Here is a 144179-nt window from a genome sequence, read left to right as displayed (position 1 = left end):
AGGTGAGGGGGTGACCGCCCTAATCTTGAAGAGTGAGGATTTTGCAGATGGTCACCGTTGTGTGGGTAACCAGTGTTTGATCATTTCTATCATAATTAAGTTTGAACCTGACAGAGTCAGTGTCTACGAGGATAAACTCCTAGAATTCTTGATTTTTTGCGGCAGAAGCCGAATGATAGTGCCATCCTTGAAAGAAAACATTTTGAGCTACTTTGACGGGAGAATCCGACATTTTGAAAAGGGGTTCCTCAATAGTAAAGAGGTATTCTTTGTAGGGTTTCTCATGGTATTGGCTTTTGTGTATGGAACCTTGGGAGGTCTGGAGAGGTTTGGCTTGTGTAGTTTATAGGCTGGAACTTGGCATGTTTATGGTTTGGAGGGATCTTGCTATAGAGAACAAAACTACAGCATGGGAGTAAGGTTTATTTGAGGAGGCCAACTGGGACTGGCTCCTTGTGACTATTTGGTTTGATGGTGCTACAGAGGCGCTATAACTAGATTTGGTTTTGATAAGGGAATTTGAGGAGGTAGACTCCTTAGGGGGAGCCATCCTTATAAGGTTGATTTGTGGAATCTGGCCTTGTAGGAATTCACGGGTAAGAAAGTCAGGGACAAAATTTGATTTTCCTTTAATATATTCTATTTGAAATTCAAAAATTGATAATAAAGCTTGCCATCGGGCAAAAATTTGTTTTGATGCAAGATTTGAAACATCATTTTGTAAAACATATTTAGCTGCGCTGCAATCAACACGAACTAAAAGTGGTTTATTTAATAATGTATTTTAGAATTTTTGTATGCAGAGAACAATTGATAAAATTTCTTTTTTGATAGTACTATAATTCTTTTGAGCAGAATTCCAGATACCAGATGTGAATTGGACTAATTATTCTTTATTATCATTGAGAAGCTTTTATTTGAGAATTCCTCCATACCCAATGTTTGAGGCGTCGATTTTGACTATTTTAAAAGCCTCAGGATTAGGGATAAATAAACAGAGGATTTTTTTGACTAATTTTTTGATTGTTTGGACGGCCGTAGTGTGGGCCAAAGACCAGGGGGCTGGTTTCTTCTTAAGCCGAAGGTATAAAGGCTTGGCAACTTTACTAATTTGGGGAAGAAAATCACGAATGTAATTTAAACTTCCTAAAAACCTTTGTAATTGAGTTTTGTCAAGAATTTGGTTAGGGAATTTTTCACCAAAGACAATGGCACGATCGATAGGGGTGAGGGTACCTCTTTCGATAAGGTGTCCAAGAAACCTAACTTCGGTAAGAAAGAATTCCATTTTTCTTTTGGATAAAACAAGGCCATTTGTCTTAATAATTTGATAAAATGTTCTTAAATGTTTGAAATGCTGCTCAATTGAATTTGAAAAGACAAGGACATCGTCAATATAGACAATGGTAAATTGTCCATAAGAATTGAAGATATCATTCATAATCTTTTGAAATTCACTTGGAGCATTTTTAAGGCCGAATGGCATAACATTCCATTCATAGAGGCTGAAGGGAGTTGTGAAGGCAGTTTTGTATCTGTCTTTCTCATGGATTTGGATTTGCCAAAAACCGGATTTCATATCAAATTTTGAGAAAATCTTTGCTTGGTAAATTCTTTGTAAAAGGTCATTTTGGTTTGGGATAGGATATCTTACCCACTGAAGGGCATCATTCAAAGAATTGTAATTGACGACTAACCTAGGTGTTCCTCTTTCAATTTCGGCAGCCTTATTAACATAAAAGGCAGTACAACTCCAGGGAGAAGTACTGGGCCAAATGAGCTTTTTGGTCAAGAGGTCATTGATTTCTTCTTTGCATGTTTCAAGAAGAGTTTGATTCATTTGGGCTGGTCGAGCTTTAGTTGGAATTTGAAGGTCTGAAAATCCTGAAGCATAAGGAAGGGAAACCATATGCTGCTTTTGATGCCAGAAAGCGTCAGGGACGTTAGAACAGAGGTTGGAGTTAAATTTGGACTTGATTTGATTAATTTGATGAATGGTTTCGGGATTTTTAATTTGTTCAGAGATCCGCTGGTGAAGAAGCTCTGTTTTAAGAAAATTTATTTGTTTAATTTTGTTAAGACTTTGGTTGGCAGAAGTTTGAGCTTGCAAAAAGCGAAAAGTAATTTTTTGACCTTGGAATTTTGTTGTGATACCATCTTGGGTAATTTTAAAGGGTTTGATTTTTTCTAGGAAAGGTTGACCAAGAATTATGGTTTGGTCAAGATCTTTTGCAAGGATGAAAGTTTGGGGAAGGCAGAAGCCTTTGTTACAAACATAGGTATTTAAAAGTTTGTATTGGACATTCAACCCAGATCCATTAGCCATGTTAAGGCGTTGGGTCATCCGTTCATGGAATTGAGTTGGAATGGCATCTTCGTTGATACAGTTGGCATTGGATCCTTAATCAACTAGGGCAATGGCCGAAAATTTGAAGGAAGCATTAATAACCAAGGTTATGTGAACATACCAGTTTTGACAGGTAATGGTAGCCACAAAACCAGGGATAACCGGATTAGGTTCGGTTTGTTCTAGGTTTGCAAAAGGGTTTGTTAAAGGTTCATTATTTGAAGTTGAGGCTTGTTGATCTCGTTGGCGATTAAGAAGGTCCAATTGTTGTTTGATATGTTTGATTTCATACTACAAAGATGCAGTGGTAGTTTCAAGGGTTTTAATCTGACTGGAATGGTCGGGAATATGAGGTTTTGATATTTTCTCAAACTTTTGCATAATTTGTTGAAGATTGTAAGGTTGAGGTGTATTTTGTGAAGAAAAATTCTGTTTGAGATATTCAAGACACGCCTTCTTTTGCTCTGGATCTGTCAGATTATCAATGTAATAAAAAATATTTGAATTGGGTAATGCACGAAGCATCCGAACAGATTTGGGAGCACAATCTTCACAGCTTAAACCAATAAAACAAGAATCACAAGCACAGGCTTGAAAATTCTCATCATTAGAAGAACTGGAAGTAGTATGCTCAGAAGCTTGAATTTGGTTAAGTTTAAAATTTTCTTCATCAGAAGATGAAGAGGACGTTTCTTGGAAAGGAGCAAGGATTTGGGTTTTGTCTTGCTCAGAAATTTATAGGGAATCAACTCGTTTGGTAACCCTACAAAACTTAGCAATGTGACCTGGTTTGCCACACTTAAAGCATTCTTGAGGGTTAGGGTTTTGTTTGAAACCCTTTTGATTTTTAGGTGCCTTGAAAGGCCTTTTGTATTTATTATATTTTGGTTTTGAAGATGACTTTTGATAAAATTCTGGGGTTGTAAATGGTTTACGAGAAACATATTTTTTGGATTTGTAAAAATTTTTATAATATTTTCTTGAAGATTTATGTTTATGTTTGGTTGGTGGTTTAAGGGGAGCAAAGCCGAATTGCTCACAAAAACCTCCTAATTCTTTTTTGTAAAATTTTTTTTCCTTATTAATTTGTTTTCTTAACCTAATATCACTGCAAAGGGCTAAACCTTCTTCATGAATTAAGTTAATAATTTGGCCATAAGTCATTTGATCGTATGGGATAATTTCATCATTTTCTTTTCTGAGTCTTTGTTTGATTTTCTCAGAAAAAAGGGTTGGAAGACCTGTAAGAAATTTTTCTTTCCAACAGGGAAGATTAGCATCAGGTCTGGTAAGGACTTTGATCAGGAAAGTGTCTTTGTACCATTTAAAGTCATGAAGTTTTTTGCATCTAAGGTTTGATAACTGCTCAGCAGTTCTATCTTTGAGACGGGAAGGATTACCTAAGAAATAATTTGCTATGCTGAAAATAAGAGTATTAACAACATCTTCAATGGGTTCCCCTAAGTGGTTAAGCAAGGGTGTTCCATCAGGAGAGGTTTGAATTGCCGTCAGAATTTCTGTTTTTTGATCGCTAGTTAGGACATAATCCCACCAACCTTTGAGTTGGCCAATAAAGCCAAAAATAAGTAAAGTAGCAATTGCACTGTCTTCAGTGTTCTAAATACGGTGTGCATTGCTGACCATAGTCATTTCCTGTAATTTGTTCATGAGATTATGGTCAGACAAACCATCTATGTTCCACTCATAGATGATACCACTTTGGTAGGAAGCTTGAGGGGGTTTTCCTCATCCTTCGATTTGAAGGTCTGGGAAAGTTGGATTTTGTGTGGAACTTTGACCAATCTGATTAATTTGAGGATTGAGTTGAGGAAAATCATTGGACTCAGTATCAGCAGATGAATCCAAAGAATATCCTTCAAGGGTGAGGACACCACCATTACGAACGGTAGACTTAGCAGTTGGTTGGCTTTGAAATGGTGTTTGAGGGGCTTCTACAGAAGTAAGCCGATGATTAATTTGGTCAAGGATATAAGATTTGTTAAGTAACTTTTGTTGTTGTCTTGGAATATTATAAGGTTTGAATAAAGGGGTTGAGGAAGGAACCGGAGCCGGAGTCATAGATGACGAGGCAGACGGTGTAGATTGGACAAGGCATTCAACTCGCGAAAGTTGATTGCCTATGGTTTGAAGACTTAAATTTGCAAAATTTAGTTGTTCAATTTGCTTTCTGTTTGTATCTTCTTGATCAGTGATTTTGAGTGGAGAAGCAATAATTTTTGTATCTTTGTAAGCATATTTGATGCTTTCCACCGGAGAGTGAATAGCGGTAGTGGCTGGACCGGCCTAAAGGGTCCAAGATTTGTGAGAAGAGGTTTGAGTACAGATTTGACTATGCCAAGGGTAATATATGTTATTGTCTTGGGCATAAATATCAAATTATATAAAAAAGAAAACATTTGTTTTAAGGTTTTTCATGAAATTATACCAGTTCGTTCTAATTTGAGCTTGTTGTTCAAGATTATAAGTTTTTAAGAACCATTCACGTTTTTGTTTGTTTTTGGGTGATTCAAAATCATTTCTAAGAAGAGGTTTGTCGATTAGGTATTCATGATCAACCTGAATCATGTAAACTCCAGATCTATGTTCTGGTGGAGCTACATCAGAAGGTGTCAGAGATTGGGATTGATTTTGATTGGTTTGTTGCTCAGGATGGGCAGGATCAGATACAGATGATGAAACATCATAAGTACCATGAACAATATTTTGGGTTTGGTAAAGACCAGAGAGATTTAAGTAATGAGGTGGAGTCCTAAGAGGAGGATTCCAATCATTAACAGGTGCTCTAGTTGTTATGTCCCTTTGGGAAAAAGACGAAGTATTAGAACACGATCTTTTGGAGGTTTGATAGACAGGAGGGGGATGCGTTCTGTCGAACCGAATGGAAACTAAACCATCCAGGTCTTGGGTAATAGACTGAATAATGGTATTTGAAACTTGAGGTGGAATGGTAGTAGTTTGCATTTGCCATTCCTCAGGGAAAGAGATGTCTTTCCACTGAACAAGTTTGGGGTAGACAATTTGACCGTGTATACAATCGGTTTCAAGATAAAGGGTTTGGCCTTTAGAAGAAGTTCGAAGGGCACGAGGATGAACGGTTTTCATGGCTTTGTATTTGATGCAATGGATAATGGAGATAGGGATGGATCCATGCATTAGTTTGTAACCATGGGTTTTGAGGTTAATTTTGAGAGAGTAGAGAATATTTGGGTCCTCAAGAGCTACAGACATGTTTGGGTAAACATTGAAGTGTACAGGTCTATAGCAGAGGCTAGTTTCAATGGCTACTAAAAGGGAATCATTGAAGTCAAGAAACCTTTGGTCACGAAGGGCTAACAGCAGAGATGTGTTGAGTCCTTCTCGATGAAGGAGTTTGATGGCCACCTGAACTAGGCCGATATGGACATAGTTAAGTTTGTTTTTAGTGTATAATTATTGTAAAGAATTTGGATCAAAAAGAGTAATTTCTTTTGTTTCAAGAGTAAAATTAATGGTTTGTTCGACAGTTTTGATCGTTTCCCAAGAGGTCCAATCTCTGTCGTAAATGTCTTTGCGGGATACCTTGGGCATATCCCATCTTTGGAGTTGGCGGTTAAGATTTGTGGTTTTTTCATCATTAATTTGTTTATCATAACGGAGCACATTAGAACTTGTGCTTGCCTCACTTGCCGATCTCATCGACATAGAGCGGGATAGACGATTCATTATTTGAGATTGCTTAAGCTTGGGATAACCTCCTAGATCTAAGTTTTAAGATGGTATTTCCAACATAACTTGGGCACAAACATGGTCTTACACTCATCTGCCACTCCTCCCAAGAGTCCAAAGGCATATACCTCGTTGAAAAACCTAGAAATAAAAGGATTACGCAAAAGAAAAGAAATCTGCGTTGTGAATTGGCATAGCCAATACACTCAAGAACTCTGTATCAAAATCTCCAAATATTATATGCAAAGTTTACTTCAATTTTCAAATTATATCATTATTTTTTGCATTTCATCTGCATATAACTCGCTTCTTGTTCTATCCTCAGATCAAAGCCTACAGTCGTGCCTCTTGATTCCGAGAAATAGATTTGGTTAAGCAGCTTTTAATTTTGTGCAATTTCATATCCTTTTATCTTTATTTATATATTTTAAGTTCATGGTCTTGTTCTTCTATTTCTTTATCTGTTTATCTTAACTCAGCACGATTTAGTTCTAATTAAGTTATCGCACCTATCTTAGTGTTAGTCTCCTTGCTAGATCGGAGTAAGGTATTGCACCTATCTCGCCCTTCTTACCATACAGAACCAGGAGATCCCTATTTCCCTGGATTTTGGTTAGATCGATCCTGTTATCTGTATATATATATAAAGCTGAACAAATGGAATAAATTTAAGTATTAAATAATGATTTTATGTGAAAAGCATCTAAAATCTTAAATCCACCACTCGATAACCTATCAATGGTTCAAAATGGTAAATTCAAGTTCATCATAACCTTGAAATGAGAGAGGATTGTTGACCTTCACCCCATTTTTACTTTTAATTTTATTCCTTTCTCAATAGTGTGTTCGCTAGCACTGACTCCTCTTACATTTACATCATTCAACAAAAATAATCTCTCTCTCTCTCTCTCTCTCTCTCTCTCTCTCCACAGTTTTAAAAAAGAGATAGATAGGCCTTATCATTACTAGACATATTGGTCTCCAATTCCCCTCTCAGGAATGTACAAACCAAACTAATGTGGTGTGTGAGTGTGATTGTAATGTGGTGTGGCATGTTAGAATGTATTAGGCTAGGATAACCATCTTGGTGCTACACCCCTTGCCAATAAGGGTTTACGTATTGGCTAATCCTACCATCTGACGATCTGAGGTTGGGGAAGATTTTCGGTGATTAAGGTGGTGGGAATGCCAACGTCATGATAAACCCTCTCGCGATGTTGGATTCAGTGGTGGGTATGCCCTACATGCGATGTTGGATTTGATGTAGTGGTATTATGGGAGATTATTAATAGGGGCTTACCGGGTACAAAAGTATCCATGTGGGGACCGGTATGCTCCTGACTCGCAACTAGCTTGTATCCTTGGGGACTGATAACGTACATTCATGACTGGGGATACCACCTATGTTATAGTAGCATTAATACCCATTATGAACTTAGAATCTGTTGATTAGGTTTGTTTGCTAATAATCTAGATCATGGCATTGCATTCATATTGGTTTGGTTGGGCATTCATATTCTTTTTATTTTATGATTTGTTTTCGATGTTTGTGTGTACCCCTCACTGGGCTTCATGGAAGCTCACCCCCTTGTTGCCCCCTTTTTAGATGTGGAATCAGAGAACCATTCAGAGACTGTGGCTGAGGAGCCAACCCTCTACGGAGGTGAGCTTTGGGATGAGGAGCTGGTTATGCACAAGGACGGCTGTGTATGCGATGATTGTGCTTTCGGAGCATACTGAGGATGAGAGTATCATCTTCCCTTTTGATCCTTTTGTTTACAAATCAAATGCAGCACTAAGGGCATAATTGTAATTAATATTCCGATGCAAAAACATTTTGGTAAATATGGTAAATATTATTGGACTTCACCAGTTATGTATATTTGACTATTATTATTATCTTGTGATCATAGAATCATTTAATACTTTTATGCACTTAAAGTACTGTATCGTGGATCTTGGATGGATTATGGACACGTGTGCATGTCCACGTGACCAGCCTTCAAATGAGTGGAGGCAGGGTATAAAAGTCTGGCCTAGGGGTGTAAATGGTCAGTTCACCTCGATTTCGATTGTGCTTAATCCGTTTCGGTCTAGTAATGAGGGAGACAAAAACGAATCCTTTAAATAACTTCAGTTTTCAGTCAGTTTTGTTTTATTTCAATTTTTCAATATCGCCTTCCTGTCAATTTAGATTTTTTTTTTTTTTTTTTTGAAACTATAACGAAATTTTATATTCATAACCTATAGAGGCGAAAGTTTTGGTGATAACACTTTAAACTTGTAACGAAATCAAGGTTTATCAGTTTAGGGGAAAGATAACTAATATTGAAACCAATAGATGACTAATATTGAAATCACAAAATGAACCCTACTATCAAATCATTCATTGAACTATCTTAACTAATTTTCTATAGTGAACAAGGAAATCTGTCACACCCCACTTCCAGTAGATCCAACTTACTGTTGTAGACACCCAATTTTGTCACCTCCTTTGGCTATATGTTGGAAACACCTAGAGGGGGGTGAATAGGTTTTCTTGAGAGTACTTGACAATATTTTGATTTATGATTATTTAGATGAAATGCATAATTCAAATGAGAAATCAAAATGGCAAGACACAGATTTTATAGTAGTTTGACTTATAACCAAGTCTACGTCTACTCCTCTCAATACCCCTTAAGAGATTTTCACTATATATTTTTTTTACCGGGCAAGAAACAAGCCTTTACAATTGTCTTAGTTATGGGTCAAGTGTAGCCCATTCTTCAGTCCAAGCAAGAGCAACTCACTTCTTGAGTGTCAGCAAGAGAACCAAAAATAGAAATGAAAGTGAAAATACAAATTACAAGAATTTGAATAATATTAACCGTGATATGTAAAACATGTACTCTTGTGTGATTGTGCAAGTGGATGAATGCAATGAATGATTGTGCTTGCACTTGAAGCTACCGAGTGAAGATGGTTTGAATGCTTGAAGCTTCTTCTTTCTCTTCTCAAACCTAGCTTAGAGCTTCACTCTCAATCTCTCTTTCTTTTGCAATATAATGCTCATTTCTTGTATGCACAAATGTGTCAAATGGCTGTCTGGAGAGGTGTCTAAAACATTACCTAAGAGTGGGTATTGATAGCTAAGAAAGTGAGTGAGAGAGTGTTTAAAAAATCATCCAACATATCTATTTTGCCTTGATCAGGATTTTCGGATCTTGATCCGGATCCATGGATGGGGTAAAAGTAGCCATTTTATGACCGTTGAGGATTTGAAGTTTTTCCCTTATCCGGATACCATTCGGATCCAACCAGCTTGAATTCGAATGCCTCTGTCAGTCAAATTTTGACAGACCGTGTAATCCAAATTGAGAATCCTGATCCGGATTACATTGAGTGTGAATCAGGATTGGGTTTTGTGGTTATTTTAACCGTGTTCTTTGGTCCACCTTTTTTCAGTCTTTTGGGACTTCTTCTTTGGGGGGCATTTTGGTTATTGCCTAGGATCTTTGAAATGCATGTTTACATTGTGTATGCATGTGTGTGTGCGTAATTACAGTTGTACAATTCGTATGTGAATATGATCTTCAAGTCTTCAACATTCTTGTCTTCACTCTTGAGACTTCTTCAATGCATCAATCGCTTTGATTTTGATTTTGTTGATGTGATTACAACTGTATGTGCATACGATCTTCAAGTTTTGTCTTTAACATTCTTGTCTTCACTCTTGAGACTTTTTCAATGCATCAATCGATTTTATCTTGATTTTGTTGATGTCTTCACTTTGGTGTTCTTTGTCTCCTGATTCAATCAATATGCTGACAAGAAGATTAGTGATTGTACTCATTGTTTGTTATCACCAGAACATGAGTGTCGAGGTGGGATTTTCCCAACAATCTCCCCCTTTTTGGTGATGACAAACAATATAGTATTGATGTATAATATATAATAAGTTATATGTATCTTTAGCCATACAATCAATCATGCAATCATCTTCATTAATACCCATCAATAGCATCAATACCCATCAATATCTTCTCCCCCTTTGGCCATCAACAAAAAGTGGGAAGGTATATCCTTAATCAACTCCCCCTTGAGGTGAGCCCCCCCCTTAATAAAAGAGATAAATCATAATTGGATAGCTCCGCTTTGGTGTGAGCTAGTGTAGAGACAGAAATGTGCCAAAAGTTAAGATTTAACATCAAAAGATAAGGGAAAAAATAAGTGCTGAAATCAAAAGCCATGCTAGCCAAAAATAAGCTAAACCATAAATGTTATCCATCAAACCATAAGCAAAACCATTCAAAGTTAAACAACCATAGGTCTTAGAAGTAACCATGTGCAAGCAATAAAAAAAGAAAAAATAAAAAAAAAGAAATGCAAAGTCACCTGGAGAATGTAGCCCTCCCCCTTGAGGTTCCGATCCCCATATGCTAACAGTTCTAGGGTCTGCAGAAGGTATGCGTAAGCAGCCTTGCCCGAATCCTATGAATCCACCTCCCGAATATTCCAAAAGAGGACCACCATAAAGATGTCAACTCCACCCCGGAGGTCACTGAAAAGACACTATGCCACAACAAATAGAAGGAAGGAGCGAGTTATCTATGCGAGGTAACCTGGGTTCACCCTCATATCCTTTCTCATCCAATGGCCACTGATCACACCTAGGTGGACATATGTCTCGTCCGTATCAATCTCAATACCAATCAAATATGTAAACTCCCGTGCTATCAAAGTCACAGGAAGGGATAGGGGCCTCCCCCCGAAGGGTATACTCGTCATGGCATAAAAACACAAAGGTGTGATGGTGATCTCGCCAGTAGGGAGGTGAAAGAATGGGTGCTCGGCGACCACCACTCCACCAAGGCTCCAGCCAATGCCAACCTAAATTTCTTGGTCTCCAGCGAGGCCAAGTGACGTAGGTAAGTAGAATCTACTTACCCCTTTACCCTATGAGGAAGTATTTCTTACCATTCCCGGACTGCGTTTGGATGGCCATAACTAGCCAAGGTGGGAAAAACTCCCTCATTGTGCTCCTAAAATAAATGCAAAAATGAATAAATGCAAAAAATAAATAAATAATAAAAAATAAACAAAAAAATGATAATGTAGGGAAAAGGAAAAGACTTACCTATTTGCCCCACATTGCATTACATATGTGGTCCCGAGTACTGTGAAGTGTCCGCCCAATATACCAATCTGCGGGACTATCTTCCCCCTGAGAGGATGTACTGCATCTCTCTCTAACACCCAGCCGGATCTCTCCTGGAGTCCTCCTCTTTCTTCTTTCGGCCATCTTTATCAAAAATTATAAAGAACCCTAAGAAGTTTCACAATTTGCAAAGAGGCCTGGAAAGACTTTAAATTCTCCAAATGGCCCCCCTCCTCAAGAACTATGAAGGTCTTTAAGAAGAAGATGAAGAACTTCAATAAAAACTTGAAGATCTTTGAAGAAATTTGAGAAAACCCGAAGAAATGCAAAAAACTTTGAATCTTCGAAAATACTCAAGAACCAGAGCTCACTTGCTCATAAATCAATCCAAAATCAAGAAAATCAGATTAATGAGTGAATAGGAGGGGGGGGGGACCATTTTATGGCTAAAATTCATTTCCCAAAAAAAAAAAATTGAGATTCTAATTCCAAGGTACAATTCAAGAGTTCTTACCACAAAAAAAAATCAAAATAATTTCTTATGGTAGGTAAAAATTATATCACATGAAAATGGGAAAGTAAAGTCTACTTAGTAGATAAAATCACATGGAAATGGGAAAGTGAAATCTAGTTGGTAGATAAAATCACATGAAAGTGGAAGATGAAATTGATAGATAAAAACAAAAGGTGAAGTAAAAATTCAAAATTTGTGAGGTAGATGGAAATTATCTCACAAAGAATCCGGATTCCAAATCAAAAGTCAAGATTCAAGATTCCAAATCAAGATTTCAAATCAAAAGCCAAAAATTAAGAGCCAAAATTCAAGATTCCATATCAAAAGCCAAAAATCAAGAGCCAAAATTCAAGATTCCAAATCAGAAGCCAAATTTCAAGATTCAAAGGGCCTAAATTTAAGGTTCCAATCTCATGACTCAAAATTAAAAACTCCAATCAAGGAAAGAAAGAATCTCATTGACCTGGCCTCAGGTGGCCCAATCTCTTTGAATCGGCTCCGAGTGACCCAATCCCATAGACCTGATTCCCTAAACTAGCACAGGGAAGCCTAGCTAAGGAAAATCCAAGAATCAAATATTTTTGTCTTTTACAATATTGAAAGAGCAACAAATTTCTTTCTTGTAACCAATGGTCCCAAATAGCCCAGATTGGTTCGAAAGACCCAGCTTGGAGACCAAATTTCCTAAGTCGGCATATGAAAGCCTAGCTAAGGAAAATCCAAGAATCAAATATTTTTATCTTTTGCAAGATTGAAAGAGCAGCAACTTTCTTTCTTGTAATCGACGGTCTCAGATGCCTAGATTGGTTCAAAAGACCCATCTTGGAGACAAAATTCCTTAAGCCGGCACATGGAAGCCTGACCAAGGGAAATTCAAGAATCAAATAGTTTTTCTTTTGCAAGATTGAAAGAGTAGCGAATTTTTTTCTTGTAATTGACGAGACCAGATAGCCCATATTGGTTCAAAAGAACCAGCCTGGAGACCAGATAGCCCAAGTTGGTTCGAAAGACCTAGCTTGGAGACCAGATATCCCTACATTGGCAAATGAAAGCCAGGCCTAGGAAAAATCAAAGATCAAAGTACTAACGTTTTTTGTAGGATTGGAAGAGCAACGAATTTCTTTCCTACAATCGGTAACTCAAGTAAGTTCTAAACTTTAAGAGATATTACCTGTTGCATTTTCAACTCTGTCATTGATGAGTAAGGTGACAACAGTACATGCTCCGGGTGATAAAATGTGGTCGTTCTTTTCTTTACCCTTTGGCTATTGGCATATGTCTCGGCATTCTGTAGACACCCAATTTTGTCACCCTTCTCCAAATATGATGACTTACTGATCTTGGATGTGATCTTTTGCTTCCGATCGATAGAGATGACAACTGACTGAGGTAACTATTCCTAGAAGCATTCCATACTCACCTAAAATCCCAAAAAAAACCCGTATGAGAGAAAAGAAGGGTCCAATTATGACATTTCATATATGAAGGAATTCTGTCCTAGGTGACCATACAGATGCATAGTTCTCAGAATCATGATTCCAACGATATATGGCACATTAAAATCGGACCATCGGATCTCCCGCAATCATTTCCAGAAGTTACTTCATGAACACCTAAACCCCGCCCATGCGAGCACCCATGCCTTGCCTTGAGTGCCTTAACCCAGCCCATGCAAGCATCCATGCCTTGCCTTGAGTGCCCAAACCCCGCCCATGTGAGCCCCCATACCTTACCTTGCACCTTACTCGTGCCCCGTGTGCGCTCGACTAAGCCCCGCATGCACCATACCAAGCCCCGTGCATACCCTGTGCATACCCGACCAAGCACTGTGCATTTTCGACTGAGTTTCGGCACCCATGCTAGAGGCCCAACACCCATATTAGAGCTCCAACGCCCCTGCTGAAGCTCTAGCACCCCTGTTGAAACTCCCACACCCCTGTCGAAACCTCCGACACCCCTACTGGTGATCAGAATCCCCCTTCTAGTGACCGATTTGGAGAGGGAATCCCCTCTTCACCTACCTATGTACCCTACATTGCCCCGCTAGCGTACTCTACACCCCGACCTCCCATTGGTCAAAAAAAGAATCTTTTTACCTTATTGGCATAAAAAATTTACCTTTTCCCCATTGGCTAAAGAAAATTACCCTCCACCCCATTGGTCCAAAATTTCTTACTTTCACCCCATTGGTTTAGGAAAATTACTTTTTACCACATTGGTTAAGGAATTTTCTCTCTCCTCCCAATTGGTCCAAAAATTCTATAAATACCCCCTCCCTTTGGTTTGATACACCATAACACCCCACAACAACAAGTCTTCTAGTGAGCATCCCATAGTTGTGAAGCTCTGCCCTCTTTCCTCCCCTTTCCCCCTTGAGGTTTTTCAAGTCTTCGGAGAGATCTTTATAAGTCTTCGGATCTTCGAAGTATTCTTCAGGCCTTCGAAACTCTTCAATCCCTTGCCTTCTTTGAGTGAGATTTTATGTAGGAAAAGTTTCCCCTTAGTCTCCTTCCCCCTTTTGAGATTCTTTAAGTCTTCGGGGAGATCTTTATAAGATTCCTTCGAATCTTCCAGGGTTAATGCATAAATGCAACATACATATAGCAATCACAGTACCGGTACCACCTCGGCCACATTGGATCTTGCCATACATATCCACAACATTTCCTATCATTTCCATAAAAATGTAACATATGATAGAATACCATCATCATTTGAGCAATATAAGTAATCATGTAAAAATCTATAAATGTGACCAACTCTACATAATTAAACATTCTCAAAATGAAAGTAGTCCATCCCTCACCTTGATTAGACTCGTGTGTATTAGGGTTCAAGTATGGCCACCGATCGTCCGATTTAATTCAGACCTTGGGGTACGTGTACGTCACTGTCCTAGGCACAAAGGTAATCAAACATCAATAAGTGTTAGGAACATCGGGAGGGGCCCTCACGGTCACACCCAAAGGGTACAGGCAAAGTCCCATAGTGACAATATTGTTACCGGAAACACCCACCGAAAATAGGGACTGTCCACCAGAAATATCAGTCCTATTTCCGGTGGACCTAATAGAGAGCTCCTAAGGCTCAGGTGGTCATCAGAAGTAGCCCACCGGAAACAGCCCCAGTTCTTCTGGTGGCATATTTCTGGTGGTAGTACAAAACTGCCTGTGAGATTTGGGGGCTTTTCAGCTTGGGCCCGATCGCCAGGGTTTGTTCCATGGAGTTTGTGGGGGATGCACCTAGCATCATTATGAGCTATTAAAATCCCAATTCCATCTAGCCGTTTGGGAGATACATCGATCGAATGATCAAAACCCTAGGTGGTCATTTGGTCAATCTTGTTGTCAGAGTTCACCGGACTCCGTTTGAGCTCGACAATGGCACCAAGGATGTGGAACACACAATTCCTGAGCTCAAGAAGGTTTGTGGCCCAACATTCCTCCTATACCTAGCCTGCCCTAGCTTAAAACAAAGAAAGAGAGTGGCAGAAGAGGTTGCACTTACCTCCGGCAAGGATTCCAGCAACAGAGCCACAGCCGGAAGCCAAGGTGAGTCCTTCCTCTCCTTCTTCCTCTTCTTCTTCTTCCTTTATCTCCTCCTTCTCCCCTCTCACATTTGTGCACAAGTGAGAAATGAGGAAATCCACTTATATGGCACATTAGGCCTTAGGGCCTATTTGGCTTGGTCCTAACCGGTTCGAATGGGTTAATCCAACTTTTGAGGAATGTGGACCCTACCACTTTGGTCCATAAGGTGTAGCTGTCATGAGGAATGTGTCGGGGAGGATTTGGAATCATCTAGGTTGGTCCACAATGCAGGTGGCGGGACCCATAGGCATCAAAACCTAACCAGCAGCCTAAATGGCCAACGAAAACAGGCCCAGGCTATTTCCGGTGGTTAAAACAGTAACCTATCTTGACTACTTTTTGTCCTCCAATTAGTCTTGAATTGGTAGTTGCCTTAGGCTGTGTTCATGGTCTTCTGGAAATTTTGGTGTGTGCCAGGATTCAAGTGTGGGGTGTCGAGTCACTTACCATCTGGAATCAGAAGGTACGAATCCCCTCCAGTTGGATAGGCAAGCAATACACGAATATGTGGGGTCATCTCTTCCCCTTCGGCAATGGGTGGCCGCGAGCCAAAATTCGACTGTACTTCCCACTTCCGGTTTGAGACCTATCACAACAGTTCAAATTAGGCTGGGTCAAGGCATGAGTGTACCAAAATTAATGAAGCATTGTTACAATTTACAAATAAATTTCCCTATTCATAACCACATATTCATTGATTGTAACAATTCTCCTTACAACAAAATGTATTCTCACTAATATAGTAAAAGTTGGATGATTAATTCACCTATTTATGATCTAAAAATCACTTATTTTTGTATTGGTTTCATTCGATTCGATCTCGGTTTGATAATCGATTGGTTTGGTTCGGTCTAGTTTTTAGCCGGTCCCATAGTGTCTTTGATGAGCACATTTATGTGTGAAATCTAGGGTAATAAAACATGCATTTTATATATTTAGAATGGAGATACCTTGGGTTTTACTCTCTTTTTGCAGGTTTTGTATTTTAAAGACTTTAAGCATTATCGGGCGTCATATCTCTCCAACAACAACTACCTAGTGTACTTGGTGAGCTATAGTGTGTAAAATTCCCTTGCTCACTAGGAGGTCTCAAGTTCGAATCTCATGGTTGTTTTTTTTATGGAGAATTTTGTTGAAGATTTCTTACTTTTCACTCATTTAAAGCACTAAGGGTATGGAGGGGATTTCCACATCAAATTAAAAGCAAGGAAAATTGTGGGAGGGGTTTCCTACGCAAGAAAGAAAAAAAAAAAAGAAGAAATAAATCTTATCCAAATCTTCTCTCTCCTCCACATCATCACCAAAAGATTGTCCAAATCACACAAAGCAAGAAGGAAAATCGTCCCTTGGAGGGAGAAAAATAAGAGACAAATAAATTAAAAAAAAGGAAAGAAAATAAGCAAAATAGGAAATTTATCCAAGTTTATTTATCTCTTCTCTCTCCTCCACCTTAGCACTTTTGGTCTCAAAAGATCTCACTATCAATTGTGGGTTTCTCCCTTTTAGGAAAGAGAAATTTGTTACCCTGCTTCTCCATTCCCTATAAATACAACTCATGTCAGAGTAGGGGGGACAATTCATTCTTCTTCTAGGGTTTTTTTTCAGTTGTTCTATCTCTTTCTCTAGCTCTAGTTCTAGGTTTATGCTTTAAACACTTTTGTAAGTTCTTTTTATTCAATTAATGCAAGCACTTTTGTTTTTGATTCAGTCTTTTATTTTTATTGTTTAAGCAATTCAAGTTGTAATTTTCATGTTCTAGTTCTAGGCTTAGTTCTAGGTGACAAGAACAAGCTATGAAGCATGTCTTTCAAGTTCAATTTATTTTTTCTTCAGATTTGTTTTCTCTAGTACTAGAAATTTCAGATTTGGTTTATTCCAGATCTGGTTTTTAGTACTGGTAGTATCTCAAATCGATCAAGTTTTCAGTTCAAGAGTTGAAGTTCAAGTAAATAGGCTCATTCAGTAGTCTTCTCTCCCCCCTCTCATTCTCTCTTCTGACTTCCCTTTCTTTCTTAATTTAGGATTTTAATTTTAGTCGTCACATTATTGCTATCCCTTTCCCCCAAGGTTCATGGCTAGTGTATGTGTTGGCTTTGCCCCTCCTAGCCATAGAACCATCAATTTATTGTTTTTATTTTAATTATCTCCCTTTTCCTAAAGCCAAGTAGAGTAACCCTTGTAAGAGTGACTCTTTGGTCAAGTAGGGAAGCTCATATTATGATGCATCCCTTGGGCTAAATAGAGAAACCTACTTGTGCGTCTCTTTCTAGCTTTATCCCCTTTCTTTTACTTTATTTTTATCTCAGCATTTTTTTCCTTTATTATTTTTTTTTTAATTGTGTGGGTTGTTTATTTTCAGTTATTTATTTATTTAATTTTAATTACGTGGCTTACTCTTTAAATTCTTAGATGAAGAATGGTTAGGACGTTATTTTAGATACATATGTTTAGGGCGGTAATTAGAATTAGATCACAACCATTAATCAGTTCACTTTCGCATTATTAAAAGAAAAAAAATAAAGTGGTTGCTCTCCTTGTGTTTGACCCGTAGCTGCACTGATCCGTACGCTTGCGGTTATATTTTAAAATTTCAAACAAGTTTTTGGCTCCGTTGTTAGGAGACAGTTCCATGTTATTTTTTGCTTTCTTTTGGTAAATCGAAGTGCTTTGTTTTTTTTTTTTTTTTCTTTTCTTTTATTGAATTCCTGAGAAGAACAACTTGCAATAATAGTTGTATCAATGGAGGTCGCCATGCTTCATAGTATGATAAAGGTAGGTTTCACCTTGTAGTAGTACCTCAAGAATTGACCTGAGCAACCCTAGATCCCTGCCGGTAAGCTCCCAAAAAGCCAAAAAAAAAAAAAAACTAAAAAATCATAAAAAATTTTTTTAAAAAAATCAAAAAATAATTAAAAAAAAGTTTTGCTATCCATTCTTTTGTGCTTGTCTTACTTTAGTTGTGGGTAGTTTTCTGTTGCATGAGTGTTAGGTGGGTACGTAATACTAAGAATCGGTTAGAAAGAAGAGATCCAACAAGTAGTGACCCTATACGTTTGCTCTCTTTAAAACCCTTCAATATGGAAGACCAACAGCAAAACCCTTCACCTAAATCTCTGAAAGATAGGTTCTACCTTGCTAGAACAGCCCAACCTTCCTGCATAGTTCTACCACAAGCCCAGGGCAATAATTTTGAACTCAAATCTCAATACATCACTATGTTGCCCCACTTCCATGGGTTGACCTCTGAGGATGTATACCTATTTCTAAGGGAATTTGAAGAGGTATGTGTTCTAATTAAGATCCAACAGCTTTCTGATGATGCTGTTAAGCTTAGGTTTATCACTTTTGCATTGAAAGACCAAGCTAAGAAGTGGTTGTATGGGTTACCCACAAATTTCATAACCTCATGGGAACAGTTCACAGTTGTCTTCCTTAAGAAGTTTTTCCCAACTCACAAGACCAATAAGCTTAGAGTGATATCCTTCAGTTTAGGCAAAAGCCTAGTGAGTCATTTTCCAAACTTATGGAGAGATTCAAGGATCTACTCCAAGAATGCCCTCACCATGGCCTAGACCTATGGCATTTATGTCAAATAATTTATTGAGGGTATTGATTACCCAACTAAACAAATGATAGAGTCTATGTGCCTTGAGGGATTCACATCCTTTACAGATGAAGGAAAGGCATGGGAATTCTTACTTGACTTAGCTGACAAAACCCGTGAGTGGGAATCAACCTAAGAGAGTGAAAGAACCATAGGAGGAAAAGGATATTTTGTGGATGGAATAGTAGCTAAGGAAGCCCATTTGGATAGCCTAATCAAGAGGATTGAGGCTATTGTTCCTAGAGAGCCATCATAAGTCAATTTGGTTAAGATTTGTGCTTGGTGCCAGTCCCCTGGACATGTCATAGAAGAATGCCCCAACACCTCTGGGGGCACTTCTATTGATATTGTTAATTCCTTATACCAGAATAATCCATATAGTAACACCTACAATCCAGGATGGAGAAATCACCCAAATTTCTCTTGGAATCAGGGCAACCAAGCAGGGCCTTCTAATTTCTATAATCAAGGTCAACCTGGACTCCAAAGGCCTCCCTTTTCACAATAATATTTTTCCCAAAATACTTTTCCTAAGTCAAATGTAGGACCTCAAGCTAGTTTTCCTAGGGCCCCTCTCCTATCATCTTATCAGCAACCCCTAGGTTTACCAACACTGGAGAGGCAAGTAGAATAAGTGACTTGAAAAAAATATGGCCCTCCTCATGACAAGTCATCAAAATCTTACGAGAGAACTCACTCAAGTTGTCTCAATTATACGTGAGAGGGAGAAGGGAACTTTACCCAGTCAACCAGAGCCTAACCCTAGGCATCATCAGCCTGTTAGTTCACAAACATCAACTAATACACCACTGAATATAGTACAAGGTCAGACCCAACAAGGGCCCTCTAACCAATGTAATATTGTTTATGGCCTTAGGAGTGATAGAGAGTACCAATAGAGCGTTCCTAAATCTTCCTCATATATTACTAATGTTAACTCTCCTTCAGTTGAGGACACAATTGTGCCTCTTGTTTCAGGTTCATCTGATGAACCTAAAGATTTTTTTGAAACTAAAGATGATTTGGTTGAGGAAACCAAAAATGATTCTTTTGAACAAGGGCAAATCCCTAACAGTCCTTATGTTCATCATGTCCCATTTCCTAATCGCTTGGTAAACAAAAGGAAGACTGCGTCCATGGATAAAATTTTAGAAGTCTTCAAAAAGGTAGAAGTGAACATCCCCCTTTTGGTTGCCATATCCCAGATCCCCGCCTATGCAAAGGTACTGAAAGATTTGTGTACTCACAAACGTATCACTAGTGTGCCCAAAAAGATGTTCTTGGCAGGTAACATTAGTTCCATAATTACTCAGCCTATAGTAGCCAAGTATAAGGATCCAGGGAGCCCTACCATATCTTGTGTCATAGACCAACACCTACATTGAGCATGCCTTACTTGACCTTGGCGCAAGTGTGAATCTTTTACCTTACCATGTGTACAAGCAACTTGGATTGGGAGAATTGAAAGCCACTGGAACTACTCTTCAGTTGGCAGATAGGTCTGTTAAGATTCCTAAAGGGATGGTTGATGATGTCTTACTAAAGGTGAGAGAATTTATTTTCCCTATTGATTTCATTATGTTAGATACCAAGCCCTTCTCAACCAAGGATGAGATCCCAATAATTCTAGGAAGACCATTCTTGGCTACCAGTAATGCATTAATCAACTGCCGGAATGGTTTCCTAAGATTATCTTTTAGTAACCAAACTGTTAAGTTTAACATGTTTAGGATAGGTAAGCAACCACATATGAAAGAAGAGATTAATATGATTAAGGATTTTCTGGATTTTTCTAATGATTTAATTACCAACTTTGATATTAATTTTGATTCAGAATTCCAAGAGTGTATGGATGAGTTGGATGATGATAGTGAAAATTTCTTTTCTGAAGTCTTGAGTCTTCACACACCTGTGGAGCCCTTAGGACCCCTTTCCAATTTCATTCCCAAACCTTCCATAGTTGAACCCCCTAAGCTAGATCTTAAGGAGTTGCCATCTAACTTGAGGTATGCTTTCCTAGGGCCTGACCAGACTCTTCCTATAATAATTTCTTCAAATTTGACTTCTAGCCAGGAAGAAGAGTTACTTAAAGCGTTAAAAGATAATAAGGAAGCCCTAGGTTGGACTATGGCTAATATCAAGGGTATAAGCCCTTCTATTGTGCAACATCATATACATCTTATGGAGAATTCTAAACCATCCATAGAACCCCAAAGAAGAGCTAACCCAGTGATGATGGAAGCTATTAAGAAAGAGATCCTAAAGTGCTTGGATCATGAAATAATTTATCCTATTTCTGACAGCCAATGGGTAAGCCCAGTTCACGTAGTGCCTAAGAAGTCTGGTATGACTATAGTTCCCAATGCCAATAATGAACTAATTCCAACCCGTGCCCAATCTGGGTGGAGAGTGTGCATAGATTACAGATTAATGTGGCAACCTGGAAGGACCACTTCCCATTGCCATTCATTGACCAGATGTTAGAGAGGTTAGCTGGACATGAATACTATTATTTTCTTGATGGATATTTTGGCTATAACCAAATCCCAATTGCTTTAGAGGACCAACATAAGACCACTTTTACATTTCTATATGGAACATTTGCTTATAGGCGTATGCCTTTTGGGCTTTGTAATGCCCCTGCTACGTTCCAATGATGCATGATGAGCATATTTTTTGACATGGTCAAAAAAATCTTAAAGTATTTATGGATGACTATTCAATTCATGGGAATTCCTATTCTGAATATCTTCATCATCTTTCTCTAGTTTTGAAAAGGTGCATATCTAAGAATTTGATTTTGAATTGGGAGAAATGCCATTTCATGGTTAAATCTGGTATTGTTTTAGGCCATGTAATATCCAAGGAGGGAATTAAGGTAGATAGAGCCAAAGTAGATTTAATTGATAATTTACCACCTCCTCAATCTATTAAGGACGTCCGATCTTTTCTAGGGTATGCGGGCTTCTACAGAAGGTTTATTAAGAACTTTAGTTAGTTAGCCCGACCTCTCACTTCATTACTTGTCAAAGATCAAACTTTTGAGTTTTCTAAAGAGTGCATAGAATCCTTCAAATAACTTAAGAAGGAGTTGACCAATGCACCCATTGTTCAACCACCTGTTTGGACTGAACCTTTTGAACTGATGTATGATGCTTCAGATTTTTCCATAAGAGCGGTTTTGAGTCAAAGGATTAATAAGTTGTCCACTGTCATTTATTATGCTAGTAGGACCTTAAATGATGCACAACTCAATTATACAACCACTGAAAAAGAATTTTTAGCGGTTGTGTTTGCATTAGAAAAGTTTCGATCTTACTTAGTTGGTTCACATGTGGTGGTGTATACTGATCATTCTGCTCTTAGATACTTAGTTCAGAAGAAGGATGCCAAAGCCCGTCTCATTAGGTGGATTTTACTTTTATAAGAGTTTGATATAGAAATTAGGGATAAAAAAGGAATTGAAAACCTAGTTGCAAACCATTTATCCCAGCTTCCCAATTCCTTGACTGTCGATTCTCCATTCAACGAGAACTTTTCAGATGAACAATTATTTGCAGTGGCCAGTGAACCATGGTTTGCTGACATTGTCAACTTCTTAGTTTCAGGTGTGACTCTGGATCACTGGTCCATCCAATATAAGTATAGATTTCATTCCCAAGTTAAGCAATTTTTCTGGGATGATCCTTATTTGTTTAAGATATGTCCGGATCAGATTATCTGACAATGTGTTCTTGATCATGAGCAACATTCTATTATCTCTTTTTGTCATGATCATGCATGTGGTGGACACTTTGGACCTAAGAAAACTGTTGCAAAGATTCTCCAATACGGATTTTATTAGCCCACTCTTTTTAGAGATGCTTTTGATTTTTACAAGGCTTGTCCTGCCTGCCAGTCTTTTGGCCGTATCAATAAGAGGAGCATGATGCCCCTCAACCCTATTTTGGTAGTTGAGATCTTTGATGTCTGGGGCATCGTATCATGGGACGATTCCCTAATTCCTTTGAGAATTTGTACATACTTTTGGCCGTTGATTATGTTTCTAAATGGATAGAGGCTATACCTTGTAAAACTAATGATCACAAAGTGGTGGTCCAGTTTCTTAAAGAGAACATTTTTTTCTCACTTTGGTGCACCACGTGCAATAATTAGTGATAGGGGTACTCATTTTTGTAATCGACCTTTTGAAGCCCTAATGAAAAAGTATGGGATCACCCATAAGTTATCTACCCCTTATCACCCCCAAACTAGTGGCCAAGTGGAGGTGTGTAATAGGCAGATCAAACAAATCTTAGAGAAAAACTATTAATCTCAACCATAAGGATTGGTCCCTTAGGCTCATTGATGCCTTGGGGGCCCATCGGACTGCATTCAAGACTGACCTTGGGCACTCTCCCTACCGTTTGGTGTATGGAAAAGCTTGTCACTTATCAGTTGAGTTGGAGCATAAGGCCTTTTGGGCCATCAAGAAGTTCAACTTTGATTTGTCTGATGCGGTAATTCATCGTAGGCTCTAACTATATGAGTTGGAGGAACTTATAAATGAAGCCTATGAAAGTTCTAGGATTTACAAGGAAAAGACCAAAGCTTTCTATGATAAACACATTTTGCATAAATCTTTTGTAATTAGTGATAAGGTCTTATTGTACAACTCTCGATTGCATCTTTTTCCTGGTAAGCTTAGATCCTGATGGGATGGCCCATTTATTGTCCATAATGTATATCCCCATAGGGCTATGGAGATTTTGAATCCATGAATAGGGGTAATTTCAAAGGTTAATGGTCAACGTTTGAAGCCATTCCTCCAGTCTCCTAATACTGGTAGTGAAGAGATCATGGATCTCCATGAACCTCTTTACACTAATGACTAACTTTTAATCAAGTATGACCCCCTTGCATTGTCTTTGTTTTTAATTCTTTTCATGCATTGAGGACATTGCATGACTTAAGTATGGGGGAGGGAAACTAGTTTCTGCTTTTTCCACTTTGTTTTATTTTTATTTTTTATTTTTTTTTGAGCTTGCTAAGGATGAAGTCCTACTTTGGCTTTTGGCTAATGATCATACCATTCGGTTGCTTGATGTATGAAAATAAAAGTTTTGACTAAGGTACCCATTTTGAACATATAAAAACCCTGTTGAGAAGAAAGAAACAAGCCTGTGTCTTGAGATGGGACTTTCTTTTGAAAAATAAGAGACCCCTGTTTTATGGTGTTGGACCATATGTAAGTCTGTGGGTTCCTTGTACTTTTGATTTGGAGTTGAGACCTTCTTTTTAATTTGGCATGGATTGACAAATGCACAATTTTAAATGAAATGTGAAATGTGGTATAAAGAAGAATAAGAGTTGATTCCCTTGGAACTAGACAGGGCATTGCACCTCAGGAAGCGTGGTGTCTTGATCGAAATTCCTTGGGAGAAAACTTCTGAAGGAACTCTAACATCACTGTCTTTGTGGGCATATGCAAAAAGCGAAGCTACATAGTAACTTGGGTGTCTGGTGTTTGCTCCACCATGTCATTCAGGCCAAAAGTAGTGGAGTAGAATAGAGTTTAAGCGGAAAAAAAATGAGAAAAAAATGTGCAAATGTCATTAATGCTTAGGAATATGTTTTGGTCAAAAACACTCCAACGCCTTAGTCATTGGTTCCCTATTTCTTCACAAGTGATTTTGCCTTAAGATAAGGATGTTTTGGAAGAGACGAGGTGAGTTCCAAATTAAGAAATATGCTAGTGCCTGGAATTGATCAAGGGTAATAAAAGTTCAAGTGTGGGGGTCCCTTGTAAGAAAAATTATCTTTGCTCTGGATCAGTATGAGCCTTACCTTTAGCCAAGGTTGAGATTTATTTATTCTGACTTTTGGGTGTATATTCACTGCAAACGCCCATGAGACATAACTCATCCACTAGGGTAACTTAGGAGTTTAAAGGCTTGTTGCACATGCTAAGTGCAACTGTGATTCCTACGAAAGTGAGTTAGGCTTTTTCTTTCATTTCTTTATTTATTTATCTTGCTCGAGGACGAGCAAAATTCAAGTATGGGGGAATTTGATGATCACAATAATGTGTGAAATCTTAGGGATATAAGTGTACATTTTACCCCACTTTGGATAATACTACTTTTATTTTAGGGATATAAGTGTACATTTTACCCCACTTTGGATAATACTACTTTTATTTTATTTTATTTTATTTTTTTAGTTTCCAAGTTTACAAGAGAAAGTGTTTAAAGTGAATTACAAGAGAAAGTGTTTAAAGTGAATCAAGAACCAGTCCAAAGGTGGGACCCACTCATTGGTACCACATCCTCCCTCCTACAAAATCCTGAAGATTATTCTCTCTCCTTGCCACCTCACAAGATCTTGAAGATGCTATGCAGAGATTCCTTTATGATTTAATCAAGATTGCAAGATATTAGTTAATATTGCAAGGAAGGAATAGAATTTGTTAATTTTGGAAACGGATTCTCTCTTTCCTCACACAATATCTCAGAGAATGAGGATTTTTACCAAGATTTTATTTTATTTTATTTTATTTCTTTTCTTAAAGAAGACTTGTAGAAGGAAGGAGGCAAGACAAAAGCCCTATAAAAGCCCCTTCCTCCCCCTTCCTAATTGTCTAGTTTATGCTTAGTTTACTTTCTAGTTTATGCTTAGTTTTCTCCTTTCTCTCCCTCTCTCACTCTCTTTAGTTTTAGTTCTTCTTTATTTTTTTCTTTAATCACTTTTGTAATAGTTTTTTATGTCAATTAATGCAATTACTCTTTTATTCTTATTTAGCCTTTTATGTTTATGATCTATACAATTGAGTTGTAATTTTTAAAGTTATAGTTCTAGGCTTAGATCTAGGTGACAAGATCACAAACCGTGGAGCATTTTTTTTTCAAGTTCAATTTTTTTTGTTTCAAGATTTGTTTTCTCTAGTACTAAAAATTTCAGATTTGGTTTATTCCAGATCTAGTTTTTAGTACTGGTAGTATCTCAAATCACCCAAGCTTTCAAGTTCAAGGGTTGAAGTTCAAGTAAGTAGGCTTCTTCAATAGTCTTCTCTCCCCCCTCTCATTCCCCCTTCTGACTACCTTTTCTTTCTTAATTTAGGATTTTAATTTCAGTTGTTACATTATTACTATCCCTTTCTCCCAAGGTTCATGGCCAGTGTATGTGTTGGCTTTGCCCCTCCTAGCCATAGAACCATCAATTTATTACTTTTATTTTAATTGTCTCCATTTCCCTAAAGCCAAGTAGAGTAACTATTGTAAGAGTGACTCTCTGGTCAAGTAGGGAAGCTCATATTATGATGCATCCCTCGGACTAAGTAGAGAAACCTACTTGTGAGTCTCTCTCTAGCTTTCTCCCCTTTCTTTTACTTTATTTTTATTTCAGCATTTTTTTCCTTTATTTTTTTTTTAATTGCGTGGGTTTTTTATTTTCACTTATTTATTTATTTAATTTTAATTGCGTGGCTTGCATCTTTAAATTCTTAGATGATGAATGGTTAGGACGTTATTTTAGATACATATATTTAGGACAGTAATTAGAATTAGATCACAACCATTAATCAGTTCACTTTCGCATTATTACAAGAAAAAATAAATAAAGTGGTTGCTCTCCCTGTGTTCGACCTGTAGCTACACTGATCCGTACACTTGCGGTTACATTTTAAAATACATAAAAAATCATGTAATTGGTTGCATTACACTACTGCCCGACTTGGGACAACAATGAATTGTGCTTGGTAGAAGTATGACAGCAGAGAGCTCAGAATTCAAAATGTAAAACCATAAAAAGGAAAGGGAAGAAAACTTACCCCCTATAACTTTCATGAAGGGCGTTTTATGGTTAGAAGGGTGTGTGCTTAGGTGTCGTTAGTGCAAGCTAGAACTGATTGAAGTACAACAAACAAATCCTTAGGATTCCAGTGCTTGAATCTCGACGGCTTGAACTATGGCGAGATTGTTGGACTGTGTGTAGGATACGTGTATGGGATCTGCCTAAAGTGGGAAGGGTCATGTATTTATAGCTTGGAGACCTCTTGGCCAACCAAGAAAGGTGTAGAATACTTCCAAATAGGGTGTGATCTCTTTCCTTCTTGGAAGGAGATATTCGGTTCATATTGGGAAGTATATATTCCCAAAAAGGTGGGGACAAATAGCACATTTGTCAAATAGATTTTCTAGAGTCTTCTCAGTGTCTTAGAAGTCTTAGTGTGTGTCTAGTTGCATACCTTGGGAGGCAAGTACGAGGTTAGAATGAGATATGGTTAAAGATTCACCAAATCATTATAATTTCACAGAACCTGGCACAAATTGCTCTCTGGCCGACATAATTGGTAATCAATCAATGTTAGCATGGATGCAAATGGCATCAGCTAGAGTGGATTGGCCACCGACTGAGCCAATATAACTCTGGATTGAGTTGACTCAATGAGTGTTATCCAATTAAGTTTTTGACTCAATTTAGGACCGTCTATGGTTTGTTGGGTAGTCTTGATCAATTATAAGCATGTCAAAGCCAATTTCCATTATTCAAAAAAAAAATTATTCAATTAATTAATCATCTCATGCACGCATAGAAGTAAGAATATACTGCCTAGGTTTAAGAAAAAATTGATCATAAATACATGATCACTCCACATCTCAATGGATTCTCAACTCATTATTGCTTAGTGATACGGCCAAATTGACTGCCCGGTAGGGTAAGGACACGTGTCGCACACCTGGACAGGTGTCACCCACCTGACAGATGCTGCAAGGACTCTACCATGTTAACCGCGTGAAGAGAATATCCCCACGAAGGGGATAGGACGTATCCGAGTAGAACTCTATAAGGAAAGGACGTGGACCCGAGGAGGAGGACTCCAAGGAAAAGGGAAACCCTAAACCCTAAAAGCTATATAAGAGGGCTCGAGAAGAAGGAAAAAGGTAAGCATTACCACTCACACCATTACTTCTATAACAAAAACTGTGCGGCCGATCCCTAACTTGAGCGTTGGAGGACTAACCCTGGACAAAGCTCTAGGCCTCTGCCTTCTGTGCTTGTGCAGGACCAGCTTATATGGAATTTCGACAACAACAGATTGGCGTCGTCCGTGGGAACGACAGTAATGGTGGGGAGACCCTACAACCATAAGAAGATGAGAGTAGCATCGAACATGAACATGGGAGAGGAGGAACCTTCAGGAGGGCTCCCTCCCTCGATGGAAATTGGACGAGAAAGGGGCAACGATGATCGGGTAGGTTCCGTGAGGTACCAGCGTTCGGCCGGATATTCGGTGCGCGGAGATAGTAATCCTCCGCCCCCTCCTGGGGCGCAGGAATATGTGACAAGGGAGCAGTTCGAAGTCCTCCAGGACAAATATGATCGAATGGCTGAGACAATGAAGGAGGTCTCCAAAGCTGTCTCCAGAAGACCAGCGGAGCACCATGAGGCCCCCATATCCAGAGAGCTCGAGACAAGGACCAGAGCAGTACAGGATCAATAAGGTCCGGTCATAATCTTTGAAATCGAGCAATAAGGGAAAGTCCCACACCCAGGGTAAGGATGCGGCGTGCTGCCGAAGACCGATATGGGGAACCACGCCAAGGAGATGAGCAAAGACACGAGGAATCGGGATTAAAGCAGATGATCTTGAACCTGAAAGATGAGATCAAGAATGTGGCAAAAAATCAGAAGGGAGCCCACGAGCCAGACCTCACTAATGACACGGCTCTAGCTGATGAGGTCATGAGGGACCCACTCTTGATCGGCTTTCGCCTGCCAAAGTATGACACTTACGACGGGTATGGGGACCCCGTCGATCATCTGGAAGGCTTCAAGGTCACTATGCAGTTCCATCGAGTCTCAAAAAATATTATGTGTCGCGCCCTGCCATTGACGTTCAGAGGAGCGGCAAGGCTATGGTACAACCGTCTGCCAACGAAGTCGATCCACAGCTTCGGCGATCTAAGCTACTTCTTCGTGAAGGGATTCTCCAGTAGCCAACCCCTTCAGAAGACTACGTTGAACTTAACCAACGTCAAGCAACACGAAGGAGAATCACTGCGGAACTACATGAAGCGCTTCCAACAAGAGAAGACCACGATCAGAGGTCTGGACCCGAAAGAAGAGTTCACAGCCCTGCTGGGAGGCATCAAGGATAAGGAGCTGAAAAGGTCTTTGGCGAAGCATACACCGAGGAACCTGGCCGAGCTGAGATCTCGGTGCGATAAGTACATCCAGATGGAAGAAACCCTCCAAGCCGATGAAGAAGCTGAAAGGAAGACGGGAACGAAAAGGAACTCAAGGGCCGACGACAAACCTTCCGAAGAAGGCAAAAGATGAAAATCTGAGTGCGGTCAGGCACCCAGTCCGCCAAGGAAGTTCAAAAAATACGCACCCCTGAACCAGAGACGAACGGAGGTACTGATATAGATAAAGGACTCCCCGGATGCCAGAGCCATGAAGTGGCCAGGGAAGATGGGACGGCACCCTGAGAGACGCAATATGGACAGATATTACCACTTCCACAGAGACCACGGCCACGACACCGAAGATTGTTGGCACCTCAAGGGGGAGATAGAAGGAATGATCCGAAGCGGATATCTAGGCCGATTCGTGGACCGCGAAAAGGAGGATGCCTAAAACGATAATGACTATAGGGATAACTGTCGAAGAGATGGCAGAGGCCGCTATAAAAGAAGGAGGCCTGCCCGCAGAGGCAATCAGGAACGGCGAAGGGACCAGACACCCGAGGAAGCTGACCATCACCTCCGAGATGAGAATAAGAGCCCAACTAGAGTTATAGCGACCATTTGTGGAGGCCTAGCCACTGGAGAAAGTTCAGTCTCGGCCAGGAAAGCAAAATCCTATGCGAGAAGCATGCATGTGGCTGAATGGTCGAACAAGAAGGCGAGGACGGGGACGGTTATTTCCTTCTCAGACGACGATCTGGAAGGGGTGCACACCCCGCACGATGATGCCCTGGTAGTCACCATGACCATAGAAGATTGCAGAGTGAAGAGGATCATAGTGGATAACGGCAGTTCAGCTAATACCCTGTTCCTAGAAGCTTTCCGAAAGATGGGCCTGGACGAAGGAAAGTTGAAGAAAGTCGAACACCCGTTGCAGGGATTCTCCGACGTCCTAGTAAAAGTGGAAGGATCGATTGAGTTGCCAGTAAGAGCCGGCACCGGAGATCGCCAAGTAACAGTCATGATAAACTTCCTAGTAGTAGGCATTACCTCGGCATACAACGTTATACTAGGGAGAGTTGGTTTGAACCTGCTAAAGGTCGTCGTCTCCACCCCCCATCTCAAGATGAAATTCCCAACCAAGAACGGTGTCGGGGAATGTTGAGGTGATCAAGAGGCATCCCGGAGGTGCTACGCCACTGCCTTGTGAGGAAGAGAAAAGGCGGGCAAGGCGCTCCCAATAGAAGATCTGCGCGATGACGCCAGTTATCAACGGGGGGAGCCGACTGAGGATCTGGTACAAGTCGATGCCGAAGAGGGGGATAGCGCTCGGCAATTCCAGATCGGGACTACAATGCCAAGGCAACAACAAGAAAAACTCATCTCATTCCTTCGAGACAACTCTGACGTCTTTGCCTGTTCGGATTCAGACATGCCTGGAATAGACCGAGGGGTAATAGAGCATCATCTGAATGTTAACCCGACAAAGAAGCCGGTGCAACAGAAGAAGATGACTTTCTCCCCTGAAAGGCAGCAGAAAATAGACGAAGAAGTAGAGAAGATGTTGAAGGCCCAGTTCATCTGCAAGATCCAATACCCATAGTGGATATCCAACGTGGTGATGGTCCCGAAGGAAAATGGAAAGTGGAGGATCTGCATCGACTTCATCGACCTGAACAAGGCCTACCTGAAGGATGCATACCCCCTGCCGAAGATAGGCCTCCTCATTGATGCCACGGCAGGATACGAGGCGCTGAGCTTCATGGATGCATACTCGAGGTACAATCAGATCAAGATGTCAGAGGTTGATGTCCCAAAAACATCCTTCGTGACCGAGGGAGGACTGTACTGCTATGAAGTCATGCCCTTCGGGCTAAAAAACGCAGGGGCCACCTATCAAAGGTTGGTGAATAAAATCTTCAAGGGGATGATCGGCAAAACCATGGAGGTGTATGTGGACGATATGCTCGTAAAAAGCCTGAAGGCGAAACGACACATTCAAGACTTAGAAGAGGCGTTCCAGGTGCTGAGGTCGTACGGCATGAAGCTGAACCCGACAAAGTGTGCATTCAGAGTAGCCTCGGGAAAGTTCCTCAATTTTATTGTCTCAGAGAGGGGAATTGAAGCCAACCCGGTGAAAATATAAGCCATTCGGGATATGAGGTCACCCCAGAATGTGAAGCAAGTCCAGGAGCTAACAGGTCGGGTCACCGCCCTAGGGCGATTCATGTCTCGATCGGCTGACAGGTGCCTCCCCTTTTTCAAAGCACTGAAGGGGACCAAAAAGTTCGAATGGACGGAGGAGTACGAAAAGTCCTTTGAACAACTGAAGGAGTACCTGGCCGCACCCCCACTGCTGACGAAGCCAAACACCAGGGATACCTTGCAGCTATACCTTGTTGTATCAGCAGTGGCGGTAAGTGCAGTACTGATGAAGGAAGAAGGAAGGCAACAACGGCCAATATACTACGTCAGCCGAACCCTGCTAGATGCGAAACAAGATATAGAAGGACGGAGAAAGTGGCGTATGCCCTGGTAACAGCGGCAAGAAAGCTGAGGCCCTATTTTCAATCACATACGGTATGCGTACTCACAGACCAGCCCCTGACGAAGATACTGCAGCGGCCGGATATATCCGGTCGCCTGGTAAACTGGGCCATAGAGTTGGGAGAATTCGACATCCAGTACAAATCGAGAATCGTAATTAAAGTACAGGCCCTCGCAGATTTCATCGCCAAGACGACTCTCCCTGATGATCCCCAGGAGTTTGCCGAGGACCGAGGAGAAAAGGCTTGGACATTGTACGTGGATGGTGCTTCCAACAGAGCAGGAAGCGGTGCAGGAATCATATTGGTCAGCCCCGAGGGTTTCAAGATATAATACGCCCTACGGTTCGACTTCGATGCCTCCAATAATGAAGCCGAATACGAAGCGTTAATAGTCAGAATTAATCTGGCTTGGGCTTTGATGGTACAGGAACTGGTGGTGCATAGTGACTCACAGCTCGTGGTACAACAGGTGAATGAAGACTACGAAGCCAAGGAACAAAGGATGGCTGGGTACTTGAAGACAGTGCGAGAAAGAATAACAGCCTTCAAGGATTTTGAGATAAGGCAAGTGCCACGGGAAGAGAATGCTAGTGATGATGCGCTATCGTAATTGGCCACCTCCGACTTCACTGACCTTGGACGATCGGTGTATTTCGAAGTGCTACCACAGCCAAGTACCGAAAGACCCCGAGAGGTATTACCTGTAGGCGAACACGGCCATAGCTGGATGGATGCCATAACCGAATACCTCAAGGAAGGAAAGCTCCCATAGAATAGGGACGAGGCAAGGAAAGTACGAATGAGGTCAGCACGCTTCCTTCTAAAGGACGAGACACTGTACAAAATAGGGTTCACCGTGTCGTACCTCAAGTGTCTGGACCCCGCCGATGGCGAGTGCGTGCATGAAGGGATATGCGGCCAACACCTGGGGGCCCGGGCCTTGGCACATAAAGTGCTAAGGCAGGGTTTGTACTGGCCGACAATGAGGAAGGATGCGGAATCATTAGTCAAGAAGTGCGTCAAGTGCCAGATGTTCGCCCCCGTTCCCAGGCTACACTCTACCGAGCTCTCATCTCTATCGAGCCCAATACCATTCGCCATGTGGGGAGTCGACATCCTGGGCCCATTCCCCCTAGCCACGAGACAAAGGAAATTTATTGTGGTGGCGGTAGACTACTTCACGAAATGGGCAGAAGCCGAAGCACTGGCGACGATAACCGAAAAGAACGTAAGAGACTTCTTCCAGAGGGCGGTAGTCTATCGATTTGGAATCCCTCGGGTTGTGGTAACGGACAATGGAACTCAGTTCGCCAACCCAACCTTCGGCTTGTTCTGTGATGCCCTCGGTATTGACCACAAGAAAACCTCTGTCGGTTATCCACCGACCAACGGGTTGACAGAGGTAACCAACCATACACTGCTTCAAGGAATAAAGAAGAGACTGGATGATGCTAAAGGACTATGGGCAGACGAGTTGCACCACATCCTCTGGGCCTACCGAACATTTGAGAGATCGGCCACCGGAGAAACACCATTCATTTTAACTTACGGCACTGAAGCCGTACTTCCAGTGGAGATACGGGCCGTAACCCATCGGATTCAGTACTACAATGAAGAGGAAAACGATGGAGGGCTCCGAGCGAATTTAGACCTTTTGGCCGAAGTCAGGGACACCTCGCAAGAAAGGATGGCCGCTTACCAACAAAGGGTTGCGAGGCACTACAACACCAAAGTTCGAAAGAACGAGTTCAGAATGGGTGACCTCATCCTCAGAAGGGCTGAAGTATCAGACCTGAGACATCAAGGGAAGCTAGCTCCAAATTGGGAAGGACCATACAGAGTCATAAGGGTAATACGACCAGGGTCCTATCACCTGGAGACTACGGGGGGAGAAAGGGTACCCCGATCGTGGAACTCTGAGAACTTAAGAAAATTCTATCAGTAGTGAAGTAGCAAGCACACTTGTTTTTGTAACAATTTTTGCTCCTATGCACTTTTAAGTTGTAATTCCCCATCCTAAACTCCGGAGGATCTTATTCATAAAAAATACGAAAGTGGGTTCACAGCAATTGAGAGGAATTCTACTGTTTTATGACCTTAACTCTCTCGAACGGATACAGCCGAAGGTCTTCACCTCGGTCAGTAGCTCAGGCAAGGGCCGTGCCGAGCTGACCGAAGGTCCCTACCTCGGTCAGGGGCTCAGGCAAAGGCCAAGTCGAGCTGACCGAAGGTCCTCATCTCGATCGGGGGCTCAGGCAAAGGTCGAGCCAAGCTGACCAAAGGTCCTCACCTCGGTCGGGGGCCTTAGGCAAGGGCCAACCCGACCTGACCGAGGGTCCTCGCCTCGGTTCGGGGCTTAGGCCAATGGCCGAGGGGACCTGACCAAAGGTCCTCAATTTGGTAGGGAGTGATGGCGGTCGAAGGATCTGACCTCGGCTAGATCCTCGGATCAATACCACCCTTCGGCCGGAGCTGAGGGGGAACACCACTTGGTGAAAACCACACTTGTTTAAGATCCCTTAAAAGTCCATAGCCCTCGGACTCGGGAAACCTCTCGAATAAGCTGAGGGAGCGGGACCGAGCCGTGCTAAAGTAGACATGCAGGTCCTTAGGCTGCCAACAATGGGTTTCGGCCTTCCTGCACCTACCTACAGGCTAAAGATCACCTTACCCGAAAGAATACGAAAAAGTGGAAGTCGAAGCATACAAAGGGAAATGCATTCATTAAAAAAGACCCGAAGGCCGAGAGTACATAAAAAATACCCGAAGGCCGAGATTACATGAAGAAGCCCGAAGGCTCATATAAAAAATAAAGAGCTCAAAGGCTGAGCCAAGACCCAAGGTGGCTTCAGGGGGCATCCATCGAATCCACGACCTCATCCTTGACGTGGTGGGTCTCCGGATCAGAGCCATCGTGACCGGGAGTTGGAGGGACCTCGCGCTGTGGCTGAACCTCACCTTCCTCACTGCAGCCTCCGCCATCTACATCAGCAACCTCGGTGGCTGATCGGGCCGCCTCAAAACACTCTTCTTCGAAGATGAGCCCGCTATCCTCGAAAGAGACCCCTGGGTAACGCTCGAGGACCCAGCCTCGGACCTCGGTAGCACCCATTGTGAACCTAGGGGCGATGGCACGCTTAATCTCTTCACGAAAGTCCTCAGAGGACTTGTACTTCTCAGCCCCTCAGGCCTCGGCTTCCTGAACCCTCGCCTTCATCTGAGCCTTCAGCTCCTCCAATTCCAACTCATCCATGGCGGATACAATATGGAGAGCCTCCACCTCTAAGGGTTCCTGGATCTGGGCTCGGGAATCGAGCATCCTCTCCCTAAATCCTACACTGTTTGAGCCACCCTCGGACCTAGACGGCGAGGCCACAGATGACGAGTCGCAGGCGGAGGGTAGATCGGTGGAGTCCGAGGACATCCCTCGGACCTCCCCTGGACTCCGACGCCTACAGTTAGACTTTGTCCTCTCGGAGGACAACGGACTGTAGCCCGACGAACAAGACATGGAACTTACTTTCGGAGTATTGCTAAACTAAAGGAAAGCCGAGACCGAGGGTAAGCTCTCCGGAGGAAACACTGAGACCGAAAGAAGGCTCTCCGAGGCAAAAAGAAAAGTGCCCCACAAATGGACCCCCACACTATATAGATGGAAGAAAAACGGTACGACTACCTGAGCATTAATGGTGCCGCCACATCACCGAGTACGAATCCTCGAGGTTTGCACCTCGGTTGGGAGTTCAGGCAAAAGCCGAACGGACCTGACCGAAGGTCCCTACCTCGGTTGAGAGTTCAGGAAAAAGCCGAACGAACCTGACCGAAGGTCCTTAACTCAGTTGGGAGTTCAGGCAAAAGCCGAACGAACCTGACCAAAGGTCCTTACCTCGGTTGGGAGTTCAGGAAAAACCGAACGGACCTGACTCTGATCGAAGGTCCTTACCTCGATTGGGAGTTCCGACAAAATCCGAACGGACCTGACCGAAGGTCCCTTACCTCGGTTGGGAGTTCAGGTAAAAGTCGAACGGACCTGACCGAAGGTCCTCACCTCGGTTAGGAGTTCTGCCAAGGCCGAACGGACCTGACCGAAGGTCCTCACCTTGGTTGGGAGTTCGGCCAAGACCTCGGTTGGGAGTTCAGGTAAAAGTCGAACGGACCTGACCGAAGGTCCTCACCTCGGTTAGGAGTTCTGCCAAGGCCGAACGGACCTGACCGAAGGTCCTTACTTCGGTTGGGAGTTCAGGCAAAGGCCAGACGGACCTGAACGAAGGTCCTTACCACTGTTGGGAGTTCTGACAAAAGCCGAATGGACCTGACTGAAGGTCCCTACCTCGATTGGGAGTTCAGTCAAAACCAAACAGACCTGATCGAAGGTCCTCACCTTGGTTGGGAGTTCGGCCAAGGCCGAACGGACCTGACCGAAGGTCCTTACCTCGGTTAAGAGTTCAGGCAAAAGCCGAATGGACCTGACCGAAGGTCCCTATCTTAGTTGGGAGTTCAAGCAAAAGTCGAACGGACCTGACCAAAGGTCCTCACCTCGGTTGGGAGTTCGGCCAAGGCCGAACGGACCTGACCAAAGGTCCTTACCTCGGTTGGGAGTTCGGCCAAGGCCGAACGGACCTGATCGAAGGTCTTTACCTCAGTTGGGAGTTCAGGAAAAGGCCGAACGGACTTGATCGAAGGTCCCTACCTCGGTTGGGAGTTCAGGCAAAACCAAACGGACCTGATCGAAGGTCCTCACCTCGGTTGGGAGTTCGGCCAAGGCCGAACGGACCTGATCGAAGGTCTTTACCTCAGTTGCGAGTTCAGGCAAAGGCCGAACGGACTTGATCGAAGGTCCTTACCTCGGTTGGGAGTTCCGATAAAAGTTGAACGGACCTGACCAAAGGTCCCTACCTCGGTTGGGAGTTCAGGCAAAAGCCGAACGGACCTGACCGAAGGTCCTCACCTCGGTTGGGAGTTCGGCCAAGGCCGAACGGACCTGACCGAAGGTCCTCACCTTGGACGGGGGGCTCGGCAAAAGCCGAACGGACCTGACCGAAGGTCCTAAAGCCGAACGGACCTGACTGAAGGTCCACACCTCGGTTGGGAGTTCGGCCAAGGCCGAACGGACCTGACCGAAGGTCCACACCTCGGTTGGGAGTTCGGCCAAGGCCGAACGGACCTGACCGAAGGTCCTCACCTTGGACGGGGGGCTCGGACAAGCCCAAGACGAACTGACCGAAGGTCTTCACGACGGCTAACCGAAGGTCTCGGTCGCAAGCAGAACTAAAGCCGAAGCCGAAGGAATAAGGCCGAAGGGATGCAAAAAAAAAAAAAATAAAGATGACGAAAAATTTGATTACTCCCATAGGAAGAGTCTCCTAAGGGAGTAAGGGGGCTCCTGATACGGCCAAATTGACTGCCCAGTAGGGTAAGGACATGTGTCGCACACCTAGACATGTGTCACCCACCTGATAGAGGTGCAAGGACTCTACCATGCTAACTGCGTGAAGAGAATATCCCCACGAAAGGAAAGGAGGTGGACCCGAGGAGGACTCCTCCAAGGAAAAGGGAAACCCTAAACCCTAAAAGCTATATAAGAGGGCCCGAGAAGAAGGAAAAAGGTAAGCATGGCCAATCTCTAACTTGAGCGTCGGAGGACTAACCCCGGACAAAGCTCCGGGCCTCTGCTGTCTGTGCTTGTGCAGGACCAGCTCATACGGAATTTCGGCAGCAACACTTAGTCCTTCCAGGGGTGACAAAATATAATGTCTATGCCCACACTTTGTCCATGCTCGCAAGAATGAACCCCGTTTGATGGCCACAATCGCGAATATGCCGCAACCTGCGTCAGTCGGTAGCAACATGCAAGGCCACAAATTGCATATAGCCGAACCCTCTTGCTTTGTTTCTCTGGACAATGACAACAAAAGGCTGCCATCGGTGGACTTTGGGTTTCATAGGGTCACTGTCAAAGAATCCCTAGTGAAAGTCTCGAAACAACCCAATGTAGTTAAGTTTGAATTTTCCATTTTCATTTCGGTATTCGCTATGAAACTAGTGCATCATCTCAAAGAAATCTCCTAACCCTTTTCATGTTCTCACTAACATTAATAAATGGTTGAAGGATCTAAACCTGCTTTTCCTAAGGCCTCAATATGACTTTCTATCAAACAAAAAACAGCTTCCTTTTTTATACCGAATGGATATAGCAAATAGCTATTTGTTTAAAAAAGCCTTCTTTTTTATTAGAGAATTCTATCTTCTTTTTGTTAGGTCTCTACTTCTTTGCTTCCTTTATACACCTTGCTACTACATTTAAGTAGGTTTGGGCAAGGTCGTTGCACTCTTGCCACTTGGCAAAGTAAGTTGATGGGCAAGCCCCCCTCCTGTCACAATGGTGCGGGGCATTAGAGGTTGTTGCCCTGTGGCCACCCTAGGAAACAAGATGAAAATGGACGTTTCCTACTGAATTGAAAATCGAGGGTTACCTACTGAATCATAAATTATTACATGTGATGGAAGCTACTGTACAAAATTGGGTGAAGCTAGATGGGCATCTGTGTTTGTTATTGACAAAAATTGTGTAAGTGTAACTTTGAATTCTGGTTAAATAGGGAGCGGGCAAGAGTCAGAAGGCAAGACGAATACTCAAAAGGGTTGTAAAATTCCAAGCAATTGGGGTTCACCATCGTTGCCATTTGGACTGATTGTGAAGGATTAGTATATCTTCTAGAGCAAGGGAAGGACCAATGGCCATAGGAATTGTTCTCTTTTTTTCTTAGTTTCAGTGATTAAGCAAAGTAGCTGTTTTATTTCAGTGGCTTATCAGTTAACGGTTAAAACATTCGGAACCTTATAGACAATGATGCTTTTTTTGTTAATAATTTTTCTTTTTTGAGAAAAGAATGCTACTTGGTCAAGTGGACCCTGCTGTGCCTAGACACGAGGTGTGAAATCACTGCCCCACTCTTGTAAAATCACAGAACTCCATTTTTTTTTTATGCTCATGTGTGTTCTCATTGGCCCCTATACTGGTGCAAGGGTCTGCATGACCAGGTGGCGATTCCTTGCCTTTTCTTTTGGGAAATTACTCGGACACCCCCTGTATTACTACTAAATTGCTTGAGACACCAAGAGTTTGAAAATATTACTTAAGGCCCCATGAAACCTGACGGTGTTAGTCTGTTGTTAGTGGTTGAATAAAAAGACCATTTTACCCTTATGAATTATTAAAATAACTTATGAAGTTAAAATGACCAACTTACCCTTTAAAGGTATTGACCTTAAAAGGCTCAAATCGATTTAAGTAGTGGGTGAAAGGGGAATCTTCCATCTTAATTCATTCACTACCGTATAAAAAATTAAGGCATATTTAGCTCAAGGTTTTTTAGGCTAGGGTTAATTTGGTTCGTACAGGAAAAACAGAAGCTCTCCCTTTCTTCCAAAACTATCTACAATCATAAGGGGTTTGAACCGAAAGGATTTTATTTTTGGATCAAGGGTTTCAACCAAATAAGGGTTTCAACTGAAAGGTTTTTATTTTAAGTTTTGGATTGCCGTTATGTTTTCCGACAATTACCTCAGGGGTTTTGGTTGTATTTGACAACCCTTAGTCCACCGAGAGTGGTCAAATTTAATTTCAGGAATCAAGAACTGTTTTCTCTTTAATTATATAGTACATGATACAGTAACTGTATAAATTAAAATCAAGTGTTAGCCAACTGCAAATTGTAAAAGAAATTAAGAGGTAGCATTAGACTTATCCATAATGAGATAAAACTCCAAATGATGTACAGACCTTAACTTGTAGTTCTTGTTTGTTGCAGAAATCAGGTACATTGCTACAAAAAGTGTTGATGTAGAAGCTCTTGTACACAGGGTGAAGTCGTATTAAAATACTCTTCTTAAGGTGTTAAAGAGCCCCTAGTTTGTGCACACTGGGTTGACCTGCTCTTTTACTTTCAGGATAAAATCACCATTTATTCACAAAGATTGCACCACTAAGTGTGATTATGAAGGGAGTCCACAAGCTATACTAAGGACTTAAAAAAGAAAAGAGTAAAAGAACTCGACAAAAACATAAGAACATTGTATACACAACAAAACTCTCTGTTTTGTTACAAGTATTCCCTTTGAGTTTTGGATATTTATAGGCTAGGCCATACCTGTATGTCTACAGGTACTTGTATGTACAGATCCATTGTATCCAACAGACATATTACATATATATTCATTGTCAAGTAAGGCAAAGGAGGATTCACACCCACATCCACACCCACACACCCACCCCGACCCAGACCTCGACGCCGGTCTAAAACCCCACACATGAGAGAATAGAGAGATTTCTCTCCAAGCTATGTCCCTTAAAGACTCCTATATATATATATATATATATCCCAAGGAACTTTTACTAGTTTTGGATGTGGAAACAAAAGCTCACTTTCTTCACTTGTAAAAAGATTCAAAAGATTTTATGTTATTTATTATTATTTTTTTTTTAAGGAGTATAAAGGAAAAGAATACTTGAGGGTCTTTATTTAATGTTTTGAAACTTATACACCAACATGTAATGCCACCAAATCCCCATAATACTCTGAACCAAATTCCTCAACGTGTCTGATGGGTTTGAATTGCCTTTTATTTTGTTGGGTTTGGTTTGATTTGGTTTGATCGCTTTGTCCGTTTACTTGCAAACAAGGAGACACCCACTTTAGTTTTTAAAATTTTAGAACCATAGCTGCTTAACTACACGAGTGGTTATTTACTTCCAATCCACATCTCCTGTATTTGATGTCTCCTCGATTATGTAACTTGATAAACCCTTCACAGGAGGACTGACTTCTTTTGTTTTGCTCTTCCATGTGCACTACTTTAAAACCACTGTGTTATGGCTAAAAAGTACGACCCATTGTCTACTGAGCGGCCTTGATACTAGGATATCCGAACGATCCAGCAAGACTAACCATAATCCACCTAATCGGAGGTAGGCACCCAAGATAGGAGCTGACTGACTAGCGACATTAAGAAAGCTCCAAGAGTTGAATGGCTAAATTAGTACCAAGGGGAGCTCCACATGCAAGAGGTTCATGCAACTACACGACATTCCTGGAAGTTCAATCCATCGGGTAACAGACTATTTGCTGCTCAGAACGAGCTACCAGGCAGCCACATCACCCACCCTCCGTCGATCGGTCCGAGCATTGACAGCACCATCAAGAAGTTGTTAGAACTCCCTATGAGTTTGAGTTTGAAACCCTATTGAGGAAACCACACAGGAAAAACAAGAACACGAATCTAATAAAATTATGGAGGATCGATTTGTACCTTTCACCTAGTATGCTGAAGATGATTGATGTTGGTCACTCCCACTTTCGCTCTCTTGGCTTGGCTATGGATCTTCTACAGCCCCTTAAACCTCCTTGGTTCTCTCACTTTAGTGGTAAAGTGGGGAAGAGTGAATAATAGCTGTAGGGACCCAAAACCTAGTATTTATAATACTGTCCTGCACTCAAAACCCTAAACCACAATGGGTTGAGCCAACATATCCCTAAGCTTGAGAGTGGACCGAACCGGTTCATGCAATTTGACTCTCACCCATTTAATCAACCCGAATAATTAATTTAGCCCATAAATCCAACAATCTCCCACTTGGGCTACATTAATTATAAGGATGTCTTTTAAATTGGTGTAACCATAGAATTTTATTACATTAACCACTCTTACTGTGATTCAGTTGAAAAACCACTCACATCGAATAACAGCAGAAGATACACCTCAATATACGGCATACAACTTTCTGTTATTACAAACATAAGTAAGTTTCTTAACACGAATCTATGTGGGATACCATCATAGAAATATTGACATATCCTCAAATTACACTGTTGTCATTCTATGTAGGTCCTTAACTGAGATATTAACCTTCACTGTGGCAAATCGCCTTTGATCTGTGGTTAATATCTAACTGTGGTCTTCCGCCTATAAACTGTGGCAAATATTGCCTATGAACTGTGACAAATACTGTCTTAAAATGTGGCAAACATTACCTTTTGAATTGTGGCAAAATATTGCCTATAACTAAGACAATTATTGCCTATAAAACATTTTCAAATGAAATCATAAACCAAATATTTCAAGAAATAACTGTGCATAATGTAAATGCTAAAACTTAACCATAATTCATCAAACTGTGCCCCAAAACATACGGGCTAAGGTTCAAAATATAAACAAATACTAAACAAAACCAGAGCTCCCACTAATCAAGCATTTCAAATAACTGTATGTAAAGAAATCCTAACTACTTGATGGGACCAAATTTTACTTGCTCTCAATTGCTGATGATCAGTCTACCTCACCCTTTCTTAGTATCATCCTGCTTATCAACCCCAGAATTCTTCCTCTTCTCTAACCATTTCTTGAAAATAAAACAGTCTTTCTTCACATGTCCTTTCTTATGGCACCAGAAATACTCTACGTTGTTGGTATTCTCTTCATCCTGAGCCTTTTGAGATGTGTCAAGTTCTTGAGAGCTATTAGTCCTATCATATGGCTTGACGCTTCCTCTGTTGAAAAAAATTTTGTTCCTTCTGCTTGGTCCACCAGAAGATCCCTTGTGGAAAAGTTGCATGTGCACTCTCAAACCTAGTTTGTTTCAATTTTTCTTCCTCTTGAGTGCAAATGGAAATGAGCTCATTTAGGCTCCAATCGTCCTTCAGTGCAATGTAGGTAGATTGGATAACCTTATACTGACTAGGGAGGGTATTCAGTGCAATGTGTACAATATATTCTTCATCGATCTGTATTCCAAGATCCTTAAGTTTACCAGCATCAGTAGCTACACCCAAAATGTATTCTCTAACACTCCCACATCCATCATACCTTGTATTCATTAGCCTGGTCATCAATGTGGTTTTCTCAGCTTTCTTGTTGTGTTGAAATCTAGCTTTAATAGCATCCAGGAATTCTTTTGCAGTGTCTTTGATCTTTATGTTCCCACGTATAATTTCAGGAACTGTCTTTTTTAAAACCAGTATGCACTTTCTGTTTGCTTTAGTCCATTTCTTAAACTTGGTCCTTTCAGCACTTCTGCTCGAGTCTGTGAGAGGCTCAGGTTTAGGCTCCCTAAGTGCCAAGTCTAAGTCAAGAAGACCTAAATGCAATTCTAATTCCTCCACCCACTTTTGATAGTTGTTACCAGTGAGCATTGGGATGGAAGATACATAACTTGAGGGAATGACCATCTTACTACAACAGTAACAACAACACAATACATGCCAAATATCAAAATATAAACCATAATATAAAAGCATGTAATACCATCAATATATTTTAAATAAGAGTTACAACTAAAAATGTATCCCTATCCTTTGGGACAGGAATTAGCTGATGCTCTTATATTCTTCTTTTAACTGTGAAAACAACACTAACTTTGGAATTCAATCACCTTTGGGCAAAAGAACTCCAAATTCAATGTCCCTTTCTGAAATGTGGATGATTATCCTCAAACCTTGATGACATAACCTTTGGAAAAGTATCACCTTTACTGTTGGGGAAGATACAATCGAACTGAATGTATCACTTTGGTGGGTTTCACTCAGTTCTATCATATCTTTCCCATTGGAGATGTATATCTTTATGTTCAAAACATACATATAAATATGTCACTAGGACAACAATAACCATACAAGAGTCACAACCGCAACTACATTCCTATCCTTTGGGCTAAGAATGCACTGGTCCTCTTGTAAATTCATATTTACTGTGAAAAGAACAATAACTTTTGAAATCCCCTCACCTTTGGGCTTAGGAACCTCTAGGTTACTGTCATTTTCTTAACTTTGGTGACATCACCTTTGGGCAAATGTCACCTACATTGCTACCCTGTGAAAAATCATGAAATAATAAGATGTACCACTTTGGTGGATTCCACCTCATCATTTCATGGTTTCCTAAAGCAAAATTACTTTGCAACTAAGAATGAGCGGAAGCTTACACCCTTTTCCATATTAACATATCTCAATTTAAAAAAAATTTCTCAATTTCATGGTAACCAATAACATATATATTTTTCAAAGCATTGATTTATGCCATTTTGTTTCAATGATTGAAACTAAATACAACATAAAATTTCAAATAAACATGTCATATTAAAAATTAGATCATTAAATGTGGCCCGAAACAAGGAATCCAACGCAAAAAACAGATTTCAATTTGGCCTTAAAACGAACCTTTAAATGAAATTTAAAGTAGTTTAAATAAAAACCCAAAATGAACAAAAACCAAACAAGCCTTTAATTTTTTTTTTTTTTAATCAATCCAAACCAACCGGTTCGGCCATATGAGTTCCGGGTCAAATTCGGGTCAATTGGTCAACGACCCGGTCAACCTTTGACCGAGTCAAATAGTGCACATGAGTTGACCCACTGTGTCCCGGGTCAAATCGGTAGGGTTTCCGAGTTGAACCGGCGATGACTCGCCGCCGTTTTTTTTTTCTCTCTCCTCCGGTAGTCGGTTTTTGGCGGTGCGTGCCGCCGCGTCTAGAGGTTTCCGGTGACTTACGGCATTCCACCGCGACCGTCTTCTCGTGATCTACAACTTTCGTGAAGAAAGTTTTCCCATACAGGATCTTTAAGTGATGGTAAAATTACGATTTTTATGATTTTCATGATTTTTAATCAAATCAGGTTTTAAGTAATAATCAAAATCCTCATGTACAAGAAAAATTCAATCGATTCTTGTCCCATGTGGTCTGCTCTGATACCACTTGTTAGAACTCCCTATGGGTTTGAGTTTGAAACCCTATTGAGGAAATCACACAGGAAAAACAAGAACACGAATCTAATAAAATTATGGAGGATCGATTTGTACCTTTCACCTAGTATGCTGAAGATGATTGATGTTGGTCACTCCCACTTTCGCTCTCTTGGCTTGGCTATGGATCTTCTACAGCCCCTTAAACCTCCTTGGTTCTCTCACTTTAGTGGTAAAGTGGGGAAGAGTGAATAATGGCTGTAGGGACCCAAAACCTAGTATTTATAATACTGTCCTGCACTCAAAACCCTAAACCACAATGGGTTGAGCCAACATATCCCTAAGCTTGAGAGTGGACCGAACCGGTTCATGCAATTTGACTCTCACCCATTTAATCAACCCGAATAATTAATTTAGCCCATAAATCCAACAAAAGTATCACCAAAAATGGAGTTAATTGAGGCTAGCTTGGGCACCGTAAGACATAGAGTGAATCCAATCGAACGAAGGGAATCTCACTGTATTCTTCGAGATATGGCCGATATAGGAAAACTCCCATAACTGAAATGATCTCCACATTCACTTTTCTACTTTAACTCTTACCCGATCTAGACTCCTACCTACAATGGACGACTACCAAACCAGGACTCTCCATGAGCAACCGCCGTCTTCAAATGTAAAAACCCAGATAAACCCTTCCTAGATGATGAATCTTTTTCCATTCTAGTGGGAATTATTTGTTTGCACAGAAGTCTAGCTTAGCCATCAGAGAGTCCCCCGCCTGATCAGCCCAATGCTCACTCTCTTGTGTTTGTTCCTCTTTTGCATGACTCGAAGGAAGTCTAGGATGATTTCTAACCATAACACAATGAAATTAAATTCATTGTTAACTTAGATTGGTAGGGGAGTGGATTTGCTCAAATTAAACAAACTTGAGGTCCCCTTTTTCATTTTTGCATGAACTACTAAATGGGTTAATTAGTTTAATCCAACAACCAACCAGGCATCTGGTATATTCTGTTCTTCCTGCATAACTTTAATTCAGATTAAGGGGTTACCCAGGAAAAAAAAAAATTCAAATGAAGGGTTAATTCTCATGAAGTAAGGACTGAAGAAGAAGAAACAAACAAAGATGCAGACCTGCATTCATTAGTTAGATTTATGATTTACTTCCTACTGAAACAGGGCGGTTTAATTTATTGAGATTAGCTTAATTGTCAGTCAAAACTAAATTCTCTTTGTCATTAGAAGCACAAGAAGCGTTGAGATGATGTGCATTCTGGTCACCCTCAATCTTAGAAGCCAGCTACATCTTGCGCTTTAGGTTTGGTGTTTAGAGGTTGAAGACAACCTTGGATAAAGGCACTTCTACTGTTTCAATTAATAGGTATAAAGGTCTATTCACTACTCTTAAAGGATAGTTTGAATATTGAGGATTTTTCCTACTCATGCCATCATCACTATATGGTGACTGACTAACGGACAGAGGCTATTGTAATAAATCTTAAATGCAGAGGTGATTCAAAGTAAACTTTTCAAACTTTTGGAGTGTCAAGCAAATTAACCATAGTACAATGGGTGTTCAAATAATTTTACTTTTCTTCTTTACTAAAAAATTGATGTCCGCACATGAATAAGCTCACCAAATCCCACCTCAACTGGGCATACATTTTTTTTTTTTTTTGATAAAATGTTGTAGAAGCTTACAAGCTTGCTTCATTGGGTCAATTCTATTACAAGACCAATCTATTCTAATTAAGCTCTCCAATTGTTCATCCCTCGTAGTCATTGATGCCTTTCCAAACTATTTTCTGGTGGAATCCCAACTGATTTTGGGAAGCTAGTGGTTCTTGAACAACTTCATCTGTGAAATTATTCATTAAATAGTTGGACCAGTCTAACTGCTCTTCAGCTTGATCATGCTTTTGGTTTTTCGAGGAATATAGTTATTGGGTCTACCCAAGAAGAAATTTTTGGTCTAAAGGTGAGCAACTGCTTCTGGGGAAATCGTTGTGAGGTGGGTTGCCTCAGAAGCATCTCAAAATGCCAGTCTCTTACAGAGGACCATCTCTCAGGTCAGATTCCTAAGGAGATAGGTCAGTTGCAGAATTTTAACTTCCTCGTCTTGCACACCAATCATATCCCTGTCGGTCTTCCGATATCTAAAAATATCTTTTATTAGAATGTTGTTAAATTGTTAGATATGTAAGAATCTCGTAAACTATTGATCAGGTGTTACTTAGATGTGAAACTTTGGTTTTGATATTGATCAGTCTTATCTGAAAACTTCACATTCATCCCAAATTTAAGTTTTTCTTTTAGAGATTAATGCACAATGTCCTTCCGACCAGGGATGTGATTGGACATTGGACTACTGTGGACACATCTTGTGCCTTCTGCGAGAATCACCATGAATCTATCTGGCATCTCTTCCTTTCTAGCAAGATCACCAAGCATATCAGGGTTGCAAGCCCTTTCGAACTGCGCACTTCTTCCCTTTTTGCATCTTCTTTTCAATCATTAATTATGTACTTTTTTAAGACCCTACATCGTAGGGGGGATCACCTGAATTGTTTCTTCTTACCTTTATTATTTTTTCCTACTTTATCTGATACCATAGAAGTAAGATAATTTTTGTAGGAAGAAAACTCAATCCCCATCAAATTACTAGTCGTGCTGCCTGATGGGTTTCTCAGTATACTCTACCATTTCACTTCGACGAAGTGGATAATTTAATATCCCCACCAAGCCAACTTCGAATGTGCAACATCCCCTTCCCCAACGAACCGATTATGATTTGTGCTATTATAACCACACCATAGATGATTGGATGGGCTGTTTGCTTTATCTCTCATGGTAGATGTCCATTATTAATGACTGACTACATAATGACAGGAGACATTCATGAGAAATGCACGAAAGGCAGTCTTATCAAGACTCAAGGAGGCCTCAGAAAGGAAGTGGGAAGTAACAGAAGTATGGAGTAACAATGATTTTTTGACAAGGCTAAATTTTGACCTCTCTTCAACATTTTGGTCATTAAGTGTTGCTCCCATTTTTTTGGATGTGTACAAACACTAGCAGCATTTAAATTTCTATTTTAAACCATCTCAGGACTTTGTTCTTTTGTTAGCTCAATGGGCTCACCGATCCCTGCATGGGAAGGAAAAGATCTATATAACTCATGGGGACGGATGCATTTAAGAATTTAGTTTACAATTAAAGTTTCTTTCTTTTCATCAAAAATAAAATAAATCTTGAAAGTTGGTAAGGTAAGGGGCATTGAGATGGGCATATGAGTGTTGTAACCAGGCTGGTAACAAACAAATTTGCTCATTAATTATACTTATAATACTAAAGGAGAAAGAACCCTACTAGTCCGGCATAGGATATACTAGAAGTGTGGGTCAATGGGAGGGCACCCGGGGCATCTTCAATGCATGGCAGGAGGGGGGCAGCGAGGTCATTTCAAGCCCACTGTGTCTGAGTGTTTCCTACGCCAGACCGGTAGGGTTCATTTTTCTCAACAATAAATAGGGCGAGGGAACACTGTCTGCCCACTCCCTCTATTCCCAGGCACAACTGGATGTGAATAGACCCAACGCATGCTAGGGCAGCTAAGTCTTTTCACACCCAGGTTTCTGGGTGTAGGTAACGCTAGACGGGCAGCTTTCTTTCTCCCTACTAATAAATAACAAAAACATGTTAACTGTTAGGTTTACGCAGGTAATCCAGAAGGTGGAGGATGTGTAGGTTAGAGGCTTAGAGCCAAAGAAGAAGGCATTATCCAGGCCATTTTTGGTTATGGAACAAAGAAAAATAAAGAAGAACATTGAGAATGAAGGACGTAAAAGTCCAACATAAACAAGTATTTGTGCAAACAATGAAGCCCAGAAAGTACACTAGAAGTGGAATTTGAAAATTAAAGAGTGCCGCAAACCAATAAGGATAATTCTCCAACTTACTGTACAAAAAATTAAGATGAAATTTTACAAAACTGGAGACCGCCCGCCTTGTTGTAAACAAAATTACTGTTGAACTGCCAACCTTTGGAGATGATCCAAGAAGACCTCAAAGTTGACATCATCCGTGAATATGATATCCCCTCCTTGCTGAGCAGAACTAGAGTCGTATGTGGCCGAGGGATTCAATTTTGCCAACAGAAAACGGGCCTGAATTAATCATAAGATTGTAATAAAATAAACAACACACACCTTAACCTGTAAACTGAATGAAAAGGAAAGAAAATAAGAATCACAAAAATGATAGATTAAGAGCTTTCCAATAATGCAAATTAGTGGCTCATATGCGTGACAAAACATTTGATAGGCACCACCCACTTTGAATGGGAACCCATGAAGAAATCAGAAGCCAAGACATGTCGGGGAGGGTCCACTATGTATATATATACCCATTGATTCTGGTATCTTATCCATCCTATCTGGTTATAGAAGACCGTAAGAGCTTAGTTAAATCACAAAGTAAAGGTGTCCACATTCTCTCTATCCAAATACGAGGCTCCATTCTCTCATCCATCTTTTTTTCTTATTGTACATGACAAAGGAGCATATTTTTGCATAATTGAGGGAAAGAATCCAGCCATGGGGGTTGCATCTTGATCTGTAAGATGCACGATAGTACCACTTTTACTGTGACATCCAAAAAGTAATATTGGAAGCTGCTTTCCAAATTTTAGAATCCCATTTCAGCGAAATAGTTGTGTTTCTAAACCTATAAAATTTCATTCAGAACAACCAAACTTTACTAAGATGCAATATATATATATATATATATATATATAGAGAGAGAGAGAGAGAGAGTATCCTAGACATAGACATCAATAACACCGACCCAAATCATCTAACAGAAGGGCATTCCCTGACCTCAAACTCAGCCTATCAACACTCTTCCAGGCCAATAAATCTGCAATTTTGTAAGCTGTCCTAGCTTCCAGCTGAATGAGCAATTCACCTGAGAAGCAATGGATTTTATGTGCCTAGGGATATGCAAATCTCTAATGCCCTTCATCATTGAATAGCATCAAAACTATGCTTGTACCTGAATCTCCCTATCTAATGACTCCAAATACCCTGTATGGACCAGGCCTGGCCACAGAAGATCCATCCAAGTTTAATTTCACAAAGCCCTGGCCGAAGGTGACCACAGCACCTCTCTTCTCTCCAGCGGAATATTGGACCTAATGACATTCCTCCACACTGAGAACAAAAAATGTGGAAGAGAGGTCTGTAGAAAGAGGACTTAGTCATGGTCAACCATCACATTCACGGCTTCACCTTCACCTTCTCATACTGTACTCACCCATCTTAATAAGATTTGACTGTTGCTTATCAAAACAGTGTCGTCATTTGATTCCTCTAAGATAGAATTAAGTTGGCCATGTTGACATTAACATTACAAATTTTCATCAAATAATAATCATGCTTCACTTCAAAATGATGATCCATCGGCAAAATGATAAGCTCAAATCAGTGTAAAATGGTAAACTTGACTTAGAAACTAGTGCAACAGCAGTCAGACTCAAATGCTTGGATTTGTAAAACTCAAGAGCAGCTTCATCAGTATTACTTTTAAGACTAATCCGACCTCAGAAATTCTCTTGTAGAGGCAACATTTTTGGGAAGTTGCATAACTTTGTTAGTGCAGCTGATGCAGATAAATAGGAAAAGTGGGCTTATTTTAGCGGAAACTAAGCCTTGAATTGGGTTAAATATGTGTTGTGCTCTGGTCCAAGTGGTTTTTGTTGTAATAGGCTACTTTAATGGGCCTAAAATATAGGCAGAAGGTATGAATATGGGATTTTATTAATTACTTAATTTACAGAGTATTCTAGAAGTTATTTTCTTTATTATTTTTTATTGTAAAACCTATCCTGGATGGAATATTTTATTCTAGCTTGAGTTGGCTTCTTTTTTCTTATTGGTTGTTAATACATTTGTTGAATTGGAAAAATTGAGCTTATGTATCACAGAGACTAGCACTCTTTATTTATAATGGAGAAAAAAGAATATTCTAGAATATTACAAGACCATAACCCTAATGGACTTACGGACCTATTTGGTAGGACTTTGGAATACCCATAAAACCCATAATTACAATACTCCCCTTCAAATTGGTGCATACATATTGAACATGCCCAACTTGTTAACAATAGGACTAAACAACTTACTACTGAGACTCTTAGTAAAAATATCAGTTAACTAAGACTCAAAAGGCACAAACGGAATACATATGATGCCCCGCTCCAGCTTCTCTTTGATGAAGTGACGATCAATCTCTACATGCTTCATGCGGTCATGTTGAACTGGATTGTGAGCTATGCTGATTGCAAACTTATCATAATAAAGTTGCATCAGTAAATTGATCGAGACACAAATCCTGAAGAAGACCTTAAAGCCATAATAGTTCACAAATACCTTGAGTCATGGCTCGAAACTCAGCTTCAACAATAGATCTTGCAACCACTACTTGCTTCTTGCTCCGACATGTAACAAGATTACCTCCCTACCATGGTACAATATCCAGAAGTAGATCTCCTATCATCAGGACAGCTAGCCCAATCGGCATCAGTGAATGCCTCCACACGCAAATGGCCATGAGGAGAGAATAGGACACCTTGTCCTGACGCTGACTTCAGATATCTTAAGATGCGATATGTAGCCTCTAAATGAGTGGAGTGTGGATCATGCATATATTGGCTCACCAGGTTAACTGCAAATGTAATATTATGGCGAGTATGTGATAGGTAGATGAGACGACCGACTAGCCTCTGATAGCTGCCTTTGTCCATCTTTCTCCTTGAGGTGAGAATTAGCCTTTAATGGACTATCATCAGCCTACATCCAAGTAAACCTGTTTCAGAGAGAATGTCAAGAGTATACTTTCTCTGATACAAAAGGATACCTTAGTTGAATAGGCTACTTCAATACCCAAAAAATATCTGAGCTTCTCCAAGTCCTTGATCTCGAACTCAGTTCCCAAATAGGCTTCAAGATGAGCAATCTCAAGCGTGTCACTACCAGTAATCACTATGCCATCCACATACATTAGAAGAATAAGAATAGTAATGTGCTCCCCTGACTTCTTGATGAACAGAGTATGATTAGCATTACTTTGTTTGTAGCCTATGGCAATCATCGCCCTGTGGAACCGGCAAAACCAGATTCGTGGGGACTGCTTCAACCCATATAAGGCCCATTTTAACTTGCACACCTTCCCCTGAGTCTGCTGAGTGGAAAAACCATAAGGAACATCCATATATACTTCATCTTCCAACTCACTGTGAGGAAAGACATTCTTCACATCGAGTTGTTATAGATCCCAACCACAATTGACAGCACATGATATGATAACCCTCACAGTGTTCATCTTGGCCACTGGTTCAAAAGTTTTTTGATAATCTATGCCATATGTTTGAGTGAACCCTCTTGTAATAATAGAGCCTTATAACTATCTTCACAATGAAGATCCATTTGCAACCAAATGTTTCTTCCCTAAAGGAAGGTGAACAAGCTCCCATGTTTTGTAAGAAGGGGATTCAATCGATGCATAACAGCCGCCAAATGGAATACCTCTGTATGAAGCAGGATCAAAGGAAGCTGTCAGAGAAGTATCTAAGCCGCAGAGGAAGCAGTGTCAAGCTTGGTCATCAGTTGGCATAAGGTCTGTAGTACTTCATTGGAGATAGAGGAATTTGTGGGAGTGTCATCAGAAGCCTGATTTGCAACAACATTGAACCGTCCCTATCCACGACTACGGGTATTGGCTGGTTTACCATGTAGCTTCCACCACCTATCCCTGGTGTGACATTCCATTTTATGGTAATCACACTTGACAACCTCCTTCTCTATAGGTCTAGGTGGAGCTTCCCCAGTTTGATTCCCTGAACTAGAGTAGAGAGTAGTGCGATCTTGTGTAGCAAGTGAAAGTATAGCAGTACGACGAGTGTCCTCAGTTTGAACAAGGACATAAGCCTGTTCCAGGGTGGGAAAGGGATCCTTAGTCAAATCTGTGCCAAGTTTGATCAAACTAGATATTGAGGGCAACAAGAAACGCATGCACAAATCTTATCCTCTGTCTTTCTTCGCAATACTAGCAATGTCAGTTTCACATGTAAGAGCAGTATCATCATAGAAATCTAACTCTTGCCACATACCTTTGAGTGTAGAATATTATTGGGAAAGAGAAAGTTCCTTCTGTTTTAGTGTCATGGATCTGTTTCCTCAATTCGTAATATTGGGCATCATTGCCAACATGCGAATATGTGTCTTTGGAAGCCTTCCAGATCTTGGCAACAATATCCAGTAACAGATAGTTCCGAATAATAGTGGGATCCATAGAATTAATGAGGTAGGACATCACGAGAAAGTTGTCTATGTCCCATTTGACTTGGGTTTTATCAGCAACAGTAGGATTCTTTGTAGCACCAATAATAAAGCTTGACAAGCCATGAGCACCAATAGCCAAGTAGCAGGAATGAGACCACAACAGGTAGTTAATCCCACCTAGTTTGATAGAGCTAGAGAGGATGGTAGGGACAAATGAAGAAGCACCGTCAGATCCAGAAGATGTTGAAGTAACCTCAGACGTGGCTGCTGATCAAAACACAAAGGGTCTCAGACAACATCCCTAAAATAGCACAAGAGTCTTCAAAAACTACAGAACATATTTCTGGTACATCATCTCACACAGAGATAACAGGATGATCAACCTTGGTGGTAAAGATAACATTTAACCACCGAGGGAAGTGGATATGTTGCCTGAAGAAAGAGGCACTAGAAGCTAGAGACGGGAGAGAAGAGAGGTGATGGCATTGGAGGCATTGGAGGCGTCAGTGGATGGCGTTGTCACCGAGGGTAGCGTAAGAGGCCCAGGCAGTGGCGGTGGGAGATGTTGATCGCTGATTGTGGGAGAGGTCTAGGTTTAGAGGGCTGCGGTTGGGTTAGAATGGATAGAAAAGAAAAGATTTGGGGTTTCACGGCTCTGATACCATGTTGAATTGGGGAAATTGAGCTTATGTCTCACAGAGATTAGCCCTCTTTATTTATAACGCAGAAAAAATAATATTCTAGAATATTACAAGACCATAACCCTAATGGACTTAAGGACCCATTTGGTAGGACTCTAGAATATCGATAAAACCCATTATTACAACAATATTAGATTAGATTTGAGCTTTCCTACTGGTTGGATGATGTAAGCTCTCTTCTAAGCCACTCATAGACTTTTCAACAACAAAAGCCTTAACCCAACTTAACAGGGTCAGCTATATGGATCCAAGCAAACACAATGAAAAAGAAAAGTAAAAGTGGAAGGAAACAGATGATAAAAGCAGTAATGAAGTAAAAGCAGTAATGAAGTAGACCACAACTAGACGGAGTCCGCTTCCTGGATCCTAGCCCTCCAATGCTATTAGAGGCCATACTTGGGACAAGGCCTAATCTGTGCTTGTCTTTCCTCACTACTCCTATGGTCATTTTTTGTTTGCCTTTAGCTCTTTAGATCCTTTTATGTGGATTAGATCACTCCTCCTTACTGGTGCATCCGATGGCCTCTATTGAACATAACCATACCATCTTGAACGAATTTCCCGAAGCTTATCATAGATTGGAAAACTCCCAAATCCTCTATAATACATTCATTCCTTACGTTATCCTTCCTAGTTTTCCTGCACATCCATCTTAACATTGTCATCTCCGCTATATATAGCTTATCAACATTCCGCTATAACATCATAGCCAAGCGTATGACTGTCCTATAAAGTTTTCCTTTAAGTTTTGCAGGGACATGTCGAATGCGTAAAACTCTGGATGCATCTCTCCACTTCGTCCATCCCACTTTGATTCTATGTGATACATCATCCTTTATATCGCCTTTTGCTATAATAATGGATTATTTGTTAATGGGTTTTATTTAAACGGACCCTTAAGCCATTTACGACTTTATTTTCATTATAAATAGAGAGGTTTGTGCCAAGATTGGACGCAAGTAACATTCTTGCTAATTCTTCATGGTATCAGAGCCAAGGATTAAAATATCGGTATCGATCGCCGTATCGGTCAACCAAAATTAAGATACGTATCGGAGGGTATTGTATCGTAACGTATCAGAGATACGCTAAGATATGCTAAAGATACGCATATAAATGGATATGAAACACATTTTTAAACACTTTTGCATAAAAAAAGCTATTGATAATATGTATTATGCATAAACACTAAATTGAGGGTATCGCACTAAGAATTCAAGGTTTGTAGTTGTCCCATAAATGTAAAATCCTTGTTCCCAACCTTGATTTCCACTTTAGTAAGAGAGAAATATGGCTGGCAGCAACTTTGAAAGAAAAACCCTTAAAAATTCGTGTTTTTTGAAAAAATACCCATCTTGGCCATTATATGACTGTAGCGCACTGTATCGGTACATATCGATACGTATTGATTGATACATACCGATACTCACCGATACGTACTGATAATCATCGATACGTACCGAACGATACATACAAATACTCACCGATACTTACCGATACATACCGATACATATATTTCACCTCGATTTTATATTTTCCATAGAGTATCAGTACGTCAGTACGTATCAATAGTGTATTGGTGCATATCGGTATGTATCGTAGGATATATATCGATACGAAAGGATTTTAAAAATTTCATGTATCGTATCGGTCGGTTAAATTTAAGATACGTATCGGAGGGTGTCGTATTGGTATCGGAGATACTTTAAACCATGATCGGAGCAGATTAGAGAGAAAAACCCTTTTCTTCTTCTCTCGTAAAACCCCAAACCAACTACAGCCGCCCACACTCTTGCGCCGCCCTTTCCCTTGCGTATGGCCATTACCGCCATTGCCTTCATGTGCTGGACCAGCCCGCCTGCCTCACCACCTCTCTCCTTCTCTCTCTCTCTCGTAGCCTCTCCTCTCCCTCTTGCGCTCTCTCACTTCCCGCTTCTCTCTCTCTCTCTCTCTCTTACGAGCTCCTCTCCAACGCCTCCATTTTTAAAGGGTTTCTCTCCCTCTATTTTTTTGGTTCCCTTAGGCTATGTTTGGCTGTAAGGGGAATTAAAGGGAAGGGAAGTGAAATTTTCATACTTAAAAAAGAAATATATGTAATCATTACCCATGTGACTTTAACATTAACTTCAAATCATTCCATATTAGGTTATAAAATTTCACTTCACTTTGCGTTCAAAACCCTTTGCTATAATATGTAAAATAAAAATTACATGTAAAATATATCATTACTAAATATGGTTAAAAAATTCATTAGTTTATACAATCACATGGGGTAATGATTATAAACATTTATTTTTAAAGTATAAAAATTTCACTTCCCTTCCCTTTAAATTCCCATTGCAACCAAACGGGGCCTTAGGGTTTTCCCCTCGGTGGTGAGTTTCTTCCTACCGGGGGTCTTTTCCTTGTTTAGAACCCTATTTTCTACCCAGATCTGAATGACAAAATAGGTCTAGATGGTTAAAGAGCCAAATCCTTATGTTTGGTTAGATCTAGACGATTTCTTTATCTTCTGATTGTTCTTAGGATCATCAACTATAGTGTCTGAAGACTCTGGCACATCAATTCCCCAGAATGGGGGGAATCATGGTTCTAATGGCGATTACCCTATCTTCCCTACTAGCTCCATTAAGTTGGATGAGAGCAACTATCTGATGTGGTCTCACTCATACTACTTGTCTATTGCTGGCCGTGGGTATGCCAGTTGTCTTACATGTCTTACATGTACTAATGCTCACCCTACTATTGCTGTTGCCCCTTAGGACAAATCGGACGCTGCCAACTATATGACAATGTCATATTTTATGAACTCTATGACCCCATCTATTGCTAGGGTCTATTTGTTACTTGATACTACTGCTCTTATCTGGAAAGCTATGAAGGGAATGTATTCTCAAGTGGGCGTTAATGCCAAGTGCTTTGAATTGAGGAAGAAACTTCATAGGGTTACTCAAAAGGATCTCATAGTATCCCAATATTATTCTGAATTGTGTGGAATGTGGAACGAAATTGATTACTATAAGACCTATCAGCCTCTCTGTGCTACTAACATTGTAGGTCTTAAGAAGCATGTGGAAATGCTTAGTGTCTATGATTTTCTGGCAGGTTTAAATTTGGAATATGTTCAAATTAGGCCTAATGTGCTAAATCGTGAATCATTCCCTAGTTTTGAACATGCATTTTCTCTGATTCACGAGAAGAATTGCCAAATTGGCTCCAATATGTTTTTCAAGATTGCTCCACCGTACTTTAAGCATAGGGTTCTGCTAGTCAATTTGCTGGTTCTGGTGCTAGGATCAATGCTCCTTCCTCCACTAAAAGACCTATTGTCAAGTGTGACAATTATGGTAAAGAGCGCCACACTAGGGAGACATGTTGGAAACTCCACAGGCAACCTGTTAATACATGTGAGAGTAATCAAGGTCGTGGAAAGTGTTGTCAGTCTGAAGCTGCTAATAACACTAATTGCTCGGGTCCCATAGGTTCCTCCTCCAATGGCGAGATGACTATGCTACGTCGTATGTTGACTCAGATGAGATCCTCCTCTGATGCTATTGCCTCCTCTCTGTTGGCCACCAATGCCTCTCACTTTGCTTAGTCAGGTACAACCTTTTATGGTCATAGTGCATCTGTTGCTTCCCAGGGCTAGATCCTTAACTTTGGAGCCACTAATCACACGACCGGGTCACTTACATTGTTTTCTATATACTGCCCACCTTTAGGTAAAACCAATGTTCAAGTAGCTGATGGCTCCCTATCTCCTGTTATAGGGATGGGCTCCATTAAGTGCTCACCCTCTATGTCCCTTTCTTTTTTTTTTGGTGAATAGTAAATGCATTAAAGAAGGGGGAGGAAAGATATAGCCCCAGAGGGAAAGTTACAAACCCAACGAGGGATACAAAAAGCTCATAAAGGGTACCAATCAGGGCCCATATGGCCTCAAAGAAATTTTATAGCCCGACCTAGATGCCCAAACAAAGAAGGGCAAATTAGTTCGAACTGGGAAGAGAACCACAAACCTTAACTTTAACATCTCAACACAACATTTCCCAGATACCAACACGAAAGAGCACCACCAGAGAAGAGCTAACCACGGTGGATAAGCGTTGGCCTTGCGGAGGGCCACGACCAAGCGGGCAGCTGGCCCAGCGGGTGAGGTCCCCGAGGCGAGAGGACACCGATGGAGTGGCTACCGACCAAGAGTGGCCCAATAGGCTGGTATTGAAGAGGCTGTTGCCGATAGGGACAAAAGTCCAAATCACTGACTGTAAGGCAGGCTGCCGACGGCTGATAAGCTCAGTAGCAGGGGCTATAAATTCCCGTCTCATTATATGGAAGGGTTCCTACACTTGAGGAAATTCACCTGAACCCCAGTAGTGTAATACACGGGAATATGGCCCACGCACTTGTACAGGCCCCAGAGACCACTGATGCAACAAGGTGGAGTTGTCTCAACTAGATGGGCATAATTGACCCACATCGGTAAGAGTATTATAACAAAATAGGTTATTTGACCGTTGGGCCCCTGCATATGCATCCGTGTACCTCAGATTACCTTCAGTAGATGGTATAACTTACAAATGGGTGGATTAATAGGTTAGATCATGCCAAGGTGGGCCCACTAATGCCAATTGGGGGAATTAACCCAATAATGGAAGAAAACCTATTTATTTCCCAAACAGGCCTTACTGAACTTAAGTTACCATTGCAAAACTCATTTATTCCTCAAACAAGCCTTAGTAAACTTAAGCTACCATATAAAGAGTTATTAGCCAACCTTATTTATTTCCCAAATAAGCCTCAGTAAACTTTAGTTACCATACAAAGAGTTATAAGCAGAACCCATTTATTTTCCAAACAAGCCTTAGTAAACTTAAGTTAGAGTTATGAGCAAAACCCATTATTTCCCTAACAAGCCTTAGTGAAATTAAGTTTCTATATAAGGAGCTATTAGCTCAATTGTTTCACAAACACCATTTGTAAGGCAAGAGAAAGAGAGAAGGGAGAAAGGAAGAGAGAAGGAAGGGAGAAGGAGGTTGGAGTAAGGGAGGAGGTCATCTCCACTCACTTACACCATTAAAGGTGAGTTTCACTCTCTCTACCACTCGTGTATACTTGCTCTCTCTCTCTCTCTCTCTCTCACCCTATTTATCTACCTAGGCTAATTGGGGAACCCTAAACGAAATCCCCATCTCCCACCTACCTGATTTGCAACTTAAGTTGGGGATCTTGTGTAGAAGACCTAAATTAGCTAGTTTATGAACTCACATATGAGTATAGAGACCTCAAACATGAAACTCAAACTTGAATCCCCAAATTAGGAAACCTAAACCTTAGATTTGGGAATTTGACCAAATCCTCTATAATCTACCACCTAAACCTAACAATAACTTGGGGAAATGATGTAATGCACCTAAAACAGGGGATTGGGGTGGCCACAAATAGAATTGGAGACTAATGCATGAAGCCCTAACCGAATTTTCCCAAAATTGGGTAACCTAAACCCCAAATTGGGAAAATTAACCAAAACCCCTATGATCTACCATCCTAATTTAACTATAGATTGGGGAATTGATGTAGATTAGAGAAATGAGGTGACTATATTGGGTTTAGAGACCCAATGTATGCATAGAGAAATGAGGTGACTATAATTGGGTTTAGAGACCCAATGTATGCAAACCCTAACTAATTTTCCCCAAATTGAGTAACCCAAAAACCTAATCTGGAAGGACTAAAACTTTAAAACTTGTATAACCTATGTGACTAATTACATCATTCCAAAGATGATTAGTGTGTGCATGTGTTACATGTATGAAATCTAACCCTTATATACTAACCCTAACATGTACAACCTACCTAGCATGAGCAAACCATGTGGTGGGGTGTAATCAACACCATAAAAGAGAATTAGAAGCATATATAGCTTTGACCCAAAATCCCTTTTGTTTCCAATGAATAGAACCGTCAAGCAGTGAGGCTACACAATGCGAGGTCACTAACAGCATACGGCTCATAGAGACAAGAGGTGAGTGGGTGTTGTGCTTTATTAAAAGGTGATGCGAGGTCACCTTTTAATTTATTTATGTATGATTATATTGTTGCTTAAATATATGTTACAAGTAAATTCTTTAAGTTGAAGTATATGTTGTGGGTGGGGGGGTTAAAGGTTCGACATTGTTATTTTATTGAGAATGGATGTATGTAAATGTTGTTGTGGGGAACGGGGTGGCCGAGGATGGTTTCCGGCACCGTGTTTCAGAGTATGGATTATGGATATTGATAATTGAGCACCCTGTGTAGTATGCCTATGGTTAGGATAATAGACCCGGGTACTACAACCACTTGCCAATAGGGGAAAGGTATTGGCTAATCCCACCTGTGGTAGGTTCGATGATCCAATTCCGGAATACCACGTCTGCAGTACGAGGTGATTGTTGCCTGAGGCTTATATGCCCAGCGTGGCCGATGGTAATCCCCTTGCAGAGGCAACTAGGAATTATTAATAGGGGCTTGCCGGGTACCGAAGTACAAATGTAGGGGCTGGTATGCTCTTGACTCGCAACTAGCATGTATCGCTGGCTAACTGATGACGCACCACCTATATTGCAATAGCACTAATACCCCATCTGGACTTAGATTGTTAGACTTGTGTAATAATAATCTTGTATTTCAACCATGACCATCTTACTATTGTGATGTGATTTACTTGCATACTAGATTGCATTGGGCTAGGATAACAACCCGGGTGCTATAACCCCTTGCCATGAAGGGGAAAGGTATTGGCTAATCCCACTCGTCCAACGTGGCTGATGGTAATCCCATTGTCGAGACTAACCCTTCGTGGTTGATGGTAATCCCGATGTTATGGTTTATGAATAGGGGTTTACTGAGAAACTAAAGTGCGCATGTAGGGACTGATATGCTTCTGACTTGCAATTAACTTGTATCACTGGGGGAGACCAATGATGAATTTTGGGGCTAAGGATACCAGTTATGTTGCAATAGCACTAATACCCTGCTTGGACTTAGATATGTTAACTAGGCTTGTGTGGTAATAATCCAGATCATGTTATTGCATTCATTTAAATAATTTTGAGCATTGTTGCTGCATTCATACTTGTTTATGCTTGCTTGCATGTCCACCTCTCGCTGGGCTTTGTGGATGATTACCCCATTTTATATGTGTTTTTAGATGGTTATCCAGGTATCCCTTCAAATGCTATAGTAGAAGTGCCATCTCTGTATGGAGATAAGCTGGGGCTGAAGAACTAGTTGAACACGAATCGGGCTATGTTTGTGAGAGTTGTACCTACGTGGCACCTTGAGGATGATAAGATTCATCCTTATCTTTTTATCTCTTCATGTATACATAGGTTATGATATAATACTTTGATATATAAGATATGTTGGATAGTTAAACATTCCTTTTGTGTAAATATGCTAAGTATCAGCAGATTTCACCAATGTATTATTTTACTGTCTATAATATACTTGTGGATTTTTGTTCATTTCATAAGTTGTGATCTTAAAGTAATGCATCGGAGATCCTGGTTGGATTATTGGATATGAGATCGTGTCCAAGTCACCGGCCTTCAGGTAAGTGAAGGTGGGGTGTGGGGACACACAGGGAGAGGCCCTGGCTTGTAATCGAAGGAGGCAACAGAGGGCATCATAGGCATCAAAGAAGTGTTGACGCCTTATAAGGCGTGCGCAGACGTGGCAAGAGAGTGCTGACAGGATAGAAGGGGAGCTAGAAGGCGGGGCGGAGGAGTTGTACGTGGCCAAAGAAGAAGAGGATCCGAAAGGGGGAAGTGGTGGGTGAGAGCATTGAAAAGGGAGAGCGGGTTGGGAGTTCGGATCTTAGGGTTAAGAGACGGGTGGTTGGTTTGGGTACAAGGAGTAGGTAAGTGGTTTGGGTTAGATAGGATAGGATGGGCCAGGTCAGGTTAGGTTGAAGGTTAAAAGGATAGGAGAAAGTAGAGGAGGCTAAGGCCAAAGGAGAACCGGTTCTAAGATGGAGAGGGCTCAAAGTGGGAAGAGGGAGAAGAGGAGGGAGAAGTTAGTGGGGTTATTTTGGTCAGAGTGACCTAGAGTGCTAATAAGAGGGGGGTGATGGTTAGAGCCGTCTCAAGTCTAGAAGAGATAAGAGACAAAGGAGGGTTGACAGGGAGAGGTGGCTCAGGAGGTAAAACAGAGCATGAAGGAGAAGAAGTGCAATAAGTGAGAGTAAGAGAAGAGGAACAGTTGGACAGGACATCAGAGTCAGAGGATTCGGTAGGATTGGATAGAAGCTCAAAGTGGTTAAAGCAAGGAGATGGCAGAGAAGAGTCCAGCGGTCCAATGGAGAAGGGTCGAGTGTTTGGGGAGTTGGGATTTTCAAGGGGATCAGGGATGGCCATACGGCTTCGGTTCTGGCAAGTCTTCTGGCAGAGTTTTCTACCTTAAGAGGGTTTCAGCGGCATCTCAGAGATAAGGGTGGCAGTATGTAACGAAGATTCACGAGCAATAGCTTCAGCTAATGAAACAAGTGTAGCGGTTTCGTATGCTATGGCAGACTTGGGGGCACATAAAGCAGACTTGTGTCCAAATGATTTGCAAAAGGTGCATAAGGGCGGAATTCACTCATAATGGATCAATTAAGCAAAAGAGAAGCCATTCCCATCATTAACAACAACCGAAGTCGGGGGGATAGCATCAACGGTGATCTCCACGTAGATTCGAGCACAAGCCAATCTGTCTTGGGTGAGAGTTCTATGATAAGAGTAAAGGGGCTTTCCAATCACAGAGCCAATGATGCCAAGGCTATGAGTGCACCAGTAGTGAAGAGGAAGCTCTAGGAGGGAGATCTATATCGGAATGCTTTTTAAATCCACTTTGCAAAGGAGACATGTCGGTCCCACTGAAGGAGCAAGATAGGCTTTTTGCCTACCAACCATGGGCCACCTTCAAGAGCATGATTCTTGTCATCATGGCTAGATTAATTGAAAATAAAAATGCCACTGTCGAGGAGGAACACAGAGCATTTCGGCGGTGTTCCATTGTTGAGAAAAGGAATCTTTGACAATGGGGTAAGGGGGACGGCAGCCAAGGAAGTGGCCTATAAGGAAATTCTTCCATTTGTCAATTTCAGTGTTCAAGCGGCCCGCCGGACAGAAACCAACCAGGGATTCATTGAATAGGGTGGGAGGAATGAAGGATAGGGGAAGGCCAACGCGTTGGGGGATGGAGTTAGGGGAAGCAATAAATTTCCACGACTTAGGAGGAGGTGGAGAGCAGGAGGAAGGAGTAGTGGAGAGGAGGCGAGAATACTAGGAGCAGAGGCTAAGGCGGGACAGGGAAGAGAGATTCTGGTAGTGGTAGCCGAAGAAGAGGGGGAGACGGGGTTAGGTTCTATTAAAAAAATATATATATATATCAAGCCACATTAAGTCATAAGAAAATCAACATTTAGAGAAATGTTTTGTTGTACTAAAGTTTGATTGGTCAAATGATTTTGTTTTTACATGAGATATATTTTGTATTAAGTAGAACACAAAACCAGCTTTCCAAAAAGTCTAAGATTACTTAAGTTATGTTTTGGTCAAACTTGTCTTAAAGTTCGCGAATGCTGTTAAAATCGCTTGAATGAAAATAATTTTATGGACATCAAAACAAAAGATTATTTACCAGACTTTTGTTTTTTAGCCATGTTTCACCATGATAAGATTTACGAAAATTTCAGAATTGAGGAAAACTCCAGCATTTTAAAGTTGAAAATCGCCCTTACAACCAAAAATCCAGTTTTTTTATCTTAGACTGGAGGGTTGACTTTTTATCCTTTTGGATTTTGATTTTTAAACTATTTTTATTGGATTCAAATACGGGGTATTTTTTATTTATGAACAATATCTTAAGTGAATGATTTTAAATGATAATTGACATAAATAAGTGTTAAGGCACCAGTGGAATAATCGCCCAAATCCCAACTAGGCCCGCCTGGATTCCTTTTTGGCACTTTGACAACTAAGCTTTCAAGATTTCCTATTTGTAGTAGGTTTGTTTCAGATTTCACTATTCGGCTGTCACATTTTGACATAAACTGGTTTTTTGGTTTGCGAGAGCCACCTAGAAGTTTTCTATCTCGAAAGCCGCCCCCTAAGGAAGTAATCCATAGGGTTGGTGTGGCCGGCCCTAGTTGACTTGATTCACACTAGTTTCCAGTAGCTCAAATCCGGATTCCTCTTGATGTCAAAACATCCTACTACTCGAAAGCCAAAGAAAGAGCCCAAAAGATCAGAGTAGAGTATTGCAGATCATAGGTCAGGGGGAGATTGAGGTTTTCATTTAGCTGTTCAAGAAGAGACGGAAGGAACCCCAAAACCCTGATCTGACTGGCAGCTAAAGATAGGTAGCCGACTAACGTCGACGAGTCTCGAGCTCTAGATGAAACGAAGTCAAGCAAGAGTACTATAACCCTGAGTGAAATGGATAAACACTTCTGAAGGAGTTCCGACAATACCTGTGAATGTCAACTTTCAGGTCTGATCTGTAAACAGGACAGAACCTTTGCCTGAAATTGGAGCCTAATCTGAAAAGTTTAACCTACTGCAGATACTTTTCTGTTTCTGTTTCTGTTTTGTATTTCTATAACCTGTGACCTTGTTTAGGGTAATTTCCTGGTTCAGGATTAATCTTCAAAAGTTGCGTCATTACAAAGTGATAAATTTTTCCTGAAACTTTTACCTATTCAACAACTTCCATACAAGCAGCAGAGCACCTCTTTCAATGCTTCCACCACTTGCAAAGCAGATAGGGTTCTTTACTCATGAAGGGTTGCTCGTGCAGCACTAAGATAATTTCAAATATCCAGTTCAAATATTTAAGGTGCTTGAGTTGAAATGCTAAGAAAAGTATCACAGAACACCTTAAAGATTAAAATTGTAGGTTTATAATGTCTTAGGAGGCATCTATGAACCATTATGTTAGACTTAGCAAGAGATTGGTTGTTCAGCAGAGATGAGGAGGATCACCTCAAGCCAATTAAACATCATACCAATCACTAAGGACTGGCCTTTTCTGTTATTTCATTATGTCATGGGTTATATCTGTTGCTTCCACCATAAACATGGAGAAAGATCTATACGTTAGATCATGTAGGCTTATGTAATGAAAGTGATTGGAGAAATGACCTGAGAGCCATGCTGATCACAAATTACCAAGCGAGGCACAGGAAAACGTTCCTTGAGTATTGCTTCTGCATCATCACGAGGAGCTCGCAGCAACTGGGAAAATGCCTATACGATAAAGCACCCCTAAATATCAATATATGTATGATGGTTGAAACAAGTACACAAAGTAGGAAAACATTTTATTTACATGTGTCTTAAGGAGAAAAGTACTAAAGGAAGTATTTGGAATACATCAGATATTTCTTAGGATTAATGCTTTTGTTTAACTCACACTAAAGTAGAAGCTACGTTAGAAAGGCAGGTCAGATATAGTAACAATTCTGTTGTAAAACTACTATAAATTGTTTTTTTGCGGACTTCAAGGTATAGCACATTGACAGAGGTCAGTCGAAAGCAAATGTTTTTAGTTTTGACAGTTGGAAGGGGGATAAAAAGATGGAATTACCAGCAAATCATAAACAGTTGATGATCAGGCAGCATTAACAAGGTAATTGATGGATGGAGTGTAGGTCTAGAATCAAGGGAGTAGTGAAGGCAGCCGTAATATATTTCTCAAAGAATATCACAGTGTAGGACGGGAATTTGAATTCAGTCTTACAGGTCTCATTGAACTCCTTCAAGACATATACCTAGATATTCCAAGGGAGTCTGTAGCTTGCTGTAGGGAGCTCTGATGGAGTTCAACTTCTGGTCATTAGCTCCATTTGTGGTGTTGTTCAAACTCTCCAAAGGGTTTTGTTACCTGATCCCAGGTTGGGAGATCTGAGAAGAGGCTCCCAATTAGGAAACTAAAGTCATTCATCAAGAACAGCAGCTGGAGGACTGCAATGGCCACCAAATTTGGATCGAATGGCCTCCTTATGGTCTTCAACAAGCCCTCAAAATTGGGGCCAGAATGGGTGGCTGATTGTTGAGATTTGAAGGTTCTTGGTTGAGGCCATTAGTTAGAAAACTTTGGTGAGATTACAACTAGAGATCCAGACCTCTGTTGATCAACCTGTGCAGGTCGAGTGCATGGTTCAAGGTTTCCAAAAATACCGTCAAAATTTCCCATATTTCGATGGTATCCTAGGACTCCGATACCATATAGCCTGTGACTTTAAAAAGTCATAGGTTTCGACAGGTTTTGACGAAAATTCCCATATTTCAACTGAACTAGTTGGTTGGGTCGAACATGCCCTTATATTAAATGCTTTTGAGGGAAACCATGTCTTCTATTCTCAAAAATTCGACCCTCACCCTTTATTTTTTCTCTGTGAAGTGGGAAACTTGGGGAAACACTCAAGATTTCCCCCTTGTGCCAAAAAAACTGCAATCTAAGCTAGGATGTTGCAAAATCTACCTAAGGAAGGCAGCTTGGACCAAAAGGTAAGTCCCATTTTCCCCAAAAATCAAATTTATATATATATATATATATTTATAGAATATAGCTGTAAACAGAGTAGAATGATGTAAATTTTTTTTATATGTCAGTTGAGTGTTGAGTGTTGAGTCACTTGATTGTTGAGTGTTGAGAGATATATAATCCAAGGGGTAGAAGGGACATACATAGTATGGCCACAGAAGGAGATACCTGATCCAGAAGTCGTGGAATGAGCAGAGCTCATAATGTCTGGTGCAGAAGAGTCCGAATGTGTCAAGAGGCACCGGAGGGCAGTAGCTATCAGAAGATAGCGAGGCTTCTGAGGTGTTGGGAGTAGAATCAGAGTCGGGGCTCTTAGTATAGTTGGCCTGCCCAATAGTACCGACACGACCCTTCCCCTGCCCTTTGCCAGATGTATCAGTAGGACAGCCATGAAGCTTCCAGCTGTGCTACTTGGTGGGACGCTCATTCCCACAGTAATCGCAATTCACTGGAGTACTGGTAGAGGAGCCACCAGACTGTGGGGCTGCACTAAGGGACTGAGAGCCAGAGACGAGTGTAGATCTCTCAGTAGGAGTGGCGGCTGGATGTGGAAGTGTAGTGGTATGTCGACTATCCTCAAGTTGGATACAACACAACCTTGATCATAGGTAGGAAAGGGGTCATGACTCAAAACCTGGGACTGTAGCTGATCAAACTCCACATTCAGACCTATAAGAAAGGCATAGACCCTGATTTTGTACTTTTGCTTATGAAAATTGGTGGCATCTACTGGGGTAGGAGTATACTCATAGAAATCCAACCCAGTCCATAGTGTCCGCAACTCATAATAGTACTGTAATAGAGTGAGCCCACTCTGCCTCAGATCATGAACCTTCTGGCAAAGCTCAAAGACTTGATCATCATTCCTTGCCTGGGAATAGATGTGTTGGACAGACTTCCAGATCTTCGTAGAGGAGTAAATGAGGAGATAACTAAGTGAAAGCTGTGGCAACATGGAGTTGGTAAGGAAGGCCATAACCAGAGAGTTGGCACACTCCCACTTGTCAATCTCAGGACCGGTGGTCGGACACTTCAAGGTTCCAGTGAGGTACCCGTAATAGCCACGGAACTTGATGGAGATGCAAACGGAGCGTGACCACATTAGGTAGTTTGTGCCATAAAGCTTGATAGCATAAGGAGAGGTAAGAAGAGTTGTGGTGTCACTGTCAGTAGAAGTAGATGAGCTGGTGGCATGGTTGCTACTCAAGGGGCTTTGCAAATAGAAGAGACACTAGCCAGAGATAGAGAAAGTATAAAAAAAATCAGCAAAAGTTAGAAAACCCAAAAATCGATAAAGGGAAAAACCTTAAGAAACGATCTTGGGAATAGCTCTAGAACAGAGACCTCAAACGGAAAAGTGGTTGGTAAATACCATTACAAGGATAAGGAGCACCAATTGCTACAAACATCAAGACATCGAGTAGGGAAAAACAGCAATGGAAAAAATGATTTCAAAAAACCATGAAAAAGTGATAAAAAAAAAAAGAAGGTTCTGGGTCTCTCAGATCATTATAAAAGAGAGTCTGAGAGCCTAGGGGAAGGAAGGATGGAGGCTAGAAACCCTCCTGGTGGTTTAAGAAGCTCCCAACATAAGAGAAAAGTAGATAAAAAGAGATGGAGGGAGGCGTATATGAAGGAGGCATTTGGAGAGAGAGAAACGAGAAAGAGAAAAAGAGATGTAGAAGAGGGAGAGCCCTTAGGGTTTCGGATCCTATGGCTCTAATACCACCTTGGATGAGGTAATGACTTATGTCAAATATGAGACCAGCCCTCTTTATTTATAACAATGGAGAGAAGGTTCTAGAGAATTACAAAGACCATTAAACTCCTAAAGGTCTGTTTGGTAACTGAAATTTTTCCTAAAAACCATAAAACCCATTATTACAATAGTAAGAAACTTCATCTTTGGAAAGGCAAACTCCTCTCTTACATGGGGCGCCTTGAACTCACTGATCGGTCCTCCAATCTTGCTCCATTTATTGGTTTGGTGTCTTCAAGCTTCGCTCAGCCACCATAAAAGCTATTGAATTGCTTATATGTTCTTTAGAGGTGGACTCCTTCATATTCCTTCACCCTCTCAATTGGTTGTTTATCTGTCTTCCCAAACTTGACGGGGGCTTAGCATTCGCAGAATCAAGGACATCAATTTTGCTGGTACCCTCAAGCTCATTTGGAAGCTCACTTCCAAACATAATAACATCTGGATCTCTTGGGTTTAATCCCCTTGCCCTTAAGGCCATTCAATCCTCTATTTCGGATGGTTTCTCCACCTCTCTAGTTGGATAATTGGCACCCTTACAGAGTCCTTTTCTTAGTTATTGGAGCCAGATCTATCTACTCCTCCGGACATCCGAGAAAGTCGTTGCCTCCATCAATTCTAATGGCATGTTGGCTCCCCCTCCCTCTCTGTCCCTTTCCTATTGGAGACAAAATTACATGGTCCGCTTGGCATTTGGCATCTTCAGCTCCTCCTCTGCCTGGAACTTCGTTCATTCCCCCTCCTCAAAGGTTCTTTGGCATAAGGTGGTTTGGTTTAAGGGTTGTATTCATGGTTTAAAGTATCTCCAATACTGATACGATTCCCTCCGATATGTATCTTAAATTTAGTCGAAAGATATGACTGTAACACCCTAATCTGATATTTATACCCCTACTTGTGGACAAGCAAGAAGAAAGAGCAAAGGAAGCCAATGCTGACATTGTTGGCAGCTGTGGAGTGCCAAGAAGGCAGAAGTGACACTACCTGCTCCTGTTCAGCCTGCTAATATCACTGGGGGAACTTATCAGGAGTTGTGGACAAAGAGGTAAATCTAATTATAAGATTAAGTATAGGAGAATAGAAAAAAAAGGGGGGGGTGCAACACGAGGACTTCCCAGGGGGTCACCCATCCCAGTACTACTCTCACCCAAGCGTGCTTAACTGCGGAGTTCTGATGGGATCGGTGCATTAGCGTTGGTATGATCGCACCTAAACCGGTAGGTCCAAAACTGACCAGCCGGTTTTTCCTAGTAGAATGTATTTTTCAGGTTTCTACACTATGGGGCCCACACCCCTACTGTGCAAATCCCCATTTTGCCCCTATGTAAATAATTCTAAATAAGGTATGAAATGTATATTTTAAAGTTAGTAATTAAGTGGGGGAAATAATTTATAAATTTAATTAGATATTAGTTAGTTAAGTATTAATATAGATTATATATATATAGAAATAACTTTAAGAGGGCAGCCAAACAGACATTAGTTATATTAACTTAAGAGGGCCAGCCCGAGGGAAATTAGCCAGCCGAGCTACCATTCACTAGGATGTAGAAGCGGAGAGAGGAAATGCATGTGCGGATCCAATAAACAAAGGAGGGTGGGAAGGTCATTTGGAGCAGCACATTCGAGATGAAATCCCAACTTATCGTGTCAAAAGCTTTGTAGATGTCGATCTTGAGGGCAGCTGGGGAGTGATTCTTACGGTCAAAACCCTTAACGATCTCATGACAGAGGATTATATGATCAGCAATACACCTACCCACAATGAAGGCAGATTGGTTGGGGCTGACAAGAGAATTAATGACCTTCTGAATCCTGTTAGCAAGGATCTTAGCAATGAATTTGTAAAGGAGGTTGCAGAGAGAGATGGGCCTGAAGTCATTTATGGATGCCGCTCCCTCCTTTTTGGGGATAAGGCATAGGAAGGTGTGGTTGATCCCCCTAATTTGATTAAGGTTGAGGAATGCACACCACATGAATGAGATCATTCTGAATTAAATTCCAACTAGCCGACAAGAATCCCATACTAAATCCATCCGGACCAGGGGCTTTATTGGCTTTGTGAGAGAGGATGCCGAAAGAATTTCATCCTCACTGGGAATGGATTGAAGGAAGGGAAGGAGGTCATCAGGCACAAACTTGTTGATGAGCTTAGAGGGATGGGGGGAGGAGGAGTGGAAGGGGGGCTAAAGATCCTCTGGAAATGGGAGATAGCCTCAGCCTTAATGAGATCAGGGGATAAGAGATCTACCCCCGAGAAAGAAATGAGCTTGGGGATGGTATTGGAATTGTTCCTAGCTTTGAGGGAACAATGGAAGTAAGCTGAATTGGAGTCACCAAGGTCAGGCCATTTAATGCGAGCTTTCTAGCAGAGAAAGCTTTCCTCTTGCTCAAGGAGCAAGGAGAGATCCAAGGCAGCAGCTTTTTCTTCCTTAGCCAGGACAGGGTCAAGGATATCAAGCTGAAGCCTGGATTGAATGGAGAGGAGCTTATCTCGGCCTGCAGAGACCAAAGTGGAGATGTTCCCGAAGGTGGAGGAGTTCCATAGCTTAAGGATTGCTTCCACATTTTTTAGCTTTTTTGCAAAAGCAAGGAAGGGAGATAGAGAGCGGGAAATGGGGATGTTCCAGGCATTGAGGACTAGATTATGGAAATCAGAATGGGAGATCCACATATTGAAGAATTTAAAAGGTTTAGGCCTGAATGAGTGGAAAGGAAGAACATGGACGGATATAGCACTATGATCACAAATCCTAGGGAGACTGGAGAATGCATGTGGGGAGGGGAAGGAGTCCAACCAAGCTCCATTAATGAGGGCTCTGTCCAGCTTGCAAGCAACTCGGTCGGGGCCGACTCTCCTATTGTTCCAAGTGAATTTGGCACTCGACCATCTGAGGTTAGTGAGAAAGAGGTCATCAATACAATTATTGAAGGAGTCAACGGCCTAGGAATCAATGTGGTTGGCTCCATGTTTTTCATGGCCGAAGCAGATAACATTGAAATCACCAACAATTCCCCAAGGCTTAGAACCAAAGGATGGGGACAGGGAGAGGTCCGCCCAGAGGGGCAGCCTCAGAGAGGCTTTGTTATGGGCAGAGACAACAGAAAGCAAACAGATGAATGGACTGGAGTGGTGAGAGATCAAGAGGTGCATAACTTGGGCAAAAGAGAATAAGCAGGAGATGGTTAGGGTGGAAGGATTCCATAGGATCCAAATCCTCCCATTGGGGCTATGGAGATAGTTGGCTTCGAAAGACCAACGGGGGGCAATGGCAGAAGCAATGCGGGAGGTATTGGATTCAAGGACCCTGGTTTCCAAGAGACAACATAGATTGGACTTGGAGGAGCGGATGAGGGAGCCAACATCAGCCTGTTTAGCCGAGTAATTGAGTCCTTGAACATTCCAGATTGTCCAAGGAATCATTGGGGACTAGAGGTGGAGGGCAGCATACGCTTGGTGGAGCAACAGGGGGTCTTGGGGGGAGGCCGACGACTATATCTAATAACAGGAGAGGTTATCTTGGAGGCGAAGGATGATTTCTTAGACTGTTTTTTACGGGTGGTGGGGGGGCAGTGTGAAGGGTTATGAACAGGGTGGGGGGTTAGGCAAGAATAATCACTTCGGGGTAGAAGGAGCCTCATCCAAATCTTCCTGCATAGACAGAGAACTAGGGGTGATGGGATTTCCACTAGAATCAGGTTCCAAGGGCCTTGGAGGGGCTAAGGCAAGCTGGCAAGTGTCCTTCCCTGTGTGGATATCAGGGTCTTCACAATACATAGGCAGGATAATTTCCAAAGCTTCAATTGTGTTGATGCAGTGCACAAAATGACCTTCCGAGGTCGGAAGATGAGTGGCACGATTGGAGAGGCCTTTTAAGGTCGGTAGAGGAGCAGTGACAGTAGCATCCTAATGAAAAGGAGAGGCCTTAGGCTAGAGGATGCCTGGAGTATCGATGGCAGAGACATGACTGGGATCTTCTAAGGTCAGCGGCTGGATAGGAGATGTAGCTGAAGAATTGATGGTGGAGATGCAGAGGCCTTCCACAGCCAGCGATGGAGAAGCGACAGTGGGTGTAGCGGGAGTTGGAAGGCACCCTGAGGAATCTGGGGGCAGAAAAGGTTTCGTGTGCAGAGAATAGGGAGAGGTCTCTAGAGACAACTCCAACGACGACATTGATCGAAGGATAGTAGTAGTAGCAGGTGGAGAGGGACAATCGACTGGGTTGAAAGGGGTTGGGTCACACTAGGCGGGGGTAGTGGGTTCGAAAGTAGTGGGTGAGAGTTGGATGGGCGGGTTGAGAGATGGGTTCGGGTTATATAGGTTTCCAGGGTAAGTGGGTGGTCCGATGGGTATTTAGAAAATTGATTTAGGAGTTGAACCGGTAGGAACTGGTTTAGTGGAACAAAGCTTGGTTCAGAAGGGGTCCGGTTTAAGGATGAGGAAAGCACTTGGCCAAGGCGGTTTAAGGATTGGAGTTGAGATTGGTCTGAAATAAGAGGGTGCATAGGTAGAGTCGAAGAAGGCTGCAATGGGGGGAGGGGAAGCAGAGGGGGAAGAGCTGATTTGTCAATGGAAGCAGGGAGTAAACGTTGTCCGACCTGGTAATTCAGAGGAGAAGACCTTGAAATGGGTTGCGACAGAGAGGTAACATCAGCATCGAGGACAGGTAGGTAACCGAAAGAGGAAGTGACAGGTTCAGGCAACGCTAGGATCGAAAAAGGGTTTGATCCATTGGGCAAAGGCATCATCAATGGACCGGAGGTCCTTGAGCTCAAGGCATTCGCAGCAGTAATTACCGGTAACAGCAGCAGTATTTTTCGGCAACAGAGGAGTAGCAGGAAGATCTCTTTTTCTTTCTTATTCCTCTTGGAGACAGTCTCTTTGAAACGGGGTTCTTGAGGGTTAGCAGCAGAGGTAGAGGACCCATCGTTGGGAGTAGTGGCGCTTGACGGAGGTGGAGAACTGTGGTTCTTCATGCATTGAACAGTTTGATGACCAAAACACTTGCAGAGCTCGCAGATTGGAGGGATCCAATCATATTTGAGTTCTTATTCAAAGGAGAAGCCTTCTCCATCAGTGATCGTGATTGCATGAGGCAGCTGCTGATTCTCTTGGACTTCAACACGTATTCTAGCAAAGGATAAGCGATCCATCAGCTTGGTTCTTTTATCAGAGTGAAGTGGCTTTCTAATGAGGGATCCAACAAGGCTAAGGCCTTTGACACACCAGTAATGGAGGGGGAGGTTGGGGAGATTAACCCATAGAGGAATGGAGGTTGGCTCAGTTTTGTTGTAAGTAGAGTGTTCATCCCAATTTCTGAGAAAAATAGGCCTCTTCCATACAAACTAGGGACCTCCATCGATGGCATTGGCCTTGTCAGAATTAGCATCGAAGTTGAATAGGAATGTACCATTCTCAAGCATGAAGATCTTCAACGAACAGGTGGGCTTCCATTGATTGAGAAGGGATGCCTTCACGATGGAGAAGGGGGGTCATAAGGAATGGCCGACTGAGGGAATAGAAGGGGGGGAGGAGGAAGCAATGGTGGAAGGAGTGGAGACTACGGTGCTCTAGGTGCGAGGGCAGTCGGAGGAAGAAGGGTCTGTGGAAGTGGGGGAGGAAGAGGGTAGGGAGGGAGGCAGGTTGTGGCTAGGATGAAGGTGGACAGGAGGAGATGAAGGGATTATGGAAGGGGAGGGGGTGACGGCGGCAGAAGGAGCCACCGGAGGGGAGGGGGACATGGGTCACAACGAGAAGGAAAATCTGATGTGGACCTATCTGGAGAACGGTACTCAGAAAGCACTGGGAAAATCTTCCTATATCTACAATCTCCCTTATGCTACACGTGTTATTGCCTATTATGAACTTGGATGGGTCTATACCAAACTTAATTGGGTATTCTGGCCCAGGTTCCGCATCAATTGGGGATTGCATAATGTAATTACAGAATTGCCATTGGGCATATACATGTGCCATTTTATTGTTTTGGTGGGCCCAAAATCACATCTTTGGGATTGACATGCTTTTGGCACTGGTATTGGCATGCCATGGTAATTGGAGATTGTTTGTTCAGCCTTGCTGCCGTGAGGGGGAGATTAGACATTATTTTAGGCTCTTGGTCAAGAGTTTATTCGGGATGCTGATTATTGGAATTATTTGTTCACGTTCACGTGTAATGCTACACGTGAGGGGGAGATTGGAGATTTTTATCTGCTCTGCACAATTCATCAATTGGATATTTTTTCAATAAAGATTATTTATCAGCTCATGTATTCAGTAATAATTTTAGTTTTTGAAGGGCGACGCTAATGATGTGATATCTTAAGATGAGGTGATCTCTTAAGGATCTAAGTTGCTTCCCTCCATCTTTACCTTTTTTAAAGCATGATATGGTGCTTTTGAAGATTGGTTGTCCACCTTGTGTGATTGAATTGATCCTTTCTTTGAAGATCGAGTTTCTCCCTTATATAGAAGATTGTGTCTTCCCCTATTGGAAATCAAGTTCCGCAATCATAGGATAGCATCTGTCATTGTTAACTGTCTACTGCTATGGTATTTTGGAATGCGGTTGATGAGATCTACCATTTCTGTGACTTTTGTTTCTTCCTTTTGGAGATTGAGTCTTCTTCAGACATTGAAGATCAAGTCTCCTCCTCTTGAAGATCAAGTACTGCGTATGTTGATGATTATCTACCGTCCACTTTGTTTGTTGCTAGTGCTTCGACACGACATTTTTTTATCTACTAACGCTACTGATGTTGGTGTGCCTACGTTGATATGACTGTTGATTGAAGTTCCTACTATTCATTGGAGTCAACAACTACTATTCAAGACTGGGGATGCATTTGATTTTCTATTCTTGTTAGTCCAAGCTAGAGTCTTTCTTTTGATACATGTCTACTCCAGCTTGAAAGGGAGTGTTGGAATATGAGTCCACGATAGGGGGAGTGTCCCCATCGTTGAATGAGTCCTAGTCTACTTGAGTTAGAAGGAGTTAGTTTCCTAGTCTAAGTAAGTTCATTATTATGATTAGGCTTTAGAGTCATACTCAAAGTATGTAACTATTTCATAAGTAATATAAAGAGAGCAGCTGGCGGTAATTGCACAAGCCTTACTCCCCAATTCCTTTGTCTTTCTCTTCTTTCCTCTTCTTTGATTCTGGTTCTCAAATCTCTACACTTGCCCTTTCTCGTCAAACATTTGGAAGAATGTTCTTAATTTCCGCTAGCTTGGTAGGGGAAGTCCCTTGCCTTGAGTAGAGAAAGAATTTGGATAGCTATGACTTTTCCGGCTCGTCGATTTGCGATATTACTAGAAAGCTAGCCTTCTGTGCTACCATTAACTACCTCTGATTGGAGAGAAATCTCCATAGATACACTTCCAACTCTTTTTCTTATGATAAGATTTGGAAAGTCACCTTCTTTGAGGTCGGTTCTAAGCTTAGGCTGACCTCCACAACCCGGTTTTCGAATCCCCAAGGAACATACTTATTGTTGTCTCCTGGGGACTCCCCTCCTCTTCCCTTCTCCCCCACATAAGGTTTTTCCGCTCTTCTTGTGGCTTTTTCTTTTTTCCTCTTTTTTGTCTTTGGGCTTGTATATTTCTCCTCTTTTCTTTCCTTTTGGTAATGAATTATTCCTTCACCCACCAAAAAAAAAAGATATTATAGAACTTTCCAAAAGTCCATATACTTGATGACCTAAGAAAACAGAAAAATAGAAACTAAATATTAACCCAAACCTTCCCCATATCTTCTAAAAACCCAAATTGAACTAAGAACTGAGACATAATCTTGTATAGACTCGGTAACCCCATAATATGGGTTCATTCAGTTGTTTGATTAACAAATAAAAAGTTAAAAAACCCAATATTTAGAAGTCCAACACCCATATAACCCATTGGCCATTCAAAATAAAGCCTATTCAGGGCCAGTCAAGTTGGGCTACCCGCATTTTGACTTTATCCGAAAAGTGAAATGGCTAAATTAGTACAAGTCCATCTTGCATGTCGAATACATAGTTACCTCATGTTCTTTTTTATTTTGGTATCCAGCTTTTCGCCACTGAGCAATAGTCATCCCATGAAATACAACAACAGTAAAATAGGCATCCAAAAGTAGGATCCCGTCAGTGGTAACTGCAGCCACATCAAGGAGCACTGGTTCTGGACCTGAATGGAAGGAGTAAGATATTAATGATGGCTGAATCATAACCACCGACTTTGCCACATTTTCCCTGTTTAGGATCATTCTGAAATAAGCAGTTTCATCCGGGCTATTGTTAAAGACCTGTAGCAAATGGAACAACCGAAATATTTATAAGCTTTAAGATAAGCAGGATACCACTTTGGATACAAGCTCGATTAGGAAAGACAAACAGAATAACTTTATAATATACCTGAACAAACTGAGAACGCCGCAAATGAAACATAAACTGTGGAAATATTGAAAACCGGGGTGATAAGCTGAAAGAAGATGGACTGTCTTTCTGGTAATCACCAAACCTAGAACATAGACGTATCAATGATCTATCCAGCCATCTGATAGGATCGAAGTCAGCCTGCTCGGAAATCACATCTTTTAGTTATTAATGAGGAAAACAAGATCATTGTTACAGTAGTTAATGATTGTAAAAAAAAAGTAGAGGACTACAACCAACTAAATATGATATATTTTATTTATGCGCAGAGTTTTTCCAGGTGGGCTACCTGGAAGGGTTTTTTTCCAGGAAGCTCAAATATATGCCATGTGGTAGCTTGAATGAGGAACAAATTTTGTGGGCAGGTAGCAGAGTTTTAAATATCGGTAAGTACCATATTGTATTGTGTCGGCCGATATGTATTGGTATTAGTGGGCGGTGGGTATTGATACAATACTTATTGTTAAAAGAAAAAATTGCATTGACTGATATGGGTCAATACAATCTGATACTGGGCTGGTATGGTACAATATGGGACCGATACAGTCCAATACAGGTAAGATACACTTGATATGCTTCCTTCTCATTATGAGCGACATCCAAAACTGAGAGCAACTGAAGGGCTTGGAAAATTGTTTCTCTCTTCAATATGAGTTGAAGGAAATCATCTAACATAAAAGAAACGACCATAATTTTCACCATTTCAACAAGTTTTAGGGGTTTAAAGTGCTCGAATCATGGATTAAAATAGATTTGGGCGAAAAGTGGTAAAGTTACAGATCTCTCTTTTTTTCTTTGGGTGCTCAAAAATCAAAATCTCTATATTAGGTAAAAGCAACTCAAATCCTTACATCAAGCTGATATATATTTACATATTGCATAATATGGTTCAAAACTGTATAGTAATGCATATGCAGTTACCCCTTAGGCGACTTTATAAAGCACACTAATGCATTTCTTGATGTGCAATATGTAAATATATATCAGCAAGATTTCCAGCCGCAATCGATAATGGCCTCCGTGGAAGTTAAGACTCCAGTGTTGCTACTTAGGGAATAAACAGGGAAAGTGTAGAAATGGGCCCCCTCCCTTTTAACATCTTTTTAACATTTTTTTACCATTTATTAAAGAAGCATTCTTTTAAAATATATTTTTGTGTGTTTTCATAAAATACAGGTTTTTATTCGTCTTTGAATGCCTTCACCATCGTATGGACCATCAACCTTAAAACAAAGAGAATAATTACATTCCAGTATGTACACGCCTAACTTTCTTAGTTAGAGTCCTATATGCTATGCCAAAGGAGTTTATCCTAGACCTATTGAAAGAAACGGGAATGTTAGGATGCAAATCTGCAAGTTCTCCTATTGAGCAAAATCATAAGCTGGGGGAAGATGTTGGCCCTTCTCTTGTTGATGCAGGGAAATATCATAGGCTAGTTGGGGGTGCTGAGTCAGTTTATGCATGCTCCAAAGAGTGGGCCCTTGGATGCAGTTTATTGCATTCTCCGGTACTTGAAGTCCTCTCCACGAAAAGGATTACTTTTTATCAAGTATACCCACATGAGGATAGAAGGCTTCATTGATGCAGATTGGGCTGCCTCAGTCTCTGACAAGAGATCTACATCAGGTTACTGTACATTTGTAGGTGGAAACCTTGTCACCCGGGGGAGCAAGAAACAACCTGTGGTGGCTCCGTCTAATGCAGAGGCAAAATTTAGAGCTATGGCTCATGGAGTGTGTGGCACCTATGAGGCTTTAGTGTGCCAATAAGGCTGCCATAAATATAGCCTACAACCCTGTGCAACATGATAGAACAAAACACATAGAGGTGGATAGACACTTCATTAAAGAGAAGATCGACTCTGGTTACATATGTACCCCTTTTGTGAGGACTGAAGATCAAGTGGCTGATATCTTCACAAAGGGTCTTCTTTATCATCAGTTTAGTTCTATGTTGTCCAAGCTGGGAATGTATGATATTTATTCTCCACTTGAAGGGGAGTGTTAGATATATTAGTTATGTTGCTCTAAGGGTAATTTAGTAACTTATCATGTTATGTTTTATTTTTCCCTTTTCCCTCCTTAGGGAAGTATGTGTAATTACTTGTAAATATGTTAGTGAAGTAAATATATTGGTGTTAGTGAGGTTTTACTCACAACATACTATTCTACCATACCATCGACTTCTCTCCTTCTCCCTCTTCTACTTCTTCTTCTTCTTCTCCAACTCTCATCTCATTGTTCTTCCCCAACCACATATTCTAACTAGGAAATGAAGAGGCAAGAAGCGCAGTAGTACCTAAATAGGGAAGCCAACTGATCACCTCCAAACGAAGCAAGATTAGTGTTATTAGAAGAGACTACGTCAGATTCATCAGTTACTGAAGTGCTTAAAATTATTGTTATGCCCATTGAGGTCTGCCATACTTAGTCAACAATATGATTAATCGTGCCGCAGTGAGTATCTAACATTTGTCAACAATATGATTAATCGTGCCGCAGTGAGTACACTGTCGTAAGGCTTGGTCGTTTTCTGACTAGTTTGCAGACCTCGACCTCTACCAGTACCATGTCCTCGATCTCTCCCTGAACCTCGACATCTCCCAATCCAGAACCTCACCACAACCACGAGCAGCCACAAAGGCAGACTTATCCAAGGATGATTCAAATTTGGCAATACGTTGAATATGGAAAAAACCTTCATTCATAGAGGGAACTTTGTTATCAACAAGAAAAATTCTTTTGACAGGTTATAAGTCAGAACTCAAGTCAGATAAGAATTTAGCAACTTGAAACTCTACACAGTGAGTACTCAACAGATCCAGATCAGTAGTAAGAGGCTGATAAACAATAAGCTCTTCCCACATGCCCTTAAATGTACTACAGTACTCACCCATATATTTATCACCTTGCTTAAAAGAAAAGATCTTCTAAAGGTCATACACCCTGGATATGTTCATGTGTCAAGAAAAACTTTTCTTCAAATCCTCCCAAACTCCTTTTGCAGTATCATCAAACATGATGTTTGCAGCAATCGATGAATCCATACTGTTCAACAAACAGATTAATAGAGTATCGTTTTCACCCATCCATTCAACATACTCTTTGAAATTATTCGGAGGCGGCAAAGAGGTTAAATATTTTAGCACGCCCTTGCCATTGATATATACCTTAACAGCTTGTGTCCACAATATATAACTCAAAGCACCACTGCATTTTATACCAGTGATTTGAGCTTTAACATTACCAATAAAGGTGTTTGAATCACCCATGACAGGAACATAGATCTCACTTCAGAAACAGAAAATATATATTGAGAAAATAACTGCAGAGCAACCAACCAAAAAATACCACAAATATAGACCAAAACTGGAGAAGAGCAAGAACTCAAAATCCACATTTCGGATGTATTCCAAACTTTGGTTGAATATAGAATTTGGATGGGGGAACAATTTCTAAAAATCTCAAGGTGATCAAATAGTAGATTCTGAACTAGAGCTACCATTCAGAATTAGAAACTAGTAAACCAGAATTTAGAAAACACCAATCAGAAAATCTGATGATGGAACTACTCTAGTTGAAGGTAGGGTATGGATGGTGTAGAATATACTCCAAATTCCAAGACCAATAAAAGGTTGGATACGGAGATACAGAAGTATCCCATTCTGTCCAAAACCCCCAAAACAGAGGAACTAAAAGATGTTAAATCTCACAGACACAAGCTGCAGCAGAAATATAACACCACTACCTATACAGACTTATTCCCGAATGCTTATATTCCCAAATACCTCAAAAAAAGCAAGATAGTATCAATATAAAATATGTAGAATACAAACTGCAGAGAGAGAGAGATATTCACAAACTAGGGTTTCATAGAGAACAAAAAACAGAATTACCCTAACCAGAAGTCAAGAAGAGAAGAAGAAGAAGAAGAAGAAGAAGAAGAAGAAGACAATATGGTGAAAGAGAACAGAAGATGGAGAGAGAACTAGAAAGGCTACTGATTAGGGCAAAAGAGAATTACCCTAGTAGGCAGTCACATAATGTATTTATAATAACTAAAACCAAGTAAATTACAGTATTACCCTAGACTTTTGTGCACTCAAACACAAACATAAAACAAAAATTATCTAAGAATAAAAAATCCCCCTAGGGAACAGTAAAGCGTCATAAGGTTTTCCTGTCCAGGTGCAGGTGGTCCACATCTTCACAGACATGTCTGTTTCACCGAGCCTCTCTTCAAGGCAATACCCAAATCATTACACCTTTCATGCAGGTCAGAAGTTATCTGACAAGGAATTCGCTACCGTAAGACCGTGTTAATTCCCAAAAACCCATTGGACCAAGGGCCCAACATGTTTAGAACCCAACCCAAGGCTTATAAGCCCATGATTGCCAATTTATCTGTGCATTAGCAGGGTACATAAGACAGTTTCTGTATATAGGGCCATTTCCAATAATGTGATTATTGGCTTCTCTGTTTTGTTTGTCTGCCTATTGTAGCTGTATAAGCTTTTTGCCAAGGGCCCAATAATTTTATCAATTCATCAGAAAAATTAAATGCCACAATGACCCTTATATTCATCTACTCAAGGTATTGGCACAACATACAGAGAGAAAATACAGACCCTAAATTTGGAAAATGTCCCACCAACCAATACTAATAATGAAGCATGGGGCGTTAACTTTAAGTGGCAAAGAAATTCATTTGTGTTACCTCACTTTCCATTTTGAAAGAAACTATGCGTGCCATGACTGCTGCAGCTGCTTCTTGGTCAAATCCAGAAATCAACTCCTGCACAAGAATCATCAGTTACAAAACCGAACCTGCAACAGCCTTAAAATATGGATGAAAGCATTTAATATGAAAGAATAAAATAAAAATTAAAAAAGCAACAGTAGATCATACACTATGGCTACAAAGAATTCAATAAGTGCTGAAACTATAATGTTTTGGATATTTTCAAGTTTAAAATAAAATAAGGAGACGGTGACAATGACAATTTCAGGAAATAGGAGATAGTTTCCAGCATAGTAGTATGTAGTCACTTGAGACAGCTTAACTGCTGGTATTTTAAAGACGTCTTTAAAATACCAGCAGTTAAGCTGTCTCAAGTGACCACATACTAAAAAAGGACCATTAAGGTGGCAATAGAATCCTGATGAAAAAGATCAACAAAATCCAAGCATTAGCATTTATGACCCTTTCCCATGTCTGACCATTTCCCTACGGTCACTGTTGCACACTGTCTCCCTCCTAATCCCCCCTCAAACCAAATAGCTCTCACCAGCCCTTCCATAACCACTGCCTCCACCGACCCCAACACCTCCCCCCTTCCTCTACTACTAAAACCTGGAACAATGTTGTCTCCTCCTCTCCCTCCCACCCCTCCAATGTTGGCCACTCCCTCCATTTCATTCCTCCCACAGTCATCGATGAAAAATTAGTGGGCCTTTGCCCTTTGGGACCCCTCGAGCCAGAGATCTCCAGGTGGAAGAACTGCTTACTAGGACACATCCTTATTAGCCGTCCGCCATTTACCTTGTCAAAACTTCATTATCTAAACAATGGAAGTTTCACGGAACAATGTCCACATATCTGCTGGACAATGGCATCTTCATTTTCAATTTCACTGAGGAAACAGACAAGATCACTGCACTATAAGGAAACCTATTTTCCTATGCCAATGGGATAAATATTCTATCATGAGCAACGTCGACCTTCAATCCATTACCATTTGGGTTGCCCTCCCAAACTTTCCTCTCCATTTTTGTTGTGCTAAGGGCCTGAGTATTGTTGGTTCAGTAATTGGGAAGCCCCTTTACTCTGATCATGGAACCAAGGTGATGGCCAAGATTGCATATGCTAGAATATGCATAGAAATTACGGCTGAAGTTTCTCCTCCTCCCTCAATCACTATCTTCAATGACGAAGGCCACTCCTTCAATCAGGTTGTCCAATACAAGTGGCTCCCCCCCGCCATGCAGCCTCTGCAAGGTCTTCAGATACCCCACAAGCCTCTGCACTCCCAAGACTCCAGTAGATATCTCGGTTGAAGCAGAGACTCTTGAAGCCCCAGCAGTAATCCTCTCAAGAGCACCCTCTGGAGCAAGATCTCCATCCCCGAACTTAGAAAGAGGCAAAAGAATCCCTCGCAATCATTGCCATCGGAATCGCAGCCGAATGGCACTCCAAAATTTGGATGCCGATGTCTCCCCTCTGGTTGTGCAGCATCCATCAGTCCTTTCAAATATCACCGAGAGACCACTGGACAAAACAGGTTCACTCTGCTGTCAGCCTCCTCTGGCACTGATGAAGACTGCCATCTCGTCTCCCAGATCCTCTGAGAGATCTCTGCCCCTGCGAGGTACCTTGGTTACTGTAGCAGATGGTCCTCTGGCCTGCCAAATCTCTAGCACGAGCTGCCCTCACTCCCTGATCTCCCTTTACACGATCCCAATATCAATGCTGGAACTTCCTCTCTCTTCCCACCTTATTTGGCTACCACTCCTCCCATCCTCCCTTTACCAATACCCACCTTTAAGGATTGATTTGCATGTAAGTCCAGCTATCACTGCTTCTAAGCCTTATCTCCACAATTTATACAATACATTTCTCTCCATGTAAACTCTATGCATCTCTCTACCATCTCAAGGATGTTTATATCTTCATGTAAACTCTATGTATCTCTCCACATATGAACATTCAATGATGCACATCGTATTGACCTTAAAAAAAGTGTGTTTGTTCTTGGTCGATCTCCTTGTCCACGGGGATGAAAATATAACACAAGACTGAAGTGATTTAAAAAATCATCCATACCACCCATGTGAATAGGAACACTGTCAAATTCTGAAACTAGAACACCCCTCCACCGCCTAATGCCGTAACCACCTTATGCCCACATCTTCTCCTGCAGCCCCTGCCGCCGGTGACCTCCAACACACCGCCAAAAACCCCCTACCACCCCATGACTTTCTTCGGACTTGCCCCACCCTTACTCCATCTTCCTCCTCCACCCTCCCTCTTGAACCTTCGTCTCCTGACCTTCGAACCTGGAGCTCTGTTGTCACCACACCCTCTCCCCCTGTAGCCTCCTCCTCCTCCACTCCCACATCCGCTGGACATACACTATATTATCCTCAACTCCGCTCCTATAGGCCTTTGTCCTCCTGGTCTTCTCGATTCCGAGATTCTGAAATGGAAGAACTGCGTTGTTGGCTCCTTTTTGGGCAGCAGACCACCCATCTTTATTGTCAAGGCTTCCCTCATGAATCAATGGAAACCAATATGCGCTATGTACACATTTATGCTTGACAACTGCACCTTCATCTTCAACTTCGATTCTGACTTTGACAAAGCTACCGCCATTGATGGAGGTCCTTCGTGTGTTGGGAAGAAACCAATTTTCCTTAAGATACCCGGATGAACACACAACTTTCAACAAATCTGAACCCTCTTCCATTCCATTGTGGGTCACATTCCCCAATCTCCCTCTTCACGTTTGGTGCGTTAAGGGCCTCAGTATCGTCGGCTCGATTATAGGCAAGCCTATGTACTCTGATAAAAGAACCAAAGCGATGGACCAATTGTCATTTGCGAGAGTTTGCATTGAAGTTCAAGCGGATAGTGCCCTCCCATCTTCGATCACAATCATAGACAAAGAGGGATACTCGTTCAGCCAAGAAGTGAAATACGACTGGGTTCCCCCTGCATGCTCTCTGCAAGTGCTTTGGTCACCGGACTTCCCTCTATGTCAAATCAAAAGGCGTCGTAGGCCAAGCTCCTCAGAGTTAACAACAGTCCTCTGCCAGGCAAGATCACGATTGTGAACCCTCCCAAGAAGACGCATTCCATGATCATCTCTCCAAACGAAACAGGAAAAAAAGGAACAGACAATCTCAGACACCAGTTCATTCCGGCTAACTTTCGGCGAAGGATTTGAACACTCGGACCTCTGGTCTACTGCCGTCGTCTTTGTCCGATGGTCAAAACACTTTCTCGATCTTGGAGTTGTCAGATCTAGATACTGATGTTACTCCAATTTGTTCTTTATCAAAATCAAACGCCTACGGTACGTCAATAGTTCTTCCTAAATCGATCTCTCCATCTTGATAGCCATGCAGGACAGCCGATGCCTACGGATCCTTTGACCCTTATCCCTATGTCCTCTCTCCCCCCCTCTGCTTCCATTACCTGTCTCTACTTCTCCCCATGCGAGAATTCCTCCTTCGAACCCTAATCTCATACCAACTTCCACTTCTCAGTCTTATTCCCCTCTGTTGAACCTATCCTCTCCTACGCCATCCCAGATGAACCAGACCAACTGAACCGCCATTTATCCCTCTGAACCAATTCCTCCCGATCCCCCTTCTAAACAAATTCTCTAAATTCCAACCCAACCACCCCCTGTACCCGGGTAATCTATACAACCCGACCCACATTTTAAACCAGCCTACCATTTCCAATCTTCAACCCGACCTGCCTAACCCTCCTCGCTCTAACCCGACTCCCTCCTTTTCTTCACCAAGCACTGACCCTCTTAGCTCTGCACCTAAGGATTACCGCCTGTGTCCCTCATCGTCTTGCACCAGCCTTACCTCCACCTACCCTCTTGCCACTGCCTCATCGCCGATCTCCCTCGTTGTGGCTTCTTTATGCATGACTCCCACCTTGCATCTCCCTGATGCCTCATTAGCACTCACATATTGTTCTTTGCTGGCCTTGGAAGGCCCCCGCTCCATTGTGGAAGATCTCCCTGCCCCCTGCAGACCTTGGAAGGTCCAACGGAACTCTACATCAGTAAAAAAGACCTCTGTTCATCCAAATTGACCTTAGAAGGCATCGATATTCTCTACGACAATTTGGATGTTCACCCTGCTACTACATCCACCCTGGAAGACCACCCTCTTTCTGCAACACAGCTCCTTGTATTGAAGTTGATCCTTGTCGTCCTCTACGGCAGACCTCAAAAGTCCTCTCTGACCAATGCAAGGATGCAGCCATTGGCCCTCTGAATACTGAAGATGATCCATGATGTTCTGGTTCCCTGATCGCTATTGTTCAAAGGCCTGCTCCTCTGGCAGGCACATTGGATGAGGTCCCTGTTGTTTCCAACCCTTTTATCACCCAGGTCATCACTAACAATTTTGCCCCCTCCACCTCCATCCACAGGAAATATAGTAAAAAACCCCCCTCTATCTCCACTAAGTCCTCAACCATAACCAATGCCTCCACTGCCTCCCCTATCATTGGCTACAGTCGTAGGCCTCCCCCCCAACTCTGGACCCCCCTATTCCCAAGACTCCCCGAAGCTCTTACAAGCGTCCTACGCCCACTGCACCTAGTTCCTAATGATCCCTTGGACAATATGAAATGTTCAACGTCTCAATTCCTAGGCAAAACAAGCTGAAATTAGATCCCAAATCCATTCCTCTCAGTCCAATCCGTGTTGTCTTCTTGAAACTCATCTACAAAAGGCCAATGCTCCTCGGATTGCCTCGCCAATTGCCCCCCACTGGTCTTTTGAGTCCAATTACCTCCATAGCCCGAATGGTAGAATTTGGATACTTTGGGACCCCTCCTTCCTAACCATCTCTTATTTGTCCTCTTGCTCAAGCCATCCAAATCTCTTATCTCCCACAAATCCGGTCCCTTCATTTGCCTGCTCTCTGTTGTCTATGCTCATAATAAACCTTCCCTTAGGCTCCCCCTATGGTCTGACCTTCTCTCCTTAGCACCCCTCTTCTGGTACTAGACCTTGGGGTATAGCGGGAGATTTCACTGTTATCGGCTTCAGCCATAAAAAGTATAGAGGAAACCCCATTAACCTTCAGGCCGTTGATTCTTTCAATGATTGATAGCCTCGAGCAATTTGTGGTTCCATAGAATTGATAAGAAAGGCATAACCAGGAATTCTTGCACTCCCATTTATCGACAGCTATCCTTGCAGTAGTAGGATTCTCTGTGCTCCCTGTAAGATACCCGTAATAACCCCAGGATTTGATAGACAAACAGTATAAATGTGGCCACATCAAATAATTGGTACCATCAAGTTTGATAGCATACATAGGAAATGTTGGAAAGTTACCAAAGGGATTTCCATCATCACCACCAGTGGATGTAGTTGAAATCTCTAACATAATGATGACAAATGGTAATAACAAGACACAAAAACTGATTCACCAGATGCTGGCAGCAAGAGACCAAATAGCAGGATAAAATCAGAAAACCCAAAAATCGATAAGGATGAAAACCTTGAAAATCGACTTGTAGTTCTAATAAGGTGGATAACATAGGTCACAAAGCAAGCAGGCAACACCGCAAGGGAACATCTTCAGTGCCGATCAATTCAGAAAGCCAAGAACAACCCTGACATAAAATATCAATCAAGGTGAAAACTTGAAAAAATTGATTTGGAATGAAAATACAGGTGAGTAAATCTACTGCTGTGTTAGGGTTAGGAAAGTAATTTTGTACGAATAGGGTAGTTAGGGTTATGGCTTTTCCAATTGGTGACAGCCAGAGAATCCCTGCACAGGGTATTGCTGCCCAGTAGGAAAAACCCCAACCTAGGAGAGGATTCAGGGACCCAATATACCAGGGATTTATCCCTGTAAACCCTAGTAGAACCTAGGTTCCTATCAATTCAGCACCAATTCAGCAAGAATTGATGTAAATTGAAGCTGAATGGGTAAGACTTCATCTAAGCCCTAAAACAAAGATTTACCTTAACTTTAACTCATAACCCAATATGATAAATTCCGTCCTAATAATTTTAATTGAATTCAATAAGAAGGGGGATTCAGTTCTATGATTTTTCAAGGCTGATTCCAACTTCAACTTGTGAAGGAAGGTGGAATGGCAATAAATTCTGCAGAAACGGAAAAAAAATATAGATAATTGTGAAACCCTGGATTTTCTAAAGAACTAGAATTTGCTTAACCTAATCTTAGTAATTGGGTTTCAAGAATGGGTCATAAGGACTTCCAATTTTAGCCTTCAAACCTCCCATGACCAATTCGGACCTCAGGGAAGAGATGGGAATTCAAATTAGTTAAATTAGAGTTCAGCATGGTACTGGCAGAATCAGATTATGCAGAATAAAAGGGGAACCGGCAGGTTCCGACCGGCCAGCCAGTTGCTGCCCAAGCAACTTGCCAGTTTGGGTTTTAAAGACTGATTCTACTGCATAAAGGTTTAGCAGGCCTTAGATCCTATTTATGTGATTGTATACATAATATTTAATAGAACTGGAACCCCAGGAAGGAAAATACAGTGTCTGAACTCCTAAAACCCTAATTGGACTATTTAGGTGACCTAGCACATTCTACTTAAGTGTAGGACCCACTAGAGGTTTCCCCACAAGCAACCTCATTAAGAAAGGAAGCTTGGGAAACCCAGACTGTACAAAGAAGAATAGTTAAATGCCCAACTAGAATGGGAATAGGAACACTATACTTAGGTAGGGTGGAGTAGAATTGTAGAAATTTATTTTATAAATAATGATTTGGAATATCTTATAAAATAGGAAATAAGTTGCAGTAAGAGCACTTAAGTGAACCAACGAAGTGAATTTTTCAGGGATTCAGACACCAAGGTGAGTGGGTGCGTTGACTTATTTATGGAGTGCTTATTATTGTAAATCTTGCCTAAGATTCATGCATTACGGTTGTGTGCATATATATTGTAATTGTTCTGAAACTGACTTATGGAACAGGAAGCCGAAACAGGTAGACACTGATAGGTGCCCAATGGTTACTATATGCATGTTGTGAATGGTTGATATTTGGATATGCATCATGCAAAAATTGTGGGTTAGGTTATCACCACCCGAGTGCTACAACCCCTTGTCAGTAGGGGGATAGGTACTGACTAATCCCGACCCGTGGCCACCTGATCAGCAGTACACTTTTGTGGTACGACGTACTATACCCAGAGACGGATAACAACAGGGTACGATGTACTGTACACTTGACTACCTTGGGTTATAACCTAGGGTTAGCTGGGGGACCGAGGTTCTTTCCGGGACTGGCTGACTCCTACCTGCAACGAACTTGTATTCCTGAGGCCCAAAGTACAGGGTAGGGAATATCACCTACGTTGTGTAGCACTATACCATTGATTCAAAATTAGTAATGGACTAGGAAGTAGTATACTATTAGATGAACCCATGAGCATCATATAAGGTGTGGAGCATGCATTGCATCATTTGTATTGTGTTTGCTTGCTTGCTTGCCCCCACCCCCTCACTGAGCATGACGTGCTCACCCCTCTTATTTACTTTCCCTAGATGACGAGACTGGTATTCTGTCGGCTGCTAGCTTTGATCATGAGACAGTGGCCTTGGATTACTTGGCCAATCTTCCAGAGGATGAAACGGACCATGGACCTAACTGTGGATGTGATGACTGTGCCTATGGAGGCCAGTTCTTTTGAGGAATAGGATAGGCTATTCCTATGCCTTTTTGTGTATATATTTTTGTGATGCGAACTCTGATGTATACGGTCTACTTCTGAGATACAGAAAACTGTGTAAATATTCCTTTTGTAAGTTATATGACTTTTATCTGGATAACTATAAATGTAATGTATCATATAGTGACACTGGAAATGATGTAATATATCTCACTGATGGACTGTTTATATTTATATGACCTCTGATCTTTAGTTGTGTTGTTGTGGTGCTATCATCTACCCTAGTCTATATCCTAGGGAAACAGGCTGACTGGATATGGTGTGGTGTCCAGTGCTGCATGCCTTGGCCTATTAGAGGCAGGGTGTAACAACAGCTGAACAGGTTAAAGAGGTAACACATCCACCACAAATCAAAGAGTTACTTGCTGATTTTTCAGATTTGGTGCCTAATGAATTGCCAGATGAATTACCACCTATGAGGGACATCCGACATGCCATTGACCTAGTGCCTGGGTCAGTACTCCCAAATCTGCCCACTTATCGTCTCAGCCCCACAGAGCATAAAGAGACAAATGGATGATCTGTTGAGAAAGGGTTTCCTAATAGAAAGTATGATTTCATATGCAGCACCAGCCCTATTGACACCAAAGAAAGATGGATCATGGCGTATGTGCATCAACAGCCATGCTACCAATAAGATCATGGTAAAGTACAGATTGTTTATTCCTCGCTTGGATGATATGCTAGACATGTTGACAGAAGACTCTATATTTTCAAAGATTGATCTATGTAGCAGCTACCATCAAATTCGAATCCGTCCAAGGGATAAATGGAAAACAACCTTCAAAACCAAAGAAGGGATATATGAATGGAAGGTTATGCCTTTTGGACTCACCAATGCACCTAGCACTTCCATGAGGGTGATGACATCATAGTTTTCAAGGCGTCGCTTAGGTGACGATAAGGCATCCAGGCGGTTTTCTTAGCAAAAACCCCTTATTTGAATCTAATAAAAATTGTTTAAAAATCAAATTCCAAAAGAATAAAAAGTCAACCCCCAGTTTAAGAACAAAAACTGGATTTTGGTTATAGAGGCGATTTTCAACTTTTAAATGCGGGGTTTTTCTCAATTATGAAAATTTTATAAATTCTATCATGTTAAAACATTGCTAAAAACCAAAAGTCTGGTAAAATAATCTTTTGTTTTGACATCCATTAAACTATTTTCATTCAGGCGATTCTAACAACATTCGCGCACTTAGAAATAAGTTTGACCGGAGTATAACTTTGTCATTACAACTCAAATTTAAGTAATCCTAGACTTATTGGAAAGCTGGTTTTATGTTATAACTAATACAAAAAGTCTTATGTAAAAATAAAATCATTTGACCAGTCAAACTTATTATAGAACAAGAGCATTTCTCTAAATGTTGATTTTTTATAACTTAATATGAATTAATGTTAATTTTTTATGGTTTGATGTGGCTAAATGTTGAATTTTTAATGACTTGATATGGGCTTAATCTTGATTTTTTATGATACAAGGTATATATGGCTCACTAAATAATGTTAGAAAATAGGAAAAATAAAAAATAACACTTGGTTGCCTTGTTCTCTTTAAGGCGGGCGCCTTCTCGCCTAAGCGCTTAAACAACTTTCCACTGCATTGGTTCACCTTGGCGCCTTGACAACTATGGATGACACATGTACTGTGCCCCTTCATCGGTAAATTTCTTGTAGTATACTTTGATGACATATTGATTTATAGCAAGGCACAAGATGAACATCTTGAGCATCTGAGAGGTGTTATGAGGATACTACGACAGGAGAAGCTCTATATCAACTTGAACAAGTATTCTTTCATACTGCCCAAGGTCATATTCCTTGGCTTTATTGTGTCCTCACAAGGTATAGAAGCTGAGCAGAAGAAGGTGACAAGCATAGAAGATTGGCCTATTCCAAAGAGCTTGACAGAAGTTCGCAGAGTTCATGGTCTTGCCTCATTCTATCGACAGTTCATACGGAATTTCAATGCTATTGTAGCCCCCATCACAGAGTGCACAAAAGGGGGAAAAGTTTCATTCTAATGGACTACAACTACCACTAAAGCATTCAACTTGATCAAACAAAAGATGACAGAAGCACCAGTGCTTAGACTACCCAATTTTGATCTCATGTTTGAAGTGGCTACTGATGCATCCCATGTTGGGATAGGAGGAGTGCTTATGCAAGAGGGCCATCCGATTGCCTTCTACAATGAAAACTTGAACTATACAAAAGGAAGGTACTCTACTTATGACTTAGAACTCTATGTCGTTGTTCAAATTCTTAAGCATTGGAGACACTACTTAATTGTTTAAGAGTTCATACTTTATTCAGATCATGAAGCACTCAAATACTTGCATTCACAAAAGACGATTAGTGATCGGCACGCTAAGTGGATCTCGCAAGGATACGTATTTGCTCTTAAATACAAGATTGGAAAAGAGAATCAAGTAGCTGATGCACTTAGTCAGAAGGTGCTAATGATGAATACCTTCACAGTACAAATTACAGGGGTGGGACATATCAAATATGAGTATGCTACTAATGCTGATTTTTCAGAAGTGTTCAAAAAGTTACAAGGAGGAAGAGATGACAAATTTTCTATACATGATGGATATCTCTTCAAGGGCACACGTCTTTGTATTCAAAACACCTCTTTAAGGCATCACTTGGTTCGAGAACTACATGGTGGAGTAAAGGGTGGACACTTTGGCAAAGACAAGACCTACTCTATGATAATAGACATGTATTATTGGCCTCAACTACAGAATGATGTTCAGGATGTTATTCACAAATGTCATATTTGTCAACTTGCTAAAGGAGAGAAGAAGAATGTGGGATTGTACACACTACTACCCATTCGATTCCACATGCACCTTGGCTAGACATCAGCATGAACTTTTTCCTAAGCTTACCACCTACACGGGAAATGTATGATTCCATATTTATGGTAGTAGATTGATTCTCCAAAATGGTACACTTTATCCCATGCAAAAAATTACTTAATGCAAATCACTTAGCCAAGCTCTTCTTCAAAGAGATTGTGCATATACATGGTTTGCCACAGTCGATTGTTTCAAATAGGGATGTCAAGTTCATAAGCTATTCCTGGAAGACCCTATGGCTGAAAACAAACACTAAACTTAAGTTCTATACGGCATTCCACCATCAAACAGATGGTTAGACAGAAGTGGTGAATAGAAGTCTTGGCAATTTGCTCTGTTGCCTGGTTCGTGATTATGAGAAGACATGGCCGTCTATTCTGGATATAGCAAAGTTTGCATATAATAGTTTCATCAACCGTACCACCGGTCGTACTCCATTTGAGATTGTTCTTGGACTATAGCCACAACGACCTATTGACATGGTACCATTGCCACCTCATGCCCGTGTTAGTGTTGAAGCGGATGAGTTCCTTAGGCATATCACGAGGTACATGCTGATGTTCGTCACCGTATAGCCATTAGCAATGACAGATATCAAGTAACTGCTAACCGTCATCGACACTACGTGGAATTTCAACCTAGTGATATGGTGATGGTTCGAATTCCACCTAAGAGGTTCCCTCCCGGTACAATACACAAGCTCCATACTCGGAATATGGGTCCATACAAGGTCTTGAAGCGTATTGGTTCCAATGCTTACATGCTGGAACTACCTCCTACTCAGAAGATCAACAATGTCTCTAATGTGGCTAACCTTACATTGTACATGGGACACCATTCTGATGAAGGTGACACGGAGCATACCCTAAAGCTTCCCCCAGTTTGTAACCTCGGCAAATGATGTTATTGAAAATGTCTTTGACAACAAATTCACTACCGTTCATGGTGGTAAGGGTTACTATTCGTTCCTCTTAAAGTGAAAAGGACGACCGCAACAAGAGTGCACCTAGATCCATGCAGATGACTTTCGGCGGCTTGATACGGATCTCTACGAGCACTATATGTCCTTTATCCATTCATCGGAGATGAATAATTCTAAGACGAGGGGAGCTGATGTAGATCCATAGTATGGGCTAGGCTATCGCAGGAAGAAGCCCAGCCCAAAGGACCCCTACGGCCCCACTTAATTAAGTGGGTTAAGTGATTAAATAAGGGCCCATTGGGCCCATTGATTTCTTTATCTTAATTACGCTGTTATTTAATTCAATAAGGCCCATTGGGCCCATCAATTGTAATGTCCTATATGGACTCTTAGTCCTACTCCATGTTGGAGTTATAAGTCTAGTCCTAGTTCTATTTGAAGTCCTAGTTGTAATAGGAGTGTCTAGTCCTGTTTGGAAACTAGCTCCTAGTTGTGTTTTGATTGCTATTCGCCCTTTATAAATAGAGGAGCCTATGTACTCATAATTTCAGATTTGAATAAAGAAAGTTTGCAATCAATTGCTTAGAGCAGCTGAGATAGTTGTGGGTGACAAGCCTAGGCTGAGATAGCCACTTCCTCTCCCACATTCTCCTTATTCTCACATTACTTTCTGCATTCAATTTTAGTTCTTAGTTTCTGTTCACTGTTACTACCATTAGCATTCAAGAGATTTCAGATCTGCTCAATTCTGCCAAAGCAACAATCGACCAGCAAGAAGTACCAACCTGGAAGCCCAATCGATCTCCACATTCTCTCTCAGCAGGCCTCTGATCGATTAGCTCTTTTCAGTAGCTGTTCCTAACAGTCCAAGGGTCCTTCGATCCTCATCTCAGCCCCGCCCAAGTAGGCATTGGTTCTTGAAGAATCCTCTTTATTTTCTCTCCAAGGCCTGAAATCAAGAAACTTCATATCTTCCTCATCAGCTGGCAGAATCAGCCAATCTTTGGAGGTTTTCTTCTTCACCTTAAGGACTACCAGCGACCCAAATTCCAGCAACATCAGAGCCCTACAGGTCCAACCACGGGTATTCCCCTAAAACCCTCTCTCTCCTAGGGTTTGGTTTTTGATTGTATCTTTTTGGGTTTTCTCCTTGTTGGGTTGTTCTAGTCTTGTGTGGGTTGTTTCTGGCTATTATTTCCTTTGTTCTAAAGCATCTTTAAGTGTAATTTGGGTTACTAGTTGTAGTGTTTGGGGTAATACATTGTGGGGGTTAGCTTCTTGTAATCTACTACATTACAAGCATAGCGGAGAAGTACACATTAATTGTTTTGGACAGTGAGTGAAACCCACAAAACTCTCTATTATTTTATATACAAACTTCTTTTTCTAATTTCTATTATGAATAGCATTTATTGGAATGGCATGATTAATTGTACATATTGGTTTTGAAGTATATTTTTAAGTATTATACATGTTTTGAAATGCAATTTGAAGTCTATAAAAAGAATGCATGGTTGTGATTTTATCAAAGAAATAATGAGGCTTATTACTTTATGAGTAAGGAATCGAATGCAATGCCAATGGACTGCAACCCTTCCAACAGGGGTTATGTTTGGAGTGGATTGTGGAGCACATGAGTGAGGCAAGAGTGTGACGTTTAAGGACTTGGTCCGATTCTATGAACCAGGAGCTCAAAGCTCACAATTCCACTGTGTTTGGGTATGCAGACCAAGAGGTGAGGTAAGAGTATGATGTTTAAGGAGCATGATTCCCCCCCATAGGAGCCCATTACCAGCTCAGTTAGCCAAAAGCCTGAGTCCCATCCCGTTGATTTTATTTTTGAGATGTTGATAGATAGCAATGCCACAGTATGGAGCTACTAAGACTATTAGTTAGAACTTGGAGTTTTAAACTTTTTAACTCATAACATGTTTTGATGAACTTGTAATATTTTCAGATGATTTATAATATTTATATAATTGAGGCATTATTACTGTTTTAAAACTTATTGTTTTTAGTTATTTACATCATAGTTATTAAGGCGTTGTTGAGGCGACACCTAGGTGCTGAGGCGGTCCAGAAGCCGTAAGGCAGTAGTCCGCATTAAGTGTATCACGTAAGGCGGTCGCCTTATGATATTGGGCGCTATAAGGCAACGCCTTAGTCGCCTTATGATGCCTTATAACCATTTTATAATTTACAACTATTTTAAAATTAAGTAGATTCCAAATATCGATTTTTTATTGGTTGGTGCATGGTCTTGTTAACACTTGAGATGCATGGGATCAGCTTCTAACAACTCAAGTTACTCCACCAAAAAAACAAAACAGTGAAACACGATTCACAAAGGGTTTGGAATTGGATTTAAGAAAGGGTTTTGAGAAGAACCAGGTGACCATTTTGCTCCGGCTTCTTATTTCAATCTTTCTTCTCCGGCAGCAGTGAGCTTACTCCGGCGAACAGTCCTACCCACTCTACAAGTAAGTTTTTGTTTTTTTTTTTTTTTCTCATCTTATTTCTTGTTCATGCAGCTACGGTGAGTGTTTCTTTTTGTTTTTCTTCTTGCTTCTTCTTCTTCTTTCTTCTCGCTTTTTTCTTCTTCTGTTCTGCAACTTCTTCGTATGCGATACCTTTTTTTTTTTTTTCTTCTTTCTTCTGTTCTTCACTGAGCAGATGAGCTATTGAGCTTGGTACCCTTTTTTTTTTCCCTTCTTCTTTCTTCTCCCTTATTTCTCTTTCTTATTCTGATCTTCATTCTTCTTCTGTTTTACAACTTTTGCATACGATACCTGTTTTTTTTCTTTTTCCTCTCCTTTCTTCTTCATTTTCTTCTGTTCTTCACTGAGCGGATGAGCTCTGTACCCTTTTTTTTTCTTCCCTTCTTCTTTCTTCTCCCTTATTTCTCATCCTTCTTCTGTTCTTCATTCTTCTTCTATTCTGCAACTTCTGCATACGATACCTTTTTTTTGTTATTTTTCTTCTTCATTTTCTTCTGTTATTCCTGTGGGCTGTGATTTTGTTTTTAATTAATTAATTCAATATTGCAATATGCTTATAGCCTCTTATATGCAGCAATATATTAGTTTATTACTGCCTAGCTTATTCTGTTAGATTGCCATTAAGTAGGTCATCAGTTGGACAGTTGCTTAATTGCATTTTGTTCTTAATCTGCCCTATTTTGATTTCAATTTTTAGTTCTGCTGCTAGTTCTCAGCTCTAGTTTAGTCAGTGTTTTCAAAAGCCTAAAACAAATCAATCTTCTATTGTCTTTCTTTAACATTTCTTATAAGTTTCTGTTTTCTGATTTTGATTTCAAATTACTGTTTAAGGTTCAGAATATGGTTAATATCTAAATCAGTTCATTATTTTGTTGCCCTTTGAGCCTTTTAAAGATTCTTACCAATGAATTTTGTTCTTAGTGACTTAGTCTAAATTCAGCTTCCTTGTTCAAGTTGGATTTTCCATTAGAAATCTGTCCATGAAACTTAATTCATCTTTTGATGAAGATGAACTTAGTTTATTCACTTTATTGATTTGTTTTCTTGATGGATATCTAGCATTGCAGCATTGGTATGAAGTATGAACCTTTAATATATATTTAGCATATAAGTAATAGGATTCAACTAAGATTTGAGCCAAATAGATTGGTTTTATAAAAAAAAATTACACAGGAACGCTTTAGTCAATAAGGCGACGCTTTATGCCCGCCTTATCGCTAAGGCACTCTGAAAGACCCTCAAACGCCTCCGTTGCCTTACCGTCTTGATAAATATGATTTACATATTTTATGGTTCTGTTTCCTTTCGCTCACTAAGATTTCCCAAGCTTACCCCCATTTACTGACCATACAGAGATAGAGAATCAAGAGCCTTGTGCATGTGACGAGTACACTGGAGTGATTGAAGGAGAAATTAAACATACTGAGGATGTTTAGATTTTTAATCAACTTTGGAACTTACTTCACTTCAATTGGAATAAATCCGGTTACTTTCAGGATCTGCCTATGGATAAGTTATTTGATTTTATTTGAGAATGATGTGATAAAGATTTGTCTATTTTACTTTACCATTTAGTTGTGGTGTCACCAACACCTTAGACATTCAATACTTGAGTTACTATGGATGATGGTCATTTTGATTAAGACTTCCACTGTATAATTTTGATAAGGATGATTTTACAACATCCAAAACCTTATCCCAACTTAATGGGGTCAACTACATGGAGATTCCAAGCAAGGACAAGCATGAGTATCCATGCAAAAAGATTGACGAGTTATGACTAATTATAATTAGTGTCAGCTATCAACCTGACGCACCACTACAAATCAAGCACCGGCTTATAACAACAGACTATAATAAGATACAACTTGTCTACCTGATGTACCATATCGACCGGTTAAGCCAAAGAGTCTGACATGCATTACGTCCACCACCAAGACAATCCATCACCCGACCTACTTTTAAGAAAGGAGGAATGAGATAATGAATTCTTGAAAGTCTCGCTAAGCAAGAAAGTAACAATTAGAACACACAACTCCGCATTGAAAACTATGTAATCAACAAACAACTCCGTATTGACACTAGATATCATGACACTGTCATCAGTAGGTAGCATAGTGGTTCAATGCACAAGCAAAGAGCCCACAACCACAAGCAAACCAATAGCCACTTCAAGTGCATTATGTCCAACACCAATACACTAATAAGGATGATATTATTGAGGTTACATGATGATTATTGATTCTCAGTGTTGTTTCGGTTCATTGTTCAAAAATCGAGCAATCTTGTGGACTATTTGACTACCATTACCCCTAGGGCGGGTTTGGGGCGTTACACTCAGGTCTAGGGTATCTTAGCATTCGGGCTCAAGGCAGACTCAACTGACAAAGCCAAACTTGCACCCCTAGGTTCCACCGTCACCAATTAAGCTGAGGTTTAAAGGTTTCTTTGTTGGTTCTTCTATCTCTTTTTCTTCCAACACGATTCTAGGATAGTAAAGTGGTATTCTTCACTCTTGAGGGCTAGATAGCCAGCTTGGATACTTGGATGGCATCCTTTGTTTGTGGGTTGGGTCAGTTAATGAAGGGGTTCACTAGTAGGATAATTGCTTCTTTTTTTTTTCTAAGGAATTTTGTTTTTAATTATACTTGTTTATTAACACCCCAACCTTTTTCAAAGTATAAACTAATCACAGGAACAAAAGTTATTCAGATTATAAAATTAGTTCTGTGTTACCAACTAGTTCTACTAAAAGAGTGCATTGCTTTCTCTTTGACTATAATAAGAAATAGTTCCAAATTATCTGAGGCTTTTACTAAATCGATATTTGTTCCTATGGATTTTCTATATGATTTTATATTTTCTTTATTTTATATTTAAAAATTTTAGTCATATTTTGTGTAATAGTTGGGATTATAATTATAAAAGAGAATAAAATTAATGTCTACTACACATCCTGAAATTTTGAACTAGCATTTGAAAAATTAGTTCAAAAGCCTTGGAGTAAAATAATTTATGTATTTCACCAAAATGTAAAAATACACTCAATGTAATTTAATAAAAGCCTTGCAATGTAAGACTATTTGAGAATCCATAAGACCATATTACCAATTGATTCATTGCTAACCATTTGGAATTTGGAGTCTTTGCAATAAACTACACCCCTTTTAATCAGGTATGAATGTATGATATCTCATAAAAGAAATGACAATTTATAAACTATAAATGGGACAAAAGTTTAAATTATATATGCAGAAATATGTAGTGGGCGAGCCTATGGCGCAACAGTTAAATTGCACTATTGCAACATGTTGGTCACCGGTTCAAAACCTGGAAACAGCCTCTTCTGCAAAGCAGGTGGTAAGGCTGCGTACATTTGTCCCTCCTAGACCCTACAGTGGCAGGAGCCTCGTGTACTAGGTTGCTCTTTTTTTATTAATCACGATCTTCCCCATTCTTCACCCCCCCAAAAAAAATAAAAAAATAAAAAATAAGCTGTACTAGAAGAACATCCCAACTTTTGGTCACCTTCTGCAGTAACAAGTTGAATTGCTCTCAGTATTCTTAAGGGCATCAAAGTTACTTTGTTACGATGATAGTGTTGGAAGTCTAGGATGAAATATCAAGGATGATTACAACAACAACAACAACAACAACAACAAAGCTTAGCCTTATCCCAACTAAATGGGGTCGGCTAAATGGATCCGTAAGTATTTAAAGAAAAAAAAAAAAACTCTTTAGGGCATCCCACTCAAGAACCGTCTGCAACTCGAATCCTAGCCCTCCAGGAAGCTCTGTTAGATGTCATACTTGGGTGAAGACTTAACTTTTGCATGTCTCTACAAATCAATGGTCAATTTAGGCCTACTCCTAGCCCTTTTAGCTCCATTCATCTACATCTAGTCACTCCTCCATACTGGGGCATCCAAAGGCCTCCTTTGGACATGCCCAAGCCATCGTAACCGACATTCTCTGAGCTTATCCTGAATTGGGGCAACTCCCAAGTCCAATCTAACCTGGTCATTTTTTATTCTATCTTTCAGGGTTTTGCCGCACATCCATCTCAACATCCTCATCTCAGCCACACTCAACTTATCTATGGTACGCTTCTTAACTGCCGAACATTCTGCACCATACATCATAGCTAGTCTTATGGCTGTCCTGTAGAATTTTCCTTTAAGCTTTAGAGGAATACGTCGATCAAACAACACTCCAGATGCCCCTCTCCATTTCATCCATCCTACTTTAATTCTGTGGAAAATATCATCATCAATCTCACCTTCTTTGTTTAACGTAGAGCCCAGATACCTGAAACAGTCACTTTACGGGATCTCTCTCCCCTCAATTTTCACTTCCTCGCTATCAATCCTCGATCTACTGGAGTTGCACCTTATATATTCCATCTTCGTTCTACTTATCTTGAGACCTCTCGATTCCAAAGTATATCGCCATAGTTTCAACATATCATTAATCTCTATCACTGTTTCACCGACCAAAACAATATCATCTGCAAAAAGCATACACCACGGGATCTCTCCTTGAATATTCTCGGTTAAATCATCCATAGAAAATGTAAATAGGTTGGGGCTTAATGCGGATCCTTGATGTAACCCAATGTTAATTGGGAACTCAGCACCTTGACCTCCCACAGATCTCACACTTGTCACCACATCTCTATACATGTCTTTAATAATATCCACATATCTACTTGACACTTCTTTCTTCCCTAAAACCTTCCAGATTAAATCTCTGGGAACCCTGTCGTAGGCCTTTTCCAAGTCAATGAAGACCATATGAAGATCCCTCTTGTAGGTTCTGGTTTTTTCCATAAGCCTCCTAAGTAGGTAGATCGCTTCTGTAGTGGATCTTCCAGGCATAAAATCGAATTGGTTCTCAGATATATAAGTTTCTCTTCTTAGGCGAACCTCTATTACCTTTTCCCAAAGTTTCATAGTATGACTCATAAATTTTATGCCTCTATAGTTGTTGCAGCTCTGAATATCGCCTTTATTTTTGTAAATTGAAATGATAGTGCTTCTCCTCCATTCATCAAGCATCCTTTTCATGTTCATAATCTTTTTAAACAACTTGGTTAAACAAATGACTCCAAGTGGTCTCAAACTCTTCCACACTTCAATTGGGACCTCATCCGGATCTGGTGTCTTCCCTACTTTCATCTTCCTTAAGGCCTCTTCAACCTCGGTCATTCCTATCTTTCGTACATACCTATGGTTCAAGTTGTGGGGCCGGCCACTCGAACCACTCCTATTAGGGTTGTCTTCATTAAGCAGGTTACAAAAAAACTCATCCCATCTCCTCTTTATGTCTTCATCCTTCACAAGCACTCTACCATTTTCACTTTTAATACATCGAACCTGATCGAGATCCCTGGACTTCCTTTTTCAAATTTTATCCATCTTATAGATAGCCATTTCCCCTTCCTTGGTATTTAAATTGTTATAGAAATCATCATATTTTCTCGGCCTTGCTAGCCCCACAGTCTTTCTTGCCTCATTTCTGGCGGCCCTATATCTCTCTTTGTCTTCAACATCCCTAGTCCTTTGCCAAGTTTTAAATTTATCTTTCTTAGTCTTCATGGCAGCCTAGACCTTAGCATCCCACCACTAAGTCTCTCTAGGAGCCGACTTAATACCCTTAGCCACCCTTAGAACCTCCTTAGCAACTTTTTTAATGCAATCCGTCATATCATTCCACATCGTGTTGGCGTCCCCTTCACGATCCCACTTTCCATGCTTCACCACCTTATATGTAAAGAACCCTACTGACTCTCCTTTCAATATCCACCACCTAACCTTAGGGCACACTTGGTTCCTCATTTTCTTCTTCGGTAAACTGAAGCACATGTCCAAGATCAACAGTCTATGTTGAGAGGTTAAACTCTCCCCAGGTATGACCTTACAATCCTTGCACATCCATCTGTCATGTCTTCTAGTGAGAAAAAAGTCTATTTGACTGGAATGCTGTCCACTCTTGTAAGTAATTAAGTGTTATTCCCTTTTAGCGAAAAGTGTGTTAGCAATGGATAGTTCATAGGCAGTTGCAAAGTCCAGAATTAAGGTTCCCTCCTCATTTCTCTCCCCAACTCCAAAGCCTCCGTACACCTCTACGTAATCTCTCCTATCCTTCCCAATGTGTCCGTTCAGATCACCTCCCATAATAATTTTTTCATCCGGTCTAAAACTATGCATCAATTCGTCCATGTGTTCCCAAAATTGTAGCTTGCAACTCTCATCCAATCCTGCTTGCGGAGCATAAACACTAATAATGTTGACCACTTCTTTATCTAACACCAACTTTAAGGATATGATCCTACCCCCGACTCTTTTAACATCTACCACATCGTTCTTCAAGTCTTTATCTACCACTATGCCAACTCCACTTCTTCCACTTTGGTCTCCCAAATACCAAAGTTTAAAGTCATCCAACATCTTAGCTTTCACCCCTTTCCATCTTGTCTCTTGGATACATGCAATGTTAATCCTTCTCCTCCTCATGACATCTATCAATTCCAAACTCTTGCCAGTTAGTGAACCAATGTTCCAGGAACCACATCGAATCCTCCTTTTATTATCAACATTTTGAACACGCTCTCGAACATGATACAAAGTAGATTGATATCATGTGTCGTTTGTGTGGGATGCCCTGACAACAGGAAAAAAAGACATAGGACACAGAAAGGGGTAAAATGTGATCAAAAAACACAGAAAGGGGTAAACTGCATTGCAAATACTTCTTTTCCCTTTTCCTTCTTTGAAAGGAACAAGCTTGACACAAAATGGGAGATGTTTTATGGAAAACACTAGTGCAAGACTTTTTCCCCTCAATCATCAGAACAGAATCGTTTGGGTAGTGATCCACTCAGAATCAGTAGTGGAGATAAATATGACCAACAGGAGGGTGGTCACATTTGACAGTGGACTACAATAAGGAAGCATCAGTCCCAATAGGTATACAAAAAATTGCCATGTAGTCAGACGGCTGTTTCAGCGTTAATGTAGTTTTCTATCATAGTTTCTTTGGAGATCTTACAACTCTAATATAGTTTCTTTAGAAATCTTAGAACTTTGCGAGGCAACCCAATCATCCTTGCCTGGCCTAAAGATCAGTAGATAACTGAACCATGAAAGGATAAAGAGAATAGTTCTCCAAAGTCCAAACACCACCAGGTAGGAGTATTTTAGGTGCAGATATTTCCTCCTCACCAGTAAGAAGAGAATTCATTCTAGTAAATGTATAACAGGCCCCATATGAACTGAATAAATAAAAAAAATTGAGAGGCTTACCTGTATGCTGCCAGGTCCAGCAACCCATCTTCTAGCAAGTGTTGTAGCACGAAGTCTCATTTGACCACTGTTGTGCTGATAACTGGAGGAAGTTATCTGTAATCTGTTAGAAAAGCTTCATCTTCCTTATAGAGCTCAATGTAGTATCTTATTAACAAGAGGATAGCCCTGACATACTATGTTAGTAATTGAAGGTAAAACTGATCATTTGTGGGTGGACCAATTGATTCTGGAGTTTCCTTTTTGACAATCTCAAATACCAAGCACAAAGATGTAGCTTTGTCAATGCCACACATCTTCCAAGTGCTGGTGCTTCCCTGCCCAACAACTGTTTCAGAGCATAAAGGACCTTTCTGCAAAATTAGCAACACACAAAATAAGAATAAAATAGGATATGTCCATAGCAATATCAGAAGCTTTGGAAATTGGAACATACCTTTTCAAGAGATGCACAAGGACCTAGAATGCCCTGAACCTTGACATCCTTGGAGCAGCTTACTTCAAATATACCACTGCAAAAAAGGATAAAGAGAAGAGGAAGGCATGTACCAGTTTCCCACTCCCAATTAACAAATATTCCAGGCATGCATAAAAGCTACAAGAAAACAGAGGTAAACAACGAGGTCCAAACACATAAACCCTATAATGTGTGTGTGCGTATGTGTGTGTGTGAGAGAGAGAGAGAGAGAGAGTTTAAACAAGTAAAAATGATTGATCTTGCAAATGCAAAATTTCTGTTGCAGATTACATAACCAAGTTAGTAAGCTTTGCCATTCATTCAAAAACGCCATGGTATATGACTCAATATCAACTTACTTCAGTCGCAAATAAGCAAGAGTTTGGGCTTGTAGCCCACAAAAACGTTGGTAGAAAGACTGAGGCCCATAGAGAGGTGTCTCTCCCCATCTACGACCGAAAATATGGGGACTGAATAATTACAGAAAATCGTGACTCACTAAACACAGAATCTTGAGAACTCTTACTAGAAATAGTCAATCCACAAATAAACAGTGACTAATATTTTCCGAAAGAACATGATGTCTAGCTTAAGATGATCCCACACCAGTCATTGGTTGCTTTAGCATCTTTTTTGTTTCAACAAAAAAAAATAATTCTGCACATCTCTAATGCTGATCAATTTAATTCTTATCCAGTTACGTTGGACAACACTTCTATGAAGCTAGGAAATAGAAAAGAAGTACCCCCTCTGCATCTACTTTTGAGTTGTGGATATGGAAAGACTAAACGGTATCAACTATTAAGGTGAAAAGTTATACCATGAAGCATACACACATATATCCTACAAATGTTCATCATAAAGCATGTAATTACATGTTCATCACAATCACAGTCTGACTTCAAAAACATTTCAAAGGCACTAAGACTATGAAGTTAGAAACATAATAACCTTCCATTTGCTAAGAATTAATATTACAGCTAATTTTCTCTTGATCATTACCAAAAGAGCACTTTCTAATGAAATATACTAATATAGTGTTTAAGAACACAAAAATTCCATTCAAAAAATAAAAATGATCACTATGTCGAGCCAAGATGAGAGATACTATATTACAAATGAGGATAAGCTCTTTGCTAAGATAAGTGTCACGTTATGGGTCAATTGTTGGTTTCATTTGTTTTTCTTCTTTCCTAGTTACACTATATCTCTAATTTACTAAATTAGATTTAGACTAGGATTTTACTTTATTTTCCGCAGGGATTGCTGTTGTAAGCTTGGTTTGGTATTATAAATAATATGTGAGAGAGGCAATAGGCTGCCTCTCTCTCTCTCTCTCTCCTACCTGCAGGTACTGGTTCCAGATTATGGGTTTTATCACATGGTATTAGAGCTGTAACCAGTGTGTGATTCTGTCCTTGATAGTGTTCCGGATCCGAGTTCTGAAACCGGAATCGAATCGCTTATGTGTCCAATCAATTAACAATTAGTGCAATTCCAATAACAAGTGGCAATGTCGTAATAAATCAGAATTTCACAATGGTTGCTAGGTGTACGCTAAATAGCACAGTATATAAGGGTTTACCAATTATTGATCAAGAATAGACCTGGATGTAAATATAAGGTAAAGGTTAATGTTAAATAATGAGAAAGTGAGGGGTAATATGAAGGGTGGGATAATCAAAACTAAAAGAACAAAATAAGGCTTTGAAGAATCGTGGGAAGAAGGGCTGTCTTCTTCCTCACAACAGAAGAGGGGAGGCAGTAGAACACAGAAACGAAAGGAGAGAACTCCTTCAATACCTATTGGTTGGGTATGAAACTTCAGGCGTAGATTCACAACCTCAATTCCCTCGAGTATGATCCATTGCTGGACCTGGGATCAAGGAAACAAATAGCTTTAATTTCTGCACCTGGGTCAGGCGAAAAAACTCAGAACTGAATCTGAATGCAGGTTTTTGCTCGCTGATTAGAAGGAACTGGGGAATGGGAACATAGGGTGTGAATCACTACTGGAAAAAGAACCAACAATTCCAATCTCAGGTCCAATCGGCCTATATTGATGAACCAAGGAAGCTTGCCTGAACCTGTTAGTGATGCCCAGGAACAGGGGTGTGAAGAAAACCAGAAAATAAGAAGAAAGAGGAAGAAATAAAGGGAGTGAGAGAGAGAATCGCACAATGGGGGAAAGAATGGTCACATAACCTGATTCCTACCAAACTGGCACAACTCCAATTTTCATTCTCAAATCATGCTTAACAAGTTGTGTGACATGCCTTCTTTTTACCAAACTGAAAGTAACTTCCTAATTAAAATCTAAAACTGAAATAGACATAAATCTCCTAATTACTCCTGAAGATCTAAGCTAATAAATTAGTAACAAAATAAACTCAAATTGCAAATTCCTACTTAGCCTAATGACTACCAAAATAAAAAATAAAAATAAAAAAGATTACATAGATTTCCCCAAAATAAAATAAAATCCTAAAAAATCCTACTGAACCCAAAAATCCAACAAGACCCAGTTCATCTCGGTCGAGATTGCCAAACGGGTCAACCCGGTTCAGCCTTAATTCTGCATCAGACAGCTATTTGTTGAGAAAAACTCATCCATGAGTTTTATAGAAGGATTTGATCAGCATCCAAGATCATCAGCTTTGACTAGGCAAAGATCCATCACATCTCATGATCAACGGTCACGATCTCCTAATGGTCGTCAATAAATGATATGACTTTGATTGGACTTTGACAATGGGATTTCACAATTGAAATCGGGCCATCGATCAATTCTTCAGATGCAACCTTAATCTGACCATTCAGTTCATCTTGATCATCATGTCTAGTGTCAATCGGCTGTTCCACCACTAACCCGTCCTCAATCATGCTGCATGCCTTATCACATAAGTGTTTGGTACTTTCGGTAGGCTTTTGAGAATCTGATCGAAATTCCCAAGATTCCAATAGAAGCTCTTGAAATTCCTTCAAGCCATCATCAAATTTCTACTTAAACCTCCCCAGAAAAGTAAAGAATTCAGGAAAAACATCATCGAAGTAAAGGATTTTGGCGTTGATACAACTTGATTGTGGATCCGGATTCCGAAACGAGAATCGGATCACCTATGGGCCGAATCAATTAACAATTAGTGCAATTCTAATAACTAGTGGGAATGTCATAATAAATCCGAATTTTTCAATGGTTGCTAGGTGTACGTTAAATAGCGAAGGATATGGAAGGGTTTACCGATTACTGATCAAGGATAGACTTGGAAGTAAATATGTTAGAATACATAATTAAGGTGCCTCAAGGGCACTATAGCCTTTTCCTCCTTCCATCGACCCTAATTAATGAGGGTTGGCTGAAGGGGGATTTTTGGGTTCACTCCCTCAGAATCAGTTGATATTTGGAGGAGACCCTCCTCACCCCTATAGAGGATGTTGACCATCCATGTGAACCTATCTGCCAAGTTTGTGTATGTGATCTTCATCATTTTCCTAATTTTCCTATCTCACAAGTTCTTCATCAGAAAAATCAGATAAATTTTGGAGAAATGCTTCATTACCCTTATTAATGTAGAGTCAAGTCACAAGGGACTTAACCTCAGGCAGGATCTTAAAATACACAAAAGGTAACAATAGTAAGTCTAATGACAGGAAGTCCTTATTAATGTAGAGTCAAGTCACAAGGGACTTTTCTCTCTCTCCTTGGAAGTCCTTTCCCGATCCATCCAATCTATCACTGACCTCCACCTTATTTCTCTCATCTCGAAATGCAAATCCCTTCTCCTTTCCCACTTGGCATTCGCCGATGACATCATGATCTTTTCCAAGGCCGATCCTCTTTCTATCTCCACTATCATGACCACTCTCCAATCTTTTGAATCCATCTCGAGTCTCAACATTAATCTCCTCAAGTCCAATATCTCATCGCCAGAGTCTCCCCTGAAGTCTGTGACTCCCTTTTTGAGATCTCCGAAGTCTCGCTTGGTTCTTTGCCTGTTAAATACTTGGGTCTTCCCCTTATCTCCTCCAGGCTCTCTTCCCATCATTGTGCTCCGATGCTGGACAACCTTAGGAAAAGGTTGCAGCTCTGGAAAGGCAAACTTCTCTCTTTCACCGGCCACCTTACCTTGATTAGATCGGTCCTCCAGTCCATGTATCTCTATTGATCTGGTACCTTTGTCCTCCCTGCCTCCGTCATCAAATCCTTTGAAGGTCTCCTTTGCTCTTTCCTTTGGAAGGGCTCTGATTCCTCTAAATTCCTAAAGCCCCTAAGTTGGGAGAAGGTTTGTCTTCTTAAAGCTGAAGGTGGTCTAGAAATTAGAAAAATCAAAGTCACCAACTCTGTTGGTGTCCTAAAGCCTCATCTGGAAGATTGTGTCCTTGCATAAAAGCATTTGGGTTGATCGGATATACTCTGGTTTGCTCAAATCTAATTCCCTTTGGACCACCCCTTCCATTTCTGATGCCTCTTGGATCTGGAGAAAGATCCTTGAGCATAGATCCATTAGCCTCTTTGCCATCTCTTATACCATCGGTAATGGTCAGTCTATCTCCCTCTGGAAGGACCCCTGGCATCCTTCTGGCATCCCTTCTCACCACATCTCTCCCAGAGTCATCTACTCTTCTGGCCTTCCCTCAAATGCTTTGTCTCCTCTATTCTTTCTCCCACTGGCTGGTCCCCTCCCTCCTCTCCCCCCCCCTCTTCTTAACCTTTGGTCCTCTCTCCCCCCTCTTCCCCCTAGACATAGAGGAAGAGATGACAAGTGTATTTGGCTCCCCTCCTCTAATAGAACCTTTTCCTCCGCCTCCGCTTGGTCTTTTATCCGAACCCCTTCCTCGGTAGTTATGTGGCATAAGGTGGTTTAGACGTTTAGTTCCAAGGCTACATTCCCCGCCATAGCTTCACTCTATGGCGATGCCTGTCCAATTGCCTCCCCACCCAATCTTTTCTCATTCACCATCATATCCCAGCCAACCCTTCTTGTTGCCTCTGTCCCCTGGGTATAAAGGATATCCCCCATCTCTTCTTCTCCTACCCCTTCTCCTCCCTTATCTGGAAATCTGTCCTTCCCAAATGTTGGCCGACTAAAAGAACAATTCTCCCTTTTGATAGGGAATGGAACTGGATTGACAGGACCTTCTCTGGTTCTTCCATCTGTGACTCTATTGGCAAATTGGCTTTTCGTGTCATTAGTAACCACCTCTGGATGGAATATAACATCTGATGGACTCCCAAATCTCGATCTCCAGATAAGATTTGGAAAGTTATCTACTTTGATGTCACTTCCAAAGCCCAAACCCTTCAAACCTGCCATGTCCCCAACACCTACAAAAATTCCCACAATATATTACCAAGAGAAGAACAAGAAGAAAAAAGCGGGGGAAAGCTAGGGGACAATTACAGCAAAACAACTAAAGGGAAACAAGCCCAAACAGAAAAAGACAACAAAGGGAAGCAAGCCCAAACCAAGGGTGGGCTGAACATCTAAGGAAAGGGAAGAACACTCAAGGGGGGGATGCCACAAGATGGAAGAGGGGAGACCCCAGCCTGTTCCTTGGGGAATATCGAACTAAACGATGGGGGAGAAATCTAAGGTCAAAATAGATGGCATTCCAAATCTTATCATAGGATCGAGAGTTGGAAGTCCAGCTACAAAGATTGCGCTCAATCCAAATGTAACTAATGGTAGCACAAAAGGCAAGCTTCCCGACAATATCGCAAATGAAGGAACTAATGAAAGTCATATCAAAGTAGATCCATTCTCTAGCAAGATTAAGAACTCTTCTATTAGAAGGCCTACAATGCTTAAGGACCTTCATCGAGATGACTAAAGAGAAGGGGTAGGAGAAGAAAAGGTGATTAGCATCTTCAGTACCATTCCAACAAAGACAACAAAAGTGAGGGACTTGAATGTGCCGATGGATAAGGAGGGGCTGGCTAGGGAGGTAGTTGGAGAGGGCACGCCATACTGTGAAGCTATGGTGAGGGATGTGACCTTTAAACCCGACAGTCGTGCGCCAAGGGCAAAGGGAGCTTTAGATATGACAAAATCCCAAGCAAAGGAGAAACTAAATGAACCCGAGGAGGAAGGGAGCTAGGAGATTTTGTCGTCTCTTCCCCGATGCTTGGGAGGGAGGGGAGGGAGAGGAGGAAGGTTAGACCAAATATCAGCAAAGGGAAGAGGAATGAGGAAGGCACAAATTCCCATTAGCCAAGATTTAAGGGACTAAGGCATTCTGTCACACCCCGCCTCCACTCACCTAAAGGCTGGTGATATGGACATGCACACGTGTCCACAATCCATCCAGGATCCACGATGCAGTACTTTAAGTTCATAAGATTATGAAATGAATTCTAAAATCACATATTTATAATACAGACAAAATATATCAACTAGTGATTTCTATTGATATTTACACAAAAAGAATGTTTTCACATCTTGATCATAATTACAGTTATGCCCCCATAGGGCTACATCTGTTAAGTACAAAAAAAAATCAGAAATAGAAGATGATACTCCCATCCTTAGAGTGCACCAAATGCACAATCATCGCACATGTATCCATCCTCGTACGCAACCAGCTCCTCATCCCAGTCACCTTCGTAGAGAGCCGGGACCTCGATCACAGTTTCCAAAGGATTTCCTGAATCAATATCTAAAAAGGGACAACAACGAGGGGTGAGCTTCCACGAAGCCCAGTGAGGGTAACACACACAAGCAATCATGACAATCCAAGAAAATGCAACAGTATGAATATTCATGCCCGACCACATCAATATGAATGCAATTATGTGAGTGCAATGACATGATCCATTTATTATCAAGCAATTCTAAGCAACAATTTCTAAGTCCAAAGGGGGTATAAGTGCTACTACAACGTAGGTGTTATCCCTAGTCATGAATGTACGTTATCAATCCCCAAGGATACTAGCTAGTTGCGAGTTAGGAGAGTGCCAGTTCCGGAACCATATCATTACCTGACAAACCCCTATTAATAACCCTCCCATGATACCACTACATCGAATCCAACATCGTGTGAGGGTCGGTCACGACATTGGCATCTTTGCACCTCAGTCACTGGAAATCGTCCCCAACCGCGAACTATCGGACGAGAGGATTAACCAATACGTAAACCCCTATTGGCAAGGGTTGTAGCACCAGGGTGGTTATCCTAGCCCAATGCATTCTAATATGCCACAACACAATTCAATCATACTCACACACCACACACACCTAAGCATGCAGTGCCGCCGGCACCAACCATTGGCCACCCTACACACAATTCAATCACACTCACACACACCCTAAGCATGCAGTGCCGCCGGCACCAACCGTTGGCCACCCTGCACCCCAGTCACACACACACGCACACAGGCACAATCATAATCCAAATTCTCATGCCACATCAACACTTTACATAAGGAATAATATAATAATATGCAAAATGATAAAATTCATCCACATATGCATTATGATGCAAGCATTTCATAAAAACATTCAAAATCCCCACACCTCGTGTTTTAAATGGCAGTAGATAGTTGATGGTTTCGTGTTGCGTGCTCCCGTCACTTCTCAGTTCCACTCCTAGGATACATAATGTTTTTAGGTTATTCGGTTATTTAAAGAGGAGTGGGACACTAGGACTCATGCCCCAATAAAAGGATAAAAATTTAGCTTTAAAATGGTTCACCGGTGGATGATTATCGGTGGATGGTCATCTGCCGGTGAGTTCACCGGTGGAAAAATCCGAAAGGAATACACATCCTGCAATATTTTCACCGGTGGATGCTTACCAGTGGATGATCATCCGCCGGTGAGTTCAACGGTGGAAAAATCCGAAAGGAATGCACATCCTGCAATATTTTCACCGGTGGATGGTCCCTGCCTTCACCGGCTGGCCAGTGACCATCAGCCGATGAAGTTAAAATCGAGGTTTTCTTACCCAGATCAGCCCTATTGGCCCTGTGGCCCCTGTGTATGGTGGTGGAAATGCGTATTTTTCAGTGGGGTGTCATTTCCTAACTCCATTCCTCCCTTCTCCCTCTTTTGTATAGTTTACAAATTGGGTTTTGTTATTTTAGGGTTGGTTTTCATGTAGGGCATCCTCACACACTTCACTTAGCTTAGATTTAGTGAAATTAGCGAGTGGATCAACATAGGGTTTCAAGATACACCCAATTTCCTCAATACACAAGTCTAGGTTAAGGTAAATTGGGGAAGACTTAGGTTGAGCTCATGGAATGGTCATTAATGGCTCAAAAAATCACTCTCACACACCATACATAGGTTTAATTTCATTTTCCCCAACTTAGGATTAGGTTAGGATGTTAAGTCATAGAGGATTTGCTCATTCCCAAATCCTAGGGTTTTGGTTAGGGGTTTCATAGGGATTTGTCCTTAGACCCAAGGTTGAGTGAATAACCTTGCCAATATAGGTCTCTTACTCTAATTTCCTCCTCCTATTATGTAGTCTTTATGGTTGGGTAAGTGGAATTTGATTGGGTCTCCATTACTTCCAATAAAGAGTGAAATGGGGAGAGAGAGAGAGAGAGAGAGAGAAAGATTTATGTGTGTGTGTGGAGAGATGAGCATATGGGCTTACCTCAAGAATGGAGCCCTAGCCTTCCTCCTTCCTTCCTCCCTTGCTCTCCTTCTCCTTCTTCTTCTTCTTTCTCCCTTTCCTTCTTTCTATTTTGGTAGAAGAAATGAATGGTAAGAGCCCTATTTATAGTCACTTAAGTCCCACTAAGGGCTGTTTGGGGAATTAAAGGGTTTTTACCCAATACCGGGTTATTCCGCTATTCGTCACTAATGGCCCACTTCGAGATGTCCCGCCACATTAATCAACTCCCTAACACATTGTTCCATCAATGTGGATGGGTTTGGGGTGCACGATCGTGAGATCTCGGGTCCCATCGTGAGATACCCAAAACTGGCCTGTGCACTCACCGTATGGTGTTCACCGATGGATGCTCCATCCGCCGGTGACCATCAGCCGGTGAATGCTAAACTGGTCACTTTGTATGGAGATCTCTCCTCAGTTTGAGTGGGGCCTTCTCCAGGGTTTCTAGTGTGTGTGAGGTTCAACTGACCTTTCCCTTCGGGTCTGGAATCCCTTCCAATTACTTAAGCATGGGTAGCAGGTGCAAGTGGGGTCGCCCTTCCTCGGCAAAAGGCAGATGCAACCCAGAACTCACTGGTACTGGTGTCCTCCGATGTCGCACCTGAACATTAAAATAGGAAGTTTTAGGGTTCGGGTATAACATTCCCTCCTCCTTACAAGAAATTTCGTCCTCAAAATTTGACATACCTGGTGATCCAAACAACTGAGGATATTTCTTCTTTATTTCCTCATGTTCCCAAGATGCTTCTTGTTTGGAGTGATTCCTCCACTTGACTAGTACATAAGAAATAGTCCGATTGCGGAGAATGTGGTCTCTCCGGTCAATGATTTCTTCTGGCTGTTCTACATACTTCCAATCAGTGTCAAGTTCCAAGGGTACATGTGTCAAAATATGAGCTGGATCGGAAAAGTACTTCTTGAGCATGGAAACATGAAATACATTATGAGCTCCTTCTAATTCGGGTGGCATAGTGACCCAGTAAGCTACTGTTCCGACTCTACTCAATATCTCATAAGGTCCCATGTATCGAGGACTTAGCTTTCCTTTCTCGCCAAACCTCTTTACTCCTCTCACTGGGGAGACTTTCAGAAAATTTTTATCACCCACCTCAAACTCTAGGTATTTCCGTCTGACATCCACATAGTTTTTCTGTCTTGATTGAACCGCCTAAATTCTCTCCCTGATTACATCCACTTTCTCACAAGTGGCTTGGATCAGTTCCGGGCCTAGGATCTTCCTTTCTCCAACTTCATCCCAATACAAAGGCGTTCTGGATTTCTTACCATACTGGGCTTCATAAGGTGCCATGCCTATAGTAGCTTGGTAGCTATTGTTGTAGGAGAACTCTATGAGTGACAAGTGCTCATCCCAACTATAGCTCATATCCAACACACAAGCCCGCAACATATCCTCTAGGGTCTGTATAGTCCTCTCTGATTGCCCATCTGTTTGTGGATGGAATGCCGTGCTGAAATTCAGTTGTGTCCCCATTGCTTTCTGTAGACATTTCCAGAAGTTGGAGGTGAATCTGGCATCACAGTAGGAGACAATATTTGCCGGTACACCGTGTAATTGGACAATATTGTCAACATACAGCTGAGCCAACTTTTTCATGGAGTAAGTAATTCTCATAGGGATGAAGTGGGCCACCTTGGTTAGTCGGTCTACAATTACCTAGATTGTGTCATTCCCCTTCTGAGTACGTGGCAATCCTGTGACAAAATCCATGGTAATGTTTTCCCACTTCCATTCTGGTACGGGTAGGGGTTGTAATAAGCCATGTGGCCTTTGCCTTTCTGCTTTGGTCTGTTGGTAATTCAAGCACCTGGCTACATGGGTGGCTACGTCAGTTTTCATGCCACACCACCAATAGGACCTTTTTAAATCCTTATACATTTTTGTACTACCGGGATGGATGGAGTAGGGTGAACTGTGAGCTTCTTTCAATATTAATTCCCTCATCTCTTCATCCTTTGGTACGCAAAGTCTATCCTTGAACTTGAGGACCCCATCTTTAGTCAACTTGAAATTTAAATCTTTTTGTCTTCCTTCTTTGATTTCACTTACTATTTTCTGAAGATCCTCATCCAGTACTTGGGTGGCTTGGATTTTCCCCACTAACGATGGTTGTATCATAAGTGCAGCCAAGGTCATTGCCACCTCATTCGTTTGTAGTTCCAAATCCATTCTTCTAGCTTCCTCAATCAGCTGTTCATTCACCGTCAAGGCTGCTAGGGATAGAGTCTGAGACTTCCTGCTCAATGCATCAGCCACTACGTTGGCCTTCCCCGGATGGTAATGGATGGTGCAATCATAATCCTTCAACAGTTCCAACCATCTCTATCTCATATTCAGCTCCTTTTGGGTGAAAAAGTATTTCAAACTCTTATAATCGTTGTAGATCTCACTCTTTTCCCCATATAAATAATGCCGCCAGATCTTTAAAGCAAAAATGACCGCTGCTAACTCCAAGTCATGAGTGGGGTAATTCTTTCATAGTCCTTCAGCTGTGGAGATGCGTATGCTACAACCTTGCCATTTTGCATCAACACAAAGCCTAAGCCCAACTTGGATGCATCACTATATACTACCATTCCGGCGTTGCCTTCTGGAATAGTGAGTATTGGAGCTGTTATTAATTTCCGCTTCAATTCCTGGAAACTTTCTTCACATTCCTTAGACCATTCAAATTTCACTCCCTTCCGTGTTAGTCGAGTCATAGGTCCAGAAATGCGTGAGAAATTTTCAATGAACCTTCTGTAGTATCCTGCTAACCCCAGGAAGTTACGAATTTCACCTACATTCTTAAGTGTCTTCCATTCTACCACAGCCTCTACCTTTCCAGGATCAACTTCAATGCCCTTCTCTGAGACAACATGCCCTAAGAAATGCACTTGTGTAAGACAAAACTCACATTTACTGAATTTTGCATATAACTGCTTCTCTCTCAATCTCTGAAGGACAAATCTCAAATGGATAGCATGTTCCTCCCGGCTCTTCGAATAGATCAAAATGTCGTTGATGAACACGATGACAAAGTTGTCTAACATATCGTGGAATACTCTATTCATCAACTCCATGAACACTGCAGGGGCATTGGTTAGTCCAAATGGCATAACTAGGAACTCATAGTATCCATAACGGGTCCTGAAAGCTGTCTTCCTAATGTCACCCTCTCTGATCTTGAGTTGATGATAACCAGATCTGAGGTCAATTTTGGAGAACGTGGTTGCACCTTGCAATTGATCAAAAAGGTCATCGATTATGGGCAATGAATACCTATTCTTGATAGTCAATTTATTGAGTTCCCTATAGTCTATGCACATTCTCATACTCCCATCCTACTTCCTAGCAAAGAGTACTGGTGCTCCCCATGGGGACACACTAGGTCGGATGAACCCTTTCTCCAATAAATCTTATAATTGTTCCTTCAACTCCTTCAATTCTAAAAGTGCCATCCTATATGGAGCTTTTGATACAGGTGCTGCCCCAGGAATCAGATCAATGGTGAATTCAATCTCCCGGTCCGGGGGTAGTCCAGGTAAGTCGTCAGGAAAGATGTCTGAGAATTCTCTCACTACTTCTATTTCCTCTACCGACTTCCCTCCGTAGTTTTGTCAATCACAGATGCCAAATAAGCCTCACATCCTTGCTCTAGTAATCTTCTCACTTCAAGTGCAGATATCACTAGTTCCTTCTCGAAGTTTGAATACAACTTTCTTTTTTCTGCACATAAAACACATGCCCTATAGGCAGATAACCAATCCATACCTAAGATAACATTGAAGTCACGCATCTCTAATTTAATCAAATGAGCAATCATGTCCCGTCCACAGACTTGAATAGGACACGGCTCATAAATCTCCTCTAATCCTACCTCACTCCCAATCGGTGTGCTAACTACTAACTTGTGTGTTGACATTTTTGACTTGATATTCATCTTAACGGCAAAAGTGGGGGATACAAATGAATGTGATGCACCAGTATCAAACAAAACATATGCAGGGGTCATCGATATCAACAAGGTACCTGTGACCACTCCAGGCGATGCCTCCGCTTCCTCAATAGTCAGTGCAAACACTTTCCCTTGCAGTCTAGCTCCCTGTGGTGCATGAGCCGGACGGGTGGCGGATAATGGCTGCACTGATCTGGTTGGTCCTACATAAGGGTCACCCGGTCTCCTCTGTGAGCAATTCCTTGCAAAGTGACCCATTTGCTAACAGACAAAACACCTTAAGGGGACCGTCTGAGACTGTGCTACCATGGGTCTAGGTAGTGGTGGTGCTTGTCCTGTTTCTGGTCTTCTATACTGACCTGAGGCTGCACTAGAATATGTCCCCTTACCAAACCTGCTAGGTGCCACTGTCCTCTTCCCTTGTATGGCATGATAGTTCTCTCTTTGTTTGTCCTCAATGGATTTGGCAGCCTGAACCACCTGGGCATAACTGTGGAGGTACTGAGCCACTAACACAGCCCCTATAGCGGGTCTTAACCCTTTCTCAAATCTCTTTGCCTTTGTCTGATCCCCCTTCAAATGCTCAAGTGCGAAGAAGAACAACTTCTCAAAATCTTGTTGATATTCCAATATAGAGTTGGGCCCTTGTTTCAGCTCCATGAACTCTGTTTCCTTCCTCTCCCTCACACTGTCTGGGAAGTAGTTGTTGTAGAACGACACTTTAAAGTGTTCCCATGTGAGGTTAGGCTGTAAGGCCACTAGGATGGATTCAGTAGACTTCCACCATGCATTTGCCTCATTTTGTAGTTGGTAGTCGGCACACATCAGTTTCTGTTCTTCAGTGAGGGTCATTACCTTAAATGCCTTCTCCATTCCCTCTACCCATTTGGTGGGTGCCAAAGGGTACTGCGCAATCCCACTAAAGTAGGGAGGCCTAAACTTCTGGAACGTTTCCCACACTTTCACATTGTCCATAGGTATAGGCACTATGGCTTGGCTCTGTGGTGTCATTTGCCCCGGTGTCAGTGGTGCATCAGGTCGTGGGGCATAATGTACATTGGAGCCTTCTGGGTGGGTTGTGTGGTGAGCCATTGGTGCTAGGACTTGTTGTGCCTGGGGAATAGTGGAGGAGCAACGTTAGGTACTGGCTGTGTCTGTGGTGGAATAGTCTGTGCCTCCTGAGTCTGAAACACAGCATTGATCTATGCATTTAGACCCGTCATAAACTCCATTTGCTGCTGTTGCAACCCTTGCATCATCACATTTTGTTGTTGTTGTAGTCCTTGCAACATGTTGCCCATAATTGACACTACATCCTGGGCAGAAAGTATAGGTGGAGCAGGAGGGGCTGCCTATGCTGTGGTATCGGGCACCTCTTCCCTACTTAGTTCCGAAGTCGGTGGCCGACCCATAGTAGATGTAGTAGCACGGCGTGGCCGTTTAGGCGGCCGTCCCACCTGTGTTTGGGATTTTCTAGGAGCCATGTGAACCTTCTTGTATAAGAGGTAACATAAGCAACTTAGTACAACTGAGCATGCATATTCAAGTCTTTTTATGTACTAGGCTCAGACACCCACATCCTTCGTGTCCACTTATTGAGGGAAGGAATATGTAAAATGGACCCACACATATAAAGAAAAGAAAATAAATTCTCACATTTTTAGCTTCACCGATGGATGATCATCATTTCACCGGCCAGCCGGTGAACACTTTTACTGTCTTTTAAAAGGGCTGGCCGAGAACTCCCATTTTCACCATAACCTCTTCCTTTTCTTGCCAAGAACGATCGGAGAGCTCTCCCAAGGTTGGAAGAACATCATCCGGTGATCTTTGCCGCCAATCCACGCCATATTTCGCTCAAGAGGTAAGGTTTTCCTCCCATTTTGCTAGATTTTCCATTTTCCCCAAATTTTCTTCTCTGTGAAACCCTAACTAGGGATTTATGTGAAATTTCTTGCATTCTTTTCAGATGTGCCTTTCGTTTTGTATACACTTAGTTGGATATGTATATTTGCTATGTTTGTATGCATCCATGAGTTCTAGAAGAGACACACACAGTCGAAATGCTGCAGGACAGATTCCAGCTCCTCCAGAACCCAACTTTGACAAATCTTGGTCTAACTCTGCGGAAAGTGCGCAGAAATGGGGGGTGTTTGGAAGTGAACTTGTGGATTCCGGGAAGGCAATATTGCATGGTCAGATGCCTTCCTTTGGTATAGCGAGGCGTTTCCAAGCACTAGGTTGGTCACCCCTCTTGGACCTAGGGGACAAATGTTATCCTCGCTTGGTCCAAATGTTCTGTTGCAATCTGAGGGGCGAGGAAGTGGGGGAGAATGATTATCGTCTCACGAGCCGAGTTATGGGAGTAGACCTCTCCTTCACCACAGCCGAGTTTGGTGCTATTAATGGGATTTCAAGCGCCGGGGAGAGTGTATATTGTGCTCCCAAGACTAGAAGAGGAGCCTTTATGCCCCAAGATAGTTTAGATGAGATGTGTCGGCAGTTGACTGGAACCACCGGTGGATGGACTAGGTTCAGTCGCTTCAGGACCACGCCCAAGGTGCTTTGTAGGGTAGTTCAGTTAAACATATTACCAGCTGGAGGTCATTTCAATGAAGTTTCTCTTCTCTAGGCCTATGTTACCCTTTGCTTGTATGTGGATCTCCAGATCAACCTTCCATACCTATTGATGCGGCATATGGCATACCGGGGCCAAGTACCCAAAGGACGGAAATTTGCTTTACACGAATCTCCTTACTAGCATTTTCGTACACTTTGGGGTCCCCTATGCTGATGAGCCTACAGATGGAGCCAAGAGGTATCCTTTCGATTTACACTCCTTAGTGAAGATGAAGATTGACCCTAATGATGGTAGTGATACTGAGGGGGTGCCGGTAATGGTCCCTGTAGGAGGTGACTAGGGTATGGATATAGAAAACGACGAGGAGGCCGAGGAGAGCGAGGAAGATGGGGAGGATAGTGAAGATGATGGACCTCCATTGCGTTAAGGCCGTAGGGGAACTACCCCACCTCCTCCTTACATTTCATCTCAATATGCCGGTGGTGCTTCTTCTTCGACTGCACCAGGAGATGCAGTGGGTTGGGATCGGGTGATGCAGGCGATGGAAACAAGTTTTCGGGGTCTGAATACCCGTCTGGACAGCATTGATGATAGGATCAGTCATCTGGAGGTATGGACCCGTAGGTGGGACACTTATTTCGGGCTGGCAGATACTACTCCATTTTCTTCGGTACCACCAAGTGATCCGCCCCAGCAGTAGTTTTTTCTAGGTCCTCCTATCTTTTAATCTTGTTCTTAGGATTGTGATCCTATTATGTTTTCTTTGTGTTATTACTGTTATAAACATGAGAGTTGTTCAGCAAGTAGTTATCGTCTATGTAATAGGCTCTTAGTTAAGTCTTGTATTCTCCTCTCTCAAAGTTGTAAGCTGAATTTGTCATTAATGAAATTATAAGTGTTATTGGCTTCTATCTTCAACTTGTCTCCTACGTGTGAACTATGATTTATATACTTATCTTTAAACTTTTATTTATAACCTAATCACCAATAGTCCTAACATTTCATAAGTTTATGACTTAAAGCAGAGTACCGCGCTCTAATACCACTCGTTGTCACACCCCGCCTCCACTCACCTGAAGGCTGGCGACATGGACACGCACACGTGTCCAAAATCCATCCAGGAACCACAATGCAGTACTTTAAGTTCATAAGATTATGAAATGAATTCTAAAATCACATACTTATAAAATAAACAAAATATATCAACTGGTGATTTCTACTGATATTTATCATATTTACACAAAAAGAATGTTTTCACATCTTGATCATAATTACAGTTATGCCCCCATAGGGCTACATCTGTTCAGTAAAAAAAGAATAAAAAATAGAAGATGATACTCCCATCCTCAATGTGCTCCAAATGCACAATCATTGCACACGCATCCATCCTCATGCGCAACCAGCTCCTCATCCCAGAGGTCACATCCGTAGAGAGCCGGGACCTCAATCACAGTTTCCAAAAGATTTCCTGAATCAACATATAAAAGGGGCAACAACGGGGGGTGATCTTCCACGAAGCCCAGTGAGAGGTAACACACACAAGCAATCATGACAATCCAAGAAAATGCAATAGTATAAATATTCATACCCGACCACATCAATATAAATGCAATTATATGAGTGCAATGAAATGATCCATTTATTATCAAGCAATTCTAAGCAACAATTTCTAAATCCAAAGGGGGTATAAATGCTACTGCAACGTAGGTGTTATCCCCAGTCATGAATGTACGTTATCAGTCCCCAGGGATACTAGCTAGTTGAGAGTCAGGAGCGTGCCGGTTCCGGAACCACATTGTTGCCCGGCAAACCCCTATTAATAACCCTCCCATAATACCACTACACCGAATCCAACATCACATGTAGGGTATAACCGTCACCGAATCAAACATCGCGTGAGGGTCTGTCACGATGCTGGAATCTTCGCACCTCAGTCACCAGAAATCGTCCCCAACCACGGACCGTCGGACGAGAGGATTAGCCAATACGTAAACCCTTATTAGCAAGGCTTGTAGCACCAGGGTGGTTATCCTAGCCCAATGCATTCTAACATGCCACAACACAATTCAATCGCACAAACACACACACCCTAAGCATGCAGTGCCGCCGGCACCAACCATTAGCCACCCTACACCCGTCACACACACCCTCACCCGGAGCATGCAGTGCAGCCGGCACCAACCGTTGGCCACCCTGCACCCCAGTCACACACGCACACATGCACAATCATAATCCACATTCTCATGCCACATCAACACTTTACATAAGGAATAATATAATAATATGCAAAATGATAAAATTCATCCATATATGCATTATGATGCAAGCATTTCACAAAAACATACAAAATCCCCTCACCTCGTGTTCTAGATGGCGGTAGATAGTTGATGGTTTCGTATTGCGTGCTCCCGTCACTTCTCAGTTCCACTCCTAGGATACATAATGTTTTTAGGTTATTCGGCTATTCAAAGAGGAGTGGGACACTAGGACTCGTGCCCCAATTAAATGATAAAAATTTAGCTTTAAAATGGTTCACTGGTGGATGGCCATCCGCCAGCGAGTTCACAGGTGGATATTACTGGTGGATGGCCATCCGCCAGCGAGTTCACAGGTGGATAAATCCGAAAGGAATGCACATCCTGTAATATTTTCACCGATGGATGATCATCTGCCGGTGAGTTCACTGGATGGTCATCCGAATGGAATGCAAATCCTGCAATATTTTCACCGGTGGATGGTCCTTGCCTTCACTGGCTGGCCGGTGACATCAGCCGGTGAAGTTAAAATCACGGTTTTCTTGCCCAGACCAGCCCTATTAGCCTTGTGGCCCTGTGTATGGTGGTGGAAATACGTATTTTTCAGTGGGGTGTCATTTCCCAACTCCATTCCTCCCTTCTCCCTCTCTTGTATAGTTTACAAATTAGGTTTTGTGATTTTAGGGTTGGTTTTCATGTCGGGCATCCTCACACACTTAACTTAGCTTAGATTTAGTGAAATTAGTGAGTGGATCAACATAGGGTTTCAAGATACACCCAATTTCCTCAATACACAAGTCTAGGTTAAGCTAAATTGGGGAAGACTTAGGTTGAGCTCATGGAATGGTCATTAATGGCTCATAAAATCACTCTCACACACCATACATAGGTTTAATTTCATTTTCCCCAACTTAGGATTAGGTTAGGATGTTAAGTCATAGAGGATTTGCTCATTCCCAAATCCTAGGGTTTTGGTTAGGGGTTTCATAGGGATTTGTCCTGAGACCCAAGGTTGAGTGAATAATCTTGCCAATGTAGGTCTCTTACTCTAATTTCCTCCTCCTATTATGTAGTCTTTATGGTTGGGTAAGTGGAATTTGATTGGGTCTCCATTGCTTCTAATAAAGAGTGAAATGGGGAGAGAGAGAGAGAGAGAGAGAGAGATATTTATGTGTGTGTGGAGAGATGAGCATATAGTCTTACCTCAAGAATGGAGCCCTAGCCTTCCTCCTTCTTTCCTCCCTTGCTCTCCTTCTCCTTCTTCTTCTTCTTCTTCTTTCTCCCTTGTTTCTATGTTGGTAGGAGAAGAAATGAATGGTAAGAGTCGTATTTATAGTCACTTAAGTCCCACTAAGGGCTGTTTGGGGAATTAATGGGTTTTTACCCAATACCGGGTTATTCCGCTAGTCGGCACTAACGGCCCACTTCGAGATGTCCCGCCACATTAATCAACTCCCTAACACATTGTTCCATCAATGTGGATGGGTTTAGGGTGCACGATCGTGAGATCTCGGGTCCCATGGTGAGATAACCAAAAACTGGCCTGTGCACTCACCGTATGGTGTTCACCGATGGATGCTCCATCCACCGGTGACCATCAGCCGGTGAATGCTGAACTGGTCACTTTGTATGGAGATCTCTCCTCAGTTTGAGTGGGGCCTTCTCCAGGGTTTCTAGTGTGTGTGAGGTTCAACTGAAATTTCCCTTCGGGTCTGGAATCCCTTCCAATTACTTAAGCATGGGTAGCAGGTGCAAGTGGGGTCGCCCTTCCTCGGCAAAAGGCAGATGCAACCCAGAACTCACTTGTACTGGTGTCCTCCGGTGTCGCACCTGAACATTAAAATAGGAAGTTTTAGGGTTTGCATATAACAATTTCTGCCCAAGCTAGAGGAGTAAACAACTCTATAGCTCACAAGAGAAAGAACACCCGAAGGGTGCCAAGGATCAAGCCAGAGGGAGGTAGCAGTGCCATTGCCAATGGTTAAGGAAATGGCCCCTAGCCAAGTAGGTCTTAAGCTAAGAATTTTACGCCAAATCCAAGAGGCATCAGAGGGAATGGGAGTCATCCAAAGAGTGTCATTCTTTAGGAGGTAGGAATAGACCCAAAAGACCTAGATACCGTTATGTTTACAGACAATCTTCCAAATGAGCTTAAGGATACTCCCAGTATAACATCTTTGATTTTTCTCAATCCCAGACCTCCCTCATATTTAGGGAGACAGACCGAGGCCCAATTGATAGGGTGCAGTGATGGTAAAGGTAGGGGTAAACTTGGAAATCGACAATAAGAATAAGGGATCTCACCTAGGCCCCAGGCAAACCGCCTGGACGCCTAGTCGTCGCCTAGGCGACGCCTTGACAACTATGTCTGGAGATTAATGAAAGAAGAAAATCTTCTTCTTCTTCTTTGTAATAAGGAACCAAAAGCAACCATCGAGCAAATAGCATTAGATTAACAGAGAGAAAACTTCGATATCAAGTAGGGAGTCTTCTCGCTCATGTTACCTCATTGAACAATCGATAGCAGCAACCAATACCAAACAACAATGAAAATCAATCGATTTGCAGTTATCTTCAACCAACAGCAGAACAATCTACAGAAGCAATAAATCAGCTAAGTGAATCGGCTAAGATAGCTGCAGGAGATTTGTCTATTGTCAACCAGCTCATGGAGAATCAATCGATCAGAAAATTAGCAGTAACAGGTATGATATTCATACAAAATCTTCATCGAAACCCTAGTTCTTCTGCTTTTTCTATGAACTAGGGTTTCCTTCATCAAACAAGAAACCAAAAACGACTCTCAAAACAGCTATCAAGGAGAAATCAGGTAGGTCACAGATCTGATACCATGTGACTAAACCCGGAAGCTGTAACCAGTAGCTAAAAGTTCAGAGAGAGAGAGAGAGAGAGGAAGAGATTCGAAGAGAAGAATGAGGAAGATGGAGATGAGACTGCAAGAGAGCAGCATAATCATTTCTCTAGCAGTACTCCCTTACCACAAATATAATAACCAATCAAGTACAATCAAAGAAGGAAATTAAGTCCTTGTGCGGCAAGAAAATAGAAATAGAATTTTAGCCTAATTAGGAAACAAAAATCTATCTGAACTAGGAAAAGAATAAAACCAAAAAATAAAGCTAACTACTCACGATAGGGACAAACCCCCTCATCGTGACATATCTTGACACTCTTCAAAGCTTATATTAGGGCATTTTCAGGATGCATTGGGGAGAGTCATACAGAACATAAAGAGCTAATGTAGGCCTTACTTGAATGAAAAATCAAGCTCATAGCCACTCGACTGGAAGACACGCCTTAGAGAATCCTTGAAAACAGAATGCCCAAACCTTTCGGCAAGCACAACAAGGCCCCCAGTTCTTTCAACTGCAACTTTAAGTTCAGCCACCCCCACCTGAAAATTAAAAAAAGAATGAAACAGATGCATCATTCAATTCTGACATGTGGAAAAAAATGAAATAGATGCCAAGTTATAGTCTGACATGTGGAAGGTAGTATGTTCTCAATTACCAAAACAGTATTAAACATTTAATCAAAATAAATTGCTTGCCATGGAAAATAAATCTTGAAAAAACACAGATATTTATTTTTCTTCAGAAAATATATATATATATATATATTGGAAATGATCAAACAAAACTGCAAATATAGTTCAAGATTTCAGCCAAACCACCGAAATCTCACAAATATTTCAGTTTTGAGAAAGGTCGAAAAGAAGTGCAGTGATAATCAACAGGTATACAAATTTTCAGTAGAGATTTCAGTTATGTTTCTTATTTTGGTATCATTTTGTATGAAACAATACAATCCAATGCTTTATAATCACTGTTTCGATCGAAATTGGTCGGAATTTTGATCTATTTCATTGGTTTCATTGGTTTCGATAATAAGAAGGGAAACTTAAGTGTAAATTAGTCCATAGGGATATAGTTATATCTATTTAATTTGGTATTTTTTGCCAATTCACATATTGTGGTAATAACGGGTGTACTTGTCACACTCTGACCTCAATATGGCACTACCGGCACTGGATACCTCACCACACCTAGTTAACCTATTTTCCCCAGGACCCTACTCTAGGATTGAACACAACACCACAATCATTAGCTAAAAATCAGAGTTGCAGCAAATATTATAAGATCAGATAAATAAAGTCCATATCCATCCAGTGTATCTATGTGATACCATATTTACAGTAATCCACAGCATCATATATTACAGTAAATCCATATCATACAGTTATCCCATTATAACAAAATATTTACACAAATATGCCTTCTTCCTGTATCATGTCATCATCCTGGATCATCTAAACCTGATCACCGCAATTACATATATGTACACAAAAGAATAGTCAATAACATTTACTCCTCAGAATTGCTGTCCTCCATAAACACAATCATCACACTTACAATCAGGTTCATGGTTGTAATCATTATCCTGGATATAGGCCAACTAATCCATGACCATAATCTTACACTCTGTACTGGTAATCGGCATATGACTGCTCTCATCATCTAAGGATCAACGAAAAGAGAGGTGAGCACTGGAAATGCTCAGTGTGGGGTGGGATAGACAAACACATGCAAACATATGATGCAATGCATGCTCCACACAAAGATGATGCTCATGATTCCAATTATTAAACTATACAAATCCCTAGTCCATTACTAAGTCTCATCTCCTATGGATATAGTGCTACACAACATAGGTGGCACTCCCTACCCTGTACGTTGGGCCTAAAAAATACAAGCTCATTGCAGGCAGGAGCCAACCAGTCCCAGTCACAGCCTCGGTCCCCCAGCTGACCCCTAATTAGTAACCTCGTCTAATATATATACATCCACCAAGCATACAATACATCGTATCCTATCTCATATCCATCTCTGGTACAGTACGTCGTACCACACAAAAGTGCACTGCTGATTAGGCAGTCACATTTGTCGGGATTAGTCCGTACCTAACTCCCTATAGACAAGGTGTTGTAGCACTTTGGGTTGTGACACCTAGCCCAGCATACTATATGATGCACAACCATTCACCACATTCGCACATACAGTCATAGGCACCTACACGTGTCCCATCTTACCTGTCTTACCTTTCAAATCTCAGTTCCATCAATTGCACCATATTAGAGATCATCAAAATAAAAGAATATGCACATCCACAAACAATTTATGCATGAACAACAATAAGAAACACTCTAAAAGAAAGAGGTCAGGGCACCCACTCACACTGATACTCTGAAATAGATAACCTTCCTTCTGGCACTAAACAAGCTCCCACACTACTATTTAGATTTCCTAAAACCAGAAATATATACATACATGATATCAAAATCAATTTGGAATCATTCATCCCTAATAAGGTCATCTATAATCTCCTCTGTAAGTTCTACAGGTCCCCTTTTAATCTAACAGATCTCAGTTAAAGTCTGGAAGCAAACTGGTCTCTTGAAGCCTAACCGGCTGGAGACTGTGGGACCAACCAGCCAGCCCATGGTCTCCCACCATTTGCCCTTTTTTCTGCAGCATTTTGATTCCTCCAATGTTCAGCAGAAGTTCACCTCTGTATTAGCTCATACTCCTCTGCTTTGAGGTCACAACCACCTGATAACAGTATGAGTACTTAATTTAAGCTCTCATTTAATCCATTCATCATTTTCCATATTCATCATAAAAAATAAAGATTAAGCAACATCAAGTCATTAAAAATCAAGATTTAGCCATATTAAATCATGAAAAATTAAAATTAAGTTATAAAAAAATCAACATTTAGATAAATGCTCTTATTCTATAATAAGTTTGACTGGTCAGATGATTTTATTTTTACATGAGACTTTTTGTATTAGTTATAATATAAAACCAGCTTTCTAACAAGTCTAAGATTACTTCAATTTGAGTTGCAATGACAAAGTAATGCTTCAATCAAACTTATTTTTAGGTGCGCGAATGTTATTAAAATCACTTAAATGAAAATAATTTTATAGATATCAAAACAAAATATTATTTTACCGGACTTTTGGTTTTTAGCAATGTTTTAACATGATAAAATTTATAAAATTTTCATAATTGAGAAAAACCTCTTTAAAAGTTGAAAATCGCTCCTATAACCAAAATCCAATTTTTGTTCTTGGAATGGGGGGTTGACTTTTAATCCTTTTGGAATTTGATTTTTAAACTATTTTTATTGGATTCAAATAGGGGGTATTTACTTATTTATGAATAATATCTTAAGTAAATGAAATAACAGATATAAAAAACATTTGCTTTAGTTTCCTTGCTTAAGGTAGTTTTTTATTTTATTTCTACAAATTGGTTGAAACCAATGGACAAGAGGAAGATTTGAAAGTGAATAAAAGATTGGTTGAGCTCTACACGAGTGTGCTTCCTCCTATCCCCCCTGCTACTCTAGTTTTTTCTTTTCCCTAACAGGCCCTCCATCAATGATGTTGTACAATAGCCTTGTTAATTTGTTGTACACACTAAGTCTACATATAACTTAGATACCAGAAATGTAAATAAGCTATCAACACATCTAACTTAGATATTGAATTAGTCATACAACACTCACCACTCAATATCAGGAGGAGTTTCTAGGCAGCTCCAATCCACGAGGTGCATACCACTTCAAATGTCTTAGCCGCTCCTTTGAAAGCAACACAAATCCCATGACATGTTTAGGGCCCAACTGTTTCGAAATTCCTTCATTAGCCACTACACACCTATAAGCCTCATCATCAATATGTTGCAAGTATCCTAACCTCGGGAATGGCTCACTAAGACTATGAGGATGTGGATGTGTCATACATGGCACACATTGTTGCTTTGAAAGAATTCTACTATGTTTTCTACTATGTTGAACAAAAAAATAAGTTTAGGGAAAAAGTGGGTTTACCTTGAAACTCCAAGAAGTCCTCTCTAGGTTGAACTTGATTGATAATGCAAGATGGTAGAAGAAAATTGCAACAACTTAAGCAAAAAAAATGATGTTTTGTGGTCAAATTCCCCCTTTGTTGGTCAAAACCCAGATAACTTCAAAGATTTTGTCAAAATATGAAAAACCATGTATGTTTTCATTGGAACATGTCACTTATATAAGCATGGTTTGGATCACTTTGGTTGAACCATGCTAAACTTGGGAAATTTTGTCCAAACCAGTAATACTCATAGCTGTCGTGGTGTCTAGACAACCCAAGGCATTGGAGATGGCCCAAAATCAAGGCGACACCAACAAGGCCTCTGGACGCCTTTTCATCAGTGACACCTTGACAACTATAGTAACATTTTCGTTTTGAACATTACTTTTGGCTCGAGCCATATCGAAACTAGGAAATTTCGAGGAGATTTAGAACCATGCCATGGTTTAAAGTATCAATGTGTATCGTAACGTATCGGCCGATACAATACATGTCATTTTTGAAAATTTTTATGTATCGAAAAGTATCGTACCGTTTCATACGATATAGGACGATACACTTCAATACATATTAATACTCTCAATACGTACAATTCAGCCCCGAACAATTGAATTACATAAGTATCGATTCGTATCGAAACCGGTACGCAACTGATACTCACCGATAATTAAGATATGTATCTACAGAACCCATTTCACTTTCAAAACAGAACTTATTCTTTTCGTTGGCAATACTTAAGTTTCCAAAATTTGAAGCACAACTACACTTACCCAACAGATTTCACAATCTTGATTTACCATTCTTTCATATCCTCCTTGTCATTAACTATGTCATCCTCATGTTGATCATCTCCTCCAGTTTACATTTGTTGAATCCTTGCAGGCAGATAAGTATCTTCCATTTTATTTCTCTATTCTATTTATTTCTTAATTTCTATAAGAATCAACATCACAACTAGTGTCATCATTTCCATTTGTGTTGCTTGTCCTTGCAACAAGCCAACTGTGTTGATCCTTCCACAAAATTGAACGTCGAATCTCATGTCATGATCACTCAAGTTATGAGTTTATAGAGCAGATATGTGAACTTGACTATTGTACGTCCTTCTTAATGCAAGATATTCCGAGATGCACCCTTTGATGGTATGATCTCTCTATTGAATTTTGATTTCTCTCTCTCTCTCTCTCTCTCTCTCTCTCTCTCTCTCTCTCTCTCTCTCTCTCTCTTTGTGCATATGTACTCTTCATCCACAACATCAGTATAAATGATCATAAATTGATCCAGTTAGTGCCACCCCTTTTCAAAATGTTCTAGTATTATTTTTTATAAGAAGCTAGATAGCAAGATCAAACAATAAGTTTGTCTTACTTCTGTTTTTGCCATGTTTAAGTAGAATTAGGTAAAACAAACTAAAGCAATGCATCAAACAGGAATTATTGCATCAATTCGTTAATAGATTTAAAATTTCTTAGAAAATCGACAATATACTTTTACTACATGTAAGAAACCTCTATAACACCCTGTATCAGAAGCAGCTAATGCCCAAGTGTCAAGAAACTGACATTGAAGGTAGCTTGCTATTCCATTCTGGGCCAGCATATAATGCACTGAAGGTGTAGTAATTTGGCAGTTTCCACAGGCCAAGTATGGAAGGAAAATGGCCAAAAAGGTATGAAATGGGTCTCACACCCAGTGGGTTGAAGGGCTTTGATACCCTGTATCAAAATTCAGCTGCATTCCTCAGGTGCCAGGTCAAAGTAGTGCACTGAGGACAGTTGGGTTGCTTACTTGGCCAATGAAGTGTGCGCAGAGGGCAAGGATACCCTACTTTGTTAGTGCATGTGAAGCTAAGTGGTGGAAGGGAAATGGGCCACTCTGGGTTTCCAAGGTCATGAGCATATTTGATTTACGAAACCATGGCAAAGGACTGTTTAGTGGGCATATTTGAGACCACCGACAGGTCACCCACCTGTCAACCGGCTAGCCGGTGACACCTGCTGGTGGTACTGTTTGCAGGAAAAAAAATTCTGCATTATCCTTTTGTGGGGCCCACAGCCCTACACCTCTAACCCTCACACTTACCCAGTATGTAGGAGTCCTAATGCTGATCAAATCCAACCTAATAGGTCAGAGCTTGGTGGGGTCCATCAATGGGAATTTAATTTTAATTAGCTTTATGTTTTTAAAAATCAGTTTGAAGAATTAGTTTTATGTTTTGGGTGGTTCATCCAAACGGCCCTAAGGACCCTTTGGGCTGAGTTATAAAACAAGAAGCTAGCTTCTGTTCACCTCATTCTTTGCTGCACAATTCGGTAGAACAGCAAAGGAGAAGAAAGAAAGAAGTAGGGAGAAGAAGAAGAATAAGAAAAGAAGAAAAGCGGAGGGAGGAAGAAGAAATGAGGGCTGGATTGGGGCTGTGCCTGCACCTAGGTAAGACTGCTGCCCTATTAATTTGGTGAATTTGGTTATGTTAATTAAGGTAGTATGTTAGGGAGAGGTATCAGTAAATTAGGGACTGAAATTGAGTCCCTATGTACTGGTTCAATACCCAGTAGAAGAATCCCTAATTTTAGTAAGAGTTTAAGGCTTCAATTTGATGTCAATCGATCTCTGGGAGCCCTAGACCTTAGGGTTTTACCATAAACAAGGATATTTCTGTATAATTATGCATGCAGGTAATTTCATGATTTAAGGCATGCATGTACTACTGCTATATTTTCTTGACTGAATTGCGAAGAAATTGCCCAATTCCTTCCCTGTAAATTATGAACTGTCCCTCCTGAGTTCAATTAGAACTGATGCATGGTCTACCATGTTTCTTATAAATTTTCAGCTTCATATGAGTGAATGGATTAAATGGGATAACCCCAATTGATGAATTGGATATGTAGGTTGTCAATTTGAGGTAAAGTTAGTGCAACTCTCTTTCTTAAATTATGAATCCCTAAATTAATTTGCCTATGTGAGCTTAATTAGAGATGTTATGTGAACAATATTTATTTAATCATGTCTATCCAGCCTTACTTAAGAGGGAATGGTGAAGGGAGGAGCTCAACTCTCAGTCCAGCAATTCCCCGTTACTAAAATTTTAGAATTCTATGGGATTGGATGGGCCGAGGTTAGCTCAAGGAATTGGAATGATTGGTAAGGTGGTTATTGACCCTAGAGGCATAAGAGAACACCCCCTATGTTGTTGGGAATAATGGCCCGCGGCCTTGGCACAACCTAAGCAAAAAGTGATCAGCAATAGCAAATCTGGCAGAACAAAAATTCTGCAGAAATGTCCCACCGGTGGGTGCCTGCAGCCAGCCAGTGCAACCTGCCGGTGGAGTGTTTTCAAGTCTGATCAGCCCTTATTTTTGCTAATTAATACCCTGCCCCTTGTGGGTTATGCCCCTTCACTTTTTACCGAAATTTGACCCTATGGGTAGGGGTAGCTTGGGGGCTTTTCCAAGGCTTTAGTTGGGGTTAGTATGTGTGCTTTTGGGAGTTATTTTGGGTTTAGCAATGAACCTATATTTAGTTATATTAGGGTTTGGTCCTTGCCTCCATCTCCCATAGGGTCTGGTCCCTGCCTGCCTCCCCCCTCGGCTGACCTCTGGTCCTCCATCCCCCCGGTCACAAGGGTAGAGAAGACAAGATCTCCTGGCTTCCCTTCTCTACGGGGAAATTCACCTCTGCCTCTGCTTGGAACCATATTCGTGCTATGGGATCCCTTGCCCCCTGGCATAAACTAACCTGGTTCAAAGGTCATATCCCTCGCCACAACTTTACTACTTGGAGAGCTCTCTCCAAATGCCTTCTTACGTAGTCTTTCCTCCTCTATCGTCACATTCAAGTATCCCCTTTTTGCTGCCTTTGCTGGAATGGTGTTGAAGATACTAATCATCTCTGTTTTTCATGTCCCTTCTCCTCCACGATCTAGAAATAAATTTTCAGCAGTTGCTGGCCTTCTCGCAGATGTATTCTTCCCTTGAGTAGGGAATGGATCTGGATTGATATGACCTTCGGTGGATCCTCCATATGTGACACGGCATGGAAATTGGCCTTCTGTGCAACCGTCAACCATCTCTGGATGAAGCACAATCTTCGTAGATGGACTTCCAACTCTCGCTCCTATGAGAAGATTTGGAAAACCATCTATTTTTATATTAGCTCCAAACTTAGGTGTAACCGTCAGTGTAGGATTATTGATACCCTAAGGAACAGGCTCACTGTTATCTCCTAGGGTCTCCCTCTTTCTCTCCTATCCCCCCTTGATAGGTTCTCCCTCCCCTTAATGTGCCCTCTTAGTTCCCTTTGGCTGTATTTTAGCTGGGGTCTTCCCCTGTGGTTTTTTTTCTACCTCCCATTAGAGTAAGGCCTCGGTTTCTCCCCCCCCCCTTCTTCTCCCTTTCCCCCTTATATATTCTTTCCTCTGCTTGGTAATGAATTCATTTATTCACCCAAAATAAATAAATAAATATATAAACTAACCTACTACAAGAAGATGATAAACATCCTACCACCAACTAACAAAAATAAATGGGACCACCCAATCTTATCTATATACTTAATCCCATGTACAAGATTAAGGCCCCAAATATTGGCTTATAAATAAAGGCCTAGTCCATCCATAAACCGAAATGTAAAAACCCAAGGCCCATAGAACCCATCCATGGGCCACAATAAAGTCTTTTGAGGGCCTAAACAAACAATTCTACAATTTTTTCCACTTTTGAAGGTTATTAAATGTTATTCTCTCTTTTCGAAGCATATGATTGCTAAAATCATAAGTCATAGAAAATTTTAAAACTGAAGTCCCCTTCCTCATTGCTATGCCCAAACCATATCGTCTATAAATTTTTTTTTTTTTTTTTTTTTGGATGAATAAATATTTCATTACCATGAGGAAGAATACACAAAGGGAGAGAGGGGGGAGGAGCCACACGGAGCACAAAGCCCAAGAAGAGCTTAAAGGCCAGAGTGCCAAACTAAAGGAGGGGGTCATAAAAAATAAGGGAACAACAACTAGGGAGGGGGGGATGATGTGGGGGGGGGGGGGGAAACAACAATGAGTCTATTCCTTGAGGTATTAAGAACCGAACTGTGATAGATGGAACCAATATTGGAGCTGACATCAAGAAGATGGCTTTCCAAATCTTGTCGAAAGAGCTGGAATTGGAAGTCCATCTTCAGAGATTGTGCTTCGTCCAGATATAGGTGATTGCAGTTGCAAAAGTGAGCTTCCCTATTGTGTTACAAATGGTAGAACCGCCAAAAGTCATATCAATCCAGATCCACTCTCTAGACAAAGGGAGGGGGGTTCTATAGGATGGCCAAATAGATCTGAGAGCCTTCTTCTAGATAGAAGAGGCGAAGGGACAAGAGAAGAAGAGGTGGTCAGCATCTTTGAATCCATTCCAACACAGGCAGCAGGATGGGGGGACCTGGATGTGTTAATAGATGAGGAAAGTTTGGGTAGGGAGGCAGTTGGAGAGAGCGAACCAAACAATGAAACTGTGGCAAAGGAGGGATATGGCCTTTAAGGCGGGGTTTTGGTACAAATAAATTCCCAAGCAAAAGCCGAGGGGAGAGAGTCCAAATGATCTTATCATCCCTTCCACGGTACCCGGGGGATGAGCGGAAGGTCAGACCAGAGATCCGAGAGAGGGGGGAGGAACTGGGGGGACGAGCCATTAGGGGAGAGGATGGAAGACACCATAGCAGATCTAGAGAGCCTTGAGGTGTAGATTTCTCTGAGAGGGACCAAATTGGTGAGGATACCTAAAGGGTGCCAAGGATCGAGCCAAAGGAAGGTAGAGGACCCACTGCCAATAACATAGGAGAGGCCATTGAGGGCAGCAGGCCAAGAGGAGAGAATAGTTTGCCAGATTGATGAGGATCTGCAGAAGGTACAACAGACCAAAGGGAATCATTTTTATTTGATAACCCCTGTTATCTCTTCCAACATGCCCATATAGATCTCCACCTATAATAATATCCTCTCTTTAACTAATTCCTTGGACTAATCCATCCATGTGCTCCCAAAATTGCTTCTTAATATTTTCATCTAAACTGATTTGGGGTGTGTAGTATTGATTGCCTCTTTTCCTAACATAAATTTGATGGATATTATCCTATCACTATTTTTTTTCATCTACAACATCATTTTTTAAATCTTTACTTATTATTCCCACCCCACTTTTTATCCCCAGTATACCAAAGTCTATAATCATCGTATATTCCTTAGTTTTCTTACCCTTCCATCTATTCTCTTATAAACAAGCTACTTTAATTCTTCTTATTATCATTATATCTATCAATTCTAAACTACTTCCCTTAAGGTTCCTTAGAGAAATATTTTTTTTTATGAATAATTAAACAAGGAAGAACTTCAATATGGCTAACAATGGCAATATTTCGTTAACACCCACAGAATCCCCCAAGGGGCACAACCAAACCAGCTAGTAAAAGAGATTAAGCTCAACATGACCTCATTGTCACACCAAAGCACAATAAAGACTCGGAAAAAAAAATTGCAGGTAGATGCAAAACTCCAATTCATGTGAATTGGACAGGCTTTATTCAGATTTTAACTTAGTATTTTGATGCAAGAGAACCTAGAGGCTAGAGCTAATCCCAAATTAACACACGAGCTTGGAAAATAAATAACTAATAAAACTTGATAAATGATTTATTAAAAAAAAAAAAAAAAGATTCAAAATTATGGTTGCATTTTGGAAGACAAACATACTAAACTCAACAGAAGTCTTTTCGCAACTAAATGGGTTAGCTAGGTTTTCTTGTTTCACCATTCAACACTATTTAAAGCCATATGTTTTGAAAACCTAACACTATTCATATCTTTTCTCAATACTTCTTCCCAAGTCATTTTTGGCCAACTCTGGGTTTTTTAATTTCTCTAATCTGCATCATATCACTCCTCATTACAGGTGCACATAAAAGCCTCCGTTGCAAATGCTCATACCAACTGAAATGACTCACCTTCCACTTATCTCCTATTGGAGCACATAACAGCAGCTTCATACAAAATTGCTGGTCTAAATTATCCGTAGGAACTGCTTAAGGCAAAATGATTGGCATAGTATGGTAGACAAATTGGTTGGGGTTTAAAGATACCAAAATTAAAGCAGAATAACAATGGTAGAAAATTCAAACGTATAGAGAAAAAAGGGGGAAAAAGGTATAAGACACAGAGAAGGAAATTACCTGATCAAGAGCACATGCAAACAGATCAAGTACATGGCCTTGATTTACAAGTTGCTTTGAGAGCCCCTCATAGAACTTGACAGCTTTGTTATAATAGGGAGCAGAATCTTTATCAAGGTCCTTGTGCGAACGAATTGGTTCAGATAAATTCTTGGAAACAATCTGCAAATTTGGTTTACATAAAGTACAACTCAGAAAATCTTCCAAACATTTATGAATTCACCAAACAACTAAAATTCCAAAAATTTATGAATACACCAAAATCACTTGCATAAATGTATTAAATATTAAATTATATAGAACGGTGGTGATTTCCCACAATGCCTTTTGACATGTCTACAGAAAACAGATAAGAGAGTACAGTCAACAGGTCGAGACAAATTATACAGGACTTTCTCTTGGAAATTCTAATGCAAACATTGGAAAACAATAAATCCTAACCATTGAGGGGAGGGGGGGGGGGGGAGGGGACCTATTATGGAAATACACATGTAAAAAGCCTTAACTATGGGTTTTACAGATCCTCGAATTCTGTTGGCACTCTTGAAGTTTTAATTGCATATGGCAAATCCTGTAGCAGAAGGGATACAACTTTTGGTGTGTTTATCCAATTCTACCCTTATATTTGCCATATAACCTTGGCTAATACCATAGATAAGCTCAACCTGGTCCTACATCACAGTTTCCAACAAAGGAATCAAGGAATACCAATGAAATGATTGAAAATAGGACCATATTTGTGCAAAATTAGCATATCCAAGAAAAACTCAATCATTGCTAATTGATCATTTAGAACGAAAACAGTGTATTTCTCATATAGATACCAAGAAAAACCTAGTGTATCTGAGCCAAAATAACCAAAATAAATACGTCAATGCAAGATCAGATTTCGATGAAGTGGGTCTTTAAGGGGGAAAAAAAATTTTCCAACTAGATGTTCATACCAAGTTATATTGAACTGGTTTCAAGATCTTGAAGAACAATATCAATTTTAGAATGATACTAATAAATCTGTTATTATGAAACTTAAAACAGGAACTTGTTTTAAACACAGTATATCTGCAACAGTTTGTTTCAAGTATGTGGTAATTGGTTGGTGAGAAATGGGGCTTATGAAAGAGTAGTCAATAATGATATTCACATGGATAATTTCCCTACAGAAAATGATACATTTGAACCTCTTAAAGAACAGAATCTCCTTTTGTTTAATGCCACATGTTAGAGTGAGGCGAGGAAAACTTCAGTGTGACTTGTTTCACCAAATCTGATATAGCCAACCGACCTGACATTATGATCTCTGTCTATTTGGAATTAATATAACTTGGCCCTGTGATAAATGGAGAATATCTCCCTTGGCCATCCTAAGTTTTTGGGCTTCAAGGGAACAACTTTTGGAGATTTGCGTCATTTGATATTGTTCGATACTCTTGGTGTTTCTTCAAATGAAAGTCCCATGAACTTTCCCAGAATTTGTGCAATCTGAATTCTGATTTGCTAGATTGGTTTTCAACCGAAAGAATTTCATGGACTGGAGAGAACCTTGCGTAAATGAAAACCCGTGATTTAGCTTCTTTCCTTAGAATCTTATATATGGTAAGTGATAAAGAGCATACATTTTTTTTTTTTTTGGGGGGGGGGGTTGTGGTGGGGGGGGAGGTTGGGGAAGAGGGTTACAATAAGATAAACCATGGTTAAGAGAGGTCGGTTTGATGAAAAACTCAATTGACTTCAGCAATTTCCAGCTTGAATCACAGACTTGCCCCTCCTTTTTGAACAAGTATGTGCTAATGTTCAATTATCTTGAATAGATTGAAAATGCACCATGTGCATCATATGTTATTGGTCTACTTGTTTTTTTTTTTCTACTATGTGTGAGCCTAGTCAGGTAGTTGCATTGCTCGCTCTTCACCATAAATTAGGAGATATAATAAGACTTTAAGACAAGGCAGACAGAAAACTGCAAGTTAAGTCATTCAAGATGAGAATCAGCATCAAGAAATCATTGGTGATAAATGATAATGTCATCGAAGAAACCACAACACAGTTGTAAACTAATATCAAGGGAGACAGAATACTGCAAGTAGTCATAAATTGAGTTCATATGACTGCAAGGTCATGATAATTCAGTTCAACTTACAGAACCCGGCCCTTCCGTGGATGGCCCACCAATTAATGCTACAATTCTAGCTCCAGAACCAGGAACACAAGCACCTAACAAACTCGTAGCCACACTTAAAGCCGTGCTAGTGCACCTGGTCGCCCTCTGATCAGCTGGCACCGGCCAAGGATCTTTCTGAAGCTCCTCCAAGACCTAATAAAAATCCCAGTTCATCCAATCCGTAAACACAAAACTTCACAATCCCTACGTTGATCCACTTCTTTCAATAAAAACTCCATAACATTCACAGGAAGTTACCGAATTCAAGGCGAATTCACATTCCGAAGCAGGCACCAGAAACCGAGAAATACTCTTTGAAGAAAGCCCATCCCTGACACCAGCGATCACGCCTGTACTCGGAGTCGACCTCTTTGCAAAGAAATTCATATGCTCAAGAATCTGATCCTTCGATATCTCCTTTGAACCCTTAAAAACATAAGTCTTAGGAATCAAGCCGAACCCAAGCTCTTGAACATGAACATAAGTCCCAAATGTAATGAATCCAACAAGCGAATTATCCGGCAGCAGATCAATGGCCTGAGATAGAGAATTCTTTAAGCACATTAACTCTTCTTCGATAATGCAAGTATCTACGACGAAGAGGAAAACAGGAGGAAAAGCCGTTTTCTCCGTCGGTGTTTCGTACTCGATCGTAGTGTACTGAGCGAAGAGCTCTGCGGGGAGATTTTCTTCGGAAATCAATGCGTAGTGAGGAGGGAAATGGTTGCGTTGGAAGCAGAAAGGGCATATCCAGATCTTCGCAACGTAATCGACGATGCAGAAAGGGTTAAGAATTGATCTGCAGGAGCGGCAACGAAGAGGAGAGTAAGGAAGGATCTGTATGTTGGGGAAGGGCTTTAATGGTGTGTAGATCGCAGACACTGGGACGACACATTGTGTGGATTCTTGCTTTGTTCCTGGGAAGACGTTCCATGGCATCCGAACGCCGTCTTGGGCTTCCAGGTCTTGAAATTCTGCCATTTAACAGAGAGAGAATTACTAATGTGTTCTATGTTCGGATTTCGCGGGAATTTCTGGAGAGTTCTTCCTCTTCTGTGTCTGCTTCCTGAGGTCTGATCGAGAGTGACTGAATCCGTTGAAGTAGTTATGGTTCCTGGGATTTTGTTTTGTTGAATTCTATGTCGGGCACTTCGAGAGTTGAGAGAGTGGGGATATCGGTGCAAGTGGCATTAGTGCGTAGTATCGGATCGGGTATGCCGATATGTTGGTGTATGATGTCTTGTATTCCGTCGCAGTTTAATCCAGGGAGTACTGGTGCAGCACCTAGACAGGCAGGATGGCGATCCCGCTAGCCAGTTAGCGGGCCGTGGGGGGTTGCAAGGAGGGGGGCATTCGGCCCCCTGCATAGCAGGGGGTGTAGGGGGCGCAGCCCCTCGCTCGAATTTTTTATTTGAGGGCAATTGTGTACTTTCTGGATTAGGATTTTTTCACTATATATTTGTAGCGAGGGTTTATTTCTCTGTAAGGCAAGCAATACTGAGAGGTGTAATGACGAGCGTTGTAGCCCTATTCTCCATTGATAGTAAAGCAGGATCTCATCTCACCGGGGATGTAGGCAACCTTGCCGAACCTCGTAAAATCTGTGTACATTATTTGTTTTGTTTTTCCATTATCTTCTGCATCGTTTTAGGGTTGCGTTTCTACACGATACAGTATCCGGCATCCTGAAAACTGATAAGTATCGGCATGGATTGGTATTGGAATATCCGTATAAAACAGAAATGCCTCTGATTTCCTATAGTAGTTTTTTTTTTTTTTTTTTTTTTTCAATACCCCTGATTTGTACCGTTCCATCAATGAGGTATTGGCTGGGTTTCAGGATCAGAAACTGGAAAACCGATACAAATCACCTGATACAATGCCAATACTTAAAACCCATGTTGGTGTATTGGACCGAAAGTCTCTTGTGAAATATGGATTGGGCTTGGGAGAGCTTAAGCCCAATCTTCCACAATTTGCAATTCATTTAATTATTATCCACCTAACAATACAACTAAGTCTGGTAAATGCTACTACGATGTATTAGGTTGTATCCCTCATCTCAGAAATGACATCGACTATGCAGCGATACAAACCTTAGCTATGATTAGAAGCCTGTCGGTCCCCGTATGTGCTATGGGTCACCCAGCAAACCCCTGATAACCCCCTCCTGGTAGTCACGGCACCGATAACACATCGGCCACGCCGAACAGGTTCCTGCCTCCGACAATAATCACATCGTACCACGAGAGTGGCACTTCAGGAAGGTTCATCAAACATACCACAATGGGTTATCCAATACCTCAACCCTTGTTGGTAAGGGTGCATAGCATATGGAGTGATATCTGGTCATATATATACTATATGCCTCCATAATAATACAGTTAGTATGGATTACATGATACCGGAGAGACCTCGGCCACAAAGTGTAACCCATCTTCAAATACAGTCCCGGGTACACGATACCAGAGAGACTTTGGCCACAAGAGTAGCCTGAGACCGTTTACCTAATCTAGCATGCAAATAGCAGTTGATTATGGACTATGCAATACCAGCAAGACCTCGGTCACGAAGCGTATCCATTTCCAGATGTAGTCCCGGGGTATACGATACCAGCGAGACCTTGGCCATAAAGTGTAACCCACGACTACAACTAACTCTAATACACATAATCAATGCATGGGTGCAACATACATATGGAAATCACGACACCGGTACCACCTTGGGCATGCCAGATTCTGTCTCACACACACACACATCCAAAACACGAGGATCACGGTACTAGTACCACCTCGGCCACACCGGATCACGTCATACATTTCCATACAATTCATGTCATGATTGTAAAATGACAATTCAATTAAACATGTAATTCTAAGCATGTGAGTAGTTTAATAAAAATAAACAATTCAAAAATAAACAAAGTCCATCCCTCACCTATTTTACGATCGATCGTGTTAGGGTTCAAGTATGGCCACTGATCGATCAATTCAATTCCAGCTTCGGGGCACTTGTATGTCACTGTCCTAGACACAAAGGGAATCATACATCAGTATGCGTTGAAAATATCGAAAAAGACCCACATAGGTCACCCCCAAAATGTACAGACACTATCACTAGGTGACAGTACTGTCACCGGAAACTCCCATTGAAAACAAGGCATTTCCACCAAAAAGATCAATCTTGTTTATGGTGGAAGTGATAGAGAGCACAATAGGCTCATTTGTGCAGCAGAAACAACTGACCGAAAATAGCTACAGTGCTTCCTGTGCCATATTTTCGGTGGACACAGGAAGGTCCAACTCGAATTGGGGTATTCTGGTTCGGGCTTGATTGTTGGGATTTATTCCATTGAGTTTGTAGAGGATGTTTTTAGCATCATTCTAAGCCAAGAAAATCCCATTTCCATCAAGCCGTTTGGGAGATACATCGATCGAACGATCGAAACCCTAGTTGGCCTTTTGGCATTACATGTTATCGGAGCTCACTGGGTAGGGTTTGAGCTCGGCAATAGTAGAACACCCAACCCACAACCTTGACATAGTTTGTACATCAAGATTCTACCCATACCTAGCTTTTCCTAGGTCGAAATAAAGAGAGAGAGTGGCATGGGAGGTTGTACTTACCTCCGGCAGTGATTCCGGCAACAAGGCGGCAGCCGGCACCAAGGTAGGACTTCAATCCCCTTCTTCTTCCTCTTCTTCTTCCTTCCTCTCCTCTTTCTCTCCTCTCCTACATTGGGCCCAATGGAAATGAGGAATGAATCCTCATTTCCTATAACTTAAGTTGGCCCTTAGGGTTCATTTGGTTTGGGCCTCTTTTGAACCAATCGGGTTAAAATGAGTTTTGAGGCACGAGGACCCACACATTTAGGTCCATAAGGTGTTCATATCAAAAGGAGGGTGTGGAGAATGATTTGGGATCAGCCGAAACCATTTACGATGAGAGTGGCGAGACCCGCAGGCATCGAATCTTCGACAGAAGCCAATGGACCCACTAGAAATAGGCACTGGATTCATGCCCAGGCTGCTTCTGATGGCTTGTTTTCGGTGGTCAAGATAGCCTGCTGTCTTGATAGCTTGCTACCCTATGGTTGGTCTCGCAAGGGTGGTTACCCTCGGACATGCCCAAGGCCTTTTGGCAATTATGATGCATACCAGAAATTAAGTGTGGGGAGTCAGGTCACTTACAGTCTGTGATTGGAAGGTATGAATCCCCTCCAGTTAGATAGGCATGAAATGCATGAACATGTGGGGTCATCCTACCCCTTTGGTAATGCGTAGCCACGAGTCAAAACACGATCATACTTTCAATCTCCGATCCGAGGCCTGTCACAACCTTTTAAATTTGACCTGATTAGGGCATGGATGTAACACATATGATGTGGGTCTATCTCAATACTCCCCCTTACGTGCAAGGTTCTCATAGCTTTCTTCGTGGGTCGAGCAAATAGCCCATCATCGACGAAGGCCCAACGTACTTGCTTTGATATCATGTTAAAGCTTCCATCTTAAAACCAATTGGCCTAAAGTGGGGTGGCCACATAATAATTGATTCTTATACTAAGAAAAATATATAATAATTATTATTGTACTGAAAAAACTATAGTGTGATAAAGTTAATACAATAACAACACAAATCCCTACTCATGACACACTATAAGCACAGTCATCATAAGTACAACCCTTGTCGTGCTCCTTGGACTCTGGATTCTACTAGTCCCCATCGTACCAGCCATGGAAGAGATTGTGTCGCTACTCATCGGTACCACTATACCTGCATCATCATCTAAAAAGGGGTGTGCATGTACTTTGAGCTTCACCAAATTCAATGAGGGTGGGCAATATGCAATCAAACACACGTAGACCATGATGTGTATATCGTGTAATTCATATTATTTTTATTCACCTAGGTAACAGTTAAGTCTAGGGTATAGTGCTACTGCAATACATCACGCAGTATCCCTGGTCCAGAATCATATTCAATCATCTAACGGTATAAAAACCCTAGTTGCGAATATAAGTTTACTGATCCTGAAATGCACCCTCAATCACCTAGCAAACCTATTATAACCCCATCCTGATGCTACGGTCCCGGAATCATCCATCGATCACCCAGGCTAATGGTGCAGGAACGACATAAATAAATAAGGATTTTCAAATACCCCATAGGGAAAGAGTCCTTCCTTGCAAATATCTAATTTTTCTTAGCCAAAAATAAGCTCAAAACCCACACCATTGGATAGTGCACGAAAAGAAAATTCTGACGACATATGGTGTGCAAAAATCGGACCACTGGATCTCCCGGAATCGCTCTTGGAAGTTTGAAACATTTTACCCTAGGGGCCGACGGTGCCACCAAGCTTAACGGACCCACCAGCGTGTTCGCTAACCTACCCAAGCCTGACAAGACCTACAAGAATTCCTCAACATTACCAAATTTTCATTCACTTATGTGCCTATAAATAGAGCCATTTTCTCTATTCCCAGCATGAACACACCAAGAGCTAGAGAGCTCCAAGATTTTGAGAAAAATCCTCTCTTGCCTCTTTGTGACTCCTCTCTCTTCCCTTAACCAAAGATTCTCTCAAATTTCCTTTGATTCTCTTATCTCGATTTACATGCCAAAACCTTGAAAAACATAAAAATCCTAAAACCCCTAGGAAGCCTCAAGAACCCTCAAAATTTATTCTTAAACCCACAAATTAGTCAAATTCCTCAAGATTCATTTGCCTTGATTCTTATGCTAAAAATATAAAAAAATCTAAAAACATTACCTAGCCTTTATAAAGTCATAAGAAGCCTTTCAAAGCTGTTAGAAAGCCTTAAAATCTTATGATTCTCCAGATTCTAACAGATTTCCAAAGCTCTACCGAAATTCGTCTCAAAAATTTTTAAAAATTCTTCAAAGCTATGAAAGGTCATGATAAGGCTAAATTCTTTGAAGAAGGAAAGCATATGGTCAAATCCACCTCTGCTTGAGCCAAAGACACTCACTACAATAGTGCCATCCCTTCTTGACGCAAAATAAGGGTCTAGCACAGGTATAACATCTCAACTAAGTAGGAAAAATGTGGACTTTTAATTTATATGTGGTAGTGTACATAGTAGTGTAGCAATATCTTAGCTATACATGTTGTATAGGATTAATTAGGGAAGAATATTCGTTCTTAAGCATCTAGTAGGAAAATCGGTTAAACCGGGTGGAGTGGATGCCTAACACCTTCCTAACTCCATAACCTGACACTTACCTTCTTCTCTAGACCAGACCAATTTTTGGGTCCTTTCCTTAGGGATTGGGCCACCCATTGGGTCTTAGACTCTAACCCTAATTGGCTACTCAAAATCTTATGTTTCTCAATCCCCAATATTTGACCATTATTAATATTCCTTTTAGAAACCCCTAAGGGAAACATCTCCATGTATCTTCAAGCAAGGATGTGACGGTGCTGGGCCCACAGATGCCTGAAAGAGGGCCGAACTTCGACTATTCTCCCCTCATAATCATTTATTTGAAAATATGTTTGGCTAACCATGTTAGAAATTGCCCGTGCCCAAAAATCCCAGGTTAATTTAAAATTTTGAACATAGGTAATATAACCCCGGTGACAACCACTAATAATTGTGGATTTGCCTAGCTTATTACATGTAAGGGCTACAAACCACTAAAGGGGCTAGGGTAAATACTTTGCCATTGAAGAGAAAATCCCCTAGCCTTAATAGTAGAATATACTAAGAGGTGGGGCCCACACACTGGAAACACCTTGGGAAGGCCCACTCAACATAAGGATCCATTCCCACATAAAAGAAACAAATTCAGCCTTCACTGGTAAACACCTCAAGTGAGATATACTGGCTAAAACTGGGTTATTTGGCCGTGGGGCCTGGGCCCTTGCACCCGTTGTCACACCCCATTCACATAGAATCAGATCAGTGATCGAGTTCCCTCGATGAAACCCCAGTGGAGGATTGGTGGGTCCTCGAAGGTTCGGTCACGATGACGGTTGCATGTGCAAGAGTTGTGTTGCAGGGCAACAGTAGTAGACTTTACTTGCTGTTTACTTTTGTTTCTTTTGGTATATTTCCCCTTTTATGCTCTCGATAGTTAAATTTCTATTTCTTATGTAAATATCATACCTACGGGCCCACATATAAATGCACTGTGTATAACAATTAGGATATCAAGAGTATATGGGGAATTACAAGTATTTATATACGACAAGACTTCTACTGGAATATCTTATTATTTTCCGTGATTACTTATGCTTGCTATAATGTGGTTACTGTATCTGATGATCCTAGTGGTTTTGGCATGTCCAGAGGGAACCCGATCACCGGTCTGGTTCTATGTGAATGGAGTGTGACTGTCACACCCCGCTCGCACAGAACCTAGCCGGTGATCTAGTTAACTCTGATTAACTCACAAACCTACCAGGATCAACAATATAGTAACTGTAATATAGCATACATATACTAAACTAAGATAAGACTTGTACTTTCAATGGAAGACCTATTCATAATAATACCTATAATTGTTTCTCAAATACTTGACACCCAAATTGAGTTATAAAAGTTATATACATTTGGGCTCGAAGGCATGATATATACACAAAAATATAACAATTTAAGCATCAAGTCATCAAAAGGGAGTACATCAAAAGAATAAAAAAAGAGTTACTCTGGAGTCACTGCTGCCATGCAACACAAATCTTGCATATGCAATCAACACCATGCTTAAACTCATCAGAGACC

The 144179-nt window shown here is 41.1% G+C and overlaps 1 protein-coding gene, 1 long non-coding RNA gene and 2 other non-coding genes across 6 annotated transcripts; all 4 read right to left on the bottom strand.

Annotated features, from left to right (window-relative positions):
* Positions 1-18781: 18781 nt before the first annotated feature.
* Positions 18782-18887, bottom strand: LOC122067065. Its single transcript, XR_006136569.1, has one exon. It is a non-coding gene; the product is annotated as a small nucleolar RNA R71 (small nucleolar RNA).
* A 29282-nt stretch (positions 18888-48169) lies between these two features.
* Positions 48170-137608, bottom strand: LOC122067061 (protein transport protein SEC23-like). 3 transcript variants are annotated; one of them, XM_042630910.1, is made up of 12 exons: positions 136687-137592; positions 136408-136581; positions 134271-134432; positions 123391-123533; positions 102681-102756; positions 102422-102597; positions 102245-102326; positions 80890-80967; positions 76150-76311; positions 75777-76040; positions 64589-64693; positions 48170-48546 (listed from the first exon to the last, which is right to left on the bottom strand). In XM_042630910.1, the coding sequence occupies exons 1-12, from the start codon at positions 137407-137409 to the stop codon at positions 48403-48405; spliced, it is 2289 nt and encodes a 762-aa protein (XP_042486844.1). In that variant the 5' UTR covers positions 137410-137592; the 3' UTR covers positions 48170-48402. The 3 variants fall into 3 exon arrangements, with proteins under 3 accessions (XP_042486844.1, XP_042486845.1, XP_042486846.1); XM_042630911.1 differs by lacking the exon at positions 64589-64693 and having other exon boundaries at positions 136687-137596; XM_042630912.1 differs by lacking the exons at positions 48170-48546; positions 64589-64693; positions 75777-76040; positions 76150-76311 and adding exons at positions 78493-78601; positions 78635-78870 and having other exon boundaries at positions 136687-137608.
* LOC122067064 lies at positions 68846-68963 on the bottom strand. Its single transcript, XR_006136568.1, has one exon. It is a non-coding gene; the product is annotated as a 5S ribosomal RNA (ribosomal RNA).
* Positions 125252-126832, bottom strand: LOC122067062. The gene is made up of 2 exons (XR_006136566.1): positions 126713-126832; positions 125252-125748 (listed from the first exon to the last, which is right to left on the bottom strand). It is a non-coding gene; the product is annotated as an uncharacterized LOC122067062 (long non-coding RNA).
* Positions 137609-144179: the final 6571 nt, after the last annotated feature.

This window comes from Macadamia integrifolia, unplaced genomic scaffold, assembly GCF_013358625.1.
Source record: "Macadamia integrifolia cultivar HAES 741 unplaced genomic scaffold, SCU_Mint_v3 scaffold269, whole genome shotgun sequence".
Classification (NCBI taxonomy): Eukaryota; Viridiplantae; Streptophyta; class Magnoliopsida; order Proteales; family Proteaceae; genus Macadamia; species Macadamia integrifolia.
Note: the sequence above shows the minus strand (reverse complement) of the source record. Positions and strands in the feature narration are given on the sequence as shown.

Coding starts and splice junctions, on each gene's coding strand:
- LOC122067061 (XM_042630910.1), bottom strand. CDS start 137,409: ATGGCAGAATTTCAAGACCTGGAAGCCCAAGACGGCGTTCGGATGCCA. Junction 123,534..134,270: donor TTGCATGTGCTCTTGATCAG/GTAATTTCCTTC, acceptor TTTAATTTTCAG/GTGGGGGTGGCTGAACTTAA. Junction 76,312..80,889: donor CTTTCAAAATGGAAAGTGAG/GTAACACAAATG, acceptor ATTTCCGAGCAG/GCTGACTTCGATCCTATCAG.